This window comes from Sebastes umbrosus, chromosome 21 (genome assembly GCF_015220745.1).
Source record: "Sebastes umbrosus isolate fSebUmb1 chromosome 21, fSebUmb1.pri, whole genome shotgun sequence".
Classification (NCBI taxonomy): domain Eukaryota; kingdom Metazoa; phylum Chordata; class Actinopteri; order Perciformes; family Sebastidae; genus Sebastes; species Sebastes umbrosus.
Window position 1 is genome coordinate 10258053 of NC_051289.1, and position 144179 is coordinate 10402231.

The following is a 144179-nucleotide window of genomic DNA, read 5'->3' on the forward strand; positions in this document are numbered from 1 at the left end:
GCGCAAGTCACCCTCTTCCCAGAGGACGGGGGTGTTTATACGGTCTGGAGGGCCCCAGGGTTATTGACTTACCGGAGCCCAAACTCTCCAGCAGCCCCAGAGAGTAACAACTTAACCGAAGGGGGTGTAAAAGGGAAGTGGGTGCAAGCTGAGATACTGTTCTCTTGGATATATTCACACGAAGATGCATCTTGAAAATGTACTCAACAGATGTGATTCATAATATCAGTATTCAATATTTATTCATCATTTAATTGTGGTTGACCTGATTTCAAAAATTCCTTGGTAATGTTTCACTGCCTGGTAATAACTCTTTTTTTAAAGAGAGTCATGGGTGAGAAAGAAAACTCAATGCAGTTCACATGCTATTTACGTAAGGAAAGCCTGGCAGGGGATAAGAACAGGTTCCAGACCCTTAGTAAGCCAGTATGTGTGTGTGAAACATTTCTGTCTTACGCACATCGCAGACACGCATACACACACGCTGAGTTTTGCTACAGGAACAATACAGTCACAGCTAGAGAGCATACAACCCCCCACACACAAAGAATCTATATTTACTTTAAAGTTAAGTGACAATAACAGTGTAAGAGCAATAATAATGCATTTGACTTAACAGACCCAAACTGACAGCACACTGCTACCAAAGAAGAAACTATTACAGTGAAAGAACACAGAGACAAATTAATTTGTTTACGCTGTTGTAATGTGTGTCCGAGATGTCTGATTGTAATGACAGATCTCTTTAATAAACCTTCACAGTGACATACGTCCTTGCTTGAAGGCAACATTACCTCTTCCTCCGTTATCTTATAGTCTATAATGCTCCTTTGGCTGGACAGATAGTACCGTAAGAAAGCAAAATATGTCTATATGACTCAATATATCATCGAATTCAAACGTCATCCCACTGATAAACCCCACAGGACTAGAAGGAAGTACAAATTCCCTTTTTTAATCATCCATAGATCTAATAAAGAGCTTAAAATATTCATGGGAGAGGTTACACTAAAGGAGAAGTAGCAAGCCTCCCTCAGCATCCCCCTCAGTATGTTCCCATCCCTCCCTGTGTGTAGATGTAAAAAGGCAACCTTGGGAAGCCCAGACCTAAACAATGTCACTCTTAGAGGCCCGTTACATGCCTTCCCACCACTTTCCTCCCCAATCTCTTGGACGCTTCCTGTTTGTGCAAAAGATTTGTTGTCTTTGCCATATCTGTTCTTTTAGCTCTGATCAAGAGGAGTGTGGCGGCTACATAATTTTACATCTCCACGGTCAACCTCTGGGTCGGTGATTTTCCGTGACGTTAAACAGGAATTGAAGCTCAGGGGCAAAGGTCAATCCAGAACCAGTGTGCTTACAGGTTGTACTACACATATTCCTGACTCCTTACAGCACCAACAAACAAAAACAAAAACAGCTTATGTGACGAAACACACTTTCTGTTCTGTTCTTTGTCCACGTCGTTCTCGTCCTCCCACACAATTTGTGAGTCAGGGTCACACGGGCAACAACGCTAACAAGGCAGGTCAATTCAGTGTGAGAGATGCAGTAAATATTTTCTGAGCCTTGACGGCACCAGAGGGATGGTGCTAGCGCTGTCCTTGACACCTACGCAGCACACTGAGAAAATAAAAGGCTTGTTAAAGTCACATTGGACGGGCCCCTTGTGGGCCATCAGAGGGTGATGTATGTAGCGCGGGATGTTTAGGACTGTCAGAAGTCCAGAAATTAGTCCTGTACAGATGGATGTTTGTTATGTCTATATGAAGCGTGAGAGTCCATTAGATAAAACACATGTTATATGCTGTTCTGCTGGCTTACTAGAGTCCCACCTTCCTGTCACATTATCTATACCACAAGTAAAAACATAACATGTTTTATAGCATTTAAAATCCCACACCATATGTAAATCAGTTATAGTATTTGTCAACTGAACCATGTTATATTTAATGTAACACTATAATCACTACAATATTTTAAACATAACTATTTATGCTAATTAGGTAGATAATTAAGTTGATAAATGCCTTTATTAACATATCTCTACGTCAGCATGTTATCACATAACAAGGGTTATTGATATATACAGCATATTATGCTTTAAAAAGTACAGCTAGAGATCATCTTGCGATGGGATCACACCAGCAGCGATGCCAAATCGGGCCAGGGGCATAAAGTGGGGTCTCCAGTAGCCCCTTACCCATTTCCTACCCCCCTACTACCGGCGCCCCTGCTCAGACCATACCCATCTTTGATGTCAGCCTTGGCGGAGGTCTGCGCTCTCCGAGTGCACGAGTTACCTCAGTAAACATTGTAAACATGAGTTTATGGTTTCAATTGCTAGTTTCAAGTCTTCTTCAATACAGCATGATGTTCATTTAGTAAAGTAGGGTATGCTTTAGGGCGTGGCTACCTTGTGATTGATAGCTCGCTACCACAGCGTTGTCCGGTCCGAGAGTCCGTGTTTTTGTCTTACAACTTTAACCCTTTCACAATATGTTTTCTGTCCATGAAAGTTCATTGTCACATTTTGGTCGCCTAAAAATGTCTTCTTCAGCGTTCGGTTGTACTTAGCTCCACCCTCTCGTGTCACTTCTGGTTGCAAAAGAACCAAAATGGCGATGGACAAAATGCCAAACTCGAGGCTTCAAAACGGCAGTCCACAAACCGATGGGTGGCATCACGGCGACTAAGTCCACCTCTTATATACGGTCTATGCACACACACACACAAAGACTCACAAAGTGAAAACAATACCAGCGTCCCTCGCGGCTGGTTAAAATCAGTTTTCACATATACACAATAACATCTAGACTCTGACCTCATCACTCCTCGCAAGCATTCACCAAGTTCAACACAGCAGGAACTGGGGAGCAAATGACAATAAACTTTCCTCTTCAGAGAACTTTGACTCAGTCAACATGTGGATGCTGTGGTGGAGGTGGAGCGTGTGAAATGCAACATATACAGTATATAAACAGCAATAGCAGCAACAGCAGGCACTTTTTGCAGCAGTTTGAAAGGAGAGTTTTGTATATGCCATGTTTAGCCCTCAATGAAACTAACATTATAAGGTAATAAACATCCAAGTATCAAGCTTGCAGTGAGACCTTCAGTGAGAAGCCATCCCGAAACAACAGCAAAACCTGGGAATGAATGAATGATGCGATAATAGGTCAACACAAGAGTTGCCCTATTCATATTTCACCACTATGCAAAATCAACATCGTAAAACTAGCCTATCATAATTCACATGCAAAAGTCTAAACCAAGCTCGGCATAAACAACACAAGCCTGGTGTTATTCCTTAACCTTAGTAACAATAACTTCATTTAAACAGCAAGCAGCTCGTCAGCCAAACACATAAACACCAACTGAACAGAGCCAAAAGGTCTACTTACTTAACGGGCCTGAAGCAGAAAGAGGGAGCACCAAAACACAGTTATTTTCCTTGTAAAGACGTCCTGAAGCAACGGTGACGGGAATGATGCCAGTGCGATTGCTCGTGAAATGCTATATTAGCATTAACACTTAGTGTTCGGGGCAGAGTTAGCATCATTGTTTCAAATTAGTGCCAAAGCAAGACAGTTTAAAGAGGCTGCTTTATTGTAAAAGGCTGCATTCAGTTATGTTGCAGCACATTGTGTGTCACCTGACTGACGCAGTAATGCTAGTTGAAGGCTAAGTGCAACCCAGTGGGCTACCTCCGGGTCTGAGAAGTGAAGCCAATGTTTGAAGTGCCTTAAACTTGCACTCTTTCTAATAGCCAGCAGGGGGCGACTCCTCTGGTTGCAAAAATAAGTCAGATTGTATAGAAGTCTGTGAGAAAATGAGCCTACTTCTCACTTGATTTATTACCTCAGTAAACATTGTAAACATGAGTTTATGGTCTCAATTCCTAGTTCAAGTCTTCTTCAATACAACATGATGTTCATTTAGTAAATTATGGTCCCATTTAGAGTCAAATAGACCATAAAGCAGGGGATGCTTTAGGGCGTGGCTACCTTGTGATTGACAGGTCGTTACCATGGTGTTGTCCGGTCTGGGATTTGTCCGTGTTTTCGTCTTAACAAACTTTAACCCTTTCAGTGTGTTATCAGTTCATCAAAGTCACTTATAACAATTCAGTCACCTAAAAATGTCTTCTTCAGCATTTGGTTGTACTTAGCTCCACCCTCTCGTGTCACTTCTGGTTGCAAAAAAGCCAAGATGGCGACGGCCAAAATTCCAAACTCGAGGCTTCAAAACGTCAGTCCACAAACCAATGGGTGACGTCAAGATGACTTAATCCACTTATATACTGTCTATGGGCCAGAGTTTGCATCATTGTGTCACATTAGTGCCGAAGCAAGAATGGAGGGCGGATTTTAGAAATTTTAAAAATGCCACTTTATTGTAAAAGGTTGCGTTCAGTTATGTTGCAGCAAATTGTGCATCACCTGACTGACACAGTTATGCTAGTTGTAAGCCGAACCATCTAGCCCCAGTGTGTGCCTCTGGTGTATTATTACATTTGAGTCAAAAAACCTTGGCAATACCTTAAATGGTAACATTGAACCGGCCCTCTTCACTGCATACATTCTGATCTGTCAAACACAGGTGTATCTAATAACATTATTAATTGTTGCATTTCATTGCAGTGATTGCTGAAACATACGGACATCCTCAATGTTATTAATTCCACCTGTGCTTTCAAGTCCAAACGTCTGCTGTTGAGAAACAAGTTTATGAAAACAATTCATTTGGGAACGATTGGGAACGTGAGATTTAAAACATGTACAAGTACAAGATGAACAGACTTTTTTTGAGGCTCATTAAGACAACATGTCAGCCTGACTTGCTCTGCTGGAAGAGGTTTGTGAGTTGCGCAAGAAGTTTGGTATAACTTGCATTTTTCAACAGAAACTAATGATTAACGTGTGAGGAAAGAAACATGCTGCTCATGTTCTTGATAATTTTATTTTAATTAAATTGGCCCCCTGTTGCTTGTTAAAATGCAATCAATTCACACATGGATTTTTGATGGAAACCACGCAGCAACCTGTCAAATATTTTTTTATAAGAGATGACTCAGCTTCATGTCAGTCAATACAGGTCAGCAGTTTACGGTTGAAGCTGAGCTCACAGAGTATTGTCTTTCTTCAGCAGGTGGCTGCGGGATGGTTTGGCATTTTAGTGCCTGTGTTGCTCTGGTGTAAAAAAGTCCGTCGTAACCCGCAGTGCTCTGTGCTCCCAGTAATTACCTCGGCCATCAATTCATTCTACTACAGCTTAAGTGCTAACGCAGCTTATCTCGTTAGAGTGATTTGATTAGCAAGAGCATCGCTTGCTATCACACCTCCAGGGAACGAGCATTTGAGATGAAGCCTTGTCCGCTTTCTCCTCGCTCACCCAGAAACGATGCGTTACCCAACAGATGATAAATGACCGTATTCCTAGGATTTTCCTGTAGTTGCATCAGATTCCAAAGTGTTGCACAACCCAACTTTATAAAGAATCTTGGAACGATCATTCGTGTGTTCTTTTAGAGTGAATTATGGAGTTTTACTTTGTAAACTACGTGAAATAAACACCACCCATCCATTCTGAAAAGGTAGAGTCCCATAGGAAGTTTCATTTCCCCACCTAATCTTCTCCCTCCCCCCAGATCTCCATCCATTTTTAAATCATCCACATCTGTTTCTGCTTGTACTCGAGGAGTGTAAATCAACATTGTGGTGCGGGGTGTTGCAACAACATCCTGTCCCTACTGAGAATTATTTGTTTGGCGGAAAATGCGGTGGAGATTCGGAGCTTGATACATAACTCTCTCCTCACTTCCTGAGAGGTCTCGTGGCTCAGATATATAGATTGTTGATAATTCCGTACAGGCGATTTGATACCGTACGGGTGCTCATTGCTGGGACAGGATACGCAATAAGATGGCATTCGCCTAATGGATGATTCTTATCATCCTCAGTAATTGAAGACATAATGTAGCCTGATCATAATCCTCCTGGAGGTGTAAATGTCTCTGTTGCTGTGTTTCAGACAAAGAGCGATACTGTCCTCCTCTCTGCAACCTGCCCTTCCTGAAAAATGACAGGTATAAAGATTGAAGAGGTGCATATTGTGTATTTTCAAAAAGGTTTTGTATATGTTTGACCCCGTGTGACCTCCAAGATGCTGTGAGCCATAGAAAGCTCTGCAAATGTGATCATTCTCAAATGACTGTCACACCTGAGCAAGCAAAAGCGACCAAACAGGACCTCTACTTAGCCCAAAGTGTTTGTTTTTCCTCTCTTTCCTTGTTTGTATTGAACCCAGGCGCTTTTTCACCGTCAGCACCTCAGACACTGAAACTGAGAGGATTTAGAGGATGACAGCCACGCCGCCTCATCCATCACTATCCATCTCCGTGACAGTTGCGATAGCAGCTTCGGACTGAGGCGGAGAGGTGAGGATGTGACCTACTTCTCAGCACCTGTCAAGACCTTGAGAAAGAGAAGAATAGCGAGAGACAAATATCTTCAGTGCAAGGGAGTGTGTGATGGATGTTTGCAGTGGCTAAAAATAGAAACCCCTTCTTATTACAGCTGGATTACACAAGTACAAATTCCTCCCTTTCGACCAAATCAAATTCTTTTATCTCACGTGGATTTATTCTTTGTGGTACCATTTTACCGGTGACATTCCTCAGAAAGTCTGTCGCACTTAAATATCCTCAACAAAGCAAGCTTGATTACGGGGATACGTAAGCTCGGTCACCCTGACACATACGTTCACACACTCCAACAATGCATCTAAAAGTTTGACAAATGAGTGACAACTGAATCACAATGGAAAACGTGAAATGTTCTGAGGAAGGCCAGAAACGAGCAAAAGAAAAGCGGTAACCCAACTCTACGCCCCCTCTTTCCTAGCCACTGATCCACCCTGATCCAAGCCAAGGGCAAGCTTGTGGCAGCTATTAATACAGTGTGTCGACAGGTCCAATCACAATCAAAGTCATTCCTTTCATGCTGTGTAAAGGACAATAGACAGGCGGCTGTCATGGGATGAGAGATGAGTAGTGGAGGAAGAGAGGTGGTTGAGATTTTAAAGTAAGATTAACCAAATGCTGGCAGTGTGCATGTGTCTGGTTAAACCTGCAGTAGGCCGAATGTTTTTGGCATCATTGGGCAAAAATTCCATTATAACCTTTCAGGATATTTGACTTCAAGTGTTCTGAGACTTCTGCACCTCCTCATGGCTCTGTTTTCAGGCTTTAAAAAATCTAGCCTGTGAAGGGAGACTTTGGCCAATCACAGGTCATTTCAGAGAGAGAACGTTCCTATTGGCTGTGCTCCGGCTGGTGGGCGGTGCTTGGTATTTCCTCAACTGATCTCAACATGGTCACAAACTTTCTAATTTTCAGCTAAACAGTACACTACAAAATGTTTCTGAAAACATTTGAGGCAAGAAATAGGCATTACAGTAACAGAATATTGGTTGATATTTGATCAGCGTTGCCTAATTTGATCGTTTGATCGGAGTTGATTGACAGCCGCTCAGAGATGGCAGGACTCCAGCTCGGCTCTGATTGGTTGTTTTCCTCCGGTCTGTGAAATCTTGCAGATGCCATTAGGAACACAGGAGGACACTGGGGGACACAGAGGCACATGATTTTTTTCAGATTACCTGTCATGCACTACTGTCAGGATATAGTGTTTTATAAAAATAACTTTTTTTTAATCTTATTTGCTCCATTTCTACCCATTACAGCTTTAATTAAACTGTAACGCTGAATTGAACACCTCAAAAGGTTGTGCAACAGGCCTTTAATCTGCTCCACCTGTCAACAGCGGCAATAAATTTCATTTAAAAGAGAAAGTGAGTGATTAAAAGCAGACATTAAGAGAGGGGAGAGAGAGATGAGAGTGCTTGGGGAATGGGGTGGAAAGAGGAGGAGGAGGAGGAGAAGAGGAAGAAGAGGAGGAGGAGAGGTGGTATTGTGTAAGATCTTGTATTTGTTTGTGTGTGTGTGTGTGTAGACTGAGAGATGGGCTAGGACAATACGTAGTTCCAGTGTAATTCATTCATCATTGTAGTGTGTGTGTGTGTGTGTGAGAGAGAGAGAGTAGTGGGTGTGTATGAGTGCGTTTGTGTGTCAGACGGTATTCCTGCTCGTCTCGCTCCACCAGTTAAGTTAAATCAGAGGCAGCCAGTGGCACACTGCGGTGGTCTCTCTCTATCTCTCTGTCTCTCTGTCTGTCCCACTCTGAAAGCATCAACAGCCTCCTGGTTCAGCTGCACAGGTAAGAACTCACAATACCTCACTTTCTGGAAGATGTTCTACCAACTTTTTTATATTTTAAGTCTGTAAACTCTTTAAATGTAACTTTTCTTTAACAGCATCTCTCATTGGATGAGCAGATTTTAACTCATTACGGCTGCTTTTAAGGCAAATTTTCCAACAAAAGAGGTTTCGGTGTCTGCAAAATATTTATCTCATATTGTTAAAAATGATATTACCTTGGGAACCCACTCACGTAGCAAATGCATAGAACAAAACAACATATTAGATGCATTCACTGACTTGATCGGTGCCACCTGTTGTTGCTGTTTGTTCAAGTTGTTCATGTGAAAGTCCTGTGTGTGCAGAGCCTTTAATACTGTAGCTGTGCAGTGGTAGAGATGGGTAGAATTGAGATCTGAAAACTATACAAAGAGAAGGATGGAGTCTATATGGGGAAGTTTACATTGTCTCATATCCCCTGAGAAAATTGGATCCACTTCCTGATAAACAGTGGCTACGCGCTCCCTATAAATCCTCACTTTATTAAGGATTTAATCCCAAAATAGGCAGGAAAAAGAAACTTTGGCAAATGTGGAATAGCAGGGAAAGATAACTGAAGAAATTTAATTTTCAGCCTTGTCAGTGAGAGATGGGTCTAACTGTTGAAGAAGAAATAGAGTGACACTGGAGAATGAACATGAGGTAAATAAGTTGTGAAGGCTGCTCAACATCACGCTCTTAAACCAAGAGCATTGTATGGATTTCACTTTTATAGGTGCTTAATTTCCCCCCTAATGTTTCTCCTGTTGGAGACAAACACTACTCTCGAGAGCCAGTAAATGTGTTATTTAATATAATCTACAGTGAGATAATCTTCAAACAAACTATCTCGATGATTGAAAATAAGTAGGAGAGAAAAAAGGATTTATAATCTGTGATGTTATTGTATTTGAAAGCGGCGGTAGCATATTTCATACAAATACAGCAACAGGAAATGATGGGAAGCTTTGCAGGCTGAAGTTTGTGCTGTTTAATTGTGCAAGTCATGTGAAAGTGCAGTTTTGTAAACAGAAAAATGCAGACGTGGTTTCTGAAGCCAATATTTCCATTAGCTTGTCTCTGGCGGGCAGAAGTCAGGTCCCCATTCAGTTCATGGACACTGTCACTCTCACTCACTCACACACACACACACACACGCTTAATCAAAACCTGCTGTTCTTTCTCTTTCTGAACATGTATGTGTAAAATGCACATGTTTTAAATGGAGAAGTGTGTTGGTTTGGTGCAGTTTTTTTAAAAATAGCAATCAAACACCATACTTAACATTTAAACATGCACAAGGCAGTATATTTTTGGCATCATTGGGCAAGAATTCCATAATAACCTTTCAGCATATTGTAATTCAAGTGTTCTGAGAGAAAACTATACTTTTGCACCTCATCATGGCTCTGTTTTCAGGTTTTAGAAAATCTAGCCCGTGATGGGAAACTTTGGCCAATCACAGGTCATTTCAGAGAGAGAGCGTTCCTATTGGCGGAGGCAGCTGTCAATCACTCGCAAACTCGGGTCAGTCAAACTAGGCACTGCTGATCAAATATTAATTAATATTCTGTTACTGTAATGTCTATTTCTCTCCTCAGATGTTTTCAGAAACATCTTGTAGTGTACTGTTTAGCTGTAAAATGAGAAAGTGTGCTCCGGCTGGTGGGCGGTGCTTGGTATTTCCTCAACTAAGCTAAACATTGTTGCCGGGTCACAAACTTTAACATTTTACAGCTAAACAGTACACTACAAGATGTTTTTGAAAACATTTGAGGTGAGAAATAGGCATTACAGTAACAGAATATTGATTCATATTTGATCAGCGCTGCCTAGTTTGACCGTTTGATTGGAGTTTGCGAGTGATTGACAGCTGCTCAAAGACGGCAAGACTCCAGCTCGGCTCTGATTGGTTGTTTTCCTCTGGTCTGTGAAATCTTGCAGATGCAGTTAGTAGCATTGGGGGACACCCGAGGACACAGAGGCACATGTTTTTTTTCAGATTACCTGTCTCATGCAATACTGTCAGGATATAGTGACCATTTCATAAAAAATACTTTTTTTTGCTCCAATTCTACCCACTGCTGCTTTAAGAGCTGCTTTAGTAGTTTGCTCTTGGTCAAGTTTCCTACTTCAAACACTCTTCATCTGAAGTGTAAATTGAGATGGAGGAGGAAGTGAGCTCTAGGAGGCTACGGTTGAGGTGCACTACACATTTAGACACCCATATTATTTCTCTTCAAGGAGTGATAATGACAAATGAAGCTGTCGTGCCATTTCAAGAGTGCCATTTGTTGGTGTTAGGTAGCTGGGTATTAAATTCCTGTAACATGTTTGAAGATAGAGGATGCAAAGTGGGAAAGCGGCCTGTTGCAAAACGTTCTGTTGACCGACCAGGCCTGCAACGAACCCTAAACGAGAGGATGATCATGAGGTGGGTGGCTGAGCTGGTGTGTTCCCGGTAAGATGAACCTCACTTCATAATGGGCTGATATAAATCATTAACTCCATCAACCAGGCATTTTAGTGTCTCTCTCTATGGGCAGCCAGATGGTGGTGCTCATGTCGGAGCAGCCGGGTGCTCAGGCCAAGGGCAGCCTCAGATAGCTCCGTTGATGGGAGCCAAACTCAGTCTAACTGGGCTGTGATTTTAATTTTCCAAAGTTTAACTTTCTTAAGGAATTCCCATGATCCCAGCAGGAAGTGCCTGCGTTGAAATACCCTTAAATAGGATTACATTGCCATTCAGGAGTCGGCCTCTGCGGAGCAAAAATGCCCCCAAACTTCCTCCTAATCCCGATTTAATCATTCATTGTATACAGCGTTTGTGTGTTTGCAAACAGCCCATTGTCTCGTCCGAGAGGATGCAGCTTGTTCATGGACCTTGTGAAGTGGGTGTTTACCTTCCTGTCTGTGGTCACCCGGGGTTTATGGCTGTCATTCAGTAATGTGCCATCTCACTCCCGAGCTATTGCTCGCTGGACACGGCAGCACTAAATCACCTGCTTCCGACTCACCTTCTGTCCGTGCCACCTCACCTTTACGATGGGGCTCACTTACATATATAGGCAGCAATAACTTTCAGCCTTGTTTATATTCACTCGCCGCGCACGTCCCCTCTCCTTGAGCAGCTCCCTCATGGAAAAATACTGGCAGCTAAAACGCCAGCCTTTCCAATAATGGTAAAAGGCATGCGGTGTCCATTTTCTCCCTTATTTCCATTTGTGGTCATCAGAAATCTTCAAGAGATTTTCTTTAACGGTTTTAAATCCCTAAACTGTGAAAGTGATATGTGTTTTGTCGTTCTCTCCTGTATAGTTTAGATTTACAGCCACCCACTGTTGTAATCATTATATAAAGAAAACACGTGTACAATAAATCCAAGCAATGACATCTGTGTTGGTGCTTTACCTACTGCACCACAGAGATATTTCATTATTCTGTTGCCCTTGGCACCCACACATCTTCCACACTCAACAATCCCCACATCTGCAACCGATACGGTACGTTGCTTTAGTGCACGCAGGTTTTTTTTTTTTTCAAAGACTTCATCCACTGAGTCCTGGCGGAAAATGAGGAGATCTTTGACTGGGAGATAAAATAGTTCTACTGTAAGGGCTCAGACAGCCTTAATGCCAACCAGAGGGCAACAGGAATGCAGAGAGGGAAGGTTTTTTTAAAGTGTAGTAGCTGTAAGAGCAACTGCAGCAACTGCAAAAGACAATTTTCCAGTATGTTTTAGATGTACAATAATTTCCATCATGATATCACTGTACTGTGTCAGCTGTGAGATGGAAAGATCTTGAAGCTAGAATGCCATCTTGTGGCAAGACGCCTGCCTAGTTTAGTAAAACTGGCAATCAGAAGATTTACGTTTTTATTGTGGCGAGTATACAGTAGTTTATATAGTACAAAATAGTCACCTTTATATTTTAAAAAACAGCCCATAAAATGTTTTATACGCTATTTGCCCGCTTTTGTGCTCCAAATTCAGAGTGTTTTCCCCTGGCATCTGTTTGGTTTTAATGCAACCACAAACATGTTGTCATTTTCATGTAATTAGTACCAGAACCTATCTTTGCAGCTAAAGTAATAGAATATATGAGGCTTATGCTAATATTATTGCATTAGCCCCACTAATGACACCCACTAAGCCATTCTATTAAACATAAAGACTCCCACAAAGGGGGGGAATTTGTTTTTTATTCCCATTTCACATTCTGCTGGTACAAATGAAGCAAAAAGTCGCCCCCAGGCAAATTTTCCGCAGCACGCAGGTTTGATTTTCTCACAGAGCAAAGTTTCCACAGAGCCGAATCCCTGCTGTCCTGTTTGTTTAGGTGTGTGCTGATTAGAAGTTCTCATGCTGGGTACAATGTATCTCCGCACACCGAGGGTTTGAAACGTGACATGTCTTTTACAGTGACTGGAAACTCAACCCTCTCTTTCCTCTCTCCCTCAGTACCTCAGTGTTTAATGGTGTTGTTATCCAAGCTCGCACTTTGCCATGCAGTCTTCATTAACACAGGTCGTAACACGAGGCATAAATGTTCTCCTTCCGGGTGCTGACAGTCCACCCAGATGGACGGGCCATTTGATAAACACTGCACTGTTTTACTGTTGCCATTCATTAGCCGAGAGACGATTTAGAGGAGAAGGCAGAATGCAGACTGTCTGAATAATGATGTTTCAAAGGGCATTTTTGGAATATTGAATAACATACAACATCTGTTTTTCATGGCTTCTTATTTTACAGAAATAACATAAAGCGTCAGGATGGCTTTAATGTGCAGGTCTTTAATGAGCTGGTGTAGGGTGAGCGCTTTCATTGGCGCTCGTGCGGATTAGCGTTTATGGGCCATGCCAGCGGTAATGATGGCTCTTCCCCTAGACTGCCTGTGACAATTTTTTTGTTGTGTTTCTTTTATAGGACTCGCTGAGGCCCTCGCCCAAGGCCTGTATCAGTCACCACAGACGCACCCTGCCGACAGGGCCCCCTGTTTAAAAGTCCCAGGATCTGACACTAAAACGGGAAAATGCAGAATAAAACGGCAGGAGCGACAAAAGAGATAGATCTGACATGCGGCATGTCTGGAACCCATGAATTCATCTTCACCCTGGTGCCCATCGTCTACGGCTGCATCTTTGTCATCGGCATGATCGGGAACAGCATGGTGGTGGCCGTCATCTTCTGCTACATGAAGCTCAAGACGGTGGCCAACATATTTGTGCTCAATCTTGCTATTTCTGACCTCACCTTCCTCATCACTCTGCCCATGTGGGCCACCTTCACCGCCACAGGCTATCACTGGCCCTTTGGAGGATTCCTGTGCAAAGCCAGCGCGGGGCTGGCGATGTTCAACCTCTACACCAGCATCTTCTTCCTCACGGCGCTCAGCATCGACCGGTATCTCGCCATCGTCCACCCGATGCGATCACGCAGGTTACGCACTGTGATGTACGCACGTATCACCTGCGTAGTGATCTGGCTTTTTGCCTTTGTGCTGAGTTTGCCCACAGCGCTGATCAGGGATGTCCACAACATCACAAACTACACGACTAACGTGTGTAGCATCCTGCATCTGAAAGATGAGATAGCCATGATGAAAGAGCTCCAGCTGGCCATGAGTCTGATAAAAAGCCTGCTGGGCTTCCTGGTGCCCTTCATCATCATCATCACCTGCTACTGCCTCATCGGACGGGCGCTGGTGGGGGCGAGGCACATCCAGAAAAGCTCCCGTTCGCGGGACGACGAGGTGCTGCGCATGCTCGCAGCAGCTGTCCTGGCCTTCTTCCTGTGCTGGGTGCCCCATCAGGTGTTCCACTTGATGCAGATGCTCACCCAGCTGACAAAGGTGCAGAACTGTACCATCCTGGATATCATTGACACTGCCATGCCTTTCACCATCTGCATCGCCTACTTCAGCAGCTGCGTTAACCCCATTGTGTACGGGTTTGTCGGGCACAACTTTCGCAAGAACTTGCTGCTTCTGTTGCGCTGCTCGCCAAGTGGAGTCACAAGGCCTCACTCGAGCATCAGCTCCAAGATGAGCGCCCTCTCTTTACGTGCCACCGAGGCGCTGAGCCTCACAGCCAAAAGCAAGGCCTCCTCTGACGTTAAGTGAAAAAAAAAATAGAGAAAGAGGGTACAAGTTCAACCTCTCTGCTTTTTTTGGTGTGTGGTTAAGGGGCCGGGGATGGAGACATTCCATGCTTATAAAACTCCAACTGTATTACAAAGCGCTGGACCATGCAGAATGGTTGAAATGTTGTAGTCATGTCTCTCTGTGAGTAAGATAAATTCACCTTGTACAATGCTTATCTGCAGAATAATTATTCATAAACCATCACATGTCACACAACAGTAATGCAGGCAAATGTTTCTCTACAAGCATGTGAAATGAAAGTCAATGTCACTGACATTGGTGAAGTAGAAAAAGTTTTAAAGGTGCTGAATTCAAAATTCAGAGCATTAGTATGGCAGCAAACAGCTATTTTCTATGTAAAGATATAGAGGAGTAATGTCTACCTGAGCAGAAAATGAAGACGCTCTACCTCTGTGCGTGTTGTAATCCGATCTTCTCTGTGCTTTGTTGACATAGCCGGGTGGCTTGCGCATGCTTTTAGTGCATGTTTGTGCATGTGAGTGTGCCCCACTGGCTAGCTCATGGCCCCCGCTCTGAACTGCTCTCATTTAGCGATTGCAGCTGATAACGGCATTGTCACGGAGGCATAGCACCCACCTTCCGGTTCCTCCTCAGGTAAATTATCTCGGGCACTTTAGCTGCGAGCCGCCCGGCTGCTAACTTACAAATCCTGCTTTAGCGAAGGCATGGACCGCCCTACTCTGCATCTGATTGGCTACTGCCTTCGTTGGTTGGATTGGTTAAGCCCTAAACACACCAACCCAACATCAGACAACTAGCGGCGATGAAGGCTGCCTGTTGCGTCACCTCACGTCGCCTTTGTATGGCCAACAAGTTGCAATCAAAGAACACACCGCAAAGACTTCAGCCGACGCCCAACTAGCACGTACGTTCTGCGCCTGCATGAGCAAAAACTAGGCCGACGGACGCTCACCGACGGACCCAAAGTGTCCGACAGCCGACTGTTTGCTTGGTGTGTCAGGGCCTTTAGGTTTAGGCATGAAGAGTGAGATTAGTTAGGGTAAGGATAAGAATATCATGGTAAGCCAATCAGAGGCAGAGTAGGGCTAGTCATAGGCCTTCGCTATAGTAAGATTTGTAATTTCGCCAACTGGCTCACTGAGCCATGTTGAGAGCCGTTGAGAGGCAATAGACATTCTCCCAATCCCGTATTTAGCACCTTTAAAAAACATCTGGTGAAGTTAAAGAAAATCCAGTAACCAAGTATATCAATGCTAGAAAAGACCAGATCGCTTATCCCATTATTTATATAAGAAATGCATGTGCTGCAGGATTTTGTGCCTTAAGGATACAGTGCAGTAATATATTGTCCAGTGATAACCGTTCTGTGTGCTCAGCAGGTCGTTCACGAGTTGGAACAGTGATCAAGCGCTCAGCAATGAAGCCAAAGCAAAAAAAAAAAAAATCATACGCCACCCATACATGGGTGCCGTGCAGCCAGCAGCTGGAACAATTGGAAAAGTGTAGCAAAAATGTGATGTATCAGTTAATAACATATGTGACTATGATAACTAGTGCCTGTATGTTATATGTGGTTAAGTGTTTGCATAATAAGAAATGTTGCCTAGTCTGGGAGTAACGTGCTGTATAAATAAGAGTGCTACACAGACACTCCAGGCAGGGGAATCATTGTCAATATCTCTGGTGGTTGTCTTTGTGATATTTAAACATGTTGATAGACTTTTTTTCCTACTATGTAAATGTACAGTTTGTGAATATATGAAAATATGAATAAAATTAATAAAACTAAATTGATTTTTTTATTACCTCATAATAAAAAAGAGACATCCTGATTAGTCATTAGTTACCAAAATATCCATAAATTATCAGAGATTAACAAGAATCAAAATCAAGTGGCTCAAAATTGGCCTCAGCACCTATTAATCATTGACCGTGCATTATGTAAGCCCCCGTTCCTCCACGTAGCACCTAAAAATAACAGGTGGCTTTCTGGGAGGATGTGTGACATGTCGCTGCATCGCAGATGGAGATTGGTGGACTGGGCGGCAGGTCGGGTGTATAAATGGCGCCAAGCGGTGAGTTCAGCCTCACTGACAACATGAGGGTCCTCCTGCTTCTCGGATTGGTGGCCGTTGCCCTGGCTGACATCACTCGCTTCGAGGGGTAAATCTCTAGTCTCTGTTAAAGCAAAAAGACATTATACTTCTGTCAATTATGCGTAACACTATTGCTATAAAAATTGCAAAATTGCAGTGGTTATCATGACTCTTGACCTGCCTACAATGTATTTTAGGATGGTATTATCTTAACTAGTGGAGCAAGTGAGTACTGAATAGACCAGAATTATGGTTCATGTAATTAGCCTGCCATCAATTGATAGTATTTCAATATGTGTGGCAGTTTGTTAGTGTTGTTAAAGCAAGAGGTTGTCATGTTTATGATCTTTTTCAACATTTGTCCTGAGACAAAATGACAGACTTCTTTGCTCAAAGTTACTTCATCTGTATTGTACAAAGCAGTAACCCTTCAACTGCTTTACAGCCTCCCAAAAACCATTGAACCACTGCAGCTTTATGCAGCTGCAATTCAATTTATACAAACTGTAGTGATTAGTTCAAAAAAGTAGAATTCAACATGTATAAAACAAACAGTTAATCATTTCATTCTTGTGAAGTTTGTGTTTTCTGCATGTACAGGGTATTCTTTTACTGTGTTGTAAAGAAGCTGCCCAGTAATGTGAACCACAAAACTGTGACTATCGTACCATATTTGTTATCTTTCTTTGTTTTTCGCTAGAGAGAAAGTCTTCCGTCTGAAGCCTGTGCTTGATGAGCATGTGACCCTCATTAAGGACCTGGCTAACAGCATCGAGGTACCTTACTGCTGTCTCTCACACACTTTATAACGCTATCTTTACTCACAACAGGGGTTTAAATGGTTTGGTAATGGTGGAAGAGGCTAAATTGTACTGACTTTTTTTTGTCAATTCACTGAATGCCCGTTCAGATATGCAAATCATATCTAATTGCACCTTTTTTTTTAATGCTTGGATCAAATACTGTCATATTTACATCACAATAAGAATGTCTTTCAGTTTATCACTTCAGCTGAAATTTCACATGTGAATGTTTCAACATGCTCAAGTGTTTGACTTTGGCGCCATCTGCAGGTCGACTTCTGGAGCCCCGAGAGCTCTGAGATGGTGACCATCGACATTGATGTGGACATCCATGTGCCCGCCATGTACCTGGATATGGTGTACACCATCCTGCAGCAGAGTGACATTGAGCACGAGTAGGTCAAGAGACAAAGATGGAAAATAAATCTGATTTCCACACAAGGTTTTATTTTTTACTTGTGTTTTTTTTTAATGAATCCCTCTTCAGGGTCCTTATTGAGGATCTGCAGTCTGCTGTTGATGGCCAGGCTGACAACAAGCCCTCTCCCAGAGCTCACAGCTACACCAAGTACAACAACTGGGACAAAGTAAGAGGAAAAATGATCATCAGTTGCAATCTCTCTACCAGGACCGGACTGTTATTTCCTGTTCTTATTTTTCCCCCTTTTTAATTTCAGGTCCAGTCCTGGATCGCCTCCATTTCCTCCTCCAATCCTAGTCTGATCAGCAAGCAGGTGATCGGAAGCACCTACGAGGGACGCCCCATGACTGTCCTCAAGGTATTTCAAGACTTATCTGCTATATCAGTCCCTCGTTTCGAAGTATAAGTATACTAACAAATGTTTTATGATTACAGATCGGTAAGAAGTCCAGCTCCACCAAGCCCGCTATCTTCCTGGACTGTGGTATCCACGCCAGAGAGTGGATCTCTCCTGCTTTCTGCCAGTGGTTTGTCAAAGAGGTAAGGAAGACACACCTGGATGGGCATTGCAAGCATTTATACAAAGATGTCCACCCATAACAGCACAACATTTTCCCCCTAATCTTCTTCAGGCTCTGTCCACCTACGGCAGTGATTCTCAGATGACCAGCCTGCTCAACCAGATGGATGTCTTCGTCCTGCCCGTCTTTAACATTGATGGCTACGACTACACCCACAAGAGCGTAAGTTCAAGCTAAAGTTTATAGTCTAATAGAGACCATGTTGTCTTGTTTATCTTAAAGTTTAAATTTGTTGATTTGTTAAATGCATGCCTGACATGTTTATTTTGTCCACTTGGGGACTTTAGAACAGGATGTGGAGGAAGACTCGCTCCAGGAGATCTGGATCCGGCTGCATTGGTGCCGATCCCAACAGGAACTTCAACGCTGGCTGGTGCAGTAAGTGCAACATATACTGTGCATGGTTATATATTAAAGGGATACTCCAGCCATTTTATATTGCACCTCCGTAAAGATGGAGGGTATACTGTATGTGAATAATTTATTTTTTTAAATGGCTAAAATCTATGCAGCCTAGGCCGAGATATCTTGACTTTTAGTGCCTAGTATGAGCCACACGCCCCAAAAACCTTGAATCCTACATTTCCCATAATGCATCTTGGTAGCATCTTTCATTAGAAACACCCACATCTTTCAAATCCACATTTTGTAGCGCTTGCAACGCAGACGTTCTGTTATAAGTTTGTGAATACAGAGGTCACCCTGATGACATCACTTTGACATCATCAGGGTTATTTTCTCAAACTTCCTCCAGATCCACAAAAGACATTAAACAACTGTTTTCGTGGGCTGCATAGTACTAGTAAATTGAACTTCTTGTGTACAACCATGCCTTTAAGCGTAGTCACGATGCATTTGAAGAGGTAAAATAAAATGATCTATCAGTGGTTTTCAACAAGGTAATTTTCATTACAGCCACTGGAGCCTCCAGCAACCCCTGCAGCGACACCTTCTGCGGGTACAAACCTGAGTCTGAGATCGAGGTCAAGAACGTTGCCGACTTCATCCGCAGGAACAAGTCCGTCATCAAGGCCTACCTCACCATCCACTCCTACTCCCAGCTGCTGCTCTTCCCCTACTCCTACACCTTTGAGCTGGCCGCGCATCACAGTGAGCTGGTAAGTCATCATATGGCGTAATGTACATACAGCTGAATAAGGACAGTTTCTATATTAACTAACATGCTTGGTCAGTCACAATGGCTCTATAATTATTCATCATCACAGTGTCACATGCATCGCTATAGTGCTGCAGCCTTGTGTGTACAGCCTGCATTGGGATCGCAATAACAATAGATTAACTGCATGAGACAGGTGTGTTACATTCTGGATCAATCTGGCTCTTTATGTAAGGATCGTCATACAAGTATCAAAGGTAAATATAGAGTCACTATACGGCTTATTTATATTGACAGCAGATTTGGATTTTTATGCCTCCGTCCGACCAATTCTTATGAACATGATTCCTCAGGAATTGTATTTATTTATTTACCTGGAATCCCTTTTAGTTACTACCACAGTAGAAACTACTCATACAAAACCCGTACAAAAACAGTACATCACAAATGTGTAATTAAAATCCAAAGCAAAAAAGGGAACAAAAGAAAAACAAACTTTAACCTAAACAAAACAAAAAAAAAATATATATATAAAACTAGTAATGACAATAACAACAACAAAATGACCACAAGTCAAAAAGGGGTCAAAAAAAAAATTAAACTACAAGAAGCAATAAATCAACAACAATAAAACTGTTAATGACAATAATAACAACACATGACGAGTCAAAGATTTAACAGAAAATCAACCAAACTACAAAAAAAACACTAAAATCAACAACAATAAAACTACTAATGACAATAACATCAAAACAACAAGTACCCACACCTTAAAAACATTCGATACAGCTCAAAAACAACAGCGGCACAATTAAAAAACAGCATATACAATAGCCGAAATATAAATAAACCCCCCAAAAAATCCTCATAATGATCATACTGCATAGTCAGATATTATGTATCAAAACATATTTGGAGAGGGGCTGGTGTTCTGTGCCATCAAGTATTTCTGTAAACTCTTTTCAAAAACAGTTTTACTTGTTGGCACAAACGTCCACCGGATTCGATTTTGTTGGTCAAAGGTCACTGTGACCTCACAAAACATGTTTTTGGACATAACTCAAGAATTCATATGATTTGTATGATATCATTTTACACAAATGTCTAACAGGATGGAATGATGAGGTGATGACATTTTGAAAAGACATGGATGTAAACAACAACTTGTCTGGTTGTCGTAGGGATACAACCGTGAGGCTGTAATTCTCGTTTTAAAATGATATTACATCTATACAGTTTCAGTTTTATTTGTCATATGTAGGTTAACGCAGGGTCAGCGGTACAATGAAATGTATAGGATGAGAAAACGCATCAGCTCAGCAATAAAAGATAAGATATAATAACATTAATAAGATGGAAAGACAATGATGCCATAAAGTGACAATAAGTTGTATGAAAAAAAAGTGACTACATAAATAGAATAGAAATATAGTGCTATATATATATGAAAATGAGGATTGTGTGTAAAAGCAAGTGACAGTGTCTTTAACAGTATGCAATATATACATAAAGTGGCTCAATGTAGCAGTAAACGGTGCAGACAGCAGGTATGTGTTATAAGTGTTGAGAAGCCTGATAGCCCGGTGGTAAAAGCTGGTAAAATACAGGAATTACACTCATTAGATGCAGACTATATAGCGTGAACAATGTCTTTATGATGGGAGAGCATTTCCAGCAAGGTGTGCATCTCAACTTTCAAGACAAAGGGTGTAATATGAATAGAAACTGACTGTAATATCTCTAAAGGTGTTTCCAAAAGCTTAAACATGAATTCAGCCCAGTCCCATTATGACTCTTATCTAAAGGCCACACTTAGCTGCTGCAAATCATTTACTCCCCGCTCACTCATACGCCTCATACTCATGGCTCTTTTACCTCTCACTGGGGTGTACAGTTAACACTCACACCCCGGCTCCAACTCTCACACTAACCGAGGCTCGTAATTTCAGCTCTCTTCTGACACTTTGCAGAAGAAAAGAACTCCGGGCATCTGCCATAACTCATCGATTCCTCCAGAAATATAATTTCCTGCTTGTGCATTTCTCTGGGGTTTTCATTTCCTGTTGGAACTCACTGAAGCTTTTAACTATTTTTCTGTAATATCAGTAAATATATTGTGTGTGAACAATGGATTGTGCATGCTGCAGGGCAAAACAAAACATATGTTTACTATTACTGCAAGCTGGGTTTTAATAGTTGTTTGGTTCTTTATTGTATTGTTTCTTTATTAGACAGTTTTTCACTTTAAAACCAGACTATTTCACTTTTAAAATAATTAAAAACACAGTCTCACACTTACAAATCAAAAGTTGAATTCATAAGTTCATAAATTCATAACTTTAGAGAGATTATGTTGTCTAATGCTGTCTGAAGTGTGTAAATTCAGGAATAAAACAGGCTCAGATGTATCAAAGTATTCAGTAACATATGTGAATTAGGGCTGTCAAAGTTAACGCATTACGCAACTTGCAATTCTTAGGTTGTAGGGCTCAGTTTTAAAGCTAAAGCAAAGTGATACTGGTATCATATGAAACTACAAACTTAAGGAATCCACTGGTACCAACCATGTCATACCAGCTTGTCGGGAAGGAGGTTAAATAACACTCCACAATTACACTACATTTTGGCGAGAAAAAACTGGCATGGCCTTTTTCTAAAGGGTCCCTTGACCTCTGACCTCCAGATATGTGAATGAAAATGGGTTCTATGGGTACCCACGAGTCTCCCCTTTACAGACATGCCCACTTTATGATAATCACATGCAGTTTGGAGCAAGTCATAGTCAAGTCAGCACACTGACAGCTGCAGTTTACCATGTTATGATTTCAGCATATTTATTTATGCTAAATGCAGTACCTGTGAGGGTTTCTGGACAATATTTGTCATTGTTTTGTGTTGTGAAATGATTTCCAATAATAAATATATACATATGTTTGCATAAAGCAAGCATATTTGCCCACTCCCATGTTGATAAGAGTATTAAATACTTGACAAATCTCCCTTTAAGGTACATTTTGAACAGATAAAAAAATGTATGATTAATTCGCGATTAATAGCGATTTATCATGGACAATCATGTGATTAATTGCAATTAAATATTTGAATCGATTGACAGCCTTAATGTGAACATATCTGTACTTTGAGGTCAAAAAACGTCTGATTTGTCCTTTAACAAATCTGATTTTTGTTTCTTCTCTAGATGAAGGTTGCTGAGGGAGCCTCTGCTGCTCTGCGTAGTCTGTACGGTACTCGTTACACCAGTGGACCCGGTGCTGCAACCATTTGTAAGTACAGCGAATATTGCAGCTGCATTTGGTCTCCATGGGGAAATTGGAGGAAGCTTGATATTCCATTTTCCACTTATGCATTTTGATGTGTTCCTGATGCACAAACCTCTTTTGAGAGATATGGCCTCTAATGGCAACAAAATAGAAAGCTATTTCTAGCAAACAAAGGATTTTTTTTTTGGCCCCTGAAAGCAGCATTTGTAGGAAAATACATGCAGGCTGTCCCACTCTGAATAATCCCCCTCTCCTTATCTGCCCTCAGACCCCGCCGCTGGAGGCTCCGACGACTGGGCCTACGACCTGGGAGTGAAGTATTCCTACACCTTCGAGTTGCGTGACACTGGTCGTTACGGCTTCCTGCTGCCCGAGTCTCAGATCAAGCCCACATGCGAGGAGACCATGCTGGCCGTCAAGTACATCGCCGCCTACGTGCAGAAGAACCTCTATTAAAGAGCGGAACCGCCAGGACCCCTGCCAACTCAGCTCCTCTGTACCAGCCCCCAGCCCCTCCAACCTCTCAGCCATCTCCAGCATGTATCCATGGATACGGGCACCACCCGCCATGTTTCCTTGCTGTGCTTGACAGAATGTCAAGATGAGTGCAAACAATAAAATCAATGATCCATCCCCACATGCTGAATCATTTTTTTTATGTGTATATGATAATATAGTGTCTGATGGACTGAGGCTTTGTCATTTGTGTGAAAGTATACAACAAAACAGTGAAGGTATGGTGAGTAAAATAATGCTTACACTTCACAGTCTGTCACTAATAGGCCAGGAAACATGTGTGAACAGAAATTATAATAATAATTTGCTTTAAAAAATCCTTCATGGCCCAAGAAAACACAGTGAGACACTGAACTTTAACAATGCAAAAAAAAACAGCACACAAGAAACAAAACCATCTACTAATGTTCTCTTTCAGACCCCTTGAACCTTGGTGATCCTTCTTGCTCTGCTGGCACTGCTCCAGTGGTGGAGGTTGGGAAGGTGGGGGTATCAGTCTTAAAGGATTTTAGTCCAGCAGCACAGCACGTGACACCCACAGAGTGACTCCTTGGCAGCGTCTCCGCTCTGCCAAGCATTTGCCTGAGCGGAGAAAATAAAAGAGCCAAAGACCAGCGGGGAGTTTAACTGCACTGGCACACATTTCTGAAGCAGAAGGTAGAATTTCAGCTGCTTTTGTAACATTATGACAAATGCAAACACTTGCAAATTAAAGGATCAGTGTGTAACAATCAGGGGGATCTATTAGCAGAAATATAATATTCATAACTATGTTTTCATTAGTGTTCAGTATATTCACCTGAAACTAAGAATCATTGTGTTTTAGTTAGCTTAGAATGAGTCCTTCATACCTACATAGGGAGCGGGTCATCGCAGAGTCCGCCATGTTGCACCTCCATGTTTCTACAGTAGCCCAAAATGGACAAACCAAACACTGGCTCTAGAGAGAGCCTTCTGCGTTTTTACGTTACCCGAAGGCCATCGTACTTCTCCAACATGCTTGTGAAACCGTGGTACCGCCAGCCGCCATCTGACTTGCGTTGCTCCTAAAGTAGTGTTATTACAGCACGTCCTCATCCCAACTCGTCACATACTGCCGCTTTGTCAGACCCCTCGGCGTCACTTTTCAGTTGCAGTAAACAGGTGCTTAATATTGTGAATTAAACAAAACATTTCTTTAGGAAAAAAACAACACAGTTGGGCTTAAAAATTACTACGTTTTTAAAGTGAAAATGTGACTGGACGTTGTGAACACAGGACACGAACGAACAGCTGATTGTAAAGTGAAAGTGAAACGTAACGCACGGGACACGAAGACCGGTCTCCTGGATGAAAGCCTTGTGTTTTTTTGGACTAAACTACGTCACCACGGCACTTCCCCTGAGCGTTTACTGTTGCTGCGGATTGGTTTGCATTGTAGTTAATGGAAAGCCCGGTGTGTCGCATACCGGCACTAAAGGGTGCCTTGTGAGCCGATATTGAACGCCAACGGCCGTGACAAAGCGTCGGTATTTGACGCTCTGGGAATGAGAACGGGCTGGTTATCATGGTCAAGATGGCCTGTGAGTGAGGCGAACGGCGTTACCACGGTTTTGCACTCGGCGGCTCACTTTACCGCAGTAGATGTACTCAGTTGGTTGCAATCTGCAACCACACCACTGGATGCCACCAAATCCTACTGTACCTTTAAAGGTTTCATATTGTTTGTAGTATTTTTTATTCCTCTAAGCTGGGCTGCCTAACCTGTGTTCATAATGTCCCTTAAGTCAGTAGTGCAGTTAAGGGAATATTCCACTTACTGTATAAGTGTATTTAAAGTGCACTCCTAATATCGTTTTCTATTTAAATATAAAAAATAAATACCTGTAGTTGATTATCCCCCTACCCCTAGTATTAGACCCATGTCGCAAACACCTCTTGGTATGAGAATTAACTTAAGAGCTCTACTGAGACCACTAAAAATAAGGACCAAGGAGCTCCATGTCCTGCCTCTGTTTTGTCTTCTTCTTTCTATGTACTGTCTTTATCCCACACGATGGCGACAAAACACCAAATGTACAATAAGGAACATCTTGTTCCTAATCACAGCACCTCATATACAGCATCATCACCATCTATCTCTACATTGTTATCAGAGAGTAAAGATGACACCAGCCAAGTTTAGCAGCATGGGTGGTTGTTTGTAAAGGTCAAGGCTGCAGAGAGATGTCTTTGGGATCATGCCTGAGTCAAGATTGGGCTTTTTTTAAAAACTCTCAAAATGAGTGCAAAAAGAACATAAAGTCTGTTCAGAGTTATCAAATGATACTTGTGTCTCTACATTCACAGTGAACACTTTGTAAAGGTGTGAATAGTTGAACTCCCCGACCCTGTGGAGGCTCATGTTAGGAGCAGGTGGGTGTGTGGAGACTCGTCACATGACGCTGCTTCTGGCTGCTGTCATGCTGGTATAAATCCACCTCTGTAGATCTAGTCAGCCCTTTCGCTCCACGCTTAACTGCTGTGTGTTCCAGTCCAGGCTACAAAGTAGCTTCGACTTCTTCAGTCATGGCTGGTATGTAACATTTTAACACTTTAAAACCTCGATATTGCGCTGTCGTTTCCATGCAGCTTCAAACTGTTTACTGTGAGAGTTTTGTGGACTTTGTGCAGCATGCAATATCAGTGTGTGAACTAGCTTTTTGTGAGCATGGCAGCCCCTTAACCGTGGTTAAAGGTGCTTGTTGCATGTAGTTTGGTGTAAATGTTTGCACAGCAGAGCAGAGTTTTCAAGGTTTAATGCGTAAAAGTACACTGTGTATCCAACTGTGTTTTGCTGTCTGTCACAGTAAGCAGCTGACTTCAAAGCGTGAAGCTGTCGGCCATATATGTGAAACATGGTTACTATATATGACACCAGTGAGCCTGTATATATGTATATATGTAGCTGTGTGCTCCACTGCATGTGTCAAGTTGAGTAAAACTAGTTACAATAGTCTATAGACCCTTATCATATGAAGCATTAACTGAATATTCAGGTTATATTCTCTTCTGGTGACCACTATTAAAGGTGTTATTGATAAATTATTTTTTTATGTCTAATTTTTTTTTTTTTAAATACATCATAGAGCACTTTAGAAAAGTGCAAAAGTGTCTTTCTGAAAAAATTGATTGTGAATGAATCATTTAAAAAAAATGTTGGTGTGTCCAAAATGAATGTTTTGTTTCTCTGCTGAAGCTAACAAGGCTTGTGAGCTAATAGTGAAGCGACGCTGGTATCTCTGGGTCATCCGTTATGGTCCATTTCCACAGCCTTTGTCGTAAGCAGCCGTGCAATGCATTCTGGTAGCGCGGTGGCACGATTCGACAGACGGCGCTTCACGTTGGCCGCTCCTCATTTGCGTCAAGTTGAGGTCTAGGCTACTTTATGCAAATCACGGGCGTCGACGCGACTCTCCGCCTTTGGAAAACTCCAGAGAAACTTTTAAACTAAGCGTTGTCGATCCAAAATAAAGACAGATTCAGCAACTGCATGGCTTATTTCTCACTCATTTCGGTGAACTATTTTCGAAGAAAGTTTTCCAAACGAGCCGCCATGTTGGTTCCAGTTTGCAGCCAATGAGGGAGCGTGTTTGTCCAATCAGGTGCCTTGTGTCTAGTAGCAGCCCATCAAGCGTCCAATGCTGGGAGAGAGGTGATACCTTGCAATAAATAATGCCCCTGTGGACATGTACCATTAGTGTGGGGAAAAAAACATATTAAATGGCTGAGATTGATGGTAAGAGCCTGGCAACGACTTGCTGTGAAGTAAATGCAATGGAACGAGGGAGGGAGAATGCAAGATCTAGTGGCTGAATGTTATCTATAGCACCTTTTTTAATGAATTATATAATTGCAAGTGGACCCTCTTTAGGTCCCTGGACCTTAGTTTTGTAATCCCAGTGCTACTGTATGTCATGATTCTCCATTACCGAACTCCCACTGGTGCTATAATCTTACTGGGGGTAATGGAAGTGGGTGTGTGCAGCCTGTACTGTAAAGTCACTGAGCCTATAGGTTGTGGTTGAACTTGCATAAAGCTGCCTGTTGTACCAATTGAAAAGGGGGTGTGAGAGAAAGGAGGTGTGGCACTGTGTACAGCCAGTTAGACGGAGCAACTTTTCCTGGCAACTCTGACTGCACATTAACATTTTATATGTACTGTATGTACTGTCTTACTTTCTCTGCCCATTATAAGTAGTACAGTCAACCTAAAGGTTGATATACAATCCAAGTTGGGTTCATGTTGGCCCACATGCTATGGTCACACAACCTCCCCAGCTGCCATGCTGATTTCATCATCGCAGTTTATATGTCCTCTCACACAGGAGAGTCATTGTTCTGAGGCTTGGCTTGGCAGGTAGCTGACACATTTTCCTCCCTGCCGTCAGAAGTGGTGGTACCACCACACTGCAAATAAAATTCACCTTAACGAGACATTTAATCTGGCACTGGGTACTAAAGTCTTATTGTTTTTAAACAAGTGAGAAATCACCATTTGATTAAATGAAATGACAGTTGATGGATTGATTGGAACATTAAGTTGCCAGATGTTTTTGCATGTTTCAGCTATTGCAGTTTCACATTTGGGCTTTTTTGTTGTTGTTTGGATTATGTTTTGTATCCCTGCTGGCCAAACATGAAAGATCATATCAAGATATTTGCAGCACAGTCACAATGTTGTTAAAACAAACAACAATTAAAGCATCAATGTCAAACTTAATGTTTCGGTGTCAGACAGACAAATGATAATGGGCACTTGTTGGACACAGTGGGCAACTCCCAAGTCCATTTGTATAGAAGTCTACCTCTCACTTGATTTATTACCTCAGTAAACATTGTAAACATGAGTTTATGATCTCAATTGCTAGTTTCAGGTCTTCTTCAATACAGCAAGATGTTCATTTAATAAATTATGGTCCCATTTTAGAGTAAAATAGACCATAAAGCAAGGTATGTTTTTGGGCGTGGCTACCTTGTGATTGACAGTTTTGCTTTATCTCAACTGGAGCACATTTTGTACTTTGGTTCTGAAACCTGTTTGCTGGGTTTGGTTGAAATATTTGGGGAAATTTGTGATTTCACCAAGTAGATAGGGCAAATCCAATATGAAGAAATAGACTCAGAAGATCAGAAGTGTGTGGTAGATAAAGTTAGACAATCTTTAAAAAAGACACTTTTCTAAGTCTCCACACATTACTTTCTCTACGGTAGAAAGTAAAAGTAATTTACATATTATTTACAAAGTATTTTTAACATCACAGATCAATGACAATCAGTGTAATCTTAATTTTTCTGTCCTCTACAGATCAGGCTTTTGTGACGTTGGCCACCAATGACAACTATGCTCGAGGAGCCATGGTTTTGGGCAAGTCCCTACGCATCCACAAGACATCCAGGAAGCTGGTGGTACTCATCGGTCCACAAATGTCGGAGCAGTGCCGGTAAGAACCGTTACCCCCAACCAGTGGTGCAACATTTCTAAATCTCACCTGTTGGGCATTCTTGTCAAGGCTTGTTTCACACCTGGATTTTTGATGGTTAGTCATTATATAATACTGTGAATCTTTAGGGCCGTGCTGAAGAGGATCTTTGACGAGGTGAGGGTGGTGGACGTGTTGGATAGCGGCGACACGGCACACCTGGCCATGATGAAGAGGCCTGACCTAGGCGTCACCTTCACCAAACTCCATTGCTGGACTCTCACACATTACTCCAAATGTGTTTTCATGGACGCAGACACACTGGTGAGACTTCTCTTGAGCAAGAATAAATAAATCAAGATGTTGTACTGTAACTATGTATCTACTGTCTATATTTGTTTGTCCTGCATCCTAGGTGCTTTCAAATATAGATGAGCTGTTTGACAGAGAAGAATTGTCAGCTGCTCCTGACCCTGGCTGGCCCGACTGCTTCAACTCTGGTGTGTTTGTTTTCCGCCCTTCTATGGAGACCTATGGCAAACTGCTCCAGTTTTGTACAGAACACGGCAGCTTTGATGGTAAGTTGTCAAGAGCACATTTTGGTGCTTTAGTTTTGTGCTGAAATGTTTTTATTTTATTTTATAATATTGTAGGTTACTGTGTTTGAGGACATGATCTTGGGCTCTGGGAATTTGCAAATGAGCATTTTTTTTTCCCATTTTACAGACTTAAACATGAATTTAAAATACTAAATAGTTTAATCAATAACACTCATAAGTTGCATCCCTACTTTAGTTCTGCATTCTTGGAAATACACCAATTTGCTTTCTTGCCAAGGGTTGGATGAGAAGATCAATACCAGCACGAAATATAACCCCCAATAAAACCAAAACTTGTCGTTTTTACATCTCAGCGTTTGTATGAATATAACAAACAAAATATAACATGTTAATTTGTGAGCTTTATGGTTGCTAATTGGTGGATTTTTTTTTTTTTAACCTTAGGAAGAGCCATGTTAGCTGTTTTCCCCAGTTTCCATTCTTTATGCTAAGCTAACCAACTCTTAGCTGTAGCTTCATATTTAACGGACATGTACAAAATAAGAATGGCATCACTCTTCCCATCTAAATGCCTTTACATACCAGGGGTGTGACGAATAAAAAAGTGTAACGGGCTTAACTCTTGACAAGAAAAAGGAATAAATGCTTTTCCCAAAATATTCCCAACCTATTCCTTTAACTCAATATATCCTTTTCAGTTATCCTACGAACTTATTTCTGTTGGTATTAGATAAAATGTATTCGTGTCAAAAGTTCCCCTCAGAAAAGACATTTCATTGCCAAATGCATAACAAGAAAAGATTTAATACGTCTAGAATTGCAAGTATTTCTGGTTTACCACCAGCGAGTTTTGATGTCAGCAATCTTTTTTCAGACCTGCTCAAACATTTAGGCTTTGACCAGCTTTGAGTAACATTGAGTTCTTGGTAACATGATGTTAAACCGAGCTTGTTTATCTTTTACTCTAAGTAAGGCCTCTATTGAGCCTGTTGCCCGGACACAAGGCCCCCCTGTCACAGCCTGTCTAGCTCTGCTGAGTTATTCTCAGGGGCTCACTTGGGAGGGGTAGGAGTTAAATTTGAGAGGCCATGTTTTGCACAGAGCGCTGGTTGACATTCAGCAACTCTTGTGCATGAGTCAACTGAATTGTGGTCGTCGTTTTGGCTCCATATCAGGTTTACTGAGCAGCTCAAATCAGCGGCTGAAAAGATCATTAGTTCATACTTGTAGGGTGCTGTGTTTCTCCTCCTATACGGCAGCTTTACCGTCTTCACATTCCAGATAAAGTTACATAAGACAGCTCAAATCTTAACACTTGAATCATCCATTGCCATTTTTTCCCTCATGACAGAACATTCATTCACAGTAAGCTTTTATTAACATCCTTTTTAAACACTTGGACCTGCCAAAGTATACAATAACGTCACCTCAGTCGAGCATCACATAGCTTTTCAAATACACCAGCTAAGAACTTTAGTACAATGTTGTGTTCAACAGATTTCACGTACTAGAACCTGGGACTTGATAACTTACAAATCATTATTACATATTTTCAAATATCGTATTGGTATTGATAGGTTACTACTTCACCTAATCACTGACAGTATCATGCTTCTGTCAATGTTAATTTTAACTGCAGAGAGATGTTTTTTATTGTTATCATGAGGCTAGAAACTCGTAAGACGGATATCAATACGCACTAAATGAGCACATAATGTAAAGAAACATATATTTTTTTTAAGAAATAGCTTAAATTTGTTATTAATTAGGGCTGCACGATTTTGAAAACGTATCTAATTGCGATTATTTTGATATTGCGATTATGATATGATTTGCGATGTTAGAGGGAATCATAATTTTGACATCATTTTTCTCATTTTCATTGAAAGACATCTAAAAATTATGATTTTTTGGGGGGGGGTTTGGGGAGTATTAATTATAAATTATTAAGTGATATTTTGACACATATTTCACCTTTAACAAATATTGCGCATCCTGCGATTTGACTATTGCAGTAGGCCATATTGCAATTTTGATAAAAATTGATTAATTGTGCCCTATTATTAATAAGTGACCAAGCTAGGGTCTGAATCATAAACTTGATTGACTAAATTCAATGCTCTCTGCCAAACTATGTAATCTCAACACCGTTTCAAAATGACCTCAAACGTATCTTTGGCATTTCTCGACTGTAATTTCTTATTTATCAGCCAGCGTATAAGGCAATACTGTAACTGGGTTCTGACAAAATATCCTTAACTCAAGGTTCAGGTACCAGCCTTTTTTCCAGAGCTTTCAACCACATATTAGTTGCTTTACAAAAGTTTCATACTTTGGTTACATGATGAGACCATGAAAACTGAGAACTCCAGCCCTGGAAGAAGCTAGTTAAGTGACTAGTCTAAATACTGATTGGACACTAATCAAACTCATTGTTTCCTCGGGGTGCTCAAAATGCCTCTAAACAAAGGAAACAGTTGTTGAATAAACAACGAAACAGGATGCAACTTATAGCGGGGCTCGGAAGAGCAGGGGCTCGTCCTTGTTAGTAGCAGTGAACCTTTTTAACATTAAATGACAAGCTGTTTTCCTTTGTGATACTGTGAAAGAGATTCCATCTGTGAGACTTCATCGGAAAATCCAATTAGTTTGCTTAATAGTGGCCAAAGCTTTCAAGTGCCGCCTCATTCTGGCTGTTTGTTGGCATGAATTCTTGTCCACCACACTCGCAGACAAAACAACATTGTTGTTTTCATTTTTCCAAAAAAAGACCTCTTTGTCAATGAAAATTCACGTAATTTTATTTATATGTTTATGTCCAATATTTCAATGGGGTGTCTGTCTGTATGCCTGATGGCATGCTAATGAGTGAAGCTGTCTTATTTATAGCCATGGATGGTCTTTTCATGTGCACTGGGGCATGAGTGGAAGTTGCTCTGACCTTTAGCATGTCAGTTCCTCTCAACCATAAGGAATACATGAGGTACACGTGCAGCTCTCTGTGTCTTTGCAGTTCATGGATTATATTAAAAAAAATTGCTGAGGAAAGACAACAGGAAATAATTTCAATATTTTAACCCAGAGGCTTTCTCTCTCGCTCGCTCTCTGCATCCGTGAGTCCAGTGTTGTCCGCTGCCAAGACAAACTGGCAGAGTTGGATGCACATTCTTGCTGAGCTCTGCTCATCCCTTCAAAATGAAGACACTCAGAACCGTATTAAGTTTGAAATCCCCAGTAGAGGGTGTGGGTTCAGACAAACAGCAGCTATGTGTGTTATTTTGAACTGCGGCTGTATGTGGTTGCACAGACTGTACAGTCCTGTGCTTTTTAGGAGCTCCATGTGAAAGTGCTATTAAAGGCCAACATCTCATCTTGTGCCAGTGTCCGTCCAAACGACGTACTGTATGGGCACTAGGTGAAGCAATTCTGCATGAATAGTCAATGAGCTTGTGTCATGTTTTTGCTCGGCTTCACATTCAGTGCTCTGGCTGGTCAGTCGCAGATTTGATGATGGAACAGAGGAGATGATAATAAAAAGCTCAATTCAGATCAGGTTGTATACTTAAAGTGTAACTGACCTACTTAACATCAATTGTATTCCCGGACCACAAACTGTCCCGAGTTCTGTGTTTACATAAGCCACCGCCATGACAAGGGCTGCCCAAGTCCTAAATTAGCCAAATTGAGGGCGAGTGGCCGTCCAGCCCTCCAGTCGGCCCCCTAGAACCTGAGGCAACTCAAGTGCAAACTTGAAAACGAATGTTAACCCAGAGGGCAATGCTAATTCCAGTAACCAGCCCAGAGAGAGAGACAAAACACTTATAATACTTGTGTCTAGTTGTATTATTTAAAGTTGAGTAGTCATGAATAGGCCTGGCTTGGGATCTTTTTCAAAACAAGTACAGACACAATACCTGGGTTTCAACAGCGATACCAAAATGATATCTTACTGTGGGAAACATAAAAATCATCAGACTCAACAGTTATCCTCAGCGCTACAGGGTATTTTAGCATCTTTAAGTTCATTTGTTTTTTTTTATTCTGTGGCTGGCAACTTTTTTGATTTAGTCTCACTGCTGTCACCAGCGTTGTTTCCAGACACAGCAAGCAGATATTTTCAGTGAAAAAGCTCTGATAAACCTTCTGTATGCTACCTGACCAGCATCATATAACAGAACTCAAGTGAACATACAGTAGTGGAGCATTTAGCTGCTCCACTACTAGATTATTTTTCACCAAATAAGCGAACCAAATAATAATGAGGGAGCCTGATTGTTTGTATTGTTCTGATAATTATAACCTACTTATGACATTGAATTTAATATGAAAGACAAGCGTACATTATGTTTGCTTAACTGATGAGAGGAAAAAGATGAGAGCCTGTTAACTCCACCTAAATGCATTTATTTGGTCTCATTTATAAAGTATTTAACATGTGTATATGTTTTCAACACGTGCTTAAAATGAAGCTGTGATTTATCGAACATATATCTCTTCGAAATGGCTGGTTTAGCTATTCAAGATAATCTGAGGTGATTTCGAAATGACAGTAAAAATGGTCAGGAACATTTATTTACGCACATATTGGCTCTTCTCACGATTTATAGATATAAGGCTTATTGTGAATTTGGTCGCGATGGTTTGTCATTTTTAAAAAGTGGGTGCCCAGACAAAAAGTTTGGGAAACACTGACATGGAGTGACCAATACAAAACTAAAAGGAGAGTGAATGTTGGACTTATCTACATTTAAATTAATAGGAGATGCAACCTTTGGATCAACCTTTACTCTCAGTGGAATTCAGTTATGTCTTTTAGAGGTTGTCATGTTGCATTGTTCAAGAAGTTACAAGACAACACGTTGTACAGTCATACATTTGATGTGCAAATCCACTATCTTTTACTGTGTGTTCAAGTGAGGAATTTAATCATTTAGCTCTAGTTAGGGGTGTAAGAAAATAGATGCACAACAGAGTAGTCAAACTAGCATTGCCATCTGCTACCAGGCTATGATTCTGCAGCCTATTGAAAGGTTTCTGGTGTTGCCGAGCAGATTTGAGTTTGAACTGAGCCGTCAGTCTTATGAGCAAACCGCAGGCTATCAATCTCAGTCAAATCTGAGATGAATGAATCCTCACTGATATGGTGGATTAGCCAAGGAACCCAGCCATATATATATACCCCAGGGTCCTTCAACAACACAATGATTTTTGATACTACCATCAGTGGAGAGTAGGGCGTTGACAGAAATGCATAATGTGACAGATATGTTCTGTACGTCATGTCTCTTTAACGCTCTGTACAGCTACTGTGCTCACTATAAATCTACATTGTGCTCATGCATGGCTTCATATGGTGTGATGTTAGACTAAAACCCAGTGAGGGGAAATCTATTCAGATCCTTCTGTGCCTTCTAGCAAGTCAGATGTTATTTCAAATAACCACAGCTATTTGTAAAGGATAGTGAATCTGTGTTCTGAATGTGTGGGAGCATTTCTCTAACGCCTTGTCTGGACTGATGACAGCAGTCTGCTGACTAATGTTGACCAGCGCGAGCGGAAAGCCTAATTAATCTGGCTGTCACAGGTGTGCGGATCATTTGACTGAACTCTCACTTGGCTTTTTCCTCTTTCATAAGAGCTATCTAGTCATACGCTAAGCCTCTCAAAGCTTTTCGTAAGCTGCAATTCGTAACTAGGTTGGCTGTTCTGCCACCATGGCAGAGTTTCTCACAGCAAGTTCATGCTACTAAAGCACATAAATTAGAGAAAAAGCGCTCCCACTCTCTCTCTCTCGCTCTCTCTCTCTCTCTTTTTGACCTGAAGTTTTTCATCCCTGAAAACACGTTTTTGAAAACGTCATTAAAAACATAGGACTGCTCACTGCGATGCTGCATAAGAACAGGCTTCATCTGTTGCCCCATATCTGATTTGCCCAATAAATCTGTTAAAGCAAATGCACTATTTATAATGTGGATTAACACAGTATTTCTCTCTTGCATAACTTGAAGAAACAAATCAGCTGGAAAAGATGGGAATGCCACTATATGTACATCCAATTTTATAGAAAATATCCATGTAAAGATGATGCAGTATATGAGGTTTAGCGATTATCCACTCTAATTGGTTTCACAGACTTTAACCACATCTGAAACTGCAGATTTGTGCAGATTATTTCTGATAAGTACAGTATGTTAATGTACTGTACTCATGTTCTCTGTTGCAGGAGGAGACCAAGGCGTTTTGAATGGCTTCTACAGCGACTGGGCAACAGCTGACATATCCAAACACCTCCCATTCATCTACAACCTCAGCAGCATAGCCATCTACACTTACCTTCCAGCATTCAAGCAGTAAGTGTCGGTCTACAGAGGTTATGTTTCTAAAAAACATTCACACATTAGTTGGAGGTGTTTTCTGCTGTTTAAGCAGCTGCAGTGTGTATACTTCCACAAGTCCAGTTTTATTCTACTACAGCAGAGTCTTGTCAATGTGACTAAAACCTTGCGTATCGGATGCAAAGCCAATATGTAAGCAGACACTCGATCACATGAAAATGTAGTCACGTCGTGACGACGTCGGGTTTCGAGCGAGATGAGCAGTTAAGATTCCAGCGGCTCTGCTGGAGCATCCCCCCAGCAGGCCTCAGCGCTGGGTTGGATATCCACCCTGAGCTCCCAACAGCTGAAACCGAATCCTAAAATAGAGCGGTTTATTTAAAGACCTTTTATGTTCGCCTTTAGGACTGGTCATTGTGCACGCAATCTTAAGCCCCATCCTCACTGCCTCTCTCTGTCAAAACCTTTGTCCTGCATAGAAACCAAACTCATCAACAAGCACTTAGGTTTTGGTATTTCCTGGCATCCAAATCAGGATAACACGGGTGATAAACATGTATTTACTTGTTAGTGGTCAGCAATAGTGTTGCTTAAGAGGTCTGGCAAACGCAACAAAACAACCCCCCGGGGCCAGATTCTGGTTTATTTGTGTACATGTGCAGTTTGCCAATACTAAAAAGAAATCTATATCTGTAGGTGTTGGCAGGGTTTGTAATAGAGACACTATTTAACATAATGTAGTCCAAAACAAGCAGGCTAATACCACAACAACAGCACAATGTGCAACCTTAAAGCTGAAGTTGGTAACTTTGAGCAACTATGATAAAGTTATTTTTTTTTATATGGTCACTATCCTGACCGTAGTGCGTGAGACGGGTAATCTGAAAAAAGAAAATGTTCTCCATGTCCTCCGGTGTTCCTAACGGCATTTGCAAGATTTCACAGGAAGGAAAACGACTAATTAGAGCCGAGGCGTCTAGACAGCGCTGATCAAATATGAATCAAGATTCGGTTACTGTAATGCCTAGTTTCTCTCCTCAAATGTTTTCAGAAACTTGGTGTACTGTTTAGCTGTAAAATGAGAAAGTTTGCTCTGGTCGGTGGGCGGTGCTTGGGTTTGGCTCGACTTCTTTTTTTCAACATGGCTGTCGGGTCACAAACTTTGGGTGTGTTCCAAATCACATACTTTCTCTTTTTACTTCTAGTACATACTGTATCTGCCCTTACAAAGTATGTACCGTTACATGCAGTACGCATACAATCGGGACATACTACTTGAACATAACATTGCGTCTTGAACTTTGACCCTCTTGCTCATATATCTGCTGTGCAGAGGAGTGTAGCTTGAAAAGCATGCTGCAAAATGTGACTGGGTGTAGTAGGACATCCTGGTATTTTTGGCATACTGCATTTGACATATAATGTACTGGGACATACTAAATCTTTTTCTGGCCTACTAAATGGTATGGTAGTATGGGTATTGAAATGCACAGTTTCTCATTTTACAGTTAAACACGTCTCCGCTGTGGTTGGTTCTTTTTGTTTGGGTGTGGTGAAAACTTGCATATGCCATTAGGAGCACTAGGGGGAGGCAGAGGAACATGCTTTTTTTCCACAGATTATCTGTCTCATGCGATAATGTCAGGATATTTTATGGCCATTTTATGATCAGAAAAATTACAAAATATTTTCTGAATGAAAATCACTCTTGTAGCTCTGATTTTGAAGGAGACTAATAAATCTCTAATCGACTAAATCTAACCATAATAAAGCATCTGCAATTAAAAAACGTGTATGTTCTAATTGTTATTTACTATATTACTCATTTCAGATATGGTGGCAATGCCAAGGTGGTCCATTTCCTCGGGCAGACCAAGCCATGGAGTTACACATTTGACCCCAAAACCAGACAGGTCTTAGGAGGTGCGCACGAGGCCACCTCACATCCCACCTTCCTCCTGGACTGGTGGATCCTGTACTGCAGCGCCGTGGTGCCCATGCTGCAGGAGCAATATGGAGACAAGCCTTTCCACTCCGGATGTACAGGGGTGAATGAACACATTTGTTTTATTGGACCTGCAGGCTTACATTTACACTGCATCAACTCGGTATATCAGTCTATCTCATCAGATAGTAGGTCAAATGATGTATTGGTTGGTTGATTCACCTTTTTACAAGATCACTTCATGATGGCTATAAGATAATTAATAGAATTACTTCAGGGTTGTCATATTCATGGTCAAGTATACAAGCCAATGAAAACTCACAGCCAATTGAACAGCTTCTTTGGGATTTGTGACATAACCAACTTTTTGCAGCTTACAACTTTTTTGACCATCAACATGCTGAACAGGGTTTCCTGATTGTCGAGCTCTATAAACAAGACTCGGTCGTGTTCGGACAGTCTGTGAATTTGTGGCTAAATTGTTACACAAATAGTCAGTGGTCATGTCTATAATTTTAAATCCAGTGGTACGTGTCCAACAGGTCAGGCGAGGACACTAGGGGACATGCTGCTCCGCTCAACTGGCAGTTCAAGCGTTGACGTACCCTATCGTGGAATGCACCTAATTGGTCCCTGGTTGTCTGGTTGCCGTTACAAACAGGAAACAACATGGCGGCTTGCTCGTTAACTTTCTGTTATTCCGTCTAAACAATCCACCAAAATCTACTCCTGAAAACATTTTAAGCGAGAAATAGGCTATGCCACTGCTGAATCTCGTTTAATTTTAGAACTAGATTGCTTAGCTTGACAGCTTGGTCCAGGTGTGTGAGCCGGACGCGTTGCGCTGGACGGGCCCGTTTGCATAAAGTTGAGATTTTTCAACCATATGCAAATACAGACCCTCTCGAACTCGCTGCAACACTACCACCATGCACTGGGCGACCGCATCTCGTGCTTTCCATATGAAATTAATGGAAGGTGTTGAGACGCCCTCCGTCACCGTATCTGGTGGAACCGCTGACACGACCCCCCCTTAAAACGTGAGCAAAGGACTGTTCCCGCTTTTCATTTTGAAAGGGCAGCGTCCAATGAGGAAACTCCAACACTCGGCCGACCAATCGTAACTTCATCACTCAGTCAGTGACAGACTTTTGCGTTTGTAGGGCTGCCCCTCTGCGGTCCAGCCAGAAATAGGATTGTGGTGCATGAAAATCGTTAATGCAGGAAAATACGGTATGTGTGGAAATTGGTTGTACCATATTTATGTACGCACATGTATTTTGCTGTCGCATACTGTTTCTGTCACCTTTTAATTTATTTTACTCTTCACCCTTTTATTTTGCTCCATTTCTGGATGATATACTTCCTTTTCTATCTTCCCATTCATCTCATAAAGTTCCAGTACAGTGACATGGTCACTTTTCAGAGTGAAAAGATATGGGTATGTATTTTTATAGCTGAGCAGTCAATAACAGTTTGTTGGCGCCTGATTTAATGCTATTACCGCTCTAGAATCAGAGCTTTCGCGTGTGTTTGCCTGTGGCCATTAATTTGGAAAGGCTACGTATGATGAGTTTAGTGCTTTGAAAAAGCCATGAGCGCAAAGGATATGTTCTGTGCTGTCTGTGTCTCTTAATTGATTTTTTTTTTCTTTCTTTGTTTACTATTATGTATTTTTTCTCAGAACTGGGACGCCACTTCACTTGCACAAGCACTCGAACCCCAGATGTCCTCCGAAGAACGGAAGCAGAAATGGGAGCAAGGCCAGGCAGACTACATGGGAATGGACTCATTTGATAATATCAAGAGAAAGCTTGATACTTTTCTCAAATAAAGAAGCAGGATATCAAAAGAGCACTTGCAGTATAGCAAACTCACCACAGGTCTTTTCATGAAAACAGCTTACATTTTTCCTTCCTAGCAGTTTCTGAACTAGAATGGAGCGGAGTGTCTCCCTCCATCAGCACTATCCCCTTCGTACTCCAAAGACAGCGCCGTTTCAATAGGACATGAAAAGTTAAATTTTCTCAACGGCTTTAATTGTCTATGCAAGACTGTCATTATTCAGTTTACCCTGCCACAGGTATCTGTTCTGTTACACTGTGAAGAAAATCAGGAAAGATTTATAATAATTCACACTTTTTGAAGGTACATGCAATATAGCTTTAGCAATATTCTCTTTTTTTCGGTGTCAATGCTTGTTTTGTTTTGTTAAAAGGATATGGCAACGAGTTGGACTGGGCCTTTTTGTATCGTGTCTAAGGTTAGCAGTCACTTACATGAACTTTTTTTTTTTTTTTACTATGCCGTCATCTCGCAGTCTTCTGAGCATTAATAATTGCTTTTTTTTCTCTGTTTAATTTCTCGTGCTTTTGAATTGAAACAGCCTCTGTTTAACATAGATCTGAAAACATGTTTACAGCACATCTAAAGGCCATAGTATGGACTTTTAACCATACACTAGTTCCTTAGTGCCTTCTTGCTCTCTATTGCCATCATCCGATCTGTTCTTGACTTGCAGCTTTTCTGTAGGACATGAAGGTTTTTAACTTTCTTTTGTTTTACCTACTTGATCAGGATGTTGGCTGTAACACAAAAATCTGTCATCTGGAACTATTAAACACAGCATTACAAGTTTGGGATTTGCTCCGCTGTTTTTCTTCAACATCTGAGGTCTTAGTGGAGGTTGCTCATTATATCAAGTGAGAAATATTTATTAAAACTGACCAGAATTTGCAAATGTGTCTTTAAAATGAAGGCGGCTCTTTTCTATCAAATGGTAAACAAGCGAACTTATCACACATACATATAGTATTGTATACTGTATATATTAGGACAGTCAAAGTTAACGCATCAATGCAAATTTGTTTTAGCGCCACTACTTTCTTTAACACAATCGATCTTCCGTAGGTGTTAGTTGGTCAGTTTTAAAGCTAGAGTGAAGATACTGGTATCATATGAAACTAGAAAACCTAAGGATCTGGTAACAACCATGTCATACTAGCTCGTCGCAAAAGAGGCTAAATGACACTCCAAACTTGCGCTAAATTTTGGCGAGGAAAAACTGGCATGGCCATTTTCAAAGGAGTCCCTTGACCTCTGACCTCAAGATATGTGAATGAAAATAGGTCTCCACTTTACACACACGCCCACTTTATGATAGTCAACACACTGACAGCTGTTGTCTGTTGGGCTTGAGTTTGCCATGTTATGATTTGAGCACATTTTATTTATGCTAAATGCAGTACCTGTGAGAGTTTCTGGACAATATTTGTCATTGGTTTGTGTTAATCGCTTTCCAATAATAAATATATACAAACATTTGCATAAAGCAAACATATTTGTCCACTCCCACGTTGATAAGAGTATTAAATACTTGACAAATCTCCCTTTAAGGTACATTTTAAACAGATACAAATGTGTAGTTAATTTTTGATTAAATATTAATTAATTAAACATCTTATTAATATTATTAATTAAATATTTTAATGGACATATATATATAATTTTATTTTTTTTCTAAAAGGAAGTAGGCCTACGTCTGTTTGACTAAGCTACTGTATTTTAGTCTCATCATCAGACCCATACATCCATGATCAGACCATGCATTACACAAACTGCACAAACTATTACTTGAGAGCAGTTAGAGACAAGAAGTTTCCCTCCTGTCTACTTCCGGTTTCGCTTCCCGTTCTGTTCCCAAGTCTGTCTTGTGTGTCAGAGACTTGTGGATGTAAAAAAATTGTGAAGTCTATTTATTGTAGCTTTGGTCTTCAGGACCGGAGTCTCTGCTCTAATCTGCTCCTCTGCTCCTCTGCCTGCTTGCCTTTACTCAGCTCGCTCCACCTCACGTGCATGCGCGCTCACTACACACTGCAGAAGACTTCGTAGCTCTGAGAATATCTAGTGAATGTACAGTGGACGTTTGTGCAGAAATAACTGCTGCAGCTCCTCCAGACCAACAGAGGTTTCCCGTGTCTTGTGAAGTGACGGGGCTCCACAGCGAGAAACGTTATCGTCTCCGACCGGTGCCGGTGTCTCCCTCCCACCCCGGTTGGGAGGCTGAAGCAGGAAAAGCCAACACTAGGATCAGCAGTGATTCATGGAGAGACCTTCGTCTGGTCAGCTAACATTACTGCCAAGCAGCTGAAATATAGAGTGATATTGTGGTTTTAGCTGACTTGTGTCGCCTCACTGTTTTGAGCGACGCTCATTCATGTCTATGTAGAGAGAGCACAAGCGCGAGCCCGACGCTGACTTTCGTTGACTTAACGGCCACAGGTGTCGCTGTTAACAAGCATTTCTGATTCTTACACACAGTCCCTTTAAGACATTTTGATGGCACTACGCTTTATAAAAGTGAAGTTATAAATATTTTTCCCGTTAACAATTCACCAAAATTATGCAAAAGCATATTTTTCCAAACTAAGTGTTGTAGTACAACCATGAGGAGATCATTGATGTGTGATGTTTTTTTTGGTGGTACTACACTCACTGGCGTGTTCAGGGAGTGGGTGGCACAGGCCACCCCTGAAATCTGATTGGCCACCCCAAGTGCCACCCCAATATCTTAAAATATGATTGGCTATATGCCCAGTCAGAGGCGGGCATGTAAACTGCACTCTTGTTTAGAGTTGCAGTTCCTTCTCAAACCTGAGAGGCAGAGATGCACTAAAGCAGTATGTAGCCTGCAAAAAAAAAGGCGCGAAGAAGAAGAAGTTTGAGCAGGTGAACCTACAGGTGAACCTACAGGTGAACCTACAGGTGAACCTACAGGTGAACCTACAGGTGAACCTACAGGTGAACCTACAGGTGAACCTACAGGTGAAACAAACTGTTTTTCTACAGTCAGTCTATGGAAGCAACACGTCTCTGGAGCGTCGTCGTGAAAGATGTGAGTAGCCTACATTTGACTACACTTACTGTGCCTGTAGTTAAACGCTGTAAACATTTACCCTGTCTTGTTTTATTTCTTTTTATTGTAATTGGCAGTCAGCAGTGCTGCATGTGAGCAGAGTTTTTCAGCTCTAAAGCTCATTAAAACTCATTTGAGGACAACCATGCTAGACAACAGACTAAGCCATTTAGGTTTGCTAAGTATTGAGTCAAGAAGAGCGAGGGCACTCAGCATGGGTGATTTTATCAAAGTGTTTGCAAGCAAACACAAGAACAGGCGAATTGCACTGTTTTAACCCTCCTGTTTTCCTCAGGTCAAGGAAGGAAGGAAGAAGGGAGGGAGGAAGGAAGGAAGGACAGAGGGAGGAAAGAAAGAAAGAGAGAAGGACAGGAAGAAGGGAGGGAGGAAGGAAGGAAGGAAGGAACTGTCAAAACAGATTGGGTCTCTTGAATGGTAATACTAGAGCAGGGGTGCACACACTTTTTCAGCATGCGAGCTACTTATAAAATGATCAAGTCAAAATGATCTACCTACTATAAAAATGCAAAACATATATTTATTTATAAATAATAATTATAAAAGTGAAGTTATAAATATTTTTCCCGTTAACAATTCACCAAAATTATGCAAAAGCATATTTTTCCAAACTAAGTGTTGTAGTACAACCATGAGGAGATCATTGATGTGAGATGTTTTTTTTGGTGGTACCACACTGTATAACACTGAAGTTAATGAATATTCTTCTCTTTTCCTTGTTGCACTTTGTAGACAGTCCCTAACCACTCCTCTCAGGCTGCACCAATGCTATGGTTTATGTATTGATTAAAATGAGGTTGTAGCTCGTTGTCTACCTTACTACAGTTTGGTGATGAGTTATTGATCCAGGAAGTTTGAATCTGTCAATATCTCGCCAACTTTACCGAAGTTTACAAACTTTAGCTCAACCAAAAGCGAATTCTCCCCCGAAACTTGAACGCACCACCGAGAAACGCACAACTCCTGTTAAAGATGGCTCCGCTCTCCGTGTTCCGAGTGGCTCTTCTGGTGTCGTGTTCAGTGTTTCTGACTGTTTTGTTGGGTTTTGGACTGCCTGCTCTGCTGAACGTGTTGATGAGGATGTTGGGGATACCGGAGACGAGTGTAACCGAGTGCATTGTTGTGCTGTATTTACTTTTCGTGCTGTACGTGGCGACGCCTCGAATTCCAAGAGGATTGGTGCAGGTAATGCTTCATATGGAGCTGTGCACATCTCCTACACAAGCATGCATTTATTATATTATCCTACAGTGCAAACCACTTTTAGAGAGATGCAAATATCACAACATCAGTTTAATATGTCAGTAGATGCCACAGGTGAAAATGAAAGATTCTTTAGTATGCTATACAAAAGTCACAGCAAATGTCATGGTAGTATGTCATAAAAATATCATCACAAAAGTTATCATATTGTACAATGTCGTGAAAAAAAAATCATGACATAAAAAATGTCATTAAAAAGTCACAGTATAGTATGTCATTAAAAAAGACAGTTTAGTATGATAATAAAATGTCCTATAATGAATCTAGTAGAAATGACATGCCATGATCCCAAAAACCATCACATGTTCACAAGTCATAAAAAATGTTATGAAAAAGTGATAGTATAATATGTCATAAAAATATCATCAAAAAAATTATCATAGTTTAGTATGTCATGAAAAAAATCATAGTATAGCAGGCCTATGTCATAAAAATAATGTCATTAAAAAGTCGCAGTATAGTAAAAAAAAAAAGCTATAGTATAGTATGTCAAGAAATGTCATGAAAAAGTCATAGTGCAGTATGCCATAAAATGCCATGATCACATAAATCATAAAACATGTTGTGAAAAAGTCATAGTATAATATGTCATAAAAATTATGAAAAAGTCATAGTATAATATGTCTTAAAATATGTCGTGAAAAAGTTATAGTGCAATATGCCATAAAATAGCCATGATCACAAAAGTCATAAAAAATGTTATGAAGAAGTCATAATATAATATGTCTTAAAATATGTCGTGAAAAAGTTATAGTGCAATATGCCATAAAATAGCCATGATCACAAAAGTCATAAAAAATGTTATGAAGAAGTCATAATATAATATGTCTTAAAATGTCAAGGAAAAGTTATAGTATAATATGTCATACAAAATGTTATGAAAAAGTCATAATATAATATGTCTTAAAATATGTCATGAAAAAGTTATAGTGCAATATGCCATAAAATAGCCATGATCACAAAAGTCATAAAAAATGTAATGAAAAAAAGTCATAATATAATATGTCATAAAAAAAATCATGAAAAGTCACAGTATAATATGTCATACAAAATGTCACAAACAAGTTATTGTATAGTATGTCTTAAAATGTTTTTGAAAAAGTGCAACACATTTTAGAGATTTGCAAATATCACAGCATCAGTTTAATATGTCAGTAGTTGCCACAGGTGAAAATTAATGATTGCCTCGTTAACTGTAACACTGTATGCTCTAAAAAAAAGTCACAGCAAAGATCATAGTAGTATGTGATATAAATATCATCAAAAAAGCTGTCATAGTGTAGTATGTCATGAAAAATGTCATTAAAAAGTCACAATATATACAATATATTATGTCATTAAAAAAGCCATAGTTTAGTATGTCACTAAAATGTCCTAGTATAGTATGTCAAGAAATGTCATGAAAAAGTCATAGTGCAGTATGCCATAAAAATGCCATGATCACATAAATCATAAAACATGTTGTGAAAAAGTCATAGTATAATATGTCATAAAAATTATGAAAAAGTCATAGTATAATATGTCTTAAAATATGTCGTGAAAAAGTTATAGTGCAATATGCCATAAAATAGCCATGATCACAAAAGACAAAAAATGTTATGAAGAAGTCATAATATAATATGTCTTAAAATGTCAAGGAAAAGTTATAGTATAATATGTCATAAAAATGTTATGAAAAAGTCATAATATAATATGTCTTAAAATATGTCATGAAAAAGTTATAGTGCAATATGCCATAAAATAGCCATGATCACAAAAATCATAAAAAATGTAATGAAAAAAAGTCATAATATAATATGTCATCAAAAAATATCATGAAAAGTCACAGTATAATATGTCATACAAAATGTCACAAACAAGTCATTGTATAGTATGTCTTAAAATGTTTTTGAAAAAGTGCAACACATTTTAGAGATGTGCAAATATCACAGCATCAGTTTAATATGTCAGTAGTTGCCACAGGTGAAAATTAATGATTGCCTCGTTAACTGTAACACTGTATGCTCTAAAAAAAAGTCACAGCAAAGATCATAGTAGTATGTCATTCAAATATCATCAAAAAAAGTTATCATAGTGTAGTATGTCATGAAAAATGTCATTAAAAAGTCACAATATATACAATATATTATGTCATTAAAAAAGCCATAGTTTAGTATGTCACTAAAATGTCCTAGTATAGTATGTCAAGAAATGTCATGAAAAAGTCATAGTGCAGTATGCCATAAAAATGCCATGATCACATAAATCATAAAACATGTTGTGAAAAAGTCATAGTATAATATGTCATAAAAATTATGAAAAAGTCATAGTATAATATGTCTTAAAATATGTCGTGAAAAAGTTATAGTGCAATATGCCATAAAATAGCCATGATCACAAAAGACAAAAAATGTTATGAAGAAGTCATAATATAATATGTCTTAAAATGTCAAGGAAAAGTTATAGTATAATATGTCATAAAAATGTTATGAAAAAGTCATAATATAATGTCTTAAAATATGTCATGAAAAAGTTATAGTGCAATATGCCATAAAATAGCCATGATCACAAAAATCATAAAAAATGTAATGAAAAAAAGTCATAATATAATATGTCATAAAAAAAATCATGAAAAGTCACAGTATAATATGTCATACAAAATGTCACAAACAAGTCATTGTATAGTATGTCTTAAAATGTTTTTGAAAAAGTGCAACACATTTTAGAGATTTGCAAATATCACAGCATCAGTTTAATATGTCAGTAGTTGCCACAGGTGAAAATTAATGATTGCCTCGTTAACTGTAACACTGTATGCTCTAAAAAAAAGTCACAGCAAAGATCATAGTAGTATGTGATATAAATATCATCAAAAAAGCTGTCATAGTGTAGTATGTCATGAAAAATGTCATTAAAAAGTCACAATATATACAATATATTATGTCATTAAAAAAGCCATAGTTTAGTATGTCACTAAAATGTCCTAGTATAGTATGTCAAGAAATGTCATGAAAAAGTCATAGTGCAGTATGCCATAAAAATGCCATGATCATGATCACATAAATCATAAAACATGTTGTGAAAAAGTCATAGTATAGTATGTCATAAAAATGTTATGAAAAAGTCATAGTATAATATGTCTTAGAATATGTCATGAAAAAGTTATAGTGCAATATGCCATAAAATAGCCATGATCACAAAAATCATAAAAAATGTTATGAAGAAGTCATAATATAATATGTCTTAAAATGTCAAGAACAAGTCACAGTATAATATGTCATACAAAATGCCACAAACAAGTCATAGTATAGTATGTCTTAAAATGTTTTTGAAAAAGTGCAACACATTTTAGAGATATGCAAATAGCACAGCATCAGTTTAATATGTCAGTAGTTGCCACAGGTGAAAATTAATGATTGCCTCGTTAACTGTAACACTGTAGTATGCTCTAAAAAAAAGTCACAGCAAAGATCATAGTAGTATGTGATATAAATATCATCAAAAAAGCTGTCATAGTGTAGTATGTCATGAAAAATGTCATTAAAAAGTCACAATATATACAATATATTATGTCATTAAAAAAGCCATAGTTTAGTATGTCACTAAAATGTCCTAGTATAGTATGTCAAGAAATGTCATGAAAAAGTCATAGTGCAGTATGCCATAAAAATGCCATGATCACATAAATCATAAAACATGTTGTGAAAAAGTCATAGTATAATATGTCATAAAAATTATGAAAAAGTCATAGTATAATATGTCTTAAAATATGTCGTGAAAAAGTTATAGTGCAATATGCCATAAAATAGCCATGATCACAAAAGACAAAAAATGTTATGAAGAAGTCATAATATAATATGTCTTAAAATGTCAAGGAAAAGTTATAGTATAATATGTCATAAAAATGTTATGAAAAAGTCATAATATAATATGTCTTAAAATATGTCATGAAAAAGTTATAGTGCAATATGCCATAAAATAGCCATGATCACAAAAATCATAAAAAATGTAATGAAAAAAAGTCATAATATAATATGTCATCAAAAAATATCATGAAAAGTCACAGTATAATATGTCATACAAAATGTCACAAACAAGTCATTGTATAGTATGTCTTAAAATGTTTTTGAAAAAGTGCAACACATTTTAGAGATGTGCAAATATCACAGCATCAGTTTAATATGTCAGTAGTTGCCACAGGTGAAAATTAATGATTGCCTCGTTAACTGTAACACTGTATGCTCTAAAAAAAAGTCACAGCAAAGATCATAGTAGTATGTCATTCAAATATCATCAAAAAAGCTGTCATAGTGTAGTATGTCATGAAAAATGTCATTAAAAAGTCACAATATATACAATATATTATGTCATTAAAAAAGCCATAGTTTAGTATGTCACTAAAATGTCCTAGTATAGTATGTCAAGAAATGTCATGAAAAAGTCATAGTGCAGTATGCCATAAAAATGCCATGATCACATAAATCATAAAACATGTTGTGAAAAAGTCATAGTATAGTATGTCATAAAAATGTTATGAAAAAGTCATATGTCATAAAAATGTTATGAAAAAGTCATAGTATAATGTCTTAGAATATGTCATGAAAAAGTTATAGTGCAATATGCCATAAAATAGCCATGATCACAAAAATCATAAAAAATGTTATGAAGAAGTCATAATATAATATGTCTTAAAATGTCAAGGAAAAGTTATAGTATAATATGTCATAAAAAATATCATGAAAAAGTCACAGTATAATATGTCATAAAAATGTTATGAAAAAGTTATAGTGCAATATGCCATAAAATAGCCATGATCACAAAAGTCATAAAAAATGTTATGAAGAAGTCATAATATAATATGTCATTAAAAAAATCATGAAAAGTCACAGTATAATATGTCATACAAAATGTCACAAACAAGTCATTGTATAGTATGTCTTAAAATGTTTTTGAAAAAGTGCAACACATTTTAGAGATGTGCAAATAGCACAGCATCAGTTTAATATGTCAGTAGTTGCCACAGGTGAAAATTAATGATTGCCTCGTTAACTGTAACACTGTGTGCTCTAAAAAAAAGTCACAGCAAAGATCATAGTAGTATGTCATTCAAATATCATCAAAAAAAGTTATCATAGTGTAGTATGTCATGAAAAAAAATCATGACATAAAAAATGTCATTAAAAAGTATCAATATAGTATGTCATTAAAAAAGCCAGTTTAGTATGTCAATAAAATGTCCTAGTATAGTATGTCAAGAAATGTTATGAAAAAGTCATAGTATAATATGTCTTAAAATATGTCATGAAAAAGTCATAGTATAATATCACATACAAAATGTCATGAACAAGTCATAGTATAGTATATCTTCAAAATATTTTGAAAAAGTATGTCTCAAAAATGTCTTTAAATTGTTTTGAAAAAGTCATAGTATAGTATGTCATGAAAAATGTGATTAAAAGTCATAGTATATCGTAAGTATATATGGCTAGTGTGCCATAGTGTATGCCATACAAAATGTCAAAAAGTCATAGTATAGTTTATTATGTCATACAAAAGTCTCAGATAGTATGCCATAAATGTAATGAAAAGGTTATAGTATATGTTGGAGCCATAATGAACTATTAATTGTTAAAACTTGGGAGAAGAGTGATAAATGTATGGAGGTAAAGAGCAAGGAAAAAAAAGTCATAAAAAAGTCATAGTATAGTATGCGTAAAAAAGTTAAAAAAATAATTATATTATAGGATGTCGAAAAAAGTCATAGTACAGCATGTCGAAAAAAGTCACAGTATAGTATGTCTAAAGATGTCATAAAAAGTAAAAATATAGTATGTTGAAAAAATTCATAGTATAGAATGTCGTGGTCATAGTATAGTATGTTCAAAAAAACGTATAGTATAGTAGGTCTAAAAAATTAAAATAAGTCAGTATAGTATGTCGAAAGAAAAAAAAAAAGTCTTAGTACAGTTAGTCGAAAAAAGTCAGTTTCTTTTCATGACATTGTATACATCAGATATTAATGTATGTAAGCGTTTATAGTGTCCTTTTGCATATCTTTATAGCTTTATATATCTATTGGGGGGAAAATGACAAGAGTCTTACTATATTCTGCTCCTCTCTGCAGGTGGAGGGGAAAGCTGTGTTTATTACAGGTTGTGACAGTGGATTTGGTCATGCACTTGCCAAACATCTACACAAGCTTGGCTTCACGGTCTTTGCTGGATGTCTTTTTAAGGTACGGATAAAACATACAGTTAACTACTCATCTACTGAAACTGTTCTAAAGAGGTACCGATGCAACTCCATGGCCTTTATTTGCACTGTACAAGTGCCAGCAAAAAGATGATTCTCTGAGGTTGAAAAACATAGATTTTTTTGTTTGCATTTTTGAATACATTTTCCAAAAAGACAGGATTTAATTGGTGCATTTCATCTTAATGTCATGAGTTGGTGTAACTGAGGACATGTCATCCTTGCAGGATAAAGGTGGAGAGGGTGCAAAGGAACTGGAAGAATTTCAGTCAGATCGCATGAAGGTAGTCCAGCTGGATGTCTGCAGTGAAGAGCAAGTGAACCAGGCTGCGGAATACATCAAAGAAAACCTGGAGGACTCAGAAAGAGGTGCTGTAATTAACTCACATGTATCCACTAACTTAGATAAAAGAAGATCAGTGTGCATGTGTTCATTCACAGACCTTTTTTCCTTTTTGACAAATCTGTCTCTGGTCATGATTCAGGTCTGTGGGCTGTGGTGAACAACGCTGGTGTGTCAGCGTTCGGAGAAGTAGAGTTCACCTCCGTGGACACCTACAAGCAGGTATCAGAGGTCAACCTGTGGGGCACCATCAGGGTCACCAAGGCTCTTCTGCCGTTAATCCGCAGGGCCAAAGGTCAGTGAAATAACACTGTATGTTACACATTTTCACTTTGTGACATTTAAACATCACTTTGAAAATGGAGGTGCTAAAATGCACCTTGGATTTTATTTGGTTAATTCTGTTAGCAGACTTGTTTCACATTTTTTTCCAAGTTTCTTTATGAGGGATTATAAGCATTCTTAGAATTCCTCTTTGAAAGAAAACGGTGCAGCCAACCAATAAGTTGTGTCCCATGATTTCTGTGAGGAATGCTAACAATGCAAACATACCCGGCAATAAAACTTTTAATATTAAAAATAACTAGGGCTGTCAAAGTTAACGCGATGATTAGTTTTAACGCCACTACTTTCTTTAACGCTTTAATGCAATAAATCTTTCAGAGGTTGTAGCGGGCTCAAGATACTGGTATCATGTGAAACTAGAAAAAACCTAAGGAATCCATTGGTACCAACCATGTCATACTAGCTTGTAGCGTAGGAGGCTAAATAACGCTCCAAACTTGCGCTAAATTTTGGCGAGGAAAAACTGGCATGGCCATTTTCAAAGGTTTCTCTTGACCTCTGACCTCAAGATATGTGAATGAAAATGGGTTCTATGGGTACCCACGAGTCTCCCCTTTACAGACATGCCCACTTTATGATAATCACATGCAGTTTGGGTCAAGTCATAGTCAAGTCAGCACACTGACACACTGACAGCTGTTGTTGTCTGTTGGGCTGCAGTTTGCCATGTTATGATTTGAGTATATTTTTTACGCTAAATGCAGTACCTGTGAGGGTTTCGGGACAATATTTGTCATTATTTTGTGTTATTAATTGATTTCTAAAAATAAATATATACATACATTTGCATAAAGCAAGCATTTTTGCCAACTCCTATGTTGATAAGAGTATTAAATACTTGACAAATCTCCCTTTAAGGTACATTTTGACTAATTTGTGATTAATCGCGATTCAATATTTTAATCTGTTGATAGACTTAATAATAACTTAATTTGTTTAGCACTTCAATACACACACAATCAATGAAAAGTAAAACAGGATAAAATGGTAAATAAAAAGATAAAATAATATAATTATTATATTATTATTGGTTATAGACTATCATCTAAAATGCAGTTTAAAAATGTGTGTTTTTAGCTGATATTTAAAAGAAAATAGAAAAGTAGTGGTGTGGACGGTTCATTCCACAGCTTCAGTGCAATAACAGCTTGATGGATAATGTTTTAAAGCTAATAGAAAACGTGGATTACTCACTGTTGAGGATATGCAAATGTGAGGAAGTTGCTTTTGACAAAGTTAATCAGCAGCCAACAGAAGAGCAGTGTGGTGCACTTCAATATGTAAATGAGTGACTCATCAAGAAATTCCAGTCCACGTTCTTGTTAAAAATGTCGAAAGACAGTTGAACTTTGGATCTGGAGGCTTTAACTGACTTTGAATTTGAAGCAGCACCAACTTAATTTAATTTAACATCTTTCTATAACTGACAGTGCTGCATTCAATTGTCCTATCTCTGCAGGCCGTGTCGTGAACCTGGCCAGCATGTACGGGAGGATGGGAAATGCCTTGCGGTCCCCTTACTGCGTATCTAAATACGGTGTGGAGGCTTTTTCTGATTGCCTTCGCTATGAGATGAAGACCTGGGGCGTCAAAGTGTCCATAGTGGAACCGGGGAACTTCATCGTGGCCACCGGCATCCTGACCCGAGAGATTGTGACCACCACGGCCAATAAGCTGTGGAGTGAGGCACCATCCCAAGTGAAGGAGGATTATGGGAAAGCCCACTTCGAGAAGCACATGGCTCTGATGCGCTCTTACTGCAACAGCGGACAGAAGGATGTAGCCCCCGTTCTGGATGACATCACTGACGCCATCATGTCCAAGCGTCCCTACACGCGGTACAACCCCATGGAGCCACACTGGTGGATCAGAGTTCAGCTGATGACACATCTGCCTGGAGCCATATCTGACTTGTTGTACTTCTAGAAGAGGAGCTGTTCCTGTTTCTCTGTTTCATATAGCAGAATATTATTCAACTATTTAGCGGTACACAGATCTACTCTGAAGAGGGCTCTCTGGGCCTGTTCAGACCTGGCATTAACATGCGTCCTGAGTGATCGACAGCTTTAAATACGCCTGTTCACACCTGGCATTAGAATGCGTCTCCACATGCGTCTCGAGTGACCACCACCGACCTCGCTTCCCCGCTCTATATGCAAATAAACACGTAGTAAAAACATGACCGATACAGCAGACGTTGTGACGTAAGGATTACCGATTACAGCGGACATTTTACAAGAAAAGATGACAATACATGTAGAGCACTTGCTTTGATCTTTAATATCGGATGGCTGTGTGTCTGGCCTCTCCGGTCGAGCTTCTGCTGTGGTGCCGCAGGTTTCCACCTGGCGCTCCTCCGCCTCCCCCCCGGCTGTGAACGGAGCTACTAAGGCAGACATTGTGACGGAATATTACATGAATATCAGTAGTAATATCTTACATATTCGGGAATTTGGGTACATTTTATTAACATCAAAATACAAGGTTATTGTACCAGTGGTACCTGGGGACCTCCGTGCCACCGGCACCTCTGCCAGGCAACAGCGGGGTACAGAGCTTCTAATAGCAGGGGATGCAAGCGAGTGGGCGGGCGTCAGCTCTGTGCAAAGCACCGGAACAAAAACATCGACACATCTCCGACAGTATGATAAAAATGCACTTCCCGTGCCTATTCTGATAGTCTGTAGATTATGTAGCCTATAGATCTCAATGTGTCCGGAGTGCGTTCACACCTGTATTTAGAGCTGACCTTGTGATCCGATCTCTCAAGACACATGTTAATACCAGGACTGAACTGACTCTGTTACGTATTCCTCAGCATTTAAATCATTCACCGATCAAGCCTTAAAATGTAATGATTTTTTTAAACTGTATGATGATTATTGCACTTTGCTTAACTTTATATACACACATGTATTCCATGATAAAGAGTAACTACGTTGCGTCGGGTACCAGTGAGGCTATGACATACTTCTCGCTATAAATACTACATCGTTATTTCTTGATCTTAAAACAAAAAGAAAAAGATTGTGTTTGTCCCCTTATATATATATTTGTCCCTGATAATTGTAATGTTTTGCCTTATGGGAATCTGCTGGGTCACTAAAGCTGCTAGAGCTCAACAGAAGGCTCCTGCTGTTCTGTTGTGGCTGACGCCGGAACAAACCAAGGTCGGCTGCTGTAAGGCCGTGGTGAGATTTGGCTCGACTCGCCCCCCCAAAAGTTACGTAACAACAACACAAGCCCACTTTGTCTCACATGCGGCGCGAGATCCTGTATGCTACTTCGACAGCGCGGGTTGATTGATGCGATTATTGTCCGCGCTCGAATGAAAAACGCTGCCCCCCGCACCTCCCTTCCCCTCCTTAATAGAAAAGTATCTGAATATAGAATGATGTGAATGAAAATTTTGATTTTATTTTGAAAATATTACAATCACAGTATCATTTTTTCAAGAGTGATTTGAAATAAAGGAATCAAAATGTTATGTTGAAGGTCTCATTTGAGATGTGTAGTAAATGTAATGATACAGACGGCCACCAAGTGGCGTAGATGCATCATACAAAACCACCACTAATATGCCTCATGCATGAATCATCTGCTGACTGTCTTATAATGTTAATGACCCAATTTAAGCTGCATTATAATAGCAAAGCTGAAGCACAGAGAAGAACAAATATACCTAGTTTTCTTATGGTTCTATAAAACATTTTGTGAAATGCTTTTTGTAATCCAGTAAAAAAAAAAACTGCTTTAACACTCAATGAAAGTGGAACATTTAACAATTCATTCGGAGAGTATTCAAACATTTGCGACAGATAAAAACAAGACATCGTGTCATTTTTTATGCCGTTTATTACGTCTTTTGAACACTCTAATAAACTCTTCTAAATTATTACACCTGAAGACGATCTCCCCTCCATAAAAACAGTATTAAGAGCATGACATTAAATTTCACAGCACTGCCTTTTATCATTCCACAGCATGGATCTGTTTTTCTTCACTCTCTCTCTCTCATACAGAAAAAAAGCTTTGTGAGACAAAGAACACCGAGAAGCAGCACAAAAAGCACCAAAGTTGAACACGCGGTCATTTGCTCGGAATATTATCAAGAAATCAAATCCGGAGATTCAAGATTATCTCAGGCTCGTTTAGCAGTCGAGATAAAAACAAAAGAGTTTTTTGCGGCCGCGCTGTAGTTTCTTGATCGTGGATCTCTTGATAATAATCTGTCGCAACTGACTTCAGTGTCTTTATAAGCAGATTTAAAACCATTTCTGTACAGCTACAAGGCTCTGCTCATGCGGCCTCCGTTGGTGTAAAATGAAAAAAAAGATCCCAGTTTATAACAATATCTATGCTGTTGATACCGTAGCTCTGTATTTGAATATCAAGTAAAACATTTAAGTATTGAGGGTTTTATTTTTTTACATATTTAATTGGCTAAACTGCAAAAGTGAATGTCTTACACTAGTCTTATATGAAATACATACAGACATAAAAAAATCCCCTCGGAAACCGTGACAGTTTCTTCACAACCGACGATACGCGATGCCGTTTACTTGAGGTGCTCATACATGAGATTCAGGTCATGATTACATCACACCTGGGGGCGGGGGGGTTACGTTTCTGAATGAACATCAGCACATATTTTATACTGTACATGTAGGCATTCACTGTTCACTTAAGAAGTTATACTTGATGAAGTCAGCAAAGGTAAGGTCACTTGAAACTACACACAATATCACCTAATGGGCATTTTATGCGTGACAGAAAATAAAACCGTTAAAAAGACAATGACATTTTCAGCCAACAGCTAAATGAGGATTCTCGACAACACCCCCCGACACGTCGCTCACTAATCAGACTGACGCACATGCAAAACATTAACCAAATAGCACGCAGAGGTGACAAGAGAAGTGGGGGGAGAAAAAAAGAGACTAAACCTTTGGTTGACAGAAAGCTGTGAAGGCACGTTAAAATCTCCTCCTTAAATCCTTCAAACTGGGGCACGTTGCGTTGGCGTTGTGTCACTTTAATGCTGCGTAATAGTACAGATGCTGTAGAAACTGGAAGTCAGGGAGGAAATTTCACAAATAAAAAAAGGTTGTCGATAGCAGTTGATTACTGTAGGCAAACACTATCTCACATAAAGTGTCAGAAGAAATGGCACCAATACAACAGCCAGGGATTGGGTGTAATAAAACGACTTTGTGACAGGATTCCTGTTACCCAAATACTTCTCTGGTGATAACATAGAGAACAAAAGGGGATAACTGAAAATAAAAGGGAATACAGGCGCAACTATTATTATAGATTTGGGACCCAAAATGAACAAAAATCACAACTGATAAACAATCCTGTGATTTACATTTTTAACCATGTTATGTATAAAACAGCTTGTTAATCCTGGAATGTTATTTTTGTACTGTTTAATATTTATAATCTCACTTAAAGGTGCTAAATTCGATATCTAGAGCATTGGTATAGCAGCAAACAACTATTTGCCATGTAAAGATATAGAGGAGTAATGTCTACCTGAGCAGAGATTGAAGTCGCTCTCCCTCAGTGTGTGTTGTAATCTGAGTTGCTTTGTTGACATGCTTTTAGTGCATATTCGTGCACATGCCCCACTGGCTAGCTCAACGCCGCTGCTCTGCTCTTATACGACGGTTACAGATGATCACCCACCATAAACACTACAATGATAAGCCGATGCACAAACAGGTTAAATACATAATTTATCACCAGCTGCAGTGCATGCGCTAAACAGACAACTGAGTCCCCCAGTTCACCCAACCAGGAGAGTTAGAAGCCACGATGCTGCGTGTATTGTCGTGGACACATGCAGCCACTTTCTCAGTAAAAAGTCTCCGCCGCACCGTTTAGTTTAGCTGCGAGGTTGTCAGCTGTGTACGCCTGGCATAACGTTACGAGTGTCCGACAGACCGCGGGGAGTGTGGGTTTGTCGGTGGCGTTCTAGCTGTGAACGTAGCGGTGTGTGTACAGTTTATTTGTCGGTGAATAAATGCTACAACTCCTCAGACCCAAGCCAAGCTCCCGTGTTTTGCAACACCGGCTAAGGCTCTCTTAAGGTGGACCAACTATTCTCCTTTAAGTGACAAACCCGCTCTTCTGAGTTTTGCTCCGCTTTTTAATTTTACATTTCTAATATTTCTTTTAACCACAATAGAAATGCTCCCGATGTCGTATTTAGCACCTTTAAATCAACTGACGTCTGGTACTGTAGGCGCATAATTAGAACTTGCCATTTTAACCCGTGATAAATTGTTTTCCCTGTTTAGAATTAATCTTTTACAGCTCCATAACAGAGAAAACACACTCACAGCTCTCGGATGAATAGCTCCGTCAATCATCTGGGGAATGGAGAGAGAGAAAAAAAAACAAAAAAAACGTCACACCCATGTTTTGTGTTCTCTGTGGCATGACTTGACTTTTTCATGCTTGGATTAATTAGGCCTTAGAAGCCCTCCCATCCGAAACCCTTTATTCTCTACTATGATACATCAGCGTTGGCCTCGGTTCATTTCCCCACCCAGTATATGACTGGGAGCGGTAATCCAGATTCTCTCTCTTGTGAAACACATTCTCCAAGTCTCCTCCCTAGATCCTACTTCACTGCTTTTGTTTTTTAGGGTCCATTTTTCCATTCCTCCTCTATGAAATCCCTCTTCCTCCCCCTCTCTCTCTCTCTCTCTCCCTTTCTCTGCGCTCGGGTCCAACTGGCCACAGCTGGAGAACTCATCATCGCAAGCATCGCGATCATCATCATCTCCCTGAGCCCACTGCCGGAGCGGCTCCCTGCCAACGCTGCTGCAGCGCTGATTGCAGACGCTGGTGCTAGCTGCCCCTTCGACATTCAAAACACTACTTGGTCCATTTTCACTCAACAAATACCCATTCGCCATACATTTGGAAAAACAAGCTGGAATCCCCCAAACTAGGAGACTTCTTAAGACATGTTGGCCATGGAACTAAATACCCAGATATCAAAGAAAAAACATCAAGCATTTCTTGTTCTTCGCCGCAAGGAATCGTTTTCTGGAAATCCTTTGTGCCTCCTTGAGGAAGAGGACGTCTCTTGGCTCGATGTATACGCTGCTGCAACCGCACAAACATGACCCCTGGGCGACCCCTTAACTCCTCCATTCCCTCCAGTGATCACTAATTCAGGAGCAGTGACATCATCCTCTGGACTGCCTGGACTGGTCCTCCATTTCCCCCTCTCAGCTCCACAGAGCTGGCGGGTGTTTGGAAGCCACACTGCTGTCAACAAACACCCCAACCCCACTGCCCTCCTTCCTCCTCATCTCCAGAGAAACGTCCCCTTTGGCAACACAAGACGCATCAGCTGCCAGTCACAATCCAGCAGGGGGATGGGAGGTCTGCTCTGCTCTGAGGAAGTCTCCAGACTACGAGGGAAAGTACTTTCTGACTCTTCACATGACCTATAGACACACGGACAAAAACTCCCCATCATTCATGTGGACTATCTCTTTTTGGGAGATAACAGCGAAGGTGTGAGGACACGTTTCTGTTTGCATGCACGCATGCAAAGTCAGCCCCCGCTGTCTAGTGATGCCTCGGCTTTGTAACATTCACATGATATGGATACAGCAATATGTGAGACAAGCAGTTTCTGTTGTACAAAAACAAACTAGGTTTGTCTTTGCACAAGAAGAGGAATCCTCCAACCACAGATGAGCGCGGTATTCCAATCTCTACCACCACGATCCTAACAGAATTGTATCAATAAATATATTTTGGTCACTTAGTTTTTTTATTCATGATTAGCAGTTAGCAGAAGTTGCGGATTAGCGTGTCCACAATTCATAAAAGGACGAATTAAGACAGACAACACAAAAATGAGTTGAAATGTAGACCTCTGTAGGCTAGTTTGCTAACATTTGAAAAAATGCCTCATACGGTGGTTGTTGTGAATTGGATACAGTTAAAAATCACATTTTTTAAAAAGAAACTGTTAAAAAGATTATATATTATCAACAAAAAAAAAACAAAAAAAAACAAACTAAATGCAACTCTAATAGATATCAAGATATCAAGGTGGAAATACATGGCATTGCCTATGACCTAACACATCTGGATAATTTAAAATAGGCGACCAAGAGGTCTGTAGTCAACTCTCAGGAGTCCATAGTCTTTTTCTCTCCTCTTCCATTCCTCCGTGTCTCTCCCATGCTTTTTCCATATCTCCTCTTGGAATGCTCACAAATCGGGGCATTGAAGTCCTGATGATGTGTTAAAGTCCTCAGGCTTGGAGTTTAAATGTTAGTGTGTGTTCTGGCGTAAGTATCTGTATGTATATATATATGGATGCAGTTAATGTATAGATGTGTGTAATGTATAGTGTGTGTGTGTGTGTGTAACAGAGAGGGATCAGGAGGCAGCCAGGGCCTTGATCAGGTACAGTTTGTCTCCCTGCTCACTGGTGAAGATGGGGGCCTTTTTGTAGTGTTCAACAAGCTCTTCCATAGAGTTGAACTTGCGCTGTCCAATGCAGTAAAGGGTTTCCTTCAGCTGCACTTTGAAATGCTTGTTCTTGCTCTGCGCCTTCAGGGAGATGGAGAAGTCGTTTGGCTGTGAAAAGAAAAGGAAATACAAGGTTATCAGTGTTCAGACAGCGTTTTTAAAGATTTCTACCTCCTGAGTAAAAGCGCCTTTAGACAATCGTGTATTGTAGCATCTATAGTAGCAGTCTCAATCCGTCCCAGCTGCCCGATCCATGTTGCGCATGTGCAGGTGTGTCTACCCAGTATGCCTTGTGGGAAGACCCGTCCTTACTCTGCCTCTTATTGGCTACTGGCTTCTAAACCTGAACACTAACAGTAGGTAGCCTAGCGAGTCTTCGCTCTCCTCGGCCACGGCAGCTCCGGTTGGCATCATAGCCAGGCTACTTACCGTTAGCGTTTAGGTTTAGAAGCCAGTTTAGAAACCAGTAGCCAATCAGAGGCAGAGAAAGGGGCAAGGCATACTGGGTAGGCGCGCCCGCACATGCACAGGACGGATAGAGCACTGACTTAAAGGGATAGTTTGGGTGTTTTGAAGTGGAGTTGTACTTACAGTAGATGGCGGTCGGCACGCCCCCAGCATCTAGAAACAGACAGGAGCACCAGAGCAAAGCAATGCAGTGGACGGGGGCGGCAGAAAAATTAATTTTAGCCACCTGAAAGAAAGACTCACCTAAAAAAAAAATTATACCGCTATATTTAGAATATTTTCCGACAGTTAACTGAACTGAAAGTGAAACATATCTATCCTGTTTTTGTCATCTGAGCCACCTGGCTTTGGAGAGAGCGTAGATAAGTTTCACTTTCACTTCAGTTTCCTGTCGAGAAGGGGAAGGAAAGGGCTGTTTGACGGCAAGGGAAGGCGGTGAAAATATTCTAAATATAGCGTACACTTAAGCTGATTTTTTTTTTTTTTTTTTTTTTTTAGGTGAGCCTTTCTTTTAAATGGCTAAAATAAATTTTTCTGCCATCCCCATCCACAGCATTGTATTACATTGCTCCAGTGTTGATGCTCCTGTCTGTTTCTTAATGCATGGTGGCACACCGTGAGTAAAACACCTACTATGGAGAAGTACCTCATACAAGTCTACTTCAAAACACCCAGACTATCCTGTTCAACACATCGGTTTGGTAAGCAGGTGTAGGCTACTGACCGATGACTCGCTGTCTCGGATGAGGAAGTCTCCCTCTACGCCTCTCTGGTTGAGGGCCACCTCCGCCTGGTGGCGTGTCACCTTTCCGTAGTACCACTCCTTCCCCGCGAAGCGCCCGATGGTCGAGGGCGAGATGTAGTCACAGTCAGGTGTGGGCGGCCCGGCAGGCCCCGCGCCGGGTTTATGGGAGGTGGAGTCCAGCACAGTGACATAATTTTTAGGCACCAAGCCCAGCTGTCCGTCCGCTTTGCGACACTTCCACCACTCCGGGTCGTTCTCGGGCTTCTCCACGACCTCCATCACCTCGCCCTTCTCAAAGTTCAGCTCCTCGTCGTTGCCCGAGCTGAAAGGGTAGAGCGCCTGGACCGTGTGCAGCACCCTGTTCCCGTTCGTGGTGCTGTTCATCACGGCCGTCAGCTTCTCCGTTAGCGATCCGGCCGTGTCTCCGAGTCCACCCATGCCTCCTCCCCCCGCCGTCCCATCCATGTCCTCCGTCACGTAGTTGGACGGAAACCAGCCAGACCGTCCGCTGTAGCTGCCACGCCACCAGCCGTCGCTGCACTTCTCCATCACCACCACCCGCGTGCCTTTAACCAGAGACAGCTCGTCCTCGCGCTCCGCTGTGTAGCTGAACTTCACCAGCGCGGGCAGGTTGAGGTCGTACAGCCGCTCGCCATTATCTGCGTACATGTCCGTGTCTGCGTTGGAGGCTGTGTCTCTCATCCCCCCCTTTCTGCTCTTCACCTTCCCAATTCCTAGAGAAAAACAATCAAGGAAAGGTGCTTAGAGTTTACAGAGGAAACCTCATCATCTACACTGATGTTAAGTCCAGTGAATTAGGTCACACACTTAAGTAGAAGGCACACATGCCTTTAGGTCTTTTTGTGCAAATTAAAAGTCACCATTTTACTAAAAAAGCAAGTCCCTGGAATTCACTTTTTCACACCTTTCCACTGATGTGGAACAAGTCTCAACAGAAAACAAACACCACACACACACACATCCATTAAAAAACACCTCTGAAAACTTAAGGGAGGAGTAAAAAAAATCCCAGACAAATACCAGGCAGCGATAATAAGCATTAGGGGTTGTGCTGAAATACAGGGAGGGAGGCTCAAATCTTTCCTTTTCCACATTTTCTGTGGCCTAACCCCCCACACTCCAAATCCAGATACATTCTTGGAGATTAGGCCTAGGTGCTGAGGAAACAAAAAAGCAACGCTGGTGTGGTTGTGAGTGGGATGAAAACTTGTTTTGGCAAGGGCCTACAAATCCTGTGGAAACTAAAAAATGTACAGTAGTTTATCAAAGTACTGCTAGATAAACTGAACTGCAAACCACATTTAGCCTTGAACACTGTAAGCAAAAAAGGCTCAGTCACATTTCATTGTTGCTAATCACATTGCGCTAATCACCTCGGCCGCTCTGACACCTGCGGCCTTGCTTGCACAGCAGCTGGATACCAAACTCTGTCCCACTTCTGCCAGCGCTCTCTAGCTTCTAGCTCTCCTTTCTTCCCCTCTGTCCACACAGACTCTCCACTCCCGCCATTCTTCCCAAAACCCATCACGCTCTAAGCACCCCACTGAGCCGACTATTTGACTTCAGTGTAGAGAGGGGATGATTAAAAGGGCATATTTATCAAGACTTTATCAACTGAGGTCTAGCGGAGAACGCGCTTTTCCTTTCGGTTTGCGGGCTAAACGCCAGCCAGTCACACGGGGTGAATTTGATCATACTGTACATGCAGTGGACCTCTTGGCGTCTCTAAACAGCCCAGAGGCTAACAGAAGGGGGATTACCGAGCCCTTTAGCCTTTCCCTGGGCTACGGAGCCCAGAGGCCGAGCTTTGGCAAGGCCTGTGGTCATCGTCTTACTGGACAAGAATTTCCACTTGGCAGTCTGACGAGCTAACAGTTGTATGAAACACATAGCTATAGCAGTGGATGCAGTGGCAAGATCACACAGTCTTCCGACTTTCCAAGATACAAGAAAGCAGCTCTAATACTCACAGCTACATCAAAGAACATATATTGCTAAGAAGTGGAAGTCAATTGATCATTCCATTGCAACGTCAGCACCCAGCTGCAGAGTTACGCTTCCGCTATTTTGGACTGAAAGAGACTACAAGTAAGAAATCTGCCTACAAAATGCCGCACAAAAGTAAAACAAAATTATTTCTATTCTATTGTCATGATTTTAATGTCTCTAACGAAATGGCCTGCGTTGAACAATACAAATATTATAAATATGCATACTATATTATAACTATTTACTTATTTCTTAAACTATTTTGCTCGGCCATGTCCCAGAGGAGCATAAAGTGAGCGATGGACATAAATGGAAATTAGAAAAAATCCAGCACACAGATTTTAAGAGCAAACTCAAACTTTTAGAAGTCAAGGATCTCCAAAATCGATGTCCAATAGACCGCAGACCATGGATGTATAACCTTAATACATCCACCACAGCCTGCTGCTGTACAGGCTTACAGCATACAGCCCATGGGTGTATTATTAAAATAATAAAAGTGATGAATTACAGCCAATATATCCATTATTACAGCCGCATACAGCTAACAGGAAGCTGGCAGAACCGGATGTCATGAGCACACAGGGCGGTGCAGTCCTATGGGTCTGATGCACATTCATTATGCCGAGGAAAATGACTCTGGATTCGGCTATTTTACAACTTTTAAGACATTAAAAGCGATTTAAATGAGGGATATTTAAGTGTTCATACTGGGAAGTTGATTTACCTAAAAAAAAAAAAAAGATCCTCTGATTAACAGGCGTATCTTTATACATTCATGGCTATAGACTCATTGGCTTTTTCAGTACAAAAATGGCGAAAGCGCCAACGCAGCACCGTCTAACAGCTAGCAGTTCTTGCAAAGCTAATATAACATTACTGTTATCATTACAGATCTACAGCCCAACTGATGATGTAGGCAAACCAGACCAAAGCAGAGACAGACATTAATACCAGACACAGAGAGCAAAAGCAAAGTAGTGACTCTATTTCTGATTACGTTTGCAAGGCCATTGCTTGCATAATCAAAAGTCAGCTGGGTGAAATTATATAGGAAGGTAGGGTGTAGTCTCCGGGACAGCGCTTGGGAGGATGGCGTGTGTGTTTGTTTTCTGAGCGAAGGAACGTGACTAATTTGTCACAACGCCATACTGAATCTGCTTTACCGCAGATAAACTGGTACTGAAGAGTGTCCGTGACTCAAGGGGTGCAGACAAATTTCATGGTAGTGCTGAGAGTCCAACGTCAAATTGCTTCCAGGTAGACCCTGTTATTAGTCACACCACTGTAGATAACTACAGACTCCAGGCAGGGTGTTAAGAGCTGATGTCTGTACGTGGAGGTTAGGTCTACTTACGCCGCCGAGCAGTCTTAATAACTCAAAAGAGAGAACTGCAAAAAGGACGAGAACAAAACATTCATAAAGATGAAATAGCCAATTTAGAGAAGGCCACAAAACCTGGATTATCAACACAAACGGCTCGCTCCTCTTCAATGATACAGAATCTACAGCTACAATATCACATGTTTAGGAAGAAGAACATGTTCGTGCAGGTGCGAGCCCCAGGATGTGCTCGGTGCACAGTTGGAAATGACCTAGTTAGCTCCAAACAAAGGTTAGGGGTCAACCGTGCATAAATAAACTATCTTTTAGCTCCAGCTGAGAACGGAGACAACTGAGAGCTTATATTTTATCTCTCTGGCCAGGTAACACAGCCCTTATCAGCGTCCCTGTCACGGATTTTATTTGCTGCTTCCTGCTACACTCACACGAACACTTTGCATTAAAAAAGCACAGAGCTCAGGACCACTGCATTAGACTACATGGTCAATCTGAGCCGAGGTAATAAAAGGGAAGTTATGATTTGCCAGTGCAGCAAGAGGTGGATGATGCGGAGAGAAAATGAGGGGTTATTGAGGGCATCTGCTCCTCTGAGGGCCCATCTGTCCTGCTGCTGTGGGTTAATTCACTCCTGTGGCAGCGAAGGACAACTGTGAGTTTGTGATTCCTTTTACAAGTTAGCAGACGCTCTTATCTTACCAGGCTTTCACACCACACACACACAGACACAGCATGGTACTGCTTAAGGCTCATTTATACTCCTGAACGGATGAGTACATGGAGCGTTGTGGACACCACGGACGCATAGTAGTTCTGATTATGAATTTACGTTACACGGATCCGTCGCAGACACAGAAGGTAGAACTTTGGCTTTAGAGCAACTGGCAACAACCGATTTTGATTGTAGGACTGACACCTTCAGGAGTGGGAGGTGGGTACGCCGCACGTACATACACACACACACACACACCTGCGTGAATATATCAGCAATTGACCCTTCGCTAAGCCCTGCCCACGCTGCCACTCTACCATAGAGCCCACACGGTCACTAACAGCACTCCCTGCATAAATATTATCTAATTTTTGGGAAAAACAAAATAGCGATTTCAGAGAGAAGCAGACAGAAGGATCTACAATATGTGTTTGGAGGATATATCAGGATGTGAAACTGATTCAGCAGCAAAAACAGGTTAGAAAGATAAAGATAGAAGCTAAAGCCTACAGATCACAGTGTAGAAGTGAACCACCACATCACCTGGCGATGGAGACCGAAGACAATCAAATTCAGTAACACTGTTCCTGTAAAGCCATGTAGGTCTTTATGCACTGTTAGAATCATTACAAAGCAAAAGAAGCATCTGTATACATCAAGTACACCTTCAGCTGCTGCCGTAGCATAGTGCTAATACTAGTTAATGACGTGCTATGCACTCTGCTAATGTTACTCCAAAGGTTTTTACGTTGAAACATAATGTTTTGGAAACCTATATCTCCTTCCAACCTCTCCAGGTTACGAGTATCACTATTACACGTGCCCCCGGCACAACGTTAAACCATGACCAGCTCGAAATCCACAAAACCAGCCTGAAAATTAAGAAAATCTGAAACGATTGCATTACAGTCTATGGAGCTTTCGGACCCTGGCCGAAGCTGGATGATGCGTTCAAGGGACGGGACGTAACGAAGGGTCAACTGCCGGTTGGAAAATCTTTACCTATCACCCAACCCCACAACAAATATCTATTTTATGTTTATTTATAAATCATGTAGGCTACCAGGTAGAGCACACTCCGTGCACTTTGGCTGATTTAGTTGTGTGATTTAGTGCAAGATGTTCTTTGGTTGACTACAGCCCAAAAGGTTTGTGAGTTTAATGAAGCTGATCTTTGGACCTTTAAATATGTTGACCTCTACCAGGCATGTCCAGTGGGCTTTCTGGCAGAGGCTGAATGTTTGTGGGAAACTAATTTGACTGCAAACAAGAAGAGAGGAGGAGTTATCTGGTGTATGGGGAGCAAAGCACACAGAGTAATGAGAGTAAAAATGCCAAACTATATCAAAAGAAGCATGGAGAAAAACTATGTGTCTAATTAAAAAACAACTTAAGACTAGTCGGGGACAGAAAACTATCATCTTAACATTAATAGAAAGAACTAGCTGAATTTAGTGCAATATTTATAATGTAATATTAGCGTATATATGGTTTCCTTCTTCATTTGGATGTACATGCTCAAGTCTAGGCTACCCAAAACCTTGCATATGGTATACAAGTTACGGTTACAATGACTGAGCAGTCTGAGGTCAAGCACTTCAGTCCTAATAACAACCAACGATGTGTCCGTCACAACAACTATGAGTCCTGTCTGAAGCTGTGAATCTTTAATTATGGGACAGTTCACAGTACTGTCCAGACCTGCCAGCCATGTGAGGACGAAGAGAATTTATCAAACAGTAAATAGTTATTCAATAACTAATAGAATGTGATGATTTTCTGCCCAAATACTGTATCATGTAAAGGGTCCCGCACAACAACAAAACAAAACATAAAACAACCCCGAGGAAAGCACAGTCCTCCTCTCAGTGCCCAAACTTCATCTCTCCACCTGAAGTCAACCCTCAATACTGCCAACTGCATGAACTTTGCAGATGTGGTAGCTGAGCGCTTCCCCCGAAACCCACAAGCCATGCCACTACTCTGCTACTGCTCTGCTACTGCTCTGCTACTGCTTGGGACAGGTCTTCAAGAGAAAGAGAAAAGAAACCGTGTACTGGAAACTTTTCTGTTTCTACGTCAGATGCTTTTTCCTGTGCATTTCCAGAGAGAATGATGCGGAGGAAGGAAGTCATGTTGCGTCAGATGGCACTAAATCACTGCGCAACAATGACAACAGACTTTAACACTCATATGTTAGAACCACTCCGAAAACTTCACTTTTTTGTTTACAGATGAGGTGAAGCAGCAGGAGGAGAAGAAAGTGGCGGGGTGCTTGTTTGGCTAACCAAGTGACAGACAGGAAGTAGTTTTGTTTTTTAACTCTGGCCTCCCTACGCTGGCTGGCTGGCCATTGTCTGCCAGGGCCCTTTCGACCTCTCGGCTTCCCTCCATTCCAGGGCTCTTCCTCTGTGGACGACAACACCCCGCGTCAGGCTGTCTGACAGTGTCTGAACATCCCCGGACTTCAACAGAACATGATCACTGGGTCAGCAGCAGTGAAATGCTCACAAAATGAAATATGTTAGAGCTAAAAGCGTTTTAAATTTGCTGGTAATCAGATAAGTACAACACATAAAAGCCCCTATCACATCCTAATGTCTATCTCCTGTGTGTCCATGGCAATTTAAACTCCGACAACATGTGTCACTCGCATTCAACAGAGATGCTACGCAACGCAGCAACCCTCAGCCATATGGTCTGGTATGAGACTTACACATTAAATGTAATGACACCGTGTGCAGTCAGAAAAGAGTGAGTCAAGCTAACTAAAGGGAGCGCACACAAGAGCGAGTTTTGGCGTACTCTTCAATGGGGATGGTTTGGGGTGCCCTTTTAAGACTACAGCTTCAATCGAGGCTGCTAACATGGCTGACTGATAGCTGCACAGGAAACATGCAAAGCTCTTTCAACTTCAGCCGTCGGAGACATCAAAAGCAAGGCGGCCGTGAGTCTCTGTGATGGAGCAGAGGGAGGGATGGAGCTCCCATTTGGTTTTTACAGCTCTGGACGGAGCAGCATTACGGTCGGGGGCTTTGCCAAGTAGAACCCTTCCTGAGAGTAAAACAAGGTGGTTGTATTTATTAACTGTCTTTCTGAAATCCTACTAGTTGTACAATCAAGTCTGGCTATTGTGTACCTTTGCATCACCGCAGCAACATCTGTAAAAACGTCACTCTCAAACTTATATTCACTTGACCTATTTTCTTTTTTTTTAACCTCTACTCTGGTGACCCAGATTTAAAGAATATAATACCTTAGGTTGCCCTCACTTCCGTACCAATACAAAAAGATTTCCTTAACTTTGTATGACTATCATTTTGCTACACCGGTGAAGAAACAGATGTCATGACACTGATTGTTCTACTGCACTGAATAATGAAAAATAACATCTATTTGTGGGAAGCAGGGGCCACTGCAAGGAAGCGCACCGATAAAGATAAGCATTAGCCTTTGTGGCCCCTTCACAGATCCGTCTAATGACTAGTAGGGATGATACATGGGCCAACATGACACTTAACTTTAACATGTATTGATGTGTTTTTACTACAAAACCATTTCTCTAAAGAAGCCAGAGTTTTTAAATATTGTCTAAAGACAAGCCAGACATGGCAAACTTTGATTTAACCCATCAAAAAAAGAAGTAAACAAGACTACAAAACTGACCAGATCCACAATGCCAGCTTTCACTTCCTGACATTTTGCGGTGCTACATTTCATTCAATAACAGAAAAGTATTGAGGCTCAATAACGAGCTATACTCATGCCATGGACTTAAAACAATGACGGGATAAATAGTGCCAAACCCAACACAACCTAATTCAGCTCTTAACAGGAGGTTATTACTCTCAGGCAACCACCCAAACCATTCAGAAATCAGGAAATAAGCGTCAGGGCTGAAACAAAGCCGAAAATGAATCTACAATTATTTGATAAATCGATTAAAAGCTGTTTCTTTTTTTAGCAAAATGGCAAAAATTGACTGGTTCCAGCTTGTCAAGTGGGAATATTTTCTGGTTCTCTCGTTAATTTATGATAGTAAACCGAATATCTCTGGACTGTTTTGGACTGTTGCTTGGACAAAACAAGACATTTTGGGAACTTGTGATGGACGTTGTTTGCTATTTACTGACATTCTGTACTGAGGCTGCAACTAATGGTCAATTTTATTATTGATTATTAATCTAGTGATAATTTTCTTGATTAATCTATGAATTGTTTTGTCTATAAAATGTCAAAATTGTGAAAAGTGTCTTTTAGAATTCCCCACGACCCAAGGTGACGTCTTCAAATGTCTTGTTTTGTACAACAAACATTCCAAAACCCAAAGTTTACTATTATATACAACAGAAAACAGCATCAAATCCTCACATTTGAACAGCTAGAACCAACAAATGATTATTCTATTATCAAAATAGTTGCTGATTAATATTCTGTCGATCGACTAATCCATTAGTCAACCATTAGGCTCAATAGACGAGGAGAGCTGGGCTGTAGACGTTTCCACTGCTCTCTTGTTTACAGCGCTTCATAGTCTTCAGCAAGCCCAAACCACTGCTCACTTCCTGTTAAGCAACTCTTAATGGCAGAAGACACAGGAAAACAAAGATGAGTGGACAGCTTCATGAGAGAAAAACATCTTAAGGCCTAAGTGACGTTGACAACACTCCAGCCAATCTCTTAATTATGATTATGTCTTTTGCTTTGCTGGTCTGGGGAGCAGTGAACGGCAGTTTGGGAGAAAAGAAGCGGGAGTTGGAAAGAGGGAGTGAGGGATGGGTGACTGCCAGAAAGTCAAACAGACAAGACCCCGCACAATGATTCAACTTCCTTCTAACTTCCTCTCTGGTCCGCACTCCTCCAACGCTCAGGGAGAAATGTGGCTCAAATTAGAGTTTCCGCTCGCTGGGGAGGCTGAGAAACAGGAAAACAGAGGGAGGGGAACGAGAGAGAGAGAGAGAGGAGACTACAGCTCTCAGTTTACACAAGCAAAAGGGTTTGTTAGCTCATCTCTGTGTTCCCTCTCAGCCCTTTACACTCTCTGGATTCTTTACAAGCAGCACACACAAGTAGGGGAGATGGGCAGAGACAGGAGATACCACTCAACAGTTACAAGGTGAGATTACAGCATGGGTGTGCGCCAGCGCCTTTTGAAAAAGTGTGTCAGCGTGGCTGTAAATGACATTCCTCTGATAACCGGGCGAGGTGCGGGAGATGGGAGCTCGGGTCCCATCAATCAGCGGAGACCCCTCGCTCTTCTCAGTACAATGACTACAGTGTTCTACACGAGCACCCCGCGTCCCTTCAACTGTAGCTCATGACTGGCGGTGGGGTGGACGGGGTAAAGGGTGTGTGGGGGGGGGGACCCTCCCAGAAATGAGCTCGCCCTGAGGCTAGCATAAAAGAAAACAGACTTTGGCTATGTCTTGAGATATTCCTAAACAGGGTGGAGAGGGGGTCTTCAAGCATGATAATGTAATCCGCCGAGTTGCAGCCCACTCACTAGGACAAACGCTAGAAAAATGGAGTAGGATTACTGTGTGTGTGTGTTTAAAAGAAAAGAGACAGAGAAGGATCGCTGAGGCAATTACAGGCTTCGACTCAGCAAGACGGCTTCTCAAAAGCATATCCACCCAGTCTCTGCAGCCGCTCGCACACAGACACAGCCTCTAAAAAAGCTGTTAGGACACCCCTTCTCTCTGCCAGCACAACATGTTAGCACAGAAATCACTTTCCACCGCCTGCTCTAAATATGACACATTCATTTGGCTGACCTGAAGCCCAAACAACCACAGAGAAAAATCAGAAAGGGTAATGATGAAAGAAGAAGAAAAAAGCCTGACAACCGCTCCTGGACAGAGAAAAAGGAACCGCTCAAAGTTCAGACAAAAGCTCTCAAACACCACTTGTAAAGACAAGCAAACAGAAGACGAGGAAAGTTAAACAAAACAAACAAAAAAAAAACTCACGAAAGAAATGTTTGAATAGGTTAGCCATGTCCATTTTGGGCTCGCTCTCTCTTTCCCGGCCCCTGCTCTCTTCCCACTGCAGCTGTAGAGTTATTCCATGTGAACACCCAGAGAGCTGGGGCGGATAGCGGAGCAGGGCGGCCCACTCCGTGACCATGTGGTCGGTCTCAGCCAATGAGAGAGCGGGATGGAGAGGCCTCCAGTCTAGCTCTGGAAGGCAGAGTACAGAGGCCTCATGGAAAGGGGAAGAAGCAAGAGAGGGAGGGGGTTGAAGCTCTGACTCAGAGAAAGAAAAAGAGATACAAGAAGGGAGATATAGGGGAAGTGAAGGGTCTGTTTCATCAACATTAAGCAGCAGAGTGATGTTTCTAAGAGGGTGGCAATCCGAAAAATACACTCAGTGAGGATCTGCTGCAACAGCTGAGTGAGTCAGTGAGTGCTCAGTGTCATATGACTGCAGTTGTTTGTAGAGACACACTCATAACTTTACAACAAACCCAGGAAACATGAGTCCTCAAACACACACACGCACCAGAAAACACAGCCATACGCAGACGGATCATACCCTCGTGCATTCTTTCAAACGATGACACCACTCCACACCCAGCAACGGGCTTGTTTAAAAAAAAAAAAAAAAAAAGAGAGAAAAAAGAAAAGAGATACATTTTTCCTCCCACATATCATATGAAAGTGTAGTCATCAAGCTGCTTCTCCCACACATGGACGAGAAAAACACAAGCGCCGACAAACGTCTTGTTAAAATGTCTTAAATCTACTTATAGATCATAAAAAAGGACAAATGAAGGTGAGGTATTTACAAGCTTTCTATGATTGTATTAGTGTTTAACGAGGCTCAGATTTGCCTTAACTTGTGTTTTACATTAGTTTCGTGTTTTATTGGGTTTATGTGTGAGTGAGACCTCGGCCTGTGTGTGTGTGTGTGTGTCGTGCAGCTGTTCACCTGAGGTCATTTGATCAATGATGTAGTGACAGGTGGGAGGTTGTTGGGAGGCTCATGGCTGTGGTGCATGACAAAACATACCCCCACACACTCATGCATACACACCGGACACATAACAGACAAATATACCTACACATTTAAGGGCAAAACTGACTGGGCAGTCAAACAATCTACAGTATATGCTTGAGTCAAACAGTAACAAATAGAACAGTCATAAAAAGCCCCGACAGAAAAAGGAGTGTGTGAGCGTGCGATAGTGTTGGTTACAGAGCCGACTGTCAACGTAAAAGCGGGTCTCTAAACCAACTCGGTGTGCGGCGGGGGTCTGACGGTCAGCGCTGAGTGACTTACAGCGAGAACAGAAGAGGAGAAATGGCAGAGTGTTTTGTCTTCTTCATGATTGTAGCTGCCGTTTTATTTTATTTTACAAACCTCACGTTGCATAACATTACGTTACAGACAGACAGACAGACAGACAGACAGACAGACAGCAGTAGATGATGAAGAGGTAAACAGTGCACGCACTACACTGCATTAACTGTATCTGAAAATTGTGTACATGTGAGTGAAAGGAAACCCTTTTAATATTTCAATGAACTAATATTAACATACAGAGATGGAAGAAAAACTCAGATCTCTACTTAAGTAAAAGTAGTAATACTACAGTGTAAAATACCAGCCACAAGTAAAAATCCTGCATTCAAAGTAAAAGTACAGAAGTATTAGCATCAACATATACTTAAAGTACCAAAAGTAAAAGTACTCATTATGCAGAATAATATATATATATTATTATTGTATTCTAATTATTGATGCATTAAAGTGTTCATCACTTTAATATTGCAGCTGGTAAATGTGGAGGCCATGTCAATGACTTTATATATTGCTGGGTAGTTAAATCTATAATAATACATCATCATTTATTAGTTCATTATATTTTGTATTAATAACCTGAATCTGCAAAGTAACTAAAGTTATTCAATTTATTTAACGTGGTTGTTTAAGAGAGGGAAAAAGACAGTATCGGATTGGTATTGGTACATACTCAAAGTTACGGACATTGAGTCATCTCTAGTTATCAAGAAAATGACTGTACAAACCAAAAGCTATATATATGAGCTGTATATATATATATAAAAAGGTCTCTTCCTGTTCTTAAACTATTTTTCATCAGCATATTTCAGCACACAGTGCGCCCTAGATGTCACCAGTATCCTCTCACCACAACACTTGCACATACATTATAAAGAAAAACCACACTGTGCAGCAGCTAACAGGAAGACACACTTCACATGTCCAACAGATAAAGTGTTTTGCAAACGCTGCAGAATGCGATACAGCTACAAGTTGACGACACACTTCTGGTTAGAAGTAATCAGCCACAACACCCCCTATTCTTTCAGTCTCTCTGTGCACGGAAAAGCCACTTTTGGGCACGCGGGTTTCCTCGCAGGGGGTCACCCTACGCAGGGGTTCGTCATCATCACCACATCAATGAGCAAAGGAGATAAGGCTACCTCTTTTTGTAGTGTGTGGTTATGTTTTTGTCAAATGGGCACATAAACAGCAGGTCGTGGCTTCGGCTTTCAGCTTCACAAACATATTAATAAACTACAACTGATAATGAGTAAGAAGCACTGCATTAATATCACAAAAACAACTAACTAGCCTTTTATTAAAACCCAATTTACTGTCAATATCACACAGGCCTGTTTAAGTGTGCCTTTAAGTTCCTGTAGCAAATGCTGATGTACAACCTTAAACCCAATCTAGTGAGATCCGGCCCAAACAAACATGGTCGAACAACACCGACGCACATCCCATCACGGTGTTAAATGAGACACTGATGCCTTGATGAGATTTCAATGTGAAAAGCATCAGCAACTAAAGACAAGACCTTCACATCTTGTACAACACATAAGTGAAATAAGAGCAAAACGCTAAATCATGGGCAAAACCAATACCAGGCTATCTGGATGCCAGTGGTCAAAGCGTGTATCCGAAATTACCATGAATGCCTGTCATCAAGGAGAATTAAGCTGAAACAAATGGTAACCTTGGCTTACATACACAGTCACATTTGGCTTGCTCACGGCAGAACAAGGCCCCTGGCACATGGCAGTGCCCAGAAATATTACTGCAGTGTTGACAGAGCAGACGACACCTGTGGCGTATCAATTCTGATCATCATAAAAGGGCGGGAGATATATGGATTTGACAAGGTAGAACAAAACATTTTCTCTTTAGTGCCACAGTTATGAAACAAAAAAATTCGAACCTCCAAAAAACATTTGTAATCAAAGAAATGTAAAACTGCCTTACCTGTGCAAACGCTTCAAGATGAAATGGAAAGACGCCACATTACATTAGACACGACTACAGTATAGACACCCCAACAGACACTAAAGCTTCAGTCTAAGTGTGCTGTGAGAAGAAAGTAGCTCTCAGCATTTCAACCAACCAGACATCAGCCTGCGACCACCTTCCTGTGAAAGCTGTTTCTGTATACAGTAAGGTACATTAGATACCACAACCATGTGGTCGAAAACAAACTGATGTAGAGCTGGCCTAGATAAAAGATGCTCTCTGATGCTACTCCATTTAGGCTGAACAACAACTGTGTATGAAACACAAAGCGAGTCAGTCTCTATCAAAAAGATGTGAAGATATATAAATGTTTATAGTGCAAACACAGGTTTACTGGAATCGTGTGAGCTCCTAAAATAAAAAGTAAACAGACTTTGGAGAGTGTAAACTTAAGCACAAATTCTGGCCAGCGCTTATCAAACTATCACGAGCTGAATTCAACACTTGCAAAGAAGACGAAACAAATACAAATGTGTTTTACCGAGTGTGTCTTTGAGATTCTTGACAATAGAAGCTTTCCTGGCGCTGTTTTTCCTCTCCACATAGTTGGACGGCACAAAGCCTGTTTTGTTGGTGGCATTACGAACCCTCCACCAGGACTTGGAGTCGTCGAGGAGCCAGAGGCGCTCGTTCTTCTTGATGTCCAGCTCCTGGTCCTGCTGGGCCATGTAGTCGAACTTGGCGATGACAATCACCTCTTCCGTCATCTTGCACCCGGTACACTGGAGGAGGAAATTAATCGGATGTCAGAGTGGGACGAGAGTTGAAAGAAAAATACCTGTTATATTAGAATGGACGGCGATGAAAATGACTGCAGGTTAACGCATCGCTAACGAGTCACCAGCCAACGTTTGCATTTACAGTGAGAGAAAAAACTCTGTAACAGCTCAAATCATGTTACTAATGTTAACCTTAACTTATTTACTTAGTCCTCTTCGTCCCCTCGGGGTAATAAGGCTGAAGTGAGATCTCTCCATCCGTGACAGGAGCATCTTGTGCAGCAACTCCTCCAACTTTAAAGACACGCAGCTAGCAGGGCCGGTTCTAACTTTTTAGGTGCCTATATGCAAAATCGTATTTTTTGACCAAATGCTACTTTTTACATATACAAAATATTTTAATTTAACTTAGCTGCATTGTTAACATCAAAATAAAAAAAACATGCAAATTATAAATAAAAGACTTTAAAAAAAAGCCCTTTTAAAAATAAAAAGTTTTGGATAAATTATAAATTTATGACCAAATAAAAAAACACTTTTGATGTTCGATTTATGCTAAAGATCTATTTGAATGATTAACTAATGATAATGTAGGAAAATAAAGATTTTAAATTTGGGATGGTCTGCATTCATTTCGGGAAGTCTTAGGTTGTATTTCAGGACAGTTCCGAAAAAAGTTAGTCGAGAGCCCTGAAACCGACATATCTCATCTATGGACCAAAAGAATCGGTTTCCTCTCTATCTGCCCAGTCTTCATACACATTTCATTCACCAGCTGTGCTATTTGCTCCAGACACAATGATTAGCGAAGAGACACACCAAAAGTAAATTTAGAAACTGTGTTTGAATAAAGACGGCTGTACCTGTACTGCATCAAAGCTGAGAACTTCAAGGGCTACTTCTCTGTAGACCTAAGAAAAGAACAGAGAAAATGCAGGAGGATTACAAATCGACTCTTCTCAAAATGTGCCCAGAGAGATCTTAATAATACTAAAAAACTTGTATCTGTATTTCTGTTTGAGTGACTTGAGGGCCACACAGTCCATGTAGCACTGTACTAATCAGAAATACTTTATTGATCCCTGGGGTTACAGTTGCTCTTATATATATACATAAAGAAATTTAAGAAAATAAAAATAAAGGAGTATGTAACATGTAAATTATGTACATAATTCTACAATATATGTAGAGAAATATAAGTAAATATGTACAAATATTTGCAGTAAGACATACAATATATAACATAACGACAGTGCAAATAAGTAAATACAAATGGTACATGCATGCCAAGCTAAGGACAGTGTTATCTGAAGATACTAGAGCTAGACCAGATTCCTGAAGAAATGCCAGCTACCGTTTCCACAGTTTAGTCTCTTCAGACATTATTTCCCCCCCACCAATTGTACTCTTAAAATAACAGATATAAATGACTATTCTTTTCGGTCTTCAACACTAACAGCTGCCAGAGAGCCAATCTCTCAGTATCCACATTCTTTATAAATTCACAGAGGGGATAATTTCCTCTCAGAAGCAGTCCAACGATTGTCTATTGTGTGAGGCATCAAGCATGAACCTGCGAGCCAGGAAGATGGCAGAGATAACTGGAATAGGGAAGTAAAGAAGAGGGGCGCTGTGCGTCAGCAGTGAGTCTACGTCAGGGGAGTGAAGCTCTCGCTGAGCACTAATGATGTAGGATATTGCTTTAAATTTAGCACAGGCCGATAAATATTCCTACGTGTGCAGCCTGTGCTGTGAATATGTGAACCATATTACAGTACAAGCATGGCTCCTTTGTTTGCGATGTTGCTTATCACAAGGTCTTTCAAGTTCCCCGGGCATTTTAAAATTATGATTTGCAAGTACTGTGTTTGTGTTCAACAATGAGCACATTCACAACAAGTGGTCTTATGACCCGTTGTAGCCATCAGCACATCTATGCTTAGGCTAATACCGCGGCGTTGGAGGAGTGAGGAGGCACTATTGAAGCGGCCGCTCGGCTGCTCTGATGTCATGGGAGTGGATGGAGTTTCACCTTTACCCCCCCCTGACTGACTTCAGGGACCAGACACTGACCTCATTGATCGAGGGCTCTCGGTTTTTATTTGAAGCAGCGGTGTCTAGGCTTCAGCTGCAGCTGGCCTTGAGATAGGCCCAGAACCTGATCTTAGGCAAACATAAGGAGCCGAGCTAACCTTCAGCATGATTAGCCGAGGGGAGTAAAATAAACAGTAAATACGTATGCATGCTTTTCTGGAGAAAAAGTCAAGCTGTTGATGAGGATCATCATTTCAGAAAACAGAACCTTGGGTGACAGACAACTCATTCCCCTTTCTTCATTGGAGATGTGACAAGAGCCTAGAGCTAAAATGTGTAAAATAAAGACCCCAAACTGGCTCTGAATTTCATATAACAAAGTTTTAAGGGGGACTAATGTGGTGGTCTGGGCTATTTTTTCCCCCATGTGGGGTGTTGTTGACTTTGTTTACTAAAAAACAGTGTGGTTTTATCTCATGGCATGTTGTTGCCTGCTCCTTTTCCATGTCTAATGAAATTAATGAACACTGGGAGACATGTTAGGGAGCGGCACACAAAAACAAAGAGCTGATTTACTCTCCTCGAGTGCTGCCTCTTTCACCAAGACAAAGGCAACAACCCCTCCACTCCCTGGGCTGGGCTGGATAACTGTCGGCCAAAGAGGCTGACAAGTGTGTGTATATGTGCTCCTTCTCCATTTACAACATCCCTCCCTTACTATCTTTTTTTCCCCCCACTTTCTGCTTTCCCTGCCGGAGCATGAAAGAGTCATCAATGTAGGACTTTCCCAGCTATGTCCCATTTTAGGACTAACCCTTTCCCAGCTATCTCCCGTTTTCAGAAAGCACACTGCACACTTCTTTAAACTGCCGTCACCCCCCACGTCTAGGGTGGCTGCGCACTAAGTGCACATCGACACCGCAGTGACTTACGATAGTGCAGATGTGAGGGGAGGATCAAAAAGTTGGGGCGACAGATGCTCTGAGCTAATCGCGCAGCTGCAGACTGAGCCAAGGCCACTCGCCACTCCAAAGCACTAAACACAGAGGTCAGGCGGGTCAAACTTCTCAAATTGTGTCATATCCACATGGGCTCTCCGTTTACCCTGCTGCCAGGCAGAATTAACAGGTAGCCAATCCATCACCAGCCCCACAGTGAACATTAAATCAGAGCGAAGGTCAGCACGTCTGACCAAAATCTGATCAGTTTTTGTGTTTCCATTTGCTTTCACTCTCATACGTAATCAATACTTCTCTTAAATCAAACAATTTCATATGTTTACTGTTGAAGCAAACATCCAAGAATCAGACTTGGAGAAGCCTTTTATGATCCTGAAAACAGACCACAGAGGGATCTAATACACAACAAGAACGGAGCTGTCTTCCTGTCATAAGGTCAGTTTGATTGATGACAACAGCATCTACAATGTTGTCTCCTATTTAATCATTTTAAAGAGGAGCTATTATGCTTTTTTGCCTTTCCTTTAGTGTGTTATAGATTTTTTGGAGTATGAAAAAGGTCTGATTGTCAGAGTTATCATCTAAAATGAGTAAATAACTCACTATTGCAGGATCACTGACAATACAAGTTGAGTGTGGAGTCACTTAAAGAGGACATATTATGCTTTTTCCCTTTCCTTTAGTGTGTTATATAGTTTTTTGAGCATGTAAAAGGTCTGTAAAGTTACAAAGCCCAAAGTCCACGCCAGAGGGAGTTACTCTCCCCCACAGAAACACTTTTCCTGAACTGCCTGAAACACCCTGAAGTCCTGCCTTTTCTTCCGTAACATGGTGATGTCACCAAGTAAAACATTTTGCCTAGCAGCTAGTTTGGCACGCCCTCAAACAAAGGCAGTTCAAGTGGAGCTGGAGCGGAGCCTGAAGAGTTTGGTTCGGTTGACCAATCACAACAGTGGGCCGGCTGACCAATCAGAGCAGACTGGGCTTTTCGAGAGGGGGGGGGCTCAAACAGAGCGTTTCAGACAGAGGGTGAAAAGAGGTGCTGCAGCACAGCCAGTATGAGAAGAATAAAGCATTTTTTTTAACATTAAATTATGTAAACATGTTCTAGTAGAAACCCAAAATACAAGTATGCATAATAAGCATAATAGGTCCCCTTTAACATTTTAAAAAAATGCTGTTGACAGCTTGAACAGATCCCATTGAGATACAAAATCTCTTCTTCCAGGGAGTCCTGGTCAAGATGGCAGCATAAGCAGTTTCACATAAAAACAATTTCACATGTTAAAACACATACAAATACATAAAGGCAACACAATGTTGTAATGAGTAACTGTATAGTGATTTCCAACTCTGAAAATAACTTGGGTACCAGACATAAAGCAAAAAAAAGGATCTGTAAGCACGAGCTCTGTGGTCGTCAACAAGGGCGACCAGACCACATGGAATGGTAGACAGGTGGTCAAATCCGGTGGCTTCAGGGTTTTCCCAGCTAACTGTGGCTACGTCGTCTTCTACTATTCCTCCTTCGCAATATACAAAACTGATGTGCTGACAGAAAAGGACCAAAATAATGTCCACATATTGTTTTTAACTGAACAAAAAATGACGAAATGATGCCGTTTAAGGTAGCACTTCCTGTGGCTGCTTCACAATAAGAGCTTTCCAGTGGTTCACCACCACCAGCAGCAGCAGAAAGCATTCCATTTGCATTCACACTATCTTATCAGCAGCTGACTTCGCTACAGCTCCCATAACACGTGACACATGAGTGGCCCACCTACTGACTACTATGGTACGGGAACACAGAATTTGGCTTATTATTATACTTTTGACAAATAAAAACACTCTTTAGTCTACAAACATCCATCACAATTTCCTAGAACCGAAGGTGACCTCTTCAAATTGCTTGTTTTGTCCCATTAACAGTCTAAAACAAAACAAATAAAACATTCAATTCTGAATCAGAGAAAATAGCAAATCCTCACTTCAAATGAAGCTTTGAACTATTTGCCCTTAAAGCCCTAACTGTTAACTACTAAATACCAAGCTGATAGAGTGGGCCCAGCTTATCTACTGCCATAGCAGCAGTTGTGAGCCAGTGACAGGACAGCCAGTGTTACTATCAGTCATCCACTCATGTTCTCAAGAGTGCTAACACCGGTCACAACTGTTTCCCGTCAGCGAAAGCCCACTGATCTAAATCTATCCGGGTTTCTTTAATATTTAAAAAGAAATGGGGTAGTGACGACTACTTAGTTGTTCAGAAAATACCTTTTTGCTAGTCAATAAAATTTAAAAGAGGCTTTAGTACGCTGCAAACCACAAACCACAACAACTGCACATGAGTGGTGTAATAGAGAAACAGCGCTGCAAATTTGCAATGTTACTATGAAACAACACTGACATAAATTGACCACATCCTGCAGTCTACAGTTGCTGCCACAACCCCTTGTATCTCTGCAGGAAAAAAAAGTGAAGATCTAGTCAAAGAGCACACCCAGTGGCCCGTGTTGTAATACATGATACGGGGAAACAATACTAGAGATATGCATAAGAAAGAAATAACAAGAATAGAATTAGTGTTCAGCCTGGATTCCAGTGAATGACTTCATCTACCAGACACCAGAGGCTCTTGGTAAATACGAAGTCACAACAACTGGATACTGTATAATCTAAACAAGCCTAAGAGAACAATTATGGATCCTTGTCTCTCTCCGCTGTGGGAGCAAATGGCACCGCTACTCGACAGGATTGCTGAGGCACTGAGACAGCAACAGCATGAGCTCACAGAGGCAGACAGAGTAACCTAATCCCTGTGACAGCCTGCTAAAATCACAGCCTCCGCTGCCTTCTGGAATGTGCTCTGTATGCTCACTGCTCACTCAGCCCCCTCTGGCACTGCCGCACTTCCTCCAACTTACACCAAAACTCACATTTTGGCCACAGGGCAGGCCTGGCTTCACGATCGCGGACAGTGCAGGACGGCGACGGGGTGGTAAGGGGGGGATGAATATACACTTGTGCTCTTTTTCACATCGAACCACGGCGACTAAAACCCATGAGACTGCGTCTCATCCCAGCTGTCCTAGATTCTCTCAAAACAAAACAGAAGCATAGCAGCAAAGGGTCATGGGAGACTTGGCAGGCCAGCTGTGAGACAGGAAGTGTGGACACAAGGGTGACCGGATGATGGGAAAGTGATGCAATCTGACACAGTGCAGGCTTGACCTCTGAGTTTAGATGAGTTCAGATGACTTTATCTTCGCTCCGCATTGATGCGTGTAATGTACCTCAATTAAGAGAGTTTAGGACCCTTTTCAACTCGAACGCTGGTGTTACTGGAAGAAAATATGATTGGAAAACTGTATTATTCCGGTATCAGCGGGGGACAGAGGGGCCTCTAGTGTTTTGCGCTAAGCATATAGGCTCATGACTGTGTGAAAGCAGTTGGTTATCCACCCCTCGGGATCACACTCAGCAGTTGGGAATGGCCTAAAATAGACCAGTTCGTGTCCTTTGAGAATTGCCAGAGATTTACTCTCATAGCAGCAACCAACACCAAAAGTTTCAAGCTTTCTTTTAGGCCAACTTCACATCAAAAGGCCTCACTCTATGCTCAAAACAAATCTGGGAGAAGCGTATACAAATGACACCGGTTGAAATATGTTGTATAGTAATTTAGCCACAAAATGAAAAAGTCTCACGCAAAATTCAGCCCGGCCACTTTGATATACTGTACGGACAAATTATTTAAAAAGACAGGCACAGTATTTATGGAGCTTAAAGGAATCTCATCCAAATTATATAAATAAATAACTCTATTACTCTAGAGCTGCAAGTACTGAACTTTAATCACAGACTATTCCTTATTCAAAGATAGATTGGGTACCAATACATAACAGAGATATTGATGATTACTTAATAATAATCATAGCATAACTGAAAAGTGTTTTCGCTTCCCCATTTTCAGTTCCCCGTTCATTACAACCTCATATTCTCCACTTCTCAAGGCGCAAAGCTGGATGTTACCGTCTAGCCCACAGAGAGATGGCACCGGTGAACCGACCCGCCGTTTTTGTGGCTGGAAAACAAGACGAGATGTCCTTTTTTTGTGTCCTTTATTTTGGAACGGTGAAACCAACGCAACGTAAAAAGGGATGACATGAGACAAAAGTGGTGGCTTCACAGAAGCTTCAGAGAAAAAAAAAAAAATTATTTTCACAAGAGTAAATCAGTGATCTGTATCAGCCCTGAAAAGCCTGATCAAAGCACCCATACACCACAAAACAAATTACATAACCAAAGTGCTTGTGGGAAATATTTTGTAGAACAGGCTAAATTTAGAAATAAGACCACTGCATTAGTATTTGCAGAAATAAGTTGCATATGAGCCAGACTCATACATTATCTATTATTCAGGGCTTTCAAAGTTAACACGATTGTAACACGTTAACTCAAATTTGTTTTAACACCACCAATTTATTTAACGCAACTTGCAATTTTTGGGTTGTAGCGATCTCAGTTTTAAAGCTAGAGTGAAGATCCTGGCATCATATGAAACTAGAAAACTTAAGGAATCCATTGTTATCTTGGAATCCATGTCATACTAACTTGTTAAAAAGGAGGATAAAGAGCGCTCCAAACTTACACTAAATTTCGCCAAGGCCATTTTCAAAGGGGTCCCTTTACCTCTGACCTCCAGATATGTGAATGTAAATGGGTTCTATGGGTACCCACGAGTCTCCCCTTTACAGACATGCCCACTTTATGATAATCACATGCAGTTTGGGGCAAGTCATAGTCAAGTCAGCACACTGACACACTGACAACTGTTGTTGCCTGTTGGGCGTCAGTTTGCCATGTTATGATATCAGCATATTACCTACCAATATTCACACTAAATTAGTTTTATGTAGTCTATATAGCCTTTTATATAGCCTTAGCAGCATCCTACCAGCACGGAAACACATCCTCTCTGTAAGCAAATACACACCAGAACATAATACCTCCATGTAAGAAAGGATCTATTTCCTCAGACCCCACCTACATCAGCAGAGCCTACACATCCGCATCCACACCCTGCTAGTTGCTGGAGTTGCCAGTTGTTGTTCTGGGTGGCCTGCTTGCTTATAGCTACCAGGTCCAATGATGGCCACATCCAAGCAATCTTGGATCAAGGCAACAGCAAAATAAACCTTCAGGTTACCTCACTGACTCTGAGAGCTCCAGGGGATTTCCCAATGACTAATCCAAGTTTACAAAGCAGGAGGATTCCTAACATCAAGTATTACAGTACAATAAATCTGTTTGCGGTTTAGTTTTGTGTGGTGTTAGGCTACTTTAATCTACTAGTAGCATTAAGGAGTCAGTAAAAGAGACAATCTGGCCACGCAATGTACTGTAGTTGTATACCCCGTTGCAACAGCAGCCCTCTGGAAAAAAAGCTATTGTTGCAGTCAAAATAGCAGATCATTTGTAAACCGCAAAATAATAATCCCAGGCAGCCTGTGTCAGAGAGATGAAATGGATACACTGGCTTCCTCTTAGTCTTCGTACATCCTGGCAAATATGAGCCCTAGGGCGCTGTCACAATAGGACTAAACAAGCCACTTGGGACACATGTCTGGGAGGGCCACGTGTTGGAACTTGTGAGAGCATCTTGAGAGCGGGAGGGAGGCATTCCAGATTGCATGGTGATGCCACAAAAAAAAATCTGGGGTCTGCACGAATCAACGAGATGTTTGATAGGAGAGGCAAGAAAAACAACACTTTCCACAGACATCCTCAACTCTGTGCTGCCGGACTGAGAAACAGCCGGCACACATTTTGATAGGACTGGGACGAAACACCCATCTCCTGATTCCATACTATCACAATACTTGGGTGCAGATACGATATGTATTGCGATTCGATATTACAATTTATTGCGATTTTGGTTAACTTTTTTAACACCAGATCATGGGAAAACGTTGAATCATACACTTCTAGGGACTTTTACTAAAATATCAAAATTTATACAGTATAATTGTTTGATATTCAGCATGTACTCATGCTTACTCAGACTACAACAATAGAAGCGGTAATTTCTTTCTACCTCCGCATAGACTCAAATGAAACAAATATATCAATTCTGGCATTATAATAATCGATTTAAAAAATGTAAACAATTTTAAAAATCGCAATATATAGGTGAATTGATTTTGTTTTTCACCCCTAATAAGAACTAGCTTATTTGAAGGCTTGAATGATTCTTCACATGCAACCACCAATGTTGATGACGGCAACCATTTATTCAAAGTCCTCAGGGGACACACTGTGGTGGAGTGAAGTAAACCCGACCAGCTACAACTACTGTTAGTTCAACAAACTTGCATAAAATATCTAGGGGTGGGCGGACTAAACAGGCTTCAGTGCATTTCAGTGAAAATGCAGCTGTTCCTCAAAAGTAAACTTTCAGTAATAAAGAAATTTAAAAGAAATACAATACATTTTGACATCATTGTCAACGAATTCTGTCATCACAATGAGAGACGCATTTGCAAGTACACACATCCTCATTTTCACACTGCCAAACCCACAGAAAGAAAACCCCGAACCATAATGAACTAATAGAGAAAAACACCACTGAAACTGCACACGTCTTTCCTCCTACATGAGAGGAAGTCAAATCACTTACTCCAAATGAGAAATGATAGCAAATATTTCAACCGCACACAGTCTAGGCTGTAAACTTTTACAGAAGTGAGGAGACACATTTCATCACACCAAACACCCCTTAACTGTGCAGTGCTTTATGACTTTGCCTTTGCAAAGCGTTAACAGCTGAACAGGTTATGTTCTCGGGTCTGCTTAGTCAAAAAAAGTAGCACTTGTCATTCTTCACCTTGTTGCACCTAACAAAAGGCTAAGTTCCTTTTTCCACCAGGTGACCTTGGTCAACACATAGAAAGTACCGTTCTTATTGACTGTTCAAACACTCCTACATGCATGAGTAGTCAAAGGAAAACAAGTCAGACAGAAAAAGACGAAATTGCAAAAGAAAATGAGGAAATGGAAGTGAGCATATATGCAATAACTGAGATTAGGGAGATAACAAAAGAGAAGAGACGATGGGAAAAAAAACCCAGTTTCTCAACTTCAATAGAAACCCAAAGCCACTTAATACATTAGAATTTCTGAGCTTGTCATTTGACCAGGGAAAATTTCAGCCACATTAGATTTTTTGGCTATCACAAAAATGCACAGTTGGTATTTTCCCCTAGGCTGTGAGGACAGATTTGGCTGCTTGAGGCCACTGGTAGCACAAAGCAGGCACCGAGAAAGAGGCACGGGCAGGAAAAAGAGCTCATCGCTGCGTGTCCGTCAGATCATACTGTCATAACATCAAACAAGGGCATTGTTTGAGGGTATCTGAGTCAACACATGAGCTATAAATAGGACGCAGATGAAGTAAATAGGGCCACATCACTGCAAACATGCATAGCTGAATAGTGAAAGCTTTAGTTCAGGGGGAGTCCTCGATTCCCGGACATGAGCTCACGACCTGGCAGCTGATGGGGCGCAAATGTTCTCCCTGGGTCTCCTAATAGCCATTTTCACATCTCACAAATTGGCTTCAACGCTCAGGAGAAATATATCAGCCTTCGAGCAAATCACGCTGGTAACTCCACCATGTTTCTCCCTGCAAACTGGGCCTATCCTCCCACTGACTCCCACTGAGAACAGAGCAGACCATAATGTCCCTCTCCCCATCTCGCCTCCCTGAAACCTTGACAAGAGACCGGGAAGAGGTCTGTCAGTGTGACAGTAACTATATTATTCAGCAGCTGCTAGCACTGTGACAACACATCTATCTCCCGATTCGATACTATCACGATACTTGGGCGCCGATTCTACAAGTATTGCGATTTGATATTACGATTTATTGCAATTTGTTAACTTTTTTTAACACTAGACCATGGAAAAAAGTTGAATCATACACTTCTAGGGAAATTTTCTTTTTGGAAAATATCTAAATTAATAGAGTGAAAATGTTAGAGTTTCAGCATGTATGTAGTCAGATATGTCCTGAAGTTAAATATATCAGTCAAATAAAAGACATTTCCCTCACAAATTACGGATATGACGTCGAGTTACTCAGACTACAACAATAAAAGCGGTAACTTCTTTCTACCTCCGCATAGACTCAAATGAAGCAAATATATTGATTCTGGCATTAAAAAAATCTATTTCAAAATCGTAAAAAAGAAATCGTGATACATAGTTGAATCGATTTTTTCTCCCACCCCTAGATATACTATTCGGCATCTGCAGAAAAAAAAAACATTGGAGTTTGGAAAGACACACATGCTGCCCCTTTAAATCATTCAGATCTAACTAACCACATATCTCCAAATGAATATCTGCGAGATAAAATACTCAAGCCATATTATTAATCTGCTGATTGTTTCACAGTGCTGTTGAACAAGTTTTGTAACGGCCCACACAAACATAAGCCACGGAGCTTGCCAACAATTATACAGCCTTATCGCCCATTGTGCCGCTGAAGCATGACATTTAGTCTGGCTGTGGTTGTGTAAGGTAGAAACAATGTTAGGAGATAAACAGAGGGAGTGATTAACAAACATTTTGCCCCGAAACATAAATGGTTTCACTTACACAGTACATTTGGCTACCGATTACTGATCTCCCTGGGTAGATGAAAGTTAACGGACATGTTCCTACTAGTATGTGGTTTCTGTCTTTGAATTGGAGCTGACATTGACAGAAAATAATTAGAGTAGTTTATCAAGTAAGAACACACCAATCATTCTCTGGTGCCAGCTTCTCCAATGCAAAGATTTTTATATGATTGTAAATAGGGATGCACCGATACTGGATCAGATATCAGGCCGATACTGACTCATATAGCTGGATCGGATATTAGTTACAATGGAGCCGATCTATTCAATTCAATTCTATGTTTATATACTATAGACATTTATATACTGGGATTTTAGTTTAGTTTACACCTGAATTGTAATTCCTGTTAATTTTGAAGATTATTTTACAAAGTTACTGGTGTACGATTTATTATATTAATAATAAATGGAAAATAAATTAATTTGTTGGGTAAGTAATGTTTAAATCAAGCCTGGTTTTGACTTAAACATAAAATAATGATCCCAGTCACTTCCACACAGTGAGGCACACAGCTTATTAAATTTAGCACTGGTATCAGATCATTACTAGGTATCGGCAGATGCCCAGCTATCGGTATATAGAGACTGAAAAAGTCAGATGGGTGCATCCCTAATTGTAAACAGAATATATTTGGGTTTGGGACAGATGTTAAACCAAAACAAGATATCTGAAGCCATCACCTTGGACTATGTGAAACTGTGATGGACATTGTACAGGCTAAATGATTAGTCAATTAATAGTAAAATACATAAACAATTCCTAATTCCAATGCATCAATCAATGGCCATATTAGTAGGCAAACAAGAGGTGGTAGACTGACTACAATAATGTGTGTAAAATCACAGCTAACTGGCAGTTTAACACAAGTATCATAAGTTAATGTTGCCTCCATGACCAAACTGGGTCCAATCACTGCACAACAACTTTAACTTGAGCACTGGTTACATTACAAACACAGACAATAAGACATAGTGAATGCAGTAAATTAGAAGATGCAGATCGTATTTCTGAATATATTTGGGTTTGGGACAGATGTTAAGCCAAAACAAGATATGTTAAGCCATCATCTTGGACTATGTGAAACTGTGATTTCATTTTACAGGCTAAATGATTAGTCAATTAATAGTAAAAATACATAAACAATTAATGAAAACAATTCCTAATTCCAATGCATCAACCCAATGGCCATATTAGTAGGCAAACAAGAGGTGGTAGACTGACTACAATAATGTGTGTAAAATCACAGCTAACTGGCTGTTTAACACAAGTATCATAAGTTAATGTTAGGTTAATGCCTCCATGACCAAAGTGCACAACAACTTTAACTTGAGGACTGGTTACATTACAAAATAAGAGACAATAAGACACAGTGAATGCAGTAAATCAGAAGATGCAGACAACATATCTGAAGCCATCACCTTGGACTCTGGGAAACTGTGATTTCATTTTACAGGCTAAATGATTAATCAATTAATAGTAAGAAATAAAACAATTAATGAAAACAATTCCTTATTCCAATGCATCAACCAAAGGCCATATTAGTAGGCAAACAAGAGGAGAATGTGTGTAAAATCAACACAATAAGTTAATGTTAGTATGACCAAACTGGGTGCAATCACTGCACAACAACTTAACTTGGTTACACTACAAATAAGAGACAATAAGACACAGTGAATGCAGTAAATCAGAAGATGCAGACAACATATCTGAAGCCATCACCTTGGACTCTGGGAAACTGTGATGGACATTTTTCATTTTACAGGCTAAATGATTAATCAATTAATAGTAAGAAATAAAACAATTCCTTATTCCAATGCATCAACCAAAGGCCATATTAGTAGGCAAACAAGAGGAGAATGTGTGTAAAATCACAGCTGTTTAACACAATAAGTTAATGTTAGTATGACCAAACTGGGTGCAATCACTGCACAACAACTTAACTTGGTTACACTACAAATAAGAGACAATAAGACACAGTGAATGCAGTAAATCAGAAGATGCAGACAACATATCTGAAGCCATCACTTTGGACTCTGGGAAACTGTGGACATTTTTCATTTTACAGGCTAAATGATTAATCAATTAATAGTAAAAAAATAAAACAATTAATGAAAACAATTCCTTATTCCAATGCATCAACCAAAGGCCATATTAGTAGGCAAACAAGAGGAGAATGTGTGTAAAATCAACACAATAAGTTAATGTTAGTATGACCAAACTGGGTGCAATCACTGCACAACAACTTAACTTGGTTACACTACAAATAAGAGACAATAAGACACAGTGAATGCAGTAAATCAGAAGATGCAGACAACATATCTGAAGCCATCACCTTGGACTCTGGGAAACTGTGATGGACATTTTTTTCATTTTACAGGCTAAATGATTAATCAATTAATAGTAAGAAATAAAACAATTAATGAAAACAATTCCTTATTCCAATGCATCAACCAAAGGCCATATTAGTAGGCAAACAAGAGGAGAATGTGTGTAAAATCAACACAATAAGTTAATGTTAGTATGACCAAACTGGGTGCAATCACTGCACAACAACTTAACTTGGTTACACTACAAATAAGAGACAATAAGACAGTGAATGCAGTAAACTAGAAGATGCAGACCTGTGGTTTGTCTGAGGCTATACCGTTGCTTGAAGCGTCCTCTCTCCATTTTCTCCAATCTCAGACATAAAAAGCGTTAACGTGGTGGAAAATGAAGAGTAGAAGCCACTCATTCAGAGCTAGTTTAATCTTTTATCTGTGGGCTTTTTATCCCATAACTTGACATCTAAACTTGGCAAAACCTGGTTAAGAAAAGGCAGCTTCTTTAACAGCCAAATGAAGCAGCTAACCAGCCATGGTGAATTCAAGGATAGCAGCAGGAGAAGCTAGCCTGATAGCTTCACCACAACCAGTCAGAGAGCAGCTCACAATCACAATCAAAAACCGTGTCTTACCTCTTCACCACCTCCTCTTCTTTATCTCCTCACAGTACAGAGTCAACGCCTCGAAGAGGAGTCACACAAATGATGTCCTCTTTGGTTATTTTCCCACTCCAACAGGCTAGCCTAGAGCTGATGAGACGTGCCCCGTTGGAATAGCATTTCTTCTATATCAAAGCATGTCATTGCTCAGCAGCAGAGCTAGGCTAACCAGCTAGCAGCAGCCTCACAAGCTGTTCAGAGTCAAGGTCCCGCCCCCTTACTCGCATCTGATTGGCTGTTGGGGATTCGACTCTGCGTTTGATTGGACCGCGGCGCTGTCAGTCAATCACACTGCTGCAGCTGCTGATGTTTGGTGTCCCCCCCTAATATAAGCATCCATCATGATTTTCAACCTTGTGAGGATAAAAAAGTCAACATAATGGAGACTATAAAAGAAATTTGAATGAAGAGAGAGATCTACAGATGTATCTTATTATTTTATATTTACTATTGCTATTATTTATTAATTAATTTGGTTCAGAAAAGAAAAGATGTAGCCTACTGGAGGCCTTTAAAGCAATGAGTGGGGCTTTTATGCTGTATAATTTGGGGAAAGTGATAATTTTTTTAATGATAATTTTAATTGACAACTAGATAAAGAAAAGATATACAAGTGTGGACAATCAGCTCAAGTGAATTGCACTTTATCCATCATGATTTTCGCCTTGTGAGGCTAAAAAAGTCAACATAATGAAGACTATAAAAGTAACGTGAATGAAGAGAGAGATCTACAGATATATTTTATTATTTTATATTTACTATTGCTATTATTTATTCATTAATTTGGTTCAGGAAAGAAAAGATGTAGCCAACTGGAGGCCTTTAAAGCAATGAGTGGGGCTTTTACGCTGTATAATTTGGGGAAAGTGATAATTTTTTTAATGATAATTTTAATTGACAACTAGATAAAGAAAAGATATACAAGTGTGGACAATCAGCTCATATAAAAAGTGAATTGCACCTTATCCATCATGATTTTCGCCTTGTGAAGCTAAAAAGTCAACATAATCAAATAAAGATGTAGCCTATACTGGAGGCCTTTAAAGCACTGAGTGGGGCTTTGCTTTTATCCTGTATAATTTAGGGAAAGTGATCATTGATCATTTTAATTGACAACTAGATAAAGAAAAGGTATACAAGTGTGGACAATCAGCTCATATAAAAAGTGAATTGCACTTTATCCATCATGATTTTCGCCTTCTGAGGCTAAAAAAGTCAACATAATCGAGACTATAAAGAGAAACGTGATTGAAGAGAGAGATTTACAGATATAGTTTATTATTTTATACTTTTACTATTGCTATTATTTATTAATTAATTTGGCTCACATGTCCAAAAGACAAGATGTAGCCTACTAGAGGCCTTTAAGGCTTTTTTTCCATGTTAAAAGGTTTTTTTTTGGTTAAGTTTTTGCTTATCCGATGAGAGGGTGTTACTGTAAAAGAAAGAGGGTGTCGTATCCTGTACAGATCGTAAAGCCCCCTGAGACAAATTTGTGATTCTGGACTATACAAATAAAATTGACTTGACTTGACTTGAGTGGGGCTTTGCTTTTATCCTCTATAATTTAGTGAAATTGCTATCTTTTTAATTTATCATTTTAATTGACAACTAGATAAAGTAAAAAATTTAACATTTTAAAAAGTAAAAGTATAAATGTGTGAACAATCACATAAAAAAGTGAATTGCACCTTATTTTCCTAGGTTATGACGGTTTCCTAAATGTTAGCTGCAGCTGTCTGCACTTGAAGTATGGTCTTATATGATGAATTGATATATTTAATAGTTGGAAAGTCTTGTTCGCAGAGTGTTTTTGAGCCTTTCATAAAAAAATGCTCAGTCATCTGCACTGTGCAGCACAAATACAGACACTCAACACTCAGATACATACAATAACTCATCATTAAATTCCATTCAGACCCCTCCTGGGAAATGATACTTCTAATAAGCATGTCTGCAGTGAAGAGGCTTGCAGAGTAATTTGGAAGGTTGTGCAGCACGCTGCAGGATGCAATCTGTTTCCTGCTCAAACAGATGGGCCTCCTCTACATGTATTCTGCTTTTCTGCACCCAAAATTCCATCTCAAAACAAGACTGTGATGCAGCACACATAACTGAGACTAAATCCACTTTATCTCAGTTTATTCACATGTTTTAGTTTGAAAAATAAACTTCAGGTATTGAACCATGGTGTTTTAAAAGAAAACATCACATGTCAGACAAAGCGTGCTTTCAAACTAAAAGACAATTTCATATTGTGCTTTGGTTGTAAATAGATTAAGCTTGTAGTTTACTCACCACTTTATTGGCATCACTGATAGTAGATTGTCATCACACAGATTTCATTGCAGCCGCTGCTCTTTGTGTGTGGTTATAACCACAAGGCTGATTGTTTCCTATTTCAGCAGAAATATGTTAAACATTCAACAGAGTGTCATAAATTTACAACACTTTATCAGGTCATAAATTTGTCAAACAACTCTGCTTCTCACTAAATAAACAGGGTTTGGATTGAAGTGTGTCATGTAATGTGTTTAAATTGTTTTGATGCAATAACAGCTACCTTTGACTGAGTAATGGAGTGGGTTGTGAATGCCACCTGCTGGGCTCTCTGTGAAACATCCATGTTGTGTCAGTTTTGAACCGCAACATGTCTTCTTTCATCCGCTCTGCATCATCATTATGTCTTTATTTCATTCCATCACTGTTGCCTTTGCCTCGGGGAAATCGCAGAGACTGACTGCCTCGGCTTGACACAGTGAAAGGAAACAGCACTGGCGAACCGCTGAATTGTCCACTATACAGAAAAAAAAATGCAGATGGGTCTCATGTTGTTAAAGGGGACTTTAATTCAATACAGTGCACCTGCCTCTGGGCATTAGTCTGATATGCGTCTGAAAGTAAACAGAAGCAGAATCCAGGGATGTAATCACTACTAGTGTTAAATATCATGTGGCTGCTGAGGCCAGAATTTACATTAGAAAGCACGGAAATGTGCCGTTTGTGCACAAAATATTGCTGGGAGTAAATAATACATAGAGTATTACAGATTGATAGTTTCCCTGTGCATAAAATAATGTTCAATGTGAAGAGTCTACTTGTAAATTGAGATATATTTTAATAACAACAACCCTAGTTACTGTATATTGTACAGTATATGGCAGAGCACCTATCCCAGCACTTAAAGGTCACTATCCACCCCTGGCTCCTCTGTTATGGGGTTATATTTGACGGAATTCAGATTAAGGCTAAGAAAAGCAATACCAGTTATTTTATGAAACATGGGTGGTATTTATTTTTATTCTTTCATTCCTTGTATGCGGTATGAATGATTTGTGGGCTGACATTTACACAGTGTGACAACTGTGGCAGTGTGACAACAGACGGATACACCACACCTTGTTGGTGTTATTATTATTATAAAAGGTGCATATCATTTAGAGCTGCAACGATTAATCGATTAGTTGTCAACTATTGAATTAATCTCCATCTACTTTGGTAATCGATTAATCGGTTTGAGTAGTTTTTATAAAGAAAGAAAAGTCAAAATTCTTTGATTCCAGCTATTTAAATGTGAATATTTTCTGGTTTCTGTACTCCTCTGTGACAGTAAACTGAATATCTTTGAGTTGTGGACAAAACAAGACATTTGAGAACGTCATCTTGAGCTTTGGGAAACACTGATCGACATTTTCTGACATTTAATAGACCAACCAATTAATCGATTAATCGACAATGAAAATAATCGTTAGTTGCAGCCCTAATATCATTTAAATGATCATCTTACACTGCCACACACAATACCAGATTCAATATGGTTTAAAATGCTGGAGCAAAATAAATTCACAAAAATTAAATTTACTTTTTTTATGATGACATTTTGGTCTTCGACAGAGTTTGACATTAAAGCAGTACTATCAGGGGGACATGGTCACCGTATTACATTTGTCTTTTATTTCACACACAAATATTAAGACATTAGTTACACAACTGGCACCCTTCCAACAACACAACGATACAAAAATCATCAGATGAAGATTCAGACATTCTTTAAATTGCACAACCAAGCAACATTGTAAACAAATAGACCGACATATCAAAACTCATTTGATGGGCGAGTCCAGGATCTCTTGGTAATCCTGCCGAATGGCCCTGCTCACCCGGTACAGCTTGAGCCCTGTCAGGGTGAACACGCTGATCATGATGACTAGGCCTCCAAGGACATCGTAGACAGATGGGATCATCCTCAGGACAATGAGCTGGAGCAACATGGCGACCACGAACTCTAGGTGCTGCACTGTGCTAACTAAGGCTGGATGAAACTTGTTTAGAGCATAGTAGACTCCGAGGAACGCCACGGTGGAGCAGATACAGATCCCAATTAAATAGCCCCAGGTCTCCCCATCCAGGGGAATGATGGGCTCCTGCATGATAAACATGGTGGAGGCACCCCACACCGTGCCCGTCCAGCCGAAGGTAAAGAGTGCCGTCCACATGCTGACGCGCTCCTTAATGGCTCTGTAGACGATCATGGAGAGGGCGGCGGTCAAGCCGGCCGTCACTGTCATTGTGTAGCCAAAGGCCTCCTTCCAGAACCCGAGCCTGGACTTCTCCTCGCCCGCCACGTTTGGCACCATGACAAGACACAGGCCGAACACGCTTCCCACGACCGTGACCACATCTGTGTAGCCCAGCCTCTCATCCAGCAACAGGAAGGCCAGTATGGCACTGAAGACTGTGGTGGATGCACGCCACATGATGGTGCCGTTACTGGGTGGTACTATAGCAAAAGAGGTGTAGGCGCAGGTGATTGAGATTACATTGCACACACCGTAGAAGAAGAGACGCAGCCGGTAGCCCTTAGGGCCAAAGGGGGCCTCTTGGTAGTAGAAGACCACCAGAATGGACAGCACCTGGATCACGGAGCGGATGAAGAGCAGCTCGAGGGAGGGCACTTTAGAGCGGTCGGCCGCTAAACGAGTAATCAGCGCCACGCAGCCATGAGCCACCGCCGCCCCAAACAAGGCCATCCAGGTCACCCGGGAGGCCAAGACATTCGCCTCTCCGAAGCTAGCCAGCTGACCCCCGACCCCCTTGTCTCTTTGCACAGGTGGCGGCTTCGGCTGGGTCTCCATGGTCCCAAACAAAGTCCTGCTACCTTTGCTGTCTGACACCAGTCTCTTTGCCACATTAGCTTCCGCGAAGGCGCCAAACTCCTCAAAGGAGGGCGCGTCATCGTAGCCTTCATCGCCAGGCTGGGGGAAGTGAGTGGCATATTTCACCGTCACTGTGTTCGGGTGAATCTTAACCCGTTTTTTTGTTCCATACTGCAGCGAGGATGAAGATTCATCCATGTTTCCTTGTGCGTCAGAGGGGGTAATCTGAAAAAAAAAATAGCATACAAATCATTGCAGTGTTACTGAAATAATATTCAAATGAATTGTTGCCCTGTGGTCTGATTTTATTTCCATAATCAGTCAAAACAGAGCTTTCCTGAAGCAGAGAGAAATGTTTGCATAATTCACAACTTGTTTTCTTCTGTATCCAACCGTCACACTCACACAAAACACACACACAGATAAACTGTAACACACTTACTGTATCAGCCCTATCTCACTTACCTTTTCACTCTGCCTGCCTACCCTTACACTTGTGTTGTGTTACTTCTATATATATCCCGTGCGAGCTCATATAAGCCAAGCAGCAAACACTCTGAGGCTGATGCAGTCTGATGGGGATGAAATTACATAACAGGAAACCACACAGGGGACGATGCATGAATGTGGGCCACTTACGAGTATGAATGGAGTTGCACATCATAAATTAACAAAGCCTGGGACGAGGACTGTGTGAAAGGGTTAAATGATGTTGAATAGTTTGGTGGTCCCTTCAGTTATGAGAGATTTTGGATGCTTCCTTTAAACAGCAATGGGATTTGGTTTAAGGGGTGAGATTACAAAAATGTTACAAAATAAAATCAATATATTTTACATAAAAAAAGAAAAGAATATATTTATTCTTATATATTATAAAATATTATTTTCAAGATCATTATTACTACTACATGCATTCTGTCAATCCATTAAAGACCCAGCATTGATCAAAACCACAAGGGGGCAGATAGATACTCTTATTTGCCTTCTCTCCTCTTTTACATGCGATTGCTCCTCCTTTTTGGAAATATGCATGAATAAAACTTGATCCTTAATAATAATAAACGATGGAAATGGAAATGTAATGTTAGGTCGAGGGGATAATGATAAAAAAAATGTAATCTTTGAGTATGAAAAGAAACCTCAAAGCAAATGTGAGCACTTATAAGCCAATTTAAGGATGGCTTAATATCTTTTAATATTCTTTCTGACAGAAAATCACGCACAAAAAATCACCTTTAAATTACAATTAAGGTCTTGTCTTGTGAAATAGTAAAATGTTTTTTAATTTAGGTTAAAACTGGCAAAGAGCGACTAACCTAGATTCTGTAAAATCCTTATCAATGGACATTTTTAAGGAGCGTTTTGTGCATAATATTAACTGAGTGCATGCAAAAAAAACAAAAAAACACATCTTACCTTTTGTTCTTTGAATAGTTCCTATTGATGCATAAACCCGGGTTCGTATCATAAATGAAGACCTCGTTTGATTTCTTGATCCTTACATTTGGTCAACTGCCATTTCCCCATCTTCCTCTTGGAGATGCGTGCTGCTTCCACGCTGCCGATGGACGCTGCTTCTGCTGGAGCTGCTGCTGTTGCTGAGGGCGATGATGATGAGGAGGATGATGGTGGTGATGATGATGATGATGAAGATGATGAAGATGACACTGGGGGGAGAAGCAACTGTCACTGTCACAGCCAGTGGTTTCTCCTCCTCCTCATCCTCATCTTCATCCCTAAGACTGATTCCCACCTCTCATTCGTCATCTCTCAGGAGGGAAAAGGGGATGTGCGTCGGTCACTCATCATCATCATCATCATCATCATCATGGTCATAAGATTAATCCACTTTAGGAGGAAGATTTGATCAGTCTTTTTGAAGCAATTATACCATGATGAAGGAAATAAAAGCTTTTTGTATGAGCTTAATTTTCAATTTATATGACATACACTTTTATTATTATTATTATTATCATGTTTAAAGGGTGGGGTCGCCTCTGCAGCTCTTCATGCTGATTTTCTAGCCTCATTTGCAACATCTTTGTATGGCCCATATCTGCAAATACATACTGGATGACTATTTCTTTTATTTGGGGTTATTAGGCAGCTTGAAGTGATTGGGATTCCCATAATCCTCTCTGGGATCCTCTCATTAGCACCAAGAGGACCCTCATGAGATTGGTGGTTCTTCCTCATGTGTATAGTGCTCATTTCTTGTTCCTAACAAGAAAAATAAATTCTGTCTGTCTTTATAGGAGGTTCACTTTAACCATCACTTTCTAAATATCATTTTGCATCCATTTTTTGAAGCCAAATGCTGACGCAGAACAACCTCAAAGCAAAAGCCATGCAGGCGGCATATGCTGACTCCGGGTTGATGAAAGGCAGGCAAACATTAATAGTCACATCAAGACGGGGGGAAGTTGAAAGCACTAAAATTAGATTGTTGAGTTTACCCCCCGGGCTATGCAACAAGAACCTTGGCTGGTATAATTCAGATCATCCTGCCACTAGCTGCCACCGCCTCTGCAACATGACAGTGACTTTAATTGGCACGGAGCTCAGAGGAAGGTGATTTGTGATGTTGTGGCAATTAACCCTGTGTCAACATTTACATTAAGCTATTTACAGTGAATCAATCAGACAGCAGGGAATATGAGCTTTAAGGGACATAATTGACTTGTTATGGGTGCAATAATTGTAGTAGAATATGATTACATTATCTTATAAACAAATGAAGTCAACTTTGCAGAAGATAAAGAGATAATGGAACTGTAGCATCAGCAAAATAAAGCCCTTATTTAAAACACAGTTTAAGTGAATGCTTAAGGATTATATTTTGTTATGAATGGAGGATGGATATTTGAGAATTATTGGAATATAACTACCCGGGCTCATCATATTAATGTATTATTCAGAATAATTAAAAGGGCCAGTGTGTAGCATTTCGGGGGATCTATTAGCAGAAATGGAATATAATATTCATAACTATGTTTTCATTAGTCTATAATCACCTGAAACCTAGAATCGTTGTGTTTTCATTAGCTTATAGAATGAGCCCTTCATATAGGGAGTGGGTCCTCTTCACAGAGTCCGCCATGCTGCTCCGCCATGTTTCTCCAGTAGCCCAGAACGGACAAATCCAAACACGGACTCTAGAGAGCCTTTCGCGTTTTTATGTTACCTGAAGGCCGCAGATTGCAAAATCGTGCCACGATCTGACTTCTGTTGCTCCTAAAGTAGTATTATTATAGTAAGGATGCATGGCCTCTGAACGAGGCGAACGGCGTTACCACGATTTTGTACACGACGGCTCACGTTACCACAGTCTTGGAAAAGGAGGAGTGCGTGGAGGGGTGCTCAGTTGGTTGCAATCTGCAACCACATCACTGCACTGTCCCTTTAAAATGTCAATGAACAATTAAAAGCAATACATATATCCGTGTTTACCATCCTCACAAAATGTGTTTTTGTTACAAGTTACATAGGTTGACACCACTATCATGTCTACCTGTTAAATATGACGCTACAGCCAGGAGACAGTTAGCTTAGCTTAGCATAAAGACTGGAAACTCTGAGGAACAGTGAGCGGGTTAAAAACAAATCTGCCTTCCAGCACCTCGAAAGCTCACTAATTAAAATGTTATATCTCATTAAGCAAGCTTCCAGTCTTTATGCTAAGCTAAGATATTCGAGTGGCATTCTTCTTCACATCTAACTCTTGGCAAGAACAAATATTTCCAAAAGTGTCAAACTATTCCTTTAAAATATTTTTATTGATTGATTGGTTGTGAGCTTCTGTAGTCATTCCTATAATCGTTGTTTGTTATATTGTTTTTTTTTCTCCGAAACTAATTAGGGAACGCCTCAATTTGCCACAACACATGGCGCTCAAAACGACTACTCTGGGTGTGTATGAGGCTGTAACTGCTTAAGCATCCAGTGCCTGCAGCATTAAGTCAGGGGATAAAAACAACACCATAAACTCTAAACTGCCTCACAGCTCATTGAACCACAATGAAACAGGGAAGTAATAGCGACGTGTCCTTTCATTTTACCATCCAGGGTGCATCACAACATAAGAAATTCATGGATGTTTTTATAATTTACTCGAACATTCAGACTGTTGAAGTTGAAGGAAGTGAAATGCTGGAGTTTTTTATTTCCTTAACTCATTTAACAGGGGTATGAATCTGCTCTATTAAATATGTCTCGGGAGATAGCAACACGTTAAGCTTCACTAATCCCGACTACACTCATTTTCTGTCAGGCAGCTTTAGCAGAGGCTCCACTGGCAGATGATTTCCTTAAAATGAAAGTATATTGATTGTATTGGATGTCATATTGATATTCATATTGCCCCGAGCTCATCAGCTAAATGTGACAACAATTTAAAACAGACGTGAGCACATAATGAAGACTAATTACTGGCGATAGCAGGCCGTGTTGGTTATTATACCCTGTAGCGCAGCAAGTTTTTCTTTGCATCACAAGAGATTTCAAGACGGTAAAAATCCAGCATACATAATTACGTAGCATGCACAGGAACAACACTCCGTTTGCACTGAATGTGGTTAATGAGTGGAAATATCTCAAGTCATGTGCAAGGCTTTGTACTTTTCCTGTGAGGAATCACACTCATTAGGTTGTGCACTGATTAGTAAAAAGCAAGATTTGCTATTTTTAACACAGAATCTTCTACTGTGGACGTTTGACATTTCATTGTCATTTCTGTGTCTGCCAGCTGTTTTCTTGCTTTCACATATTTCAGTGATGGTTAAATCTATAGGAGCTACAATTCCTTAACTGTCATCTCATATTTCTTTTAATCTTTTCTTCATTTTCCTTCAATGAGTTGTTTTCGACTGAAAATGGAATTTTGTATTACCGCCATTGGCTTTTTGGTGAACATTGGAGAAAATAGAACAGCCCTGGTGTATTTTGTATCGATCGCCTGTATTCCCCCCCCCCCCCACCCCCGTCCTATCCTCTAAAAGGCTTTCATGATGAACATGTGGCTCATTTATCTTCCGTCTGGGACTCGAACCATCTGTCATTGATTAAGCAGTTATATCTCAGCTTTATTGGCCGGAAAGCAGAAAAACGTCAAACCTCCATCCAATCTATTGGTACATTGACTGACAGGCTTATACAGCAATTTAAGGATTTGGAGAATAGTGTTGTTGAGAGCAGGGCTGTCGCTGACATGGAGCAAATAAAGTGGAATAAATGGAAGATGGTGGCTTAAATAAGCAATTTGTGTGGGTGGAGAGATAATAGATGTGGCTCTTGTTTTGTTCACCTCAAGGGCTGATGAAACCAAGTAGCACAGTGAATGAGATCAAGCATGCCCGACAATTTCCTTATCAAACAACAAGACCAGTGCTAAATATCTACAAGCATGAAAGATATGGTTTACTATACACTTTGCATACAAATGTAAATCCCGTGGATTGCCATTGAATGAATCAAAAGATCCTGCAGAGAGGCTGGAGGCTGTTAGGCTTTCACTTTATCTGCAAGAACACACTGTTACTGTTCGCCCAGCTGCCATGGACAAAGGCAAACTTTTCCCAAACATGATGCTACCTGCAGACATTGCTCTGGGAATAGCTCATCCCCGTTGGCAAGCTACCCGCACTTTTGTTTACTGTCTATTTGCTGAACCTAAAACCAAACAGCGCCTCATTCTTTATGAATCATAAATGGGCCAACTCAGCAGTTTGTTCTATATCGAGCCTATTTAATTATGTATGAGCTGAGGAGGATTCCTATTTTCGTATAGAGGAGCATCCTTTCTGGTTTGATATATTGTCTTCCACCCAGACCGAATGCCAATAATTGCTTCCCTATCAATTCCCATACAAAGAAGTATCTGGTCAAACACATGAACATGTATAATCACATGTCATACAATATGATGCATATCAAAACGTTGCTTTCCTTTTAACTCTAATATAGACACAAATTTCAACAATACTAAGTGTTGTGTGATGCCATGAGTTAAATGCTAACGTCAACATGCCACAGTAACATGCTCACAATAACAACAATGCTAACATGCTAATGTTAAAGGTGCAAAATGCGAAATTGGGAGCATTTCTATTGCCTCCGCACGGCTCTCAACATGGTGACGGCTGAGCCAACGGCCCATAGCTAACAGTGCTACCAGTTAAAACAACAGCAACAGTTGTCAGCACAAAGGGGGAACCGAAGGCTGGGTGCTACGCCTCCGCAACGGCGCTGTCGCTCAGGATGGCGTGAGAGCAGTGCAGCGCGGCGGCCGTGTGCTAGCCAGTAGTGCACGCTCACATGCACTAAAAGCATGCACAGCCAGCCCGGCTATGTCAACAAAGCACAGAGAAACTCGGATTACAACACACAGAGGGAGGGCGACTTCATTCTCTGCTCAGGTAGACATTACTCCTCTATAACTTCACATAGCAAAGCATAGTTGTTTGCTGCTATATTAATGCTCTCTATAGAGCACCTTTAATCAGGTATAATGTTTACCATGGTCACCATCTTAGTTTAGCATATTAACAAGCTAACATTTGCTAATTATCAGTAAAAACAAAGAACAGGTGTTGAGTCATAAACCATCCAATACTTGTTGAGATATTTCAGTCTGTCTGGATATTGTGAAGAGAAACAAACACATGTAGGCTAATATTTCACCAAGTAACTCCAAAATTATTGGTGAACCATGAACACACTATGTACTCAGGCATCCAAAAGCCATCGGTTGCAGTATTAGAGACAGGTAACCAAAGATTAAATGGTTAAACTTAATCTAAATCAAACTAAATAGAAAACTATGAGGAATATTGGAGCAAATTAACCGTCATCAGTCCTCACAATAGTTACTGTATCACAAAGTATGACTCAAAATTAATGTATCACCTCAACAGGAACCCAAACATATACACCAGAGGAAGGCAGCACATGGAGGAGCTAATTGACCATATGGTGGATTTGTTTCAATCTGACAGAACAATGATGAAGGAGCCCTGTACCTCTGAGGATTAATGCTCTCAATTCTGCCAATTCAATAAGCCTATGTGCAATCACACTAAAATCAATTTAAAGATCATAAGATGGACTTTTAAATGAAATAAAATCATCATCCGCAAAAATATGAGCAATTATTTATCTAACGCTTGCATAAAAATAGCAATCCAAATGGACTGTGGGAAGTTTATTATTAAGGAAAAAGCAGTTTGCCAGACTTTTTTTTTTACATCCTCGTCTCACCCCTGATCAAACTCATACCAACTAAAGCAGATGATGAGAAATAACACATTATTTTTTTCGTTTATTGTGATATTATCAGCTCCTCAGAGCAGCCAATGCCGAGTATAATTGGATCCTGAAGCTCCAGTAGCTGTTAAATATTTATTTTTTCAGCTGGTATTCTGTGAGACTTCGCTGTGCCTGTGAGAGCTCTTTATAACTCAACAGTCAGAAAAGCTTATCATTTCTTTCTGAAGGAATTTTGAATCAGTGCACCATTTGGGAGAATTGCTAAGCGGTCTGTCATTACTTCCGGATGTCTCACAGCGAGCTTGTACCTTGAGACTTTGATTAGCATGATTGAGTGTGAGCAGCAGATGGGTCATTTTAAAATTTGTCTCATTTCTTTTCTGTGCATAATTGGCCCGAGGAAAAATGTTTTATTTAATGTGTGTGTTCGTTCCTCTAAGTGCACATTGTGTGTTTGACTGCATAAACACAAAGTCATCTGATGTGCATTTTGGGTGCATGCAAGCATTAATGTGCAAATTACCCACATTGTTGGTAACGTCCAAGTTTTGCATGACAACCTGCTCATGCTTTCTCCAACATAAATATGATGCTGACCCTGGGAGGCGCCATCTTTCATCATACTGGCATGAAGGATCAACCTCTGCAGACACTTCTGATTTAATATCAGTCCAACTGTTGAAGAACCAGTAATCGTATTAGGCTGATAAGTATGTCAAAAATATTAGGCTACATGAAGACATGGATCTGACTTACGTTAAAGGAATAGTTCAACAGTTTAGGAAATATACTTATTTTCTTATTGACAAGAGTTAGAGCAGAAGATTGATACCCCTCTCTTAGGCTACTTAAATATTTAGCTACCGCAAGCAGCCGGTTAGCTTAACAGGGAAGTTCCTGTCCAGTTCCCAATGCATGTATTATGTATGTCAATGTTTTCCCTATGCTGTGCATGTCTGCTATAATACCCAAAGTCCACGCCAAAGGGATGTTACTCTCCCCCACAGAAACACTGCTCATAAACTGCCTGAAACACCTTCCTTGAAGTCCTGCCTTTTCTTCCGTAACGTGGTGATGTCACAAAGTAACATATGTGCATAATACCTGCCTAGCAGCTAGTTTGGCATGCCCTCAAACAAAGCTAGTCAAAACAGAGCTGGAGTAGAGTTCGAAGAGTTTGGTTCGGTTGACCAATCACAACAGAGTGGGCCAGCTGACCAATCAGTGCGCACTGGGCTTTTCAGGTGGGAGGGGGAGGGGGGGGACAGGAGCTCAAACAGAGCGTTTCAGACAGAGGGTGAAAAGAGGTGCTGCAACACAGCCGGTATGAGAAAAAAAAAGCGTTTTTTGAACATTAAAGCATGTAAACTTGTTCTAGTAGAAACCCAAAATACACCTGAAAATGAGCATAATGGGCCCTCTTTAAAGTGGGGCATCTGTTTTGGGGAAATTCCTGTCCAATTCCTGAAGTATGTATTGTATATTTTCACGTTTCATCTACATTACTGTGTATCATGTAATTCCTGAGAAAATAGAGCCTCCTGTAAAGTGTTTTAAATCGCCTGGGCGCTCAGCAAATGTCATCCATCTGATGCCATTTTCCATTACTAGGCAAAATGACCCTTAACAGCTGCCTGGGAGAAAGTGCCTTTAACGTACTAAATTGCTGTTAACATGTCACCCTTATTACACAATGTTCAACCTGTGTGGAACGTGCCTGAAATGGATTATATCTCTGCAAAATCATAGCGTCTGAGTTGGATTGTATGGCACAATGTTGTTGCATGGGGCAGATGTATTATGGAAATACCCATATATTTTAAAAGGTAAGAATTTATGCTTAAGGATCCAAAGATGCAGTTAAACAGGCTGAAAAAGGGAAGCAGATCACAGGACATACTTGTGAACATGAGGTAAATGTGTCACTTTTGTGACACTTTGTATGAGCGGGTGCGGCACACCGCCTTCAACACCTTCTCTGAAATGATGGACTCAGTGACATTTTGAGGTAGAATTACAGCGAGCTATGTTATTTGCCATACTCTAGAGATTAAAAAGCATCGTATGAGAGTATGCAAGCGGAGAAGATGTCTTCAGTTTTCAACATGGATAGACATAGTTAAGTCTAGTCAAGCATATGCATGGGTAACCGTGGGTACTCTACTTCTGTGGCTGTTCAATGGAGTGAATATTTCTGCATTGTTATGCTGGAGAGCCTTATTTAAGCTGTACAAAATAAGACCAAGTCTAATGAGAAAGTCTAGAAAAAAAACACTTCTTCTCCATCTTAATAAATAACGTCAGAAAGACCATCTGGAACAGAGTCATCCAGTTTTGCCTCAGGTGCTTTAACCTAACATCAACGTTAGACATGGCTGTTTCTGGTTTTGATTAGCCTATGCCTCAACCCCTTTATTCTTCAGCCACAGACCAGCCCGCGAGGCCTGATGACGACAACCGTTGTGTGTGCCAGTGTGTGCATGTGCTGATCCATAATACATGTGACGCTTCTGCCTAGACGCCTCCTCTCATGAGAATGCCCTTTTCTTTGCATCTGTCCGCCCATTACAGCGTCACATCTCCTCTGATCTCATTCACAAATAAATGTTCTGCACAATTTATTAGATTTACAATTATGTAAATGTCGTAATGGATCATCACGCTGCTGTGGATGCTGTTTTATTGAAAGTCCTGTCTGTTCTCCGGGATAGTTCAGAGCTAGATCGAGAGAGAGATAAAGACCGCAAGCCCAAGAGGTAGCCGTGTTGCGTTTATTGTCGTCCCAGTGCAGCGGCGACAAAAGCGTGTATTAAAGTCGGGATTCATCCATCATGCTGTTATGGAGAGCACAGAGGACGTCAGTCATATTATGAGGTGCAAAATGAACCAAACTGTGTGACTGCATAAATCACACGCTCTCGCTGTGTGAGGGAGCACTGCAGGCTGTAGTCGCTGTAGAGACACAGAACAATAACAACACCGATCAAAGTGTTTTATGTGCAGCAAAGGCTGGAGTGTGATGGTGTAGGCAGTTCAAACTAGATGCATCTACATCAATAGTAGTATTGATTGTGAGGCCAGCAGCTGGCTCAAGAAAGGATGTCTGTATCCAATACACACTAAAATCAAACAGTTTCGAGATCTACTCCTCTTCTGTGTGATGTCATTGGCATGTTTGTCTTCCATCCCTTGCTCCCTCTCTGAATTGCCAAACATTAACATCAATGACCACTTTTTATTTTTGATGTTGACATAATTTTAGTGTATTTAGATATTTAAGATGAAATAAGCCTTTACAATTAACTTTCATGAACTGAAAATACACTGTGAAAGGGTTAAAGTTGACGAAAACATGGACAACTCCCAGACCGGACAACGCCGTGGTAGCGACCTGTCAATCACAAGGTAGCCCCGCCCTATATCATTCCCTGCTTTATGGTCTATTTGACTCTAAATGGGACCATGATTTACTAAATGAACATCATGCTGTATTGAAGAAGACTTGAAACTAACGACTGAGACCATGAACTCATGTTTACAATGTTTACTGAGGTAATAAATCAAGTGAGAAGTAGGCTCATTTTCTCATAGACTTCTATACAATCAGACTTCTTTTTGCAACCAGAGGAGTCGCCCCTGCTGGCTATTAATAAGAATGCAAGTTTAAGACACTTCTGCATTGACTTCACTTTTCAGAACCGGAGGTTGCCGCCTGAGCAGTACATAAAACTAAATGGCTTGTTACTCTTAATTATTAATTGTATGAATAATTTCAAACAGCATCATCAAATATTTTTCAGGCCGTCAAATAAAAGAAACACATAGAAATTGGCTCTGGGGCATTTTTCACTATATTCTGACATTTTATAGACAAAGCGTTTATTCGATTAATCAAAAAATTCATTGGCAGATTAATCAATAATGAAAATAATCATTAGTGGCAGCCCAGTTACACCCACAAGCCTATCAACGCTTTGCAATATCATTAATTCTCAGTCCATGTTGCTGTGTTAGAAAGTTGCACTCACATTCATTTGATCTCTTGACTTGGACAGGAAAAACTGTGAAATCGATGTGAATGATATGCAAGTACATTTGACGAGAACATTTCACACACCAGACAGCCGCCAGTTCTTTAGTCACAGACATTATGATAAGTGGTTTCAACTGAAGCATTTCTGCCTGAGTGATTTATCTAAAGGTAAGCGATGATGAGATGACGCTGACCGCCTGAGACTATCCTTTAGCAATATATATTTTTTTTGTCAATTCCTTGATCATGTGAAATCATTTCAGACCGAGGCCTGACATTTAGCTCCGGAAAATGTAGCTATTATGAACGTTTTGTTCCGATGTCATGAGTCAGATACAAAGGTCGCACACACCTGAGGGATATTATTCCTGCTGTAAAAGCCTAGTGGGGAGAGAAAATACAGAAGCATGATAGAGCGACGCTGGAGGCTTATTATGTTTCAATTTTCTGGGTGAAGAGGTGAATTTCCCAGAGCAAAACTGACTCAATTTACAACTCAATTTGTGTATCCTTGCATAAAGTCTGCCATGTACTACTGCATGAATTCATACTGCCTTTTTGTTTGAGTTCTGCCTTCAGTTCAGGGGAAACTCTTTCTTTGGTATCAGAAGTAAACAGCAGTATCACTATACTATAGTCCCTGTAGAAAGCCATGCAAGAGGAAAATGGATCGATAGGATATTATGTTTTACACTTCAGCCGTCTCACGGGAAGTCCACCGAGGCACACACCACCGCCACTACCAAGGACCTGAATAAAATCAATCTCAGAACAAAGGCAAAATGGGAATCAGATTGACTGTCGCACCTGAGAATAAATGTGTCCTTCAAAGTCCTTTGTGGAGTCACTAGTCTGATACAAAACGAGCTGTCCAGTATCGGATGCATTTATCATATTCAATACCTGACGGGGTTTCTAATTGAGAGTCGAAGTCCCTCCCTGTCCTGTGGACCACCATGGGACCTTATTCAACGGCGAGATACAAATATTTTTTTGATCCTGTTTGGAAGTAAGTTAAGTAAGATAAGTTTGTTGAAAACCTGTTGAAGTATAAGACTGTGAATACGTAATTAGAAAGACAGCAAACCCAAAAGTCGCGTAGTGACGTCTATCTCTCTGAAGCTACGATGCCTGTGTGTGTCATACTTGGGTGTACTCACACAAGCAACAGGTCTGGCTCGTTCGTTCACTTCCCGGCTGCGAAACCAGAGATGGTAAATGGACTTGGACTTATATAGCGCTTTTCTAGTCTTCCGACCACTCAAAGCGCTTTACACTACATGTCAGCATTCACCCATTCACACACACATTCATACACTGATGGCAGAGGCTACTAAGGTGCCAACTTTGCCCATCAGGATTTAATCTAAATACTCATTCACACACCGATGGCTATGCCTCCGGGAGCAATTTGGGGTTAAGTGTCTTGCTCAAGGACACATCGACATGTGACCCGGAGCAGCCGGGGATCGAACCACCAACCTTCCGATTGGTGGACAACCTGCTCTACCCTCTGAGCCACAGCTGCCCGATGTAGTTCACTAAGTGGTTTCATACTAAACTAAATGATACTACAACAAACCTACGACAATCTGTGACTTTCTTGACCTGCACAATGACATTTTAAATTGACAAACGTCATTTGTGTGATTCATGCCACAATTCAATCGGTATCAAAAAATTACTTGTCTCTCGCCGTTGACTAACATACATATTTTCTCTGAAATGAGGGAGGGGCTTTGCCGCAATATTGGGCCACAGAGAGAGGAGGGAAAAGATGCAAGATGCCATGACATGTGATGACTCCTTTCCTTCACTGGTCCATTCACTGTGGTGACAGCATGTGATTCAAACCAGCAATTACAGCGAAGTCTGGGGCCAGATTATCAGTGAAGCACAACCCATTATTTGCCAGAGAATTAATCATCATCTGCATCACAACAGTGTTGTGTTAAAATGGAGTAGAGGGAGGGAGGGAGGAAGGTCAGAGAGCAAGGTGATTTATTGGGAGGGATTAACAATTATGGATTCACCAGAGCCCTATGTGAAGCAGACACTTAAATCACAATCCTTCTATTCATCATTGGGTGTATTGTCACTGATATTGCCACTCCATAAAATGAGAAGACAAAAAAGACAAGTTGCTTTGTGGGACTGCCAGTGAAGCTAGTTGTCAGTATATCATGTTGATTCCTTGCAACTGCTTGATTTAAAGAATAGGTCATTTTTCTTATTACCAACAAATCCCATCAAAAGACCAAAACCACCAATGAATTGATCCTGTTAATAAGCCCTGCCTGTGGAGCCAAAGCCTGACGTAGCTCATTACCCTCTGTCATACAGCTCCATTGTTTTCTATTATTACAGCCCTGTCTCCTAAAAATTACATTCCCATACAATTAAGCTGCATTCTCAATTACGTTTGGAAGGAAAAGTATTTTGTTGCGGATTATGTTTGTCTTTGACGTATCACAAATAGGTTTGTAAATCAGCGGATGGTTGCAACAAGTGATATAGTACAACAAGCATGTCATTGCAGGTTTTTGGTCATAAACCAAAGTTTTATTTCGTCGGCAATATGAGTAGGTTTCATCCACTGGGGACCATGAATGTCTGCACAAAAATCCATAACAATCTGTCCAATAGTTGCTGATATATTTCAGTCTGGACCAAAGTCAGTTGACATTGACAGACTAATATAGCCATTCCTAGAGAATTTCGTCAAGGAAAAACTGTCATGGCCATTTTCAAAGGGGTCCCTTAACCACTGACCTCAAGATATGTGAATGAAAATGGGTTCTATGGGTACCCACGAGTCTCCCCTTTACAGTCATGCTCACTTGATGATAATCACACTGACACACTGACAGCTGTTGTTGCCTGTTGGGCTTGAGTTTGTCATGTTATGATTTGAGCATATTTTTTATGCTAAATGCAGTACCTGTGAGGGTTTCTGGACAATATTTGTCATTGTTTTGTGTTTTTAACTTATTCTAATAATAAATATATACATAAGTTTGCATAAAGTAAGAATATTTGCCAACTCCCATGTTGATAAGATAAAAAATTGTTCCCATTAAAAACACTATTTAGCCCTTTTGTTATGTTTACTTAATGTTTACTAAAGACTAAACTGCTCATCTCAAATTACTGAGCCTTCAAAAAAATTAATTTATATATTTGTGACACATTTTCAAAGATTTAGCATGAATGAATGGACTCTGGGTTGACTGTCTGGGAAGTCAGAAAGTCCTGAGGAACAAATTCAATCTTGCTTTTGGTCTTTTCATGGGATTTGCTGACAATAAGAAAAAATAGAGTAGCGCCAGACTAATCCTTTAAATGTGTAAATCAGAACAACTCTACCTCCTTCTCTATTAGCTCCCATTACCCAGACTATTTGTCCCTCGGGAAAAATACAGAGAGGGCTGAAGTATGCCATTTCCTCATTACCCCTGACTACAAGTATTTCCAATTCAGCCTTTAAATTCAGCAAAACTGCCTGCATTTTCCATTACGCCCTTAGAGTGCCTCCTCAAAATGCCCATCAACATGTTCTCTCAGTGTATTAGACCATGAGGCGGGGCACTTTGTTTTGATTTTGGTCGAAGGGAACATTTCCTTCAAACACTCATTATCGCCAGATACCGCAGAATATTGATTCGTGCAGTCAGGTCAACCCATTACATTTATCTCCGCAAACACGGTTGCCATGACATAAAACCACGTTGCTAAGCTAATTTTGTATTTGTGCTGAAAAGGTTGACGAGAATCAGATAATGAGAGTGAGAAGAGGAGGGAAAGGATGTGAGATAACGGAGCCGGTGTAAACAGCAACGTTTCAATCAGGCGTGGCAGGAACGTGTGACATCAGTTGTGTCAGGGAGGCTGATAGAGTAACATATTCTAATAAAATAGAGCCACAAATGTCATCACTATATCAGGCCGAAACAGATTATGATAGCCGTGTGCTCTGGTGCATTTTAATCAGTGAATAATGTCATAAGAGGAAGGACATAAATCATACTGAGTAAAGAACGAGATAATAGCAGGCTTTTTATGCACACAGCGTTGAGAAAGTTTCAGCACATAAAACTCTTGAAATTCAAGCTGCAGTTTGAAAGGTGTCACGGGAAAGACTGCATTACAAGCCTGAATAAATTGACATTGGAGCCCTTCATGCATTCTCTCCCCCTCAGGCTTACTACCAGTGACTGAAGGGCCTCTGCAACTCATCGTATTTGCCATTGTTCCCACGCCTCGCCTCAGAACCAGCAGAAAACCTCATCAACTGGCAGAACAAGCCACAGCCGATATTGACTGGCTACCTCTCCCGGTGGCCATTATCTTTACTGCCTTGTTACCAGATGGAGCTGGTCAGCACTGGCACACAAAGCTACCTTACACACCTCCTTCTCATAAGAACAGATGGACCATGAGGAGAAGGGTTATATCACATGGAGCGAGGATGCACACATTACAGAGAGAGGCTCGCTAACCGTGTGCAACTAGGCAGTACAATGACATGAGAGAGTATAGACACTGGGCAATAACAGGTTCAGAAGAAGACTGATATGATGAGGTCACAGCCTCATTATATCAGTGATGAGGTCTGCTTCATGAAAACAGAAATATCAACATTTCTTAGAACGTTTTGGACTTTTGAACATCCTTTAACCCATCCCACACATATAAAATTGGTTAATGCTCCTGTTGACCCACTAAGACACCTTTAATATTCAAGTTGTTTCATATCGCAATAGCCAGAGGCCAATTGGGGAATGTGGGCAATCCTGTTTTGTGCCACATTATAAGTAGAAGCCTCTGAAATTATTTGCAGATGGTCGGCCATTGACTAAGCCTATAGAGGAGTATGATGTCCAGCCTATTTTGACAATACCTTAGCAAGTATCTTACCATCTACATTACCCAATGATATTGGGGGTCTTTCCCCCAATGTATGAATGAATGAATGATTATGAGTTTGATTACACTTTTCCTAAAACTTTCAGGGAGTGAACCCTGTTCTAATGCATTCGGTCAATAAGTCCACCACTTTGGTCCAGACTGAAATATCTTAATAACTGTTGGATGGATTTGCCCAAAATTTGATGCATATATCCGTGCAGACGGTTCTCATACACCGTTCATATAGCTATACCTGTAATGCACTGTATTTGTCTATATCCCACAAAATCAATCAATTCACGTAATGGTGAATCAGGAATTATAAAGAGCAAAAAACGGCAAGTAGGGAGCATGTCAGGGTGGATGGGCACCAGACTTTCGCCCAGGAGACCGGTGTTCATACCGTGTATGTGAAACCAGTAGTCAACACTGATTTATTTGTCGTGTAACTTCCGTACTTAAGTTGCGCCACTTCCGGAGTTATTTTAACCAAAACCACAATCTTTTCCAAAACCTAACCAAGTAGTTTTGTTGCCTAAACCTAACCAAGTTGTTTAAAGATGTAAGTTTATTTTGAAAAGACTGTATGCATGTAACGAATTGAAATTGACACGTGTTGCTGGACCTTTGTAGGAGAATGCACGAAAAATGAGGAATAACTTTTCGTAAGATATCATACGAACCGTTGAGTGAGGATACGTTGATCCATGGTACCCAGAGCATGAATCCTAATAACTTTGGTGATCTCCTGACTTCTCCACTCCCCAACTATTGGATGGTTTGCTATGGAATTTGGTGGAGCCATTCATGTTCTCCACAGGATGAACTGTAATAACTTTCATGATCTCCTGACTTCTCATCTAGCGACATCATCAGTCTAAATCCTCATGACCAAATACCTGTAACATTAACGATATTCCCATCCCCTCAGCTGTACTTTGTGTTTAGTTCTAATTAGCGTGTGTTAGCATGCTGACGTTAGCACAAGGTGCCCATGGACAGCCTTACAGAGCTGCTAGCATGGCTTTAGACTCTTTGAAGAAATCAGATTGACAGCCACCATAGTCTGTGGCTCTGAAAGACTGGATTAGTTCCTTCCCACTCACTCGTAATCGCAAAGACTACTCACAGAGAATCATGGCTGCAGTATACTATCTCCTTGATGCCGTTATCGCTGGGAAAGTGATTTATAAATATGCAGGGACGCATAGAAAGAAAAACATCAAGGTCTTTCACACTGACAGAAGGAAATCCTACTATAGGAGAGACACTCTTACTGAAGTTATTGTTAGAGCCAGCGTACTAGTGTCTGCTGTTCGGGAGAGGATTTGTTGATTTATCCACCACTTCATCCCAAAATGGCCTCATTAGAGAGGATTCTTCCTTGGCAGAGGCATTCCTCCTCATGCCGACTCGCAACACAAAGAAGTGTTACTAAAGAGGCTTTTCAAGTGCTGCCTGCCCTCATTTCTGGCTCTCCTCCTCTTGGTATCGTGAAGCGACCTGAGCACATGATAAATTGAGACAGATCTACGCCCTACCAACTGTTCTCATCCTGTTTCTCCATCTTTTATTCTCTCGTTCGTTTTCCTCTCTATGGGCCTGGCCTGGGGGATCCTTTTTATGCGACCAGGCAGCTGTCAACATGGCAGCTTGGCAGACTGCAGATGAGTCTGAAAATGTGAAATGCTATTTCTAGGACTCCACAGAATACTAAAATGAAGTCATGCCAGATAGTGCACAGTGGATGTGTAATCAGGTCATGCTGCTCTTTTGTGCTTTCAACAACAAGCCCCTCTGAAAATTGTCACATTTTCATCATAGTGCATCTAATGTCTATAATTTCGTGCTTTGCTGTAGCTTTCTGTTTAGCTTCCATCAAAAATATATAATAAAAAAGAAATGGGAGGAGAGAGTGTGCATGTGTGTGTGTCGACGTGTGCAGTAATGTGTTTACAAATGTGTTCGGGAGAGAGACAGGCACACAGCGAGGAAAGAGAGGGAGCAAGAGGAGGAGCGAGATGAGGGAGGGTGAAGTGATAGATACGACAGAATGGGGCATGAGTCATGTTGAATGGTGACGTACGTAGATGGATGATGGGTCAGGTAAGCAGAACCAATGTTATGTAGTCATTGACCCGAGGCTGCAGGCGGGCCGAGAATGTGCAACATTATCCGAGCAATAAAAAGAGACAAGAATCCTGGATCGATAACATGCCGTGACTCCCAGTGTTATGTCATTTTCATGGTACATTTTAACGGTTGTTTGATGTGGCATCATATCCCCGAAGCAGAATTGATTTGAAGTCTCTCAAAGGATTTTCTCGTTGAAGACTTACTTTCTTCAAAAGAAAGTGTTGGTGTGTCACACTTTTAGAGGACGGTGGAATTTTGTTGCAACAAAGAAAATCAAAACTTTGTATTTATGATGAAGCATATTTTCTATGCTAAAAACAGTACCTGTGAGGGTTTCTGGACAAATGATTTCCAATATTGAATATACACATACATTTGCATAAAGCAAGCATATTTGCCCACTCCCATGTTGAGAAGAGTATTACATACTTGACAAATCTCCCTTTAAGGTACATTTTGAACAGATGGAAAATGTGCGGGTAATTTGCGATTAATCACGATGGATTGTGGACAATCATGCAATTAATCGCAATTAAATATTTTAATCAATTGACAGCCCTGTCTAATGTAAAAGGTGTTGCTTGTAGTGACAAACCCTCCCATCAGCTCTACAGAGCACTTTAGCATCTTTCAGCTTATTGTTTTGGTTTTACATCCCATAACTTTACTGTTTCGGTTAACTCTCGCCACTTTCATAACCTCGTTTTCAGCAGCAGCAGGCAGCTGTTTCCAGCAAAACCCCCACTGTATTCTAACTGCCCAACACCAGACAGACAGAGTTAGCAATTAGCTAATAAACATAGCGGAGCATTTAGCAGCTAATGAGCCAGATATTCCCCTCAGGACTTTTTATGATGCCCAAAAACAGTAGCCTACTAAAGGGAGAGTGAATATTTGTGGACAGAAACACAACTTAAAATGAAAGCTAATGTTGCTCTATATATGATGGGTGTGTAAATAGACAATTATTGGCTAACATGTTCACCATATAGACTTAGGGCGCTTTCACAAGCCAACCATAGTCCGTTTTAATCAAACTCTGGTGCGGTTTGTTTGGAGTGGCAGCTCTCGAGATGAAAAAGACATTTTTTTATTTGGTCCCCTTTAATTTGTGCACTGTGAAACCGAACCAGACCAAATAGAAAACTAATCAAAAGTATCAATTTCAGTCTGATTCAGATGAGCCAAACGGACTATGGCTTGTGAAAGCACCCTTAGAGCCAGGCCTTTTTGCCCAAAATCGGTGGCCGACCTCACTAATGCTCGAATGGCTGAATGGGAGCAAATCCCTGCAGCCAGGTTTAAAAAAAAAAATCTTGTGGAAAGCCTTCCCAGAAGAGAGGAGGCTGACATAGCAGCATATTAAACACTGTGGTTTTAGAATGAGATGTAACAAACAAACACATATAAGTGTAAATTTAGGTGTCCACATAGTTTGATGAGGTGTCCATGGTTTTGGCCATAAAGTCTATATATAATATTGCATCTGCAACAACCTTTTTTTTTAAAAAATAAAATACCTTTTGTTCTATAAACCCCAGAGTATCGCCACCACTCAGTTGTTTTGTCATCTGTCCTCGCCTCAGATCTTCAGGGATTAAAGAGAAGATGTGTCAACGCGTGAAAATGGAAAAAGAAATGGGATCTGAAATGCAGCTGACTCATGCACTGGATTTAATGCACTGAATAACAGCAACAACTAAGCAGCTTATAACTGTTTGTTCCTCTGCGGAGGACATATTGTGTGTTTAAATTCTCAGCATGATCTCCTATAGATCAAACAGTGTCCACATTTGTCAAAAAACATGATTTAAAATGCCAGAGCGGCTGTGGAGAAAGCATGACGCTCATATCGTTTATCTTTCGATGCATCACATAAAAAAGCTGGTCCTATCCGAGAGGGATGACGGGAGGGGAATGAAACTCATGAGATGAAATGTCATTAAATGAGAAAGAAAAAATGTCAATAAAACATCAGACTTTTATCTCTTTGATTTGGTTTAGCTGTCACACCACGTTTTTACCTTTTGTGTTTCGTACATTTCTTCAATGTTTGGGCCACAGATATGGATTATCTACTGTCCATGTCTGTGTTTGCATGTGTGTGTGGTGGCCAGCGGACATTACAGTCGTTTTATTATTAAATCAACAGGCAAGATAAAAGGCTCCTTTGCCCACATTGAATAGCAGGTGGAGATAAAAGCCCCTGACAGCAGTCTGGGAGCAACATTATCAGAGAAAACAAATCCAATCACAGGGCCAATTAACATGAGGTACCTATTTTATAAGTCATAACCTCCAGACAGTAGAATGTAATATCTCTATTTGGCTGCTTGGTGTAAAGATGAAATATCAAAAACAAACTAAAGACTTCAGCTGTATTATAAATGCCTTTAATATTTTCTACAATTCAGTTTTGAGTTTATCAAATTACATGTATAAACAAGCATTATATCTGTATCATGGGGGGGATGAAAGGTAATTGTTTTGATTGTGTAAGGAAATTGTGTTTGCAACTCATAAAGCAAAATTGTTTTGCCTGTGTGGTGTAATATCTAGATAACAGCTCTTTTTAGTGGAATGCTAGTTTGAAGAAATATATTTTAAAGGAATAGTTCAACATTTTGGCCAAGAGTTAGATGAGAAGATTGATACCATCTCTCTCAGTTCGCTTAGCCTAGTTTAGCATAAAGACTGGGAACGGGATGAAACAACTAGTCTGGCTCTGTCGGTGACAAAATCTGCCTACCAGCACCTCTAAAGCTCATTAATTTAACAGATTTTAACAGTTTATATCTTGTTCATTTAATCCATACAAAAAACAAACTTTAAAACCCACAAATTGTTGTTTTACGGATTAAACAAACAAGATATCACGTTATGTAATGAGCTTCAGAAGTGTTACTTTCAGACAGAGCCAGGCTACTGTAGCTGTTTACCCCGTTTCAATTCAATTTAATTTATTTTTATATAGCGCCAAATCATAACAGAAGTTATTTCAAGATGCTTTTCATATAGAGCCGGTCCAGACCACACTTTATAATTTAAAGATCCAACAAGCGATCCCCCATGAGTATGCATTTCCAGGCTTTATGCTTGGCTAAGATAACGGGCTGCTGGTTACAGATATGAGGCTGGTGTTGATCTTCGCGTTGAACTCTTGGCAATGAATAAGCATTTCACAAAATGTAGAACATATTCTTTCAGACAAATGTCAGTAAGATACTTGGACAAATGCTAGCTCGCTGAGATGGATGGATGGATGGATGGATGGATGGATGGATGGATGGATAGATGGATACACTTCCGCGACAACGTCATCAGTCGGGATGGTGTTATCAGCTGTAATTGTCATATGAGTGCATTGCGGAGCGGTGGCCATGAGCTAGTCAGTGGGGCACGCTCACATGCACTAATATGCACTAAAAGGCAAGCATGGCCGGCCCGGCTATGTAAACAACAACACAGAGGGAGAGTGACTTCATTCTCTGCTCAGGTAGACATTACTCCACTATATCTTTACACTGCAAATAGTCGTATTTCTGCTATATTAATGATCTGAATATAGAGAACCTTTAAACGATATCTTAAGAAGGATAGCATAAGATAAGACACTTGGACAAATGCTCTTGGTTTTTGTATTTTTCATTCAGGAGTCACTGATGTAGAGTTTCAAGCACTCCATTTTGAAAGCTTCCCAGCCCTCTGAGTCCAGCTGCTCATGCTCTATTTTTAATCACATACGGTTTGATGCATCTTCATCCTGTTCACCTCTTTTCCAAAATGAACCCACCACTGAGCTGAACATGCAGATGTAAGACCACTGCAGTCTGTCAGGGGTCATTACTTTGATGCAAATGGATCCTACTTAGTGTTCTCGATCAATTGACTGATTCTGACTCAAGTACATGCATTTCTTAGAGGTTATCTGGGGGTCAGCAGAGAAGGGTAGGAGAGGTAACCACAGAGCAACGCTGGCCCATGTGGATTAGTAATGTAGCACTATGTATTTTTAATAAAGCAGCACATAGAGCTTGATACTGTATTGTAGGTCATACACTTCATGTAGCCACTATTTATATTTGTTTGGTTTGAAAACAGCATTTTGAAGATATGTTGCTTGAACTTGGATTTCTGAATATTATTATGGGGATAATGTGTGTCATTTTTGAAGGAAGAGGAAATGGATCTTCTGTTATTCTGCCAGCTCCCAGACAGAAGGAAGCTGATTTTTGTTAATCCACTTTCTCTTTTTTACGGAAATTTGTTCCACAGCATTGTGTGAATGCACCGTACAGTGAATTAATTCTTGCTCCATCAAATTTACCAGATGGTGTTTGACAGAGGTATGAACACATCATGTAGCTGTGACTGCTGCACAGGGTTATATTAAAAGCTGTAAACACAAGGGCAGATTGTCTTTTCACATCTCGTACTGGAATTGCATGCTGCCTGCGATGTCATGATGGGAATCTAGGGCTGGTGAAATAGCAACTGAAAGGATGAGAAGAGAAAATCAGCAGCTGCCAGCTGGCTAACTTCAGGGCACATTGGTGTAGTCACGCCTACGTGATGGTGTTGTACTGGTGAAGAAAAATAAAACTTTTGATCCTAGCTCCCTGCACACAAGGAACACCTAAAGGTTCACCCCTGCCTCTCTTCAAGTCTTGGCATTTAAGAGCACTTTGCTGCTATAGCTTAGTATAACTCAAAAATCAATAGCAAAATCAATACACGCATAACACTGATAGAAAATAAGCGGAGGAGGCGCATAAAAACGGGTGACAATTTCATGAATTTTCAGACATCTTGCAGCACCCTGTAATTATGTCCTTCATGCAATTTCCAGTTGCCATAGGGACAGAGACAATGCAATCAATTAAACCACACGTGCTGGTCTGTTGGAGATACAAATGTTTAACTAATAATTATACAACAGATTAAAGGCAGAACGCATCGTTTCCATGACAAAAATATTATTATTTTTTGCATTGGAAAGCTTCATTTTAAATACTGGACATAATATTCTTTTTTACATAATCAAGATGCGCTTATGCAACGTTCCTGGCTGAAAGCGTGACGGACAGAGAGACTAATCTAGATGACAGAGGGTGATTTGGTTAATGCAAAGACATTAATTAACCTCTTCGCCGTTATTGCAACTGTAACTCCACGTGTGATAAAGCCCTGTCCGCAGAGGTGAAGGAACATAATGTGCCGAGGAGAAATCGCCATCCTAATCAGCGAGGCTTTGTGTCGTCATCTGCATGTTTGTGTGACACGTGTGTCTGCAGGCAGAGCTGGAAAACTGAAGAGACCACAGTCACATTGTCAGAGGACACTGTGGAAAGTTGCCATCAGCGCTTTGAGAGCCACCCACCCACACACACACACACACACACAGATGCATGCACATACGCAACCCTCCAACTCTTGCGTGTGATGGGCCAGTGTTGACAGTAGGAGCCGCTGATGACTCACCGCCAGATAAGTGATCAGCCGGCCCCGTCTGAGTCACCTGAGTGTTCTGATCTCCATTTATCACAGTAATTGCAGCCACAGGTGGAGGCGGTGGCCCGGCCCCACCTGCCATCCTCTGTTTGCCTCCGTCACTGGGTAAACAAAGTCTTCACATCATGTGTTGGCTTTGCACTAAAAAACACAGACATCTCCACCTCCTCTGTCTCCGTCCCCACGGACACACAGAGCTGCCAATGCAAAGCCTGCCCATTCATACAACTGCTATAATTATGACAGACTGTTAATGTCATCGACTGATAGCTGTTCACGTAAACCCTAATAGTAATTTAATGGCTTGCATAACAAATGACCCCCGCTTTCACGCAGCATTTAAGGGTGCATTAGTGTAGTGGATGAAGGCTGAATTGGAGGGCTTTTAACAGAAGCCGGACCATTTAAAAGCAGGAGGAAGAGGAGCGTAAGGCTTTCACGCAGCAGGAGAAAAAAGCTCCCATCTTCTCCCCTCCTCCTCCTCCTACTCCTCCTCCTGCTCTGCAAAGTAATTACCAAAAAAAGGAATTCTCAAGGGGAGGCTGAGTGTTTGTGCTGCTCAGCTGTTGTTGGTGAATGTGGCTCTGGCCTAACCTGATAACAGCGCATTCTCACTTACGTGCAGGGCATATTTCAAAAAATTTCCACTGGGTTACTGTCATTTTGGTCATTGTTTTCATTGGCCGTCTTGTTTGTGTCGCTTCAATTTTCACCCCCTCCTTACTCCCGTCTGTTCATTATTACACTCTCCATGTCTGGGGGCTCAGGTTTTGTCAACATAATGTGTGTACACAGAGAGCCACAGCACTGAGGCCCAGCAGCAAAGGCTACCTCTATCAACCCTTAGATGTTTACATAAGCATCACTTGCCAACAGATACTCCAATATTGGATATAATATTTGATATATTCTGCTTTTTTATCCTGTGTAGCTGACTGAACAGAAATTTCACCAATCTCAGAACACATCAGCTATCCGTCTTACGACGGATAAGCCTCTTGAGGCAAGGGGCTATATTTCTGGGGTGGAGCCAGCAAATATTGGGCTCTTGGCTTTGCTGCTCATTGTTTACAGTCCAATTAGCAACTTGAGATGCGAGACTGGAGTTGGAGTTGAGAGACGACGTGTACGACCGGATTGTTTCCAAAGTAGCCAGTTTGCAAGCTATTTCTAAACCAATAAAAAGCAAAATCATCGTCAGACGATAGCCGGCGGGTTCCGAGACTGCTTTTCGGCCATTACATTCCGCCTCCTTTGCTCTCCTCATCACTTCTGCACCTCCTCATGGCTCTGTTTTCAGGTGATGGAAGTCTTGGGACAATCACTGGTCATTTCAGAGAGAGAGCGTTCCTATTGGCTGTGCTCCGGCTGGTGGGCGGTGCTTGGTATTTCCTCAACTGATCTGGACATGGCAGCCGGGTCACAAACTCTCTCATTTTACAGCTAAACAGTACACTACAAGATGTTTCTGAAAACATTTGAGGCGAGAAATAGGCATAACAGTAACAGAATATTGATTTATATTTGATCAGCGCTGCCTAGTTTGACCGTTTGACGTTCAAAGTTCGCGAGTGCTTGACAGCTGCTCAGAGACAGCAGGCTCCATCTCAGCTCTGATTGGTTGTTTTCCTCCGGTCTGTGAAATCGGACACCGGAGGACACAGAGGCACATGATTTTTTTCAGATTACCTGTCTCGTGCACTACTGTCAGGATATAATTATAAAAATAACTTATTTTTTAAAATTATATTTGCTCCAATTCTACTCACTGCTGCTTTAAATATGTTATTTTTGTGACCACAAAAAAAAATTCACATCTGCTCTCCCACCACCTACTTGCACATCTCCAACAGCTCTACCGGATACATGTTTTATCTGTCTGAGCCACCGTTTCCCTCTAATCCCTCTCTCCCCACGGCTCCACGAGATGGTGCCTCCATTTTGCACAGTTCATTCCCCTCCACCGTGCTGGCAGTGCCACCCTGCAGAAAACACACCTCCTCAGGTAGATCAGTGCTTTTCCTAGGCCTGACACTGACGCAAGCTGCACACGCTTTGCTGTCAAATTTAGACCGCCATCATCTGTTTATGAACACACGCACATGCAGAGCAGAGACAAAGCTGATTGAAGGAGCTACAATTGGTAGTAAGTGCTGGGGCTGTTTGTGTGAGTGGATGATAAATCATGTGACTGAGGATTTGATGCATCGACAAGGGAAACAACGCAATATCAAGGATGTCTTTGTTTGGATGTGCTGTGGAACATCTAGAATTTATGCAAATAAGAGATCATAATAACACGTCTGTAGCAGTGCAGCTGCGATGTTTGGAAACTGCAAACCACCTACATGAACACTATGCGTGTCGTCCTACAGTTTCACAGCCTCACATAACGATTTCTAGATGACAAAAACATTACTCCAGTGTTTCTGACATTCAGGCTAACCCTGCAAAACTACAGTTTTCCTTTAACATGCTATATCGTGTGCATGTTTCTATATGTGGACTGAGGAGGGCCAAAGCCAGGCATGCATTGCCCTAGGGGGGCGATGGCAGTGGTAGTGGTGGGGATGTCACAGCAAATATGTCACACACACAGGAGAACAGCAGGGAACGTGCTGAGTTGTATTTCCCCATCCACTCGTACTCGCTATGAGAGGCTGAGCCGAACCTTTATCCCTCTGTCTCATCTGCTGCTTCTCACCGGAACAAAAGGGCTCCCTGATCAGCCAGACAAAAAAACGAGAAAACTGGGAGTAATAAAAACGCTGCCGGCTCGATGAAGTTGCAGTCGCTTGACACTTTTTGAGCACTCTGTATATTATATACAGAAAAAGCTGCCAAAACAAAATGTTTTTTCTTGTTTTTGTTCTGCCGTGATGACAGCAGCAGCCGACGGTGGATTGCAATATTTCTTTTTAATGTTACTATATCATTGCAAAGCAATGCCTCCAGGACACACTGGGAAGAAAAACCGCGCTTCCAAACTATTTGGAAAAGAAACGTTATGAGCATCTACCAGAAAACAGCTCATGGCTAAATATCAAATTCATTGGGCTCCTATATTAAAGGTGCTAAACGCGAAATTTAGAGAATATCTATAGGGAATGGGAATGTGACGTCTCTGACAGCAAATCGGCCATTTTTAGAGGATAAACGGTAAGAGTGCCATCCACTGGCTGTTTACTGCAAGCGTCAAAAGCTAACACAAAACACTGCACAGAATTGTAGCCGAATGTAGTATATAAAGTATACAGTCAGACACAAAGGTAGGCTAACGTTATGGGTTTCATTTTGCAAGATACGCTACGCTTCTGCGATGACGCCGTGGGTCGGGACGGCGTTATCAGCTGTAACTGCCGTGTGAGAGAAGTGTAGAGCGGCGGCTGTGAGCTGTAGCCAGTGGGGAACACTCACATGTGCAAACAAACATGTACTAAAAGGCACAGCTATGTCAACAAAGCCAGGAGAAACTCTGATTACAACACACAAACACAGAGGGAGAGTGACTTCATTCTCTGCTCAGGTAGACTCTTTTATATCTTCTACAACACACTGCATTTTCATAAAGCAGTAACAAAAAGGTGGCATACATAAAAGTGAGTCATTTTTATCCAGGTTAAGAGACTGGGAGCCACAGTAGCAGATGGATACACACTTGACATCAGCAGGGTCATCCTGACAGCAGAACAATGTGTGCTGTCTTGTGTGGCCAGCTCCCCACCCCTGCTGAATGGCAATTAGTATTGGAAATAAAGCAGGGCACCCTCTCCTAACCTCCTTATTGGCTGCTGCATCCCATTTGCTTTATCTCTTGCTCGGTTATCACCAGGAAACCAGCACGAATTGTACAAGATTAAAGATTTACTTTTAGCAATGTCGCTGCTTTTGATAGTAGGAAGGGAAAAGATGTTAGAGAGTGAGACGTGGCAACGATCCCAGACACGGATGTAGCCAAGAATTATGGGACACCTGCTGGTTTTAAGATAAAATCATCATTCTGGATGTTTTTGGAAGTCTGTTTAGCCATCGAGGGATGGTAATGTTGGCTCGTCGGTCCAACACTTACCAGACTGAAATATCTCAACAACTATTGGATAGATTGCCATTATGGTCCCCAGGGGATGAATCCTGCAGATTTGGGTTTTTTTCCTGACTTTCGTCAAGCTCCAACAACAGGTTAAAAGTTTTGCTTATCCAGTAAAATATCTCAACATCTAACGGAATGGATGGACACAATTTCTTTTACAGATATTCATGGTTCCCAGACGATGTCTGGATGATCCTATTAACTTTGGTGATTCCCTGACATTTCCTCTAGCGCCACCGTAACGTTGACGTTTGTGGTCTGTCCTCACCAGAAAACAACCAAGTTGACCATTTGTTTAAATGTTTAAAAATCAATTTTTTTGTAGCCTACTTTCCTGATAAGCATGATGGTGTTATACCGCCACAAAACCACGTAGGGATGGGGTCGGCTCTATCATTATGATCTGTAATGATTATACTCTAACCTTAATGTGTCCAATACTTCAAAAAGAAAATTCTGACTTTGACAGAGGAGACCACTGTCACCTCCAACAACAATCAACATTAGCTCCTTTTAACCACAACCACAATCTTTCTATCTTTGGTTGCCTAAACCAGTGGTTCTGAACCTTTTTCGTGTCAAGGACCTCTAAGTTGATACACATTAGGACACAGACCCACATGTGATAAGATTTTGCTTCAGGGACCTCCATCTGAAAAGATTTTGATTGTTAGATATGATAAAGACTAGAATTCTGTAGTTGTCAACTATAGTTGAGGAGATAACTGCAGGAGGAAGTGAAACCTCTTATCAGAAACACTTGTATGACTCTTACTAACATTGGGCTCACATCTATAACAAATGTAATAGTGAAAATAAACTATACTCCCTGGAACTCCCTCAAGGACCCCTGAGGAAACCCGGACCCCTGGTTGAGAACCATTTGCCTAAACTTAAGCAAACCTTAACCACAGAAATGGCAGATCACAACAAGCTCTGGTGGGAGCCCAGGTTGCCTCTAGGCATTGGGCATGTCTGGCCAGGGACCTTTGTAGCATATCATTCCCCTTCTCTTTTTCCACTTATTTCCATCTCTCTACTGTCAGCTATCCAGTAAAGGCGGAACCCTTTGCTTGCACCACGGCCATCTTCAAACTGGACCTTCATTTTGATCTCAACTACACACCTGTTAAGTTTCGGGACAGCATCTTTACGACTCTATCGTGGTGACAAATATGCCCACAGACAGACAAATGAAACACCTGCAAAGTACTCAAAACCGCCTCTGTCCTGCCACAGTAGGTGTCTCCAGGACCACATTTAGCCATGATGACTCATACACAGACTCACAAGGTGAAAACGATACCAAAAAAATACCATTTTTCACTCCACTACCAATAGCACTGCCTCTCAGGCTACAGCATGTGTTGAACAATAATTTAAGAGCAAATTGATAGGAGCTGGTAGCAAATAACTGTCTCCTGTAAAAATGGACACAAACATATAACCTGCGGATAATGACTGCAGGAGATGAAAACAACTTCCTAATGAATTCTGGCCCCGCAGTGACGGTCCTCTTGCATCGATGAATGTAATTATGACCTGTACATTGGTGGCGAAACACAGACGGCACTTACAGAGATTATTCCCAGGATCTGGTGTGCACACTGTGAGGAGCACTGCATGACACTTGTATTAAAATACAGCTTCCAGCGGTCCCAAATATAGGCGCCAAGAAATCTGTGATTAGGGTGGGAGGGTGTCAAAAACTGAAAATAGAAGTGTGTGAGAGAGGTGGGGATTTGTGCACAGATATATGAACCAAGAATTGTCTGTTTAAGACGTGTGAATTGCTGCATTTATATCCGGTTTTTCGAGTGACATAGTGTCAACCCTGCACATTCAGCCAGAGAAAAAGCAAGATGCACTTTTATGTGGAGACGTGTGACCACTGTGCTTCAAGCAATCACTTGCTCATTTTTCTCTCTCTATACCTTTCCCTCCATCCACTCTCTCTTTCTCTGTAGTTATTCTATTTCACAATTTGTCATGCTGCAACGACAGGCTGACGCAACGGGCACTATGCTGGTGCCTGTGAGCCGAGCCTCTCAGGGGTTGAGATAAAGCTGAGCTGACAAGTGGGTTCATCTGCGTCACAGTGGCCTTTGAAACCGCCTCAGAAAAGGGAGAAAACGAAGGCGAGGCATGTTCCTCCAGAGGTGGCCCCCTTTATACTTCACCTCTCGGCTTCCCGCCCCCCTGGCATGCAGCTGCTGGCTTTTGCCTCAGGCGGCTTCTTCAAATAAAGCTATCTTCATGTTGCACACCTAACATGGAGGCATTGAAACGGCGTATTCACCCTGAGATAAGAAGTGAAAAAAACAAACTAAACACCACCTCGTACAGTGTTGATTTAAAAAGCTTGAGGCATTTATTTTTCTGCAACATTGCTACTATTAAATTTCAGCGTGTAGGCAGGAAGCTGCAACATATTCATCTTAGAAATATAATCCTGCATTTAACAAGACATACAGGTGTGCCAGTCAGAGGAAGGCTTCCTTCAGAACACCACTCACTCTGTGGTGGATGAAGACTAATGCATCTCCCTCTTCTTCGTCTTTCTTCCCCCACAGTCCTTTCTCTCCCTTAATGCCCAACCCCCCCCCCCCCTTCAACTGAGGAGGGCCCTACATGGTAAATAATTGAGGCGTATTCCCCCTCTGCTACTGTAGCTTCCCTGCTTAGATTTTTGCATTTTAAGGGTCTCAGTAATATTTGGATATTCTGATTTAGAAATAGAAAGGATATAAATAGAGATAATGAGAACGCATTGTGATTATGATTAATGGTTGATGCTGAATATAGTGTCAGACAAGGATCCTCGGGGTGAAATAGCCAAAGAAATGCAAACATAGGTCTCTATATCATGAGACAAGAGATCATTTCTACGTCAGAATATCTATATTTTAATATTTTATGTCCTATATTTGATTTCATATTGTAGAGGGCTTTTCCAGGCAAACCCAGCAGGCACCATATATATATATAATACTAAAGCTGAATATATGCAGCATGGGATGATATTAATGGTACTAATGATGCCACTGGGTCAGAGAGGCATCAGTGCTGTTAAGTTTCTTTATTAATACAAGATGCTCCTGCTCCGCTAGATCAAACAAATAAATCCCTGAAGAGTTCAAAGAAGATTTGAATATTGTTCAGCTGCATGTCGACATTCATTATTAAAAATAGGATACAGAAGATTTTAAATTTGACAGCAATGGCAGAAGCTGCAATGGCAGAAGCTTTCCTGGTTGGGATCTATAATGAGGCGTTTGCTGACACCTGCTGTCTAAAAGCATGAAGTTACACATGTACAATATATATTTTTTTACAAAGAAAAGATATACTTATATACTATGTTGTATGTGTGAGCTGTTGCTATATTGTCAGTCTTCTCTTCAGTGGTTAACCCCTTAGGGTTAGGGTTAAATTATGTTTTGAATGATGGTAAACGGTTTTATAGTCATCAAAATGCAGTATGCGCTAATTGCTTTTACTCACTTCTGTGACAGTGGAAAACATACTGAAGTATTTTGATGAATAGACAACTTTTTACCATCATTCAAAACATTGTTTATCATCATTTAACCCTAAACCCACCAGCAGGCAGGTGGATTTTTGGCAGTTAAACTACAGAAAATGCTGAGACTTCATCTTTCTTATTATGCACACACCTAACAGAATAAAAAAAGACTGCTGCAGGTTTATCTTGAGCATCTTCTTTTTATAAATATTTGAATATTTTTTTTCCATCAATAAAAATCTGTAACATAATTTAATTAAAATCTCTATAAAGAAAAGAAACAGAAAACAATCAGAGAGCTGCATCAAACCCGGCTCGCTCATTTACACCGATCAGAAGTCAAACCTACACATACAGTAAGAAAGGCAGGTATTTAAAATGAGACTTAAGGCAAAAAGGCTTAAATGGTAAATGCCTGAGATTAAAACTATCTTTTTCACACGTGAAGTCAAACTCAAAAGTAAAAGCATCCACCCCAAATTCCAAAATATAAAACATAAAACCACATGATGGATCTGCGTGAACTCCAGCTCAAACTTTCTTTGTCTAACAGTTTCATACTATTCAGCAGGTGCTACTAGTGAGAGCAACAATACGAGATTCCCCTTTGGCTTTTTAGTGCAAACTAGGATGACTTCTAACAGCATCTAAGACTCAACTAAGGCTTCATCCTGGTTGACGTTGAGACATACAGTGTGCCTAAATTAAAGAGTACATTCATGTTGTATTAACCATCTTTTCAGTAAACATACTATCTTTCTTAAATGTGCAATTCGGCATGCAGCAATGGCACCTGGATATAAATAAAACTCTTAGAAATTAAAAAATAGTTCCAGTGATGCAACTTACATTCATAATAGAAGCGTTCTGTATCCTAGTGTGCTCTAAATCTCCTCTTACTATGAGATGAACAGGTTACTTATACTCTTATGCAGCCGTCTCCGACGTCTCTTCCTCTATAATATTCACTGAGCTTGAGGGCTCAGATCTGGTATCTTGCACCTCTGGGATACTCGCGTCACTAAGGATCTCTGTGGTGACTTCAAGGCCTGTGAGGTCGTCTGGAGAAGTGGCGGTTATCCGGTCAATAACACCCTCCTGCTCCGTCTCCTGGATGTCTGATTCTTCCTCCCTTTCTGGAGAGGAAGGTCTTTGGTCAAAAGATGAGGTATCTGTAAAAAATAGATAAATAAACAAGTTTAGTTAAAGGGAAGGTCCACCTCAGGGTACTAACACCTCATTTCCACAGTTTTGTTTTGTGTCTGTAAATCCGTATATTATACAGATTACACCCTCTAGTGTTCAATGCAAGGAAATGCATCTCTTTACGGATTGACAGAAACACCACAGTAGATGTACCACATGTACTCGCTCTAATCAGCTGCACAATTCAATCACTTGTAGAGGGCGTAGAGGTACTTACCCAAGCTGCACTGATCACCAGAGTCGTCTCCATAATTAACGAACATGGAACTCTGGCACATGTCATTGGTGGAAACCGTATCTGACAAGTCTGGAGTCGTCGCTTCGGGTATGTCGGAAATATCTGCAAATTCATACATTTTATTCTGTGTGAAAACCACTAAATCAGACACTGAAAACAAATGAATGCTTCTCAAAAGGAGATCTGGTTACCTAAGTCCACAGTTGACTGAGTAGGCGAGGGTACACACAAGTCCTGCATAGCTCCTTCGATTTGATTCAAATCTATTTCACAAGAGGGGCTGTGTGCATCCACTGGAGTCATCTGCAAACAGACAACTTGTGTTTTAGATGAGGAAAAGAAACTCTACCTAAAAGAAGAACATTTAATGATAATTTAGTGATGAGATGTACCTCAGTGTGGTCGATTGCCCCCAGCTCCTCACTGCTGTCAATCACCGCAGATGGCAGAACATTCTTGCTGTGGGTGTCAGTCGGAGCTGCACGAGTTGGGATTCTGTGCAAGTAGCCGTAGCCAATGCCACAGCCTAAGCTGAAATTCAAAACAAAAAAAACAAGTGTATTACTGTAAATGTTAGAGATGTCTGTACGTCTGTAAGTGACGTGTTAAGAAAAGGTTGCAGCTATTCAAAAGACATACCTTCCCTCTCCTCCCCACGCTCCGTTTGGAGTCACCACTACCTCCCTGCAATGGTCGGTCTGGATGTTGTACACCAGCAGCTTCAGAGGTTTCCCCTCACTGGCTTCAATCAAAGAAAAGAAATCCTCGGACTGCAACGCAAAAAGAAAGGAATTTAAGATCTTGCACTGTATTTTGTCCTTTAATGTTATTATATCCATTTATATGAATAAAAGCAAAAAAAAAGCTTACATCTTGCAACACCTGGTCAGCTCCCACGATGAAGTCATCGTGAGCAATAAGGCCGGCCAAAGCTGCAGGAGAACTGGCTTCCACATCCTGTAAAGGTTAAGATGTTTATGAAGCCATTTTTATTTTTATTTAAAACCACAGTCTGTATATATTTGAATTTATGTGTGACAATAAAACACAGACATTTGTCCATTTGGTGGTACCAAATTAGGAGGTACCAACCCTACAAGAATATTACTTCTTTTAATGGTTAGGATCAACTAACACATTCAAAACCTTCTACTTTAATTTCTTCTAACTTGAAATAAAATGCTAAAATAAAATGTACTGGCTACCAACTCAAAGCCGCCAATAAACTGTTTTATATCAGGCCAGCAAGAGCTGAACAAAGAAAATGAAAGAATAGCCCCTATTGAGTCTAGACTTGACTTACCAGGACGTGCCAAACGTTCTCGTTGGCTCCTTCGAAGCTGCAGAAGCGGACGCTAGCGCCCAGCAGACCCTGACCGCCCCACATGTTACTAGGTATCACCTCCAGTTCCCTCACCCGTTGGGTTTTAGAGTTGTACACTTCGAGTTTGACCGCTTTCTCCACATTGGCTTTTAGAAGGTCTTTCAGCAAGTCACTTTCTTTATTCTGGAGAAACAAGAGAAATGTGGACTATTCCAGCTTTGACAGCGCAGAGACGTCGAAGCATGCAAAAGAACATGAAATGAGATTATAGCAGACTGTATAGCCCAGGCTATAATTTAGGCCTGATGTTTAAAGGTTATTGCGGGGAAGAAAAAAATTGGCTGTCAATCTGGGTTTGCAGAAACACAGCACAGAAGCACACAAGTTAATCTTTGTTGTCCCATAAAATATGTAAAACTGCAACTTCATCTAGGACTTTAAGGTGTTATTGATAACATTGATAACATTCAGCCACTAAATGTCGTATTCTCCCTCCCCCGTTCCATCGCATTTACTTCACAACAAGTCGTTGCCAGGCACTTACCGTCAATCTAAGACATTCATCTGTTTTTTTCAACACTAACTGACGACCCAGAGATACCACGTGATTGGCTCACAAGCCTCGTTAGAAGTGGGAATTGAACGTCAGTTATCTTCCACAGAGATAAACAAAACATTAATTTTGGACCTGCCAAAATGTTTAAAATGATTAATTCACAATCAAAATATTTATTTTTTCATTAAAAGCCATACTTTTAGTAGGCACCTTTCTAAAGGCTCTGTGGAAGTATTATTATTATTTTTTTTTAAATATTCGTCTACATAAAAATTTTATCAATTAGACCTTTAAGACAGTTGACAAACATTTAGCTTTACTAAAACCAGTCTAAGGATAAGGGCTCAAAAGTCCTATGCAGGGATAGAACAGTGGCTTTACATGATTTAAGTGAAAGTATACCAGCATCTTGGGATCCATAGCTATGTGATGGCATGTTTTAAATGGATCATACCCTCTGCAGCTGAATTGCATAAAGTTGTAGAGAAAATTCACAGAAAAAGTCCTTTTCATGTTAATGGTTGACTTCAATATCTACTGTGCAATTTTCCTCAGCTAACCGAGAGTGATCACTTCCCCTGATTTCACTGCAGTCATTAAAATGCTACTTCTAAACTCACATTTGCTCACTCAATATTTAGTAATTTGATAATATATTGACATTTTGGTGAGTGGACATGCCAAACCACCCTTTACTTAAAGGTCCCATATTGTAAAAAGTACGATTTTCTTGTTTTTTATATCATAAAGCAGGTTTAAATGCTTTATAAATCCTGAAAAAGTATCGAAGCGCTCAATATACAGAGAAATACACACAGCCAGTATTCAGAAATTGTGCGTTTGAATCAAGCCGTTAGGATTTCTGTCAATTTGTGATGTCACAAATATACAATTTTTAGACCATTACACGGTTTTAAACGTAAACATACTAAATGTATCCCAGTTTATTCCTGGTTGCCAGTGTATGTGAATGACATCAGCTGACAGGAAGTAAACATGGAACCAAACTGTTGCCAGGCAACACAATTCTGTTGCAATTCCGCTGAAATGCCCTAAAACGGAGTGTTTTTGACAGAGGGTAAATACAGGTATATTCAAGCAGACAGTATGAGGAAAATAAAGTTTTTTTTTAACATTACAGCATGTTAACATGTTCTAGTAGAAACACAAAATACAAGTATGAACCTGAAAATGAGCATGATATGGGACCTTTAAGCATCATAGGAGTCTACTCACAAGCCGGGTATTTCCTATGGAGAGAATGAAGTCAAAGAAGGGCTCCAGACCAGCCCTCAGAGCTGGGGAGTCCTCTTGAACCTGAAATATGAAAAAAACACATGAGATTTGGCTGATTTGACATAAAAAAAAGCCTGCCACAGCCAACATTTACCGTGTATATTTGGCAGGTGGCAGGTGCTAATTTCATTCCCTGTAGTGATGTATCGGTCGCAAACGAACCAGCTAAAAGAGCCGGCTCTTTTAAGTGAACGATGGGAGCCAGCTCCCGTCCGAGAGCCGTTTTCTTTTTTTCTTTTTTTTTTTATTAATTCAAGGCAGAATGATAGGACGATTTTCTTGCGTTGCGGTGCGGTGCGTTGCGGTTGGTTTGCGTTGCGTTGCGATGCGCTGCGTTGCGATGCGCTGCGTTGCGATGCGCTGCGCTGCGGTGCGGTGCGTTGCGCTGCTTTGCGCTGCGCTGCTTTGCGCTGCGTTGCGGTTGGTTTGCGTTGCGTTGCGATGCGGTGCGCTGCGCTGCTTTGCGCTGCGCTGCGTTGCGTTGCGGTGCGGTGCGTTGCGGTGCGGTGCGTTGCGGTGCGCGAATAGCAGACAAGATGAGTGACAGTCGGAAACGAGGCAGCATGTAAAATTACAGTATTCTGGAAATTATAAGGTTTAGTATAATTATATTGAATAATTTAAGTGATATATGTGCAGACATACTAATCATAGGTCAAAACAGCTAAAGCTAAATCTGGCTGAATTATAAAAGGCAGAAGTGGTAAAAACAAAGATCCGTTTGGGAGCCGAAAGAACCGGCTCTTCTTGGTGAGCTCAGCCAAATGATCTGGCTCACTAAAAAGAGCCTGAATCCCCATCACTAGTGGTTACTTAGTATCAGTTTCTGCAGCGAGAGGACTCAACAATGATTCTCTGTAGCAGCGCTGGGTGTGTTGCCAAGTGCCACCTCATCATGGGCGGACACCATTAACACTGACCACGAGTTACTACACACACACACACACACAGAACATACCTGACAAATAAACAACAATGACAATGTTTCTTCACAGATACATTGCAACAACAATATGTGTGCAGGACCAGCATAGTTAGTGAGTTATTGAGCTTAAACTGGCTTCATAAAGTGAACTGTATTGACAAACAGAGCATGCTGCATGTAACCTTGCACTGCTACTGTACATACCCCGTGGACATGATATCCGCTGTAAGTTCCTCCATCCGACAGAAACGAGCTCTGTGTTATCCCCATGGCTTCAACAGCTATCTGAACTAAATGTCACTGAGGTAGAGTAATGTTAGAAGGCATTACTGGAAGCTGTGCAGCTAATTCAAGCTAGAGAGCTAGCGGCCAGCAGCTGAGAGGCAGGTTGAGGTTAACAGCAGCTCCACAGCTAGGCAAAGCTAATAAATAGAGATGACAGAAAAATCGAGCCTGTACTGAGCTTGTTAGGTGATATCATTCAGCAATCTGCAGTTCGATTAGCCGTCCTGTTCTACGCGGTTGCATAGCAACAGATAATGCTATTGTAAAAAAAAAAAAAAAAAAGCTTTTAATTTTGGTCAGAAAAATGGACATTGTCTGTGATAAATATTATTATTATTATTATTATTATTATTATTATTATTATTATTATTATTATTATATTTCTTGTTGAGCTTGATTTAGTTTTTTTTAAATTGCTTTTTCCAAAATAACAATGGACATTGTATGTGATAAATATTATTATTATTATTATTATTATTATTATTATTATTATTATTATTATTATTATTATTATTATATTTCTTGTTGAGCTTGATTTAGTTTTTTTTAAATTGCTTTTTCCAAAATAACAATGGACATTGTATGTGATAAATATTATTATTATTATTATTATTATTATTATTATTATTATTATTATTATTATTATTAATAACAAGAAAAAAAGAAGACACAATGAAAAGAAACAATAAAATTAGAAATATAAATACATAAAAATGTTTGTAAAATAACTTTGTATACACAAAACAAACTAAATGAATACAAAGAAATGATGGTTAAAGTTGTAAGCAATGAAGACTCATAATATCAAGGGTATATAAAAAAAAAGCTTTAATTTTGTTCAGGAAAAATGGACATTGTACGTGATAAAATTGGATATTTAATACAAAATGTTGTACGTACAAATAATGTTTGGCGGTTTGTAGCCTTACATAGAGCATGTCTGAGGAAGATCAAGCATACATTTATTATTATTATTATTATTATTATTATTATTATTATTATTATTATTATTATTATCATTATTATTATATTTCTTGTTGAGCTTGATTTAGTTTTTTTTAATTGCTTTTTCCAAAACAGAAAAACAACCACAAATAATGACACTAATAACAAGAAAAAAAGAAGACACAATGAAAAGAAGAAAGAAAGAAATTATTATTATTATTATTATTATTATTATTATATTACAATTAAATATTATATTTTATTGCTTTTTCCGAAACAAAAAACAACAACAAATAATGACACTAATAACAAGAAAAAAAGAAGACACAATGAAAAGAAGAAAGAAAAACGATACAATAAAATAAAAAATATATAAGTAAATAAAAATGTTTGTAAAATAACTTTGTATACACAAAACAAACTAAAAAATATACAAAAAAATGGTAGTTAAAGTTCTAGGCAATGAATACATCAATATATCATATCATAATATCAAGGGCATATAAGTCTAACTGATAGTGATTCTCACATCCCACAGTAGGAGAATGGGAGTCAAGTATGGTTTAGACATGGAACTCATAGAAGAATATTTTATTTTCTCTAATTTCTCTAAATAAATCATGAACCAATTGTGTAAAGCTGGGTGGAAAGGTATCTTTCCACTTAAAAAGGATCAGACGCCGGGCAGTAAACGTGGCAAAGTCTGATTTAGCTTTGGCTTAAGTTTAGCTAGACTGTACAATGAAATAGAGAATCATAGCCAGCAGGTAGGCAATACTTGCAATCTGATTTGATCAGAGTTTCACATGGGGACAGCTTACCTTTTGTGTTACATGTATATGTTCCAAGGGAGAAAACAAACCTACAACATTAGCTAACCTAAATGGTTTACAGTTAGCCTATTATCTCCCATTTCATTGGGTTACAAGGATAGCAACCTATCTTAGTCTTGGACCAAAGAAAGTGAACATTTTACATTAGTTAACATTGAACGTGATGAAAATGTATTAATTTTGTTAGAAGAATGAATACTTGACATAATAATAACAATAACAATACATTTTAATATATTATAATTTCATGTCTATTTGATCTAAAAAAAAAAAAATGCTTCCTCCAGAAGTTTCTGTATGTAGTTGGACTTTTTATATGTAGTTATTTAGGCTTTATGTACATAATTACACATATCTTCCAATGAAATCTGTCTGTTTCTCACAATATGGGGGGAAATGATTAAAGTCACATACTGTTAGCAGGCTGTGGAACATTTTCTTCTTTTTGCTGATCAGTTCAACAGTTATCTGTGTGGAAAATGTGTGATTGTGTCTCGCTCTTTATAGATGGTTTAGTTGACTTTGCCTGAATGCACCTGCTCTTTTCCCACCACGATAAGAAATATGACCTCTTGTTTTTTAAAGTTTCCTAAATTAATAAATTCGCAAATACAATAGATTTTGAGAGATTTATAAGGTTGTTGACTACCTGTAAAGAAACACTTTAATATTTTAAATATTTTCCAAAATGCGTTCCCCATTCCTCAATGCAGCATAACGTATTGTGCATTCGATCTGGGATTGTCCACCTGGATTTTTGGCAGGTAACTTAATGGTTGCGTAATACTGTCTGAAGGTCTTCCACTCTCAAACTGATATAAATAGTTAAAAGCAAACTACATTTGGTCCACACTTCTCCAACATGATTTGGCTTGTGGCTTTCCTGTCCTGCATTGGTAAGTTTTACAAGAACCAACACACTTTATAATAGACCTCTTCAGTGCTGTTAGGGATTTTGTGAACACATTAATCAATGTCACCGATGTACTGTACTCTCAATAGGGCTGATTTACGCTGAAACACCCTTCAACCATAATGTGCACAATGAGAGGGTCATAGGAGGCCACGATGCCAAACCCAACACCTGGAAATGGCAGGTAAAACCTATATAAGCACTACTTTGTGTCAATTTAATAAACATTAACAGTGATTTTCTTATTTATTATTGAGCAAATAGTCTCAATACTGAGCTGCTTAATGATTTGATTTCTGAAATTACATTTAATCCACTTATCAATATGCAATAAGTTCTCTGTTTTCTCCCAGGCTTCTCTCCAGTATGACTCATACAATGACGGCTACTACTACCACATGTGTGGAGGCACTATCATTGATGCTTTCTACATCATGACTGCAGCTCACTGTATCCTCAGGTCCTTATTGACATCATATACATCAAACTGAATGCATTAAATCATTCATTAAGTTATTAAGTGTGCTGGATAAATGATTGTAAGTAAGCATAGTGTGTCTTTTTTACTTACTTTCAGCATGGATGCCAGTCAGTACCGTGTGGTGGTAGGGGAGTATGACCTTTATGAGTACGACGGCAGCGAGCAGTTCATCCGCGTGGAGACGATTACTGTCCACCCTGGCTGGAACGGAGACCTTGGCAAAGGGTAGAGCAAGTCAGACCACTTCTCTTTAATTTAACCATTCAAAAGCACAACTGTATTGACAGCAGTGGCCCAAGGGGATAGTTTCAGGGCGTCACATGCATTCACATTTACAACTTGCAGCAATCCTGTATTACCACTTTCCCTCACCACAGAGCTTCAGTGCTTTGCACAAGTAGATGGGAACAAAACTACTGTCAAAGCTTCTTTTCTTTTTTGTCTATTAGAAATGACATTGCTCTCCTGAGACTGGCTAATCCCGTGTACGACAACGGCTACGTGGCTGTGGCCAACCTTGTCAGCCCTGGCGAGATGCTGCCTCATGGGTTCACCTGTTACATCACCGGCTGGGGACTCATGGACTGTGAGAAGACACTCTCACACACACACACACACACACTATGTACTATATGTCCCATGCACACTAATAGAAATCATACACTTCCTTTTCACTCACTCTTCTCACAGACGGAGGGAGCGTCCCTAATATCCTGCAGGTGGCTCCCATCCCCGTGGTGGAGCACTCAGTCTGCTCCCAGCCTGGCTGGTGGGGCAGCATTGCTCTGAGGACCATGGTGTGTGCCGGAGGGGACGGAGTCATATCAGGCTGCCAGGTACAGCAAATATATATATGCATACTTTTTTGATTTCCCATTAATGCAAGACCATGGCCATCCTTTTTTGTGGACATTTTTTTCCTTTTTTTCTCCTCTAATTTTTTTTCTGTACTTTAAAGTTAATCTTAAAATAGGGCCTAATTATGCTTATTTTAAGGTCCATACTTGTATGGACTTGGCATGGAGTACTCGTTCCCCCCAGTCTGCTCTATTAGTCAGCTGGCCTACTCTGTTGTGATTGGTCACCGAACCAAACTCTTTGGACTCCGCTCTAGCTCTGCTCTAGCTAGCTTTGTTTGAGGGCGTGCCAAACTAGCCGCTAGGCAGGTATTAGGCAAATGTGTTACTTGGTGACATCACCATGTTACAGAAGAAAAGGCGGGACTTCAAGAAAGGCGTTTCAGGCAGTTCAGGAGCAGTAACTCCCTTTGGCATGGACTTTGTAACTATGCAGACCTTTTACCTGCACAAAAAAACTATATAACACAGAAAAGGAAAGGGAAAAAGCACAAAAGCATAATAAGAGCTCTTTAAGTGACTCCACACTCAAATGGTATTGTCAGTGATCCTGAAATAGTGAGTTATTTACTCATTTAAGATGACAACACTACCACCCAGTAGATTTCTGTCTCAGTAAAAGCTGTATAAAAGAGGCTGAGTAAGAGGTAACGTCCTATTTCAAATTCCACGCTCTTCAAACCGGACCCTCTCTTCTCCGTGTCTGTTCTTGTTGCTACCCGTCCCAGGGTGACTCTGGAGGTCCCCTGAGCTGCTTCACAGACGGAGCCTGGAGAGTCCACGGCGTTGTCAGTTACGGTCCGTCCGGCATGTGCAACCAAGTGTCTAAACCCACCGTCTTCACCAGAGTCTCTTCCTTCACCGACTGGATCTATTCAGTGAGCCTCCTGTTACCTCTATGATGTGAAAATGTCTCCATATTTCGCCTGAATATTTCAGTTGCCTGACTTTCTTTTTTCTTTGTATGTTTTTTCCCCAGGTTGTACAATAGATGGCACAGTGTATTCTGTAAAATGGAACGTGAGAAATAAAAATAATTTGCATCCCAGTCATTTGTGTTTAACATATAGTATAGGCTACGTTCCAAATCGCATACTTTTTCTTTTTACTTTTAGTGCATACTGCAGCTGCCCTTACCCACTGTTGCATGCAGTATGCATACTATTGGGACTTTTGGGGCTTTCAAATGAAACTCGTGAGCTTGTGTTTACAACATGGGAAGTCATGTGAACACTGCTGCTAAGCAACGGAAATATTAACATTTTATATTTTTTACATTTAGCAAGCTAGCAAGTGGGTAAAGCATAATGTAGTAAATGCAAAGGCATAATGACAGAGGAAAAAAGATGAGGCTGTTGGGAGTATCAACGTTTGTTTTTTCAGATCTATTATAAAATCACAAAGAAAAACAATACATACAAATAAAATTACACTATATTAACTTATTATGCACCGAAAAACTTCCATGGCCTCCGCCTTCTCTGACAACGTCAACAAACATGTCACAACTCGTGAACTCGGTGCTTTCAGAAACTTTCCACTTGAATACCACAAGAGGGGGGCGTTCATATGGACTCTTGTTATGAACACGGTAAACACGACCCCATTTGAAGGCACCACTACTACTGTGTCATAACATTGCGCCTTGTACTTTGACCCTCTTACTCATATATCTGCAGAGGATTGTGGGTCAGAATAGCCAGAAAAGCATGCTGGCTTGCATACTGCACAATGCGACCCGATGTGGCAGGACATCCTGGTATTTTTGGCATACTGCATTTGACATACTATGTATTGGAACATCTTTTTATGACACACTAAATAGTACGGCAGTATGGGTATTGGAATGCATGGTAGATGTTTACTTGTAGTTCTTAATTTAGCCAAACGGTGGCAACAGTGGTCCATGTTTAGACTAAATACCGAGCTGACTATACCATGTTGTACTTTGCTTGTAACCAGTCTGCAAATGGGGTCACAGTTAAAGGGTCACTGGGCCAACAAAAGTATGAATGGTGACAATCCCAATCCTCTGACCTCCCAATCTGCAACCCCAGAGGATTTGATGGATGTTTTAAACCAAGGACCAAAGGGACTGGACTTATATTAGGTTTAGGCTCAAGTGGCAATGTGGCATGGAGATAAACCCTTTTAATGTAGTCAGATCAAAGAAAACCAAAAAGAGTTATAGTGAGATCTACCTAAAGACTTAACGAGAACCACATTTCCTTAATGGCAGCCAAATGTGAGCTATATATGCATGCAGTCACTGGCCCCGGCCGACATTTCCTTCACGTCTGGGATTTCTGGGCCATATGTTTGTGGTGGTAGACATGCAGGAGACTACAGCATGACATCACATGAAGTGTTTTTCTCTTAACCATGGAGACCAGAAGCCACAGATGGATTCCAGTGGTTTACACAGAAAAAACCCAAAAAGAATGTCGATGCATTTAATGTGAGCATGAACTACCGTCTTTAATGCTATAGAAAATAAACAGATTTTACTAGGTTAGAACATGAAACCACTGAAATGTTGAAACAAATGAGCATAAGACAAACAACAGCATTTAGAAAATGTTTTTTTTATTATTGTTTGGAGGGACAGGCTGTCAAAATGGCTTAGATGAAAGAAACTGTTTTTCAACAGCAGGTTAAAGTGTGAATATGTAAAAAATAAAGCAGCTTTGTTTGCTCTGCAGGACCATTCAAGCAGAAATATGTACAACACAAAAGGCAAAAAAGTAAGACACGTTCTTTGAAAAAAAAAAAATAAGAAAAAAAAAGCTGTACTGTAATACATTACATTGATAAAACACTCACTGTTGCCATTTCTTCATGAGAATTGATGTTTTATACAAGAGAAACAAACGTTTGCTTGCAAAAATCAGTGCCCTCTTCGCGGCGTATGAACATATAATCGGATGGATTTCAAAGTAATCAAAAAAGGCAAAAAGCGAATAATACATTTCCGATGTGCGCTCGGCACTTTTTCAAAGTATACAATTAATCAGAACAAGTTTTAACAAACAGGACCTGCATGCATAATTTCTAAAGGGTCCAGAAAGGCTGTTGAAACAGCTGTAGAAAGGGTGAGATATGTACATCAACTCTCAGGTGTCCTCAACTGGTCACACAGAATCACCTTAAAAGGTCTCGTTCCGTCATGAATGAGGCAACTATTCCATTTTTTTAGGGTTTGTGTGCGCGATAAAAATTGTATAATATATGCAGTTTTTATCCACAGAAACCCTTTACATGTGTAATTTATTACAACCCAAGTCACAGACTTCCAAGAAATTCAGAATACAATCAAATTGATCTTTGCAATTTACTTAGTTTTAGTGGCTAACTAACCATAAGACTGCCTATGAAAAATACTTCAGAATAGAGAGCGATAACCTTCATAAGTATCTCTATAATTCATATATTACAAAGGTTGTCCCAGATTGAAAATTACTCATTTTAATTTCTTAATAAAATATTCAATTTGTCAGTGATTAGAATTCTTTCGTCAACCTACATAAATTAGTTACAAAATATTAGTGTAATTTTTCTATGGTTATAGGCAGCGACACAATAGACCCATAATTTAGTTTCAGTGATTAGGGAGATTCCACAGTTTTCAGTCCCAAAGCTTAAATGGAAGCACTGTGCACACGCCATCGGCAGGCTTGGCTCCCCTGATAAGCAGGCACATCCAGTAAACTTCACGACACCCCATTTTTATTGCCAAAAATGTCTTAAATTAAATAGCTAATGAAATGATGACGTAATAAGTTATCACAAAAAAAAAAGTTAAATGTAAAAGAGAATAGATATTAAATACTTTTCCGATGGACCTGTGGTCCCGTTTCCCATAACGACGAGTTAATAAGATATGGAAAAAAGGAAGGAAGATTGCACTTTCAGGTGAAAATATCAAACCACAGTGCTTCTTGAGTGAAAGTCGGCGTTTATCTGAAAATAAATAGAATAAAATCATAAAGGAAAATAATTTAAAACAAAAGATAAAATAAGCTACAGCTTTTAAATGGTATGAGCATTATTTCTAGTTACCCAGCTCATAAATAAGGAACTCCATAATTTAGCGTTGAACTGTTGAATCGACCCCGTACAACCACAACAATGCCTATTCATACATAACTATTTTCACAGATAAAGTGCTGATCGAGGAGCTTTTAGAGGGATTCTTTTTGTACCATGTAAGAGGGAGAGATCTTGAGTCCACTCGCTTCAGGATTCTACCTACTCAAGTCATCTGGGAGAACATGAACAGGACTGTGTTGTGATTTCTCGGGTTTCATATGAAGGCCATCACAGCAATGGTCACCATACATTGCCTCCAAAAGCTAGAAAGCTAGAAAAAAGTCCCTGAGGTGCACATTCAGCTGTGTTGAGATTCCCAACCTGGCCCCGGTTATTCCTGTTTAGCATATGGTTGGTGATCTTGGTTTGGTTAAAAGAGCTTTCTTAGGAACTGAGAGCCATCATTGGTTTCTACGGGCCTGGTCAAATTGATTTCACTTTTAACACTAGCTGCCATCTCACACAGCAATAATCCCAAACTGCTTTGCTAACGTTTTGAAGGCAAGTCTGGAATTTGAACATTTAGTAGGCAAAAGAGGGAAATCACAGCTTCCTCCAAAAAACTTCTTATGTGCATGTTCGGTCCCCCTCCAAAACCCTTTTTTTTTCTTGCACTGTCCACACATATTTCACGTTTCGTCAAACTTTCACAGACTCCATCACAGACAATTTCATGGCTTCCTCCAACAGCTGATTGTCTGTAAATGTGGCGGGGGGTTCTGGGACGGATTCCGAAAGGCCAATGAGCGACTCCAGGAGGCAGGTCCCGGGGTCGCTCGCCGGAGGGAAGCTGGGGTAACTAGGCAACTGAAATTGAAAGAAGTTGTCCATGTGTTCGTACTCCTTGAGGGAGTTGTAGAGCGAGCTGGGCCCCAAGCATGGGAAGCCGTCGAAGAACTCCAGGTCCGACTCCGAGGAGAGGCTCAGATCCATGTTGTAGCTCGCCGAGCGGTCGATGGTCGGGGAGGGCGTGCGAGGCACGCTGCTGTTGTGGAATAGGCCGTTTCCCTGGTTGGCGTTCTCGTCCATAAGTTCTGAGATGGCTGTTGCTCGATTGTCTGTGTGATCGTCCAACAGCGCGGCGTCTATATTGTCATTCTCGTCAACAAAGTCCACCATGCTAAAGCTACCAAAAGCCTCCGTACATGGCTGTTCTTGCTGTTGATCTGAACAGCACATGTCTTTACAGTCTCTGCTACTTCTCGAGCCGCTCTCCACGTCGTTGAAACTCAAAATGCGGCTCAGGCCTTTCTCGTCCACGTCCAGCTGGGTGTGACGCTCGCACGGGCTACCGCCTGCAGAAGAGTCCTCGCTCTGACCCGAAGAGTCCGATAAGTCCGTCATATCGCTGCTGCAGCTGTTCTCTCCAGCTGTCGCCAGTTCCGAACTAAAGGGGAAGGAGGGCACTGCTGATAGGGTGGTCGCGTTCTCCTCCTCCTCCTCGGTGCTCGACTGCTCCTCCAGCCTCTTCTCCAGCTCCAGCTTCATGATTGTGTGGATGTAATGCGTCTGTACCCTGGTGGAGTTGAACTCGATGCGACCTTCTGTGTTTCCGCAACCGTCCTTGGTGCAGCCACACGGGAAAGAGGAATGATCCATCTGCGGGAGGCAAGAAGGAAGTAGTTAAATTACTTGTGTAATACAGATAAGAAGTCCCAGTTGTGTTATGATTTGGAGCCCTTATTGTTGAACAAGTTTTTTCGTCTCTTACCTGACATTTGATGCCAGCGAGGCTGCAGCTACACGTCTCAGGCTCGCAGAAGCCCTGGCAGTCGCAACCGCAGTTCTCCCTGGAGATCCTCAGCTCGTGCAGCTGCCTCTTCTCCTCTTTGTCTATCTTCTTCACGCCGGCCGTTTTGAGGAGCGCGTAGCGACGTTTAGGCGCGTAAGGCTGGAGGAAAGAGCCCTCGTCCAAATTGGTCCCGCTGATGTCGATGTCCTGCTCGGGAATGTCTTCCACCGTTAGCCGCTCTGCCTCCTCGTTCTCTTCGGTTCCATTCTTAGTCAGCTGGAGGGAATGAAACGCATCAAATGAGTAATTGTTGCATTGAATTTGTTTTTTTTTCACAAATGATCTGATGCATTTCGAGGGCAACTTTTCTCACCTTTAACTTGAGAGCTTCCAGCTTTTCCTCCCTGAGTCTGTTGAGGAACTTTTCCCGTCGTAGGAGCCGCTGCTCCACGGCGAACTCGGCAAGCGTGTACGTGCGGAGCACGCTGTGGCGCTGCATCATGCCCAGAGTGCATCCTCCTCGACTGGGAACACTGGTGAAGCCTTGGCACCGAGGGAAGAAGAACACGTTCACCTGGTCGAAGGTCACGTTGCCCCGTCGTGCCCTCTTGGATTTCTTAAGGATGGATGTTGCTGTGGACGGAGAAAGAATAGATTTAGAATACATCCAAGAGGGAGATTATTGGTGCATTCTTTTGAAGTTCCTCAATTGCTTTTATGTGCCACTAGATGGCAGAACGCCCCACCACGTGAAGTCTTGTTCTGTGTGCAAACCCTGCTGAACAGACTGTAAAAGGACACCCCTCTGATTCATTGCCCTATCCTCAACCAAGCCTTATCATGTACCCAATTAAAAGAGGCTGCTAACAGGACGTCTAACACGCTTACATCCTGTAAAGTGAAACCTAAACTATCGAGAATCCATTCAACTTCGTTTCTTCGCCCTACTGTGGTGACAAAAACCACCCAGCCCTGGAATTTCCCTGTGGTGGCCAACACAGAGGAGGAAGCGGAGCTGCCAGGATCACAAACGGGTGAGTAAATGCCCGGGGCTTCCGGATGAGGTGGAGGGTGGAAGTGGAGCTCTCAGGACGCGAATAAAAAAGAGCCCACCCTGGTCTTCCTGTAAAGCTGACAATCCCCACAAATAACCCAGCAACCGAGAGGAGTCAAAGGTCCTTTCTCTGTTAAAAACATCTTTCTATCCTCAGACAAATACAATAAAACCATATGGGAATCAAAGTGGAACCATATGTTGGAACAATTATTCAAGCTTTATTATATATTCCACTTCCTCTGCCCAGGAATATTCAACTTTTTTTGTGTGTATGTGTGAACAGAAAAGGATGCTAATACTCCACATGTGTTGAGCATTATACCTTTCTCATGTGGTGGGGAAATCCTTGTAGATTCCCATTTTGTCAGCCGTGGAGCGTTCTTGGAGACACACCCTGAACAACTGCCCTCAAATCTGTGCAATAATTGCAGCTCAGAAGAAGAAAAGCAACCTTTGACCCCAATGCAGGTACAGACAATAGCCTCACTATGTCGTCTAAACCATGCCGCTAGGGGTAATACAGATGAAACAAACTGCCAGTTTCAGCTTCACATCCATCAAATCCAGTCAGGCTTACGACACCATGAAGGAGACAAATGACACCTTCTCCGCTGCCTCTAAATGGGAGAGCTTTGCTGGCAACTTTCTGTCCAACACAAACACCGGATTATAATGGTTTGCACAATCTGCTCCTCTAGATGTGTCTGCATGCCTTCTTTTTTTTGTATCCCTTCACGCAGCCTCTTTCAGCACCTGTGCTGGGTGCATGCCCGGGCTTCAGACAAGGCTCTGTGTGTTCCCAGCCTTTGGCAACCGGCCACGCTTCTCCTCCTGGCTCCCTGCCCCGCCATCCTGGAAACCTCACAACTGTTTGCCCTTCTCCCCCCCCCTACAATCCCTCTCCAACCCGGCCGGTCCCCTAAAGGCCAGCAGACACACCCGGGTGCAGACAGAAAGCACACCCCGAAGTCGACCCGTGTCTAAACCCAAGGAAAGGTGAGTCTGTTTGTCTGTCTGTCTCTGGGAAGAAGGTGGAGACAGAGCCAAGGTGAGCAGCCACTGCATAATGCGATTAGCCATTTCGCAGCTTTAGGGCATGAAATCAAAAGGGGTATTCATTGCAGAAGTCTGAAATCATTTCTGTGAAGTGTTTCATGGGCTGCCAGCTGCCTAAATTCCTTTAACTCTCCCCCTCCGTTTCTTTATGGGTTTGTTATCAGAGCCTCCGCGGAGCCGTAAAGACAAGGCGAGGGGAGCGCGTTAAAAAGCATGTACCATCAGCTCTTTTTTAGAATTTATTGTCGCTGGAAGAGAGCACTCACTGTTGAAATTTGTTGCTGGGGAGCTGGGGTTGCTGGGAGTGGAATCCAGGGTGTCCGAGTAGCAGCTCTCCCCCTCCGAGTCCCAGCCCGAGCAGGCAGAGGAGAGGGAGGAGGGTGAGGAGTAGCATGGGTCCTCATCCACCTCCTCAAACTTCCTCTTGAGCAGCCCACTCATGGCGTTAGTGCGAGCAATCTGTGGGGAGGAGCAGAGAGAGGAGGGGGGTTATTATTAGCAAATTACACACACTTATTTATGAATATACAGTATCTGGTAATATCAAACAGGTCTTCTGCAGCGTTATTGAGTCCTGTGCTCGGCCATGTGAGGCATCCCAACCCCACTCAGCTGAGAGTGGAAGTTCTCAGTGGAAGCACAGGAAGCAATCAATCAGGC

The 144179-nt window shown here is 40.8% G+C and overlaps 9 protein-coding genes and 1 long non-coding RNA gene across 14 annotated transcripts in view; 6 read left to right on the forward strand and 4 right to left on the reverse strand.

The window, feature by feature from the left end:
* Positions 1-7958: 7958 nt before the first annotated feature.
* Positions 7959-14433, forward strand: agtr1b (angiotensin II receptor, type 1b). Its single transcript, XM_037756845.1, has 2 exons — positions 7959-8279; positions 13230-14433. The coding sequence occupies exon 2, from the start codon at positions 13336-13338 to the stop codon at positions 14422-14424; it is 1089 nt and encodes a 362-aa protein (XP_037612773.1). The 5' UTR covers positions 7959-8279; positions 13230-13335; the 3' UTR covers positions 14425-14433.
* A 2017-nt stretch (positions 14434-16450) lies between these two features.
* cpb1 (carboxypeptidase B1 (tissue)) lies at positions 16451-23363 on the forward strand. Its single transcript, XM_037756844.1, has 11 exons — positions 16451-16590; positions 17224-17299; positions 17597-17721; positions 17814-17913; positions 18004-18105; positions 18183-18287; positions 18380-18490; positions 18616-18706; positions 19244-19446; positions 22645-22729; positions 22995-23363. Exons 1-11 carry the CDS (start codon positions 16490-16492, stop codon positions 23180-23182), a joined length of 1287 nt encoding a protein of 428 aa, XP_037612772.1. The 5' UTR covers positions 16451-16489; the 3' UTR covers positions 23183-23363.
* A 2277-nt stretch (positions 23364-25640) lies between these two features.
* Positions 25641-40162, forward strand: gyg1b (glycogenin 1b). 2 transcript variants are annotated; one of them, XM_037756847.1, is made up of 8 exons: positions 25641-25796; positions 28569-28704; positions 28833-29007; positions 29099-29261; positions 35467-35593; positions 37410-37626; positions 38920-38964; positions 39208-40162. In XM_037756847.1, the coding sequence occupies exons 1-8, from the start codon at positions 25790-25792 to the stop codon at positions 39355-39357; spliced, it is 1020 nt and encodes a 339-aa protein (XP_037612775.1). In that variant the 5' UTR covers positions 25641-25789; the 3' UTR covers positions 39358-40162. The 2 variants fall into 2 exon arrangements, with proteins under 2 accessions (XP_037612775.1, XP_037612776.1); XM_037756848.1 differs by lacking the exon at positions 38920-38964.
* Positions 40163-42136: 1974 nt separating this feature from the next.
* LOC119480198 lies at positions 42137-42770 on the forward strand. The gene is made up of 3 exons (XR_005204853.1): positions 42137-42251; positions 42336-42421; positions 42652-42770. It is a non-coding gene; the product is annotated as an uncharacterized LOC119480198 (long non-coding RNA).
* Positions 42771-43392: 622 nt separating this feature from the next.
* On the forward strand, positions 43393-54848 carry bdh1 (3-hydroxybutyrate dehydrogenase, type 1). 2 transcript variants are annotated; one of them, XR_005204912.1, is made up of 6 exons: positions 43393-43641; positions 49823-49933; positions 50178-50319; positions 50436-50588; positions 52098-52808; positions 52899-54848. XR_005204912.1 is itself a non-coding variant. In XM_037756559.1 (5 exons), exons 1-5 carry the CDS (start codon positions 43429-43431, stop codon positions 52562-52564), a joined length of 1086 nt encoding a protein of 361 aa, XP_037612487.1. In that variant the 5' UTR covers positions 43393-43428; the 3' UTR covers positions 52565-52833. The 2 variants fall into 2 exon arrangements, 1 of the variants encoding a protein (XP_037612487.1); XM_037756559.1 differs by lacking the exon at positions 52899-54848 and having other exon boundaries at positions 52098-52833.
* nck1b (NCK adaptor protein 1b) lies at positions 54476-89270 on the reverse strand. Of its 3 annotated transcripts, none has more exons than XM_037756556.1 (5): positions 89077-89270; positions 75306-75353; positions 74205-74445; positions 60342-61096; positions 54476-59257 (listed from the first exon to the last, which is right to left on the reverse strand). In XM_037756556.1, exons 3-5 carry the CDS (start codon positions 74428-74430, stop codon positions 59057-59059), a joined length of 1182 nt encoding a protein of 393 aa, XP_037612484.1. In that variant the 5' UTR covers positions 74431-74445; positions 75306-75353; positions 89077-89270; the 3' UTR covers positions 54476-59056. The 3 variants fall into 3 exon arrangements, with proteins under 3 accessions (XP_037612484.1, XP_037612485.1, XP_037612486.1); XM_037756557.1 differs by lacking the exon at positions 89077-89270 and adding an exon at positions 88742-88995; XM_037756558.1 differs by lacking the exons at positions 74205-74445; positions 75306-75353; positions 89077-89270 and adding an exon at positions 70396-70550.
* Positions 89271-93034: 3764 nt separating this feature from the next.
* slc35g2b (solute carrier family 35 member G2b) lies at positions 93035-95986 on the reverse strand. The gene is made up of 2 exons (XM_037756214.1): positions 95676-95986; positions 93035-94484 (listed from the first exon to the last, which is right to left on the reverse strand). Exon 2 carries the CDS (start codon positions 94455-94457, stop codon positions 93207-93209), a length of 1251 nt encoding a protein of 416 aa, XP_037612142.1. The 5' UTR covers positions 94458-94484; positions 95676-95986; the 3' UTR covers positions 93035-93206.
* Positions 95987-125779: 29793 nt separating this feature from the next.
* LOC119480916 (Golgi reassembly-stacking protein 1-like) lies at positions 125780-131693 on the reverse strand. The gene is made up of 9 exons (XM_037757564.1): positions 131476-131693; positions 130287-130367; positions 128474-128677; positions 128041-128127; positions 127810-127940; positions 127563-127701; positions 127362-127473; positions 127150-127272; positions 125780-126898 (listed from the first exon to the last, which is right to left on the reverse strand). The coding sequence occupies exons 1-9, from the start codon at positions 131539-131541 to the stop codon at positions 126654-126656; spliced, it is 1188 nt and encodes a 395-aa protein (XP_037613492.1). The 5' UTR covers positions 131542-131693; the 3' UTR covers positions 125780-126653.
* A 2489-nt stretch (positions 131694-134182) lies between these two features.
* Positions 134183-136633, forward strand: LOC119480650 (elastase-1-like). The gene is made up of 8 exons (XM_037757134.1): positions 134183-134230; positions 134337-134431; positions 134601-134707; positions 134825-134953; positions 135178-135314; positions 135419-135564; positions 136314-136463; positions 136565-136633. Exons 1-8 carry the CDS (start codon positions 134197-134199, stop codon positions 136574-136576), a joined length of 810 nt encoding a protein of 269 aa, XP_037613062.1. The 5' UTR covers positions 134183-134196; the 3' UTR covers positions 136577-136633.
* A 3680-nt stretch (positions 136634-140313) lies between these two features.
* Positions 140314-144179, reverse strand: part of csrnp1b (cysteine-serine-rich nuclear protein 1b) — a 10507-nt gene continuing 6641 nt past the window's right edge. Inside the window, exons 2-5 of the mRNA XM_037756932.1 lie at positions 143786-143978; positions 141780-142039; positions 141386-141682; positions 140314-141273 (exon numbers count right to left, since the gene is read on the reverse strand). Coding sequence (XP_037612860.1) covers positions 140314-141273; positions 141386-141682; positions 141780-142039; positions 143786-143960 — 1692 coding nt within the window. The 5' untranslated portion in view covers positions 143961-143978. The remainder of the gene's footprint in view (positions 141274-141385; positions 141683-141779; positions 142040-143785; positions 143979-144179) is intronic.

Coding starts and splice junctions, on each gene's coding strand:
- LOC119480916 (XM_037757564.1), bottom strand. CDS start 131,541: ATGGGGATAACACAGAGCTCGTTTCTGTCGGATGGAGGAACTTACAGC. Junction 127,941..128,040: donor CTGACCAGGTGTTGCAAGAT/GTAAGCTTTTTT, acceptor TTTGCGTTGCAG/TCCGAGGATTTCTTTTCTTT. Junction 127,474..127,562: donor GGGCAATCGACCACACTGAG/GTACATCTCATC, acceptor GTCTGTTTGCAG/ATGACTCCAGTGGATGCACA.
- bdh1 (XM_037756559.1), top strand. CDS start 43,429: ATGGCTCCGCTCTCCGTGTTCCGAGTGGCTCTTCTGGTGTCGTGTTCA. Junction 43,642..49,822: donor TTCCAAGAGGATTGGTGCAG/GTAATGCTTCAT, acceptor TCCTCTCTGCAG/GTGGAGGGGAAAGCTGTGTT. Junction 50,589..52,097: donor GTTAATCCGCAGGGCCAAAG/GTCAGTGAAATA, acceptor CTATCTCTGCAG/GCCGTGTCGTGAACCTGGCC.
- slc35g2b (XM_037756214.1), bottom strand. CDS start 94,457: ATGGATGAATCTTCATCCTCGCTGCAGTATGGAACAAAAAAACGGGTT.
- nck1b (XM_037756556.1), bottom strand. CDS start 74,430: ATGACGGAAGAGGTGATTGTCATCGCCAAGTTCGACTACATGGCCCAG. Junction 61,097..74,204: donor GAATCTCAAAGACACACTCG/GTAAAACACATT, acceptor GTTTTTCTCTAG/GAATTGGGAAGGTGAAGAGC. Junction 59,258..60,341: donor TCCGAGACAGCGAGTCATCG/GTCAGTAGCCTA, acceptor TTCTTTTCACAG/CCAAACGACTTCTCCATCTC.
- agtr1b (XM_037756845.1), top strand. CDS start 13,336: ATGCAGAATAAAACGGCAGGAGCGACAAAAGAGATAGATCTGACATGC.
- LOC119480650 (XM_037757134.1), top strand. CDS start 134,197: ATGATTTGGCTTGTGGCTTTCCTGTCCTGCATTG. Junction 135,315..135,418: donor CGGCTGGGGACTCATGGACT/GTGAGAAGACAC, acceptor CTCTTCTCACAG/ACGGAGGGAGCGTCCCTAAT. Junction 135,565..136,313: donor GAGTCATATCAGGCTGCCAG/GTACAGCAAATA, acceptor TACCCGTCCCAG/GGTGACTCTGGAGGTCCCCT.
- gyg1b (XM_037756847.1), top strand. Junction 28,705..28,832: donor CAAATGTCGGAGCAGTGCCG/GTAAGAACCGTT, acceptor GTGAATCTTTAG/GGCCGTGCTGAAGAGGATCT. Junction 38,965..39,207: donor TTCAGAGTGAAAAGATATGG/GTATGTATTTTT, acceptor ATTTTTTCTCAG/AACTGGGACGCCACTTCACT.
- cpb1 (XM_037756844.1), top strand. CDS start 16,490: ATGGCGCCAAGCGGTGAGTTCAGCCTCACTGACAACATGAGGGTCCTC. Junction 19,447..22,644: donor CCGCGCATCACAGTGAGCTG/GTAAGTCATCAT, acceptor TTTCTTCTCTAG/ATGAAGGTTGCTGAGGGAGC. Junction 22,730..22,994: donor ACCCGGTGCTGCAACCATTT/GTAAGTACAGCG, acceptor ATCTGCCCTCAG/ACCCCGCCGCTGGAGGCTCC.